Below are 140849 nucleotides of genomic sequence, written 5' to 3' on the forward strand. Positions count from 1 at the left end.
TTCCCGAGACTAAAAAAAATATTTAGTTTTTACTTTTTCAAAGTCAGTTTAATTTTTTTTTGGTTTTTATATATTTATTTTTCTCATACAAGAAGAATTTTTAATTATTCAAAGGTTAGAAAAAATTTTAATTTGACATTTAGAAAAGCTTACATTTCCATGAGTAGACCATCTTTTGTATCCATGAGTGGACCGTATATAAATCGTTGATTGTTCTATATATAAAAATGATACTACATTCATACCACTGTGGTAAAGACATTTTGCTTTTAAAATTTTTTTAAATTTCATTAAAAGTAGAGTAAAAATTTCTGAAGTGGATCACCCAAATTAAAGATGTACTGTATTTGCTTGGAAATATAGAAAATTAAAACATTATTATGAGTTGATAAACTACCTCAAAGGATTTTTCAAAAAATTTAAATTTTTCAAAGTCATAAACAATTGAATTTTTTTGCAGTCTTAAGTTAAAAAATGAATATCTTAGAACTAAGTGAACGGATCTTTATAAAAATTGGTATACTTACACAGAAAATGAAGCAGTTATAGTTGAAAATGTAAAAATTAAAATTTTTTGATTTTTAATGATTGTTATTGCAAAATTAATTGTTTATTTAAAAAATAAACCATGTTCTCGTTGTCGTAGAACGTTGATCCAAAGTTTATTGAAAAGGGAATTTCATAAGGATTCGAAAACCGTTTTAAAATTTCGTTGATCGCAATTAGCAAAAAAGTTATCGCGTTTTTTGTGCGGCGCTACGTGTCTCTGGCGCTAGCACGCAGAATGTATTTTGCTCAAAAAGTATGGAAACTTGCAAATATCGTTCGAGGCAAAAGTTGTTCCTAAAAAAAGATCTACATCTGTGAACCCAAAAAATTAGTTGGTTTTGTTAAATAAAATCCTGTAATTTTCAGAATTAAATTCGTAATCCTTATGAAATTATGTGTTTTAACGTGTGAAGTATGTGACCAAAATATTGAGCTGAGGAATCTTACATTGGGCTCTAGGCCTAATTCGAAAATTAGCTTCGATTCTATATATTATATACATCTTCTTTAAATATACCTTTATATTAAATAAACTTTACAAAAATTTGGAGTTGAATTCAATATTAAGAGCAAATGTCTGCCCTCTTTCGTGTTTCCGGGTACGGCAAAGAGCGGATTCAAAAAGTTTTACTTTTTAGTAAATTTAAAATATCAAGTTTCAAGCGAATATGGTACATTTTTAAAATTTTTGTCCGCATGCTCTTTTATTCATTAAAATAATATAATATTTATAATGTCATGCTTTAACTACTTCGCATATATATTTCTTTACACTCACGATAAAATAATGTTCCCATGTTTATGTGAAATATATTGTAATCGTCACGAAACCGAGGAGAAACATTTTTTTACATATTTAGACAAAATAAAAAATAATTTTGTTTCTTCACATACTCATTAAGAGTAATAAAACTTGAAAGGACAGTTCTCGACTCTAGAATCGAGCAAACCTTTTAAAACAAAAGATATTGTTTAATGACGGTTGATACAGCCTTTTCACTGATACTAGAATCCTTAGCTCTAACACGTTGCCACACCTTTTCATCTAGCTCTTAGTCAGCAGCGTTTCTTGCTTCAATGTTTTCTCGATTTTTTGAATATGCAATATCATGTGCTTTACATGCAGCGTCTAATGGGTTAACACCTTTATCACCACGCGATAATCTTTTTGTCAACTTTGTACCGGGTCCACATAATTGGTATCCAGGTAAATGTAATTTAAAGGTAATAACTAATTGATAATACGGTTAACTAACCCTCTACCCCGACAAAGATGTTTTTTATCAATTCGATGTAAAATCATTCTACACTCTATGAAGTTTGATGTGCAACTGACTGTATGACAAAAGCCGAATATTTATAGTTTTTAGAGCAGTTACTGTCAAGATGCAGTTCACGAAACAACCTGTAGCACTGCCAATCACAAGTATTTACGTTGAAGCTAGTGAGAAAAAAAATTCAGCGGCATGGTAGTTTGTTTTCCGACAGCATCCGAGCTCAATCATCCGTCCCTCAAATTGTGGTAAAACAAACTCTCTTCTCTCTTTAATCATACATCCAAATGGTTTGTTTTAAAAATATTAACCTATACTCTAAATCTCTGCATCAGCCAAAATATAAATTTTTGGAAATTGTAATTTATACCGTGGATGGAATTGAATACTTTTCATTTAGTGAGCATGAAAAAGATGCTAAACCGAACGCAATATTCATCTTTGATGATATTGCTTGTGAAAAGCAAGAGAATGTTAGAGCTTCTTTTTTATGGATAGACATGTAAATGTTGACAGTTTCTACTTGTGTCAAACGTATGCAGTGGTTATTTTATGATTAGTGATACACCTATTGAATTTGAAGGTTCACATATTAAGCTTGTTGGAACGAAAAATTATTTGAAAACTGCTGGGTTACTAGAACTATTATTTAAGCAGAAACCAAAAGAAGCTTTAATAAGCTCAGATGATTTTTCAAATTATAAAGAAATTCTCATTGCTACGAATGCACATCAAAAAAATTATAGTCCAAGTGAATCTGTCAACATAAGTAGGACTTCCAAGTACACTGATATTATTGCCAAACTTGTCAAAAGTACACCAAAGAAAAGTGGTGGTGGTTCTTTAAAGACGCATAAAAATGAACTTGTTGACCGTTTGCGACTACTCATAGCATCACAGCAAGCTGGTAATCCAAGTCATAATAATGAGATTATGTCAATCATTAAAGAACTTCGTGAAGCTCGAATTATATATTAAGAGAGAGCACAAAGAAGAAGTGCTTAGCATTACAATGAGCATTGATGTGTTCTGACATTCTTTAACACGACCTATTGCAAGTCGTGGACTACCTGGACCTTCTAGTATTGGGTTTTAAGTTACTCCAAGTGAAGACTACAATATTGAAAGCAAAAGACTTTGTAACGTTCAAGACGCTGAAGAACTCCATGATGCAGTAAATTTACGACTTGAACAACAAATTATCCGAAACGAGATAAAAACTGTCTTTAAAATTATATCTTCATTAAGATCAGCAATTGATGATTTAAATATTTTTATACAAGTTGTTGAAGATGAGTTAACGAAAAACTAAAACAAACTGAATCACAACTGAATAATATTATCAAGGAAACTACATTTATTCCAAATGATAAAAAGTTGACAGTTGTAATTAAACTGCATAAACAAGCGAGACGGAATTATCCTCGTCGTAAAGTTCAAATGCGTGGCATAGATGAAACCTGGCAAGCATATTTGGTAGAAATACCAACATATACCTATACCTTACTCCTATTCCAATAAAGGTTTCAAATATATGCTCATAGTTATAGACATATTTTCCAAATATCCCTGTGCTGTACCTGTAAAAAGTAAAAATGGAAAGGATATTTCTTTAGCCATGAAATTAATAATAAAACAAGGACGTATTCCAAAAAATTTGCATACTGATAGAGACAAGGAATTTTATAACTGATTTTCAGAGTTTAATGCAAGAATTCAATATTAATCTCTATTCGACTTAGGGGAGGATGGGACAAGGATAGTTAGTTGCTGTTATGCTTAGACGGCTTTCTCAAAAATCGCGTCATTCATGATAAATTTGCGTCTTAACACGAATAGATCATAGTAAAAATTGAAAGCCAGTCTGACACTATTTGCGAAGTCAGGAGTCAATTTTTGTAAAAAGTCTGTTTTGCTAAAATGTCAACGTAGTGTTTTTCATATTGTTTTTTATATTAATGCTTCCGAATATTTATTTACGTAAGTGTTTTCTGGAGTGGAATTTCCTGCTGAACACAAATATCGTATTTAATTTCAAATTAATTCACGTCGTTCCTTAAAATTCAGAAAAAACTTAAATATGGGCTCATAAGGCAAGGATAGTTAAAGCTATTACGGCTCGATAAAATTCTGCTAATGCGACTGCAAATTATAAAAAAATGGTTAAACCTCAGATTCTAGTTCAGACGAATTTTAATGCAATAATTGATATTTAGAAAATGTTCAAAACATGTTATTAATACTTGATATATCAATATTGAATAGTCTAAGTCCAATAAAATAAAGAAAACGAAAATTGACTGATTTTCTATGACATTTTTTGCATTCGGAATCTTTTAACTATCCTTACTCCGGTACTCGGGCAAGGATAGTTGAAAATTTTTTTTTACTTTTTCATTCGTATCGCGTAGGGATTGCAGTCTACAGGAAAGTAATGTATAGCAAAATTATAGCCAAATAACTAGGCTTTTTAAAAGTACTACTTGTTTGAAGATACAAATTTAGGTTTTGTCGCTAGATTCGAAAACGTCTTACCTAACTATTCATGCCCCATCCTCCCTATAGTAGTTTAAATCATCAATTGTTGAAAGGTTTAACCGCACTCTAAAAAATATTATGTGGCCTGAATTCAACTTACAAGGCAATTGAAAATGGATTAATCTTTTACCAATTCTCATATCAAAGTACAATAATAAAAAACATCGTACAATTGGTATAAAAGCTAAAGATGTTACCGTAGAAGATACAAGAGAACTGATGAGACGTATCCGTAAACTAAGATGAATTCCGATAAAATGACAAAAATTTAAAGTTGGAGATAGAGTTTGAGTCAGCAAACATAACAACATCTTTGAAGAAGGATACACCCTCAACTGGACAACAATAATATTCACTGTAGATCAAGTTAAACGAACAAAACCAATTACATACCAACTTACAGATAATGAAAATCAGACAATCAAAGGTGGTTTCTACGAAAAAGGACTTTTAAAAGTTAAATATCCAGATGTTTATTTCGTCGAGAAAGTCCTCAAAAGCCGTGGTAATAATGTATATATTATGTAAAATGGCTTGAATTTGACAACTCACATAACAGTTGGATAAAAAAATCTGATATGTAATATATTTAAAATAAGTTAAAGTAAAGTTAAAAATAGTATAAATGAAGTTTAAAAAAGTTAAAAAAAGTTAAAAATAATTAAAATAAAGTCAGAATAAGTTGAACTTAATTTAAAAATTAATGTAAAGTTAAAATAAGTTAAAGTAAGGTTAAATAAAGTTAAAGAAATGTAACTAGATTAAGGTTCTAATAAAAAAAATAAACATAATATAAAATTTACAACATCTTTTATTAAAACAACAACAATTTTGACAAATTATTTTTTTTCTATTTACATTGTTTCATCATCATCACCGTCATTATCGATTTTTATAATTTTTCAATGTCGCCATGCAAGGGTATCGGTGCTATTGTATAACAGAAATCTCCAGCTTTTACACCTTTAACCTTTTTTATGAAATATTTCTCTTTAACGTGGACGTTGTACATTTTGCTCCGCAAGCCAACAAATTCTGTTACAATTTTACCGCAGCATTCATCTTCCATGAGTCCTAATATCTTTTTGTTGGCGTCGGTGTACAATAATTTCCATTTATTTGAATCATATTTTTTTAGCATATAATCATAATAAAAGTCATAGATCAATATTTTTGAAACGTCCAAGACTATCAAACCAACATAAAGTGGCTTCTTTATTAAAACCTCCATTTTCCTTAGTTCCACAGCAACCAAATTTTTGTTAAAGATGGCTCTGCTGTTGAAATTAAATTTGGAGATTAAGCCTTTAGCTCCATATGTACCCTCCCACTTTGTCACAAGCTTAATATCAACATGTTTTCGCACGTTATCTATTGTTTTGCCAAATACCGTGTTGTTCATTAGTTTAAATAAGTAATAAGCATTAGTTCTGCGTTCAGTATTGAAATCAATATAACTTTTTAACCACGTGGATTGCTCAAATTTCAAAACACGATGAATTTTAACTAGTACAAGACCGTTGACAATAGCTTGTTAAGGAGAAAAGAAGCAGAGGAGGAGAATAAAGGATAAACGATAAAGAGAACGTGCTTTCGTTTTGGTATAAATTTAAATTGGATAATCTAAATCAACTTCTAAAATGTAGCCAATTGTCCCATTATCTGAAATGTTAAAATCGCAATTGTTATCAATATTTTTAATCCACTTGAAACCACCATATGGAAGCGACTGCACCATTGCCCTACCATAAAGTGTTGTTTGCGTCAAAGTATACAATATAAGACCTCTCATCGTTTTCATTATATTTCGTCATGAATGGATTATTAGCTTTCGCGTAACGATTGCAACACTACTCTCCCCATCTCTTATTCCTCGTTTAATGTACATTACCATATCTATAACTGTAAAAAGTTCCAGTCTTATATTCGTATACTTTAACATGGCATCACATGTCAGCCCTGGCGTTGTATAATAATGCGCAGGATCAAGACCGTAAGCTATTATAAACTGATTCCTAAAATTTTCAAAAATATCCGCATATCATACATCGGTTTGTATATATAATAAAACATAATCACCTAGATTTTGACAATTCAATTCACTCCACACATTCTGTGCATGTGCATAATCTTTATCTGATACATTTGAATCGTTTAAAGTGCTATAAAATTTTTCTTTCTGTGGTAATTGAGTTTTGTCGAGTTTTTCTCTTGAGTTAATATACTCATAGGGAAAAACTCCTTTCCGTATTAACAATTGGATATTATCGTCTCTGTAATTAGAGAGCACTGAATTTACAATTTTGTATTCGTCGAGATAGGATACTAACTTTTCCAATGATGATGCCATAAATTTAAATGAATCTATAAAACGAAATTTGATAAAACTACCTTTTACAATTTTAGTAAAGCTGATATACTTTTCTTTGTTTATTGGAAGTAGATAAACATTTCCTTCAAATCCAGTAGCAATGGCATCAATTATAAAGTGCGTTTCATAACCGCTTAAGTTATGAAAACCAACAGGATGGATCTGCGATTCATGATAATTAATATTACAATCACGATGTGCGGGTTCACGATACTTCCCATCAAAGGCACACTTTAAATAATATCCAATACTGAGCATTTTGTTGTTTTGAAAAACCTCAGTATTGCTGGCTTGTTGCTGTGCTTCGGTAGGCATTAAGAGACTTTCACAATCCGCATGTATTACAAATGGTACACGCTCCTTGTTTTGGAAATTTTTAAATGCAACAAAATTTTTCCCTGGATTCTGCAGCACATTACTCGTTTCATTGATCTTTTTACAATTTTCTTTATGTTCAACAAGTTTATTTTCATCTCTAAAGTAATGCAGGCAACGATCGCAGATGTACCTTTTGTTTTTTTTCTTGGACAATTGGCTGCTGACAAGCTTTGATAAATCTTTTATCCAAACATAATGGTAGTTGAAAGAGATGATGGTTACTTGATCGATTTCCTCATCCTCCTCCGTAAAATCTTCATCAATGTAGTGGTCCTCAATTCGAAAAAGATTTACATGAACAACCTTCTTTTGTGATGAAAGATGTAACGGAGCCACTGTAAACTTTTTAGCCTTTTTAACAAGTCCATATTCATGAACTAAAATGTTGTTCTGAACCTCAAATTTTAAAATATCCTTGAGTGAAACAGGGAACTTAATTACACTGAAATTAAGTTCATTCTCATAAAGCCTATATTTAGAAATTCGAATGTTTGATTCACTTTTTTATCAAATTACTCAGAATTATATACACTTTCTTTTGTATAATAACCATTTTTATGCTAAAATGTCCTGAGTTAAAACATGATATGCCTTGTTTTTCGACTTATTTGACTGGACTATAATTGGGATCTGACATTCGTACACATGCCATCTGGTGTTGAAAAATGTAACTAGTTTTGGATAACTGTTTGTGTCACTTGCAATTGTAGTTCCGCTGTCATTGTTAATTATTTTATCATTATGAATGAAGCTACATTTTTACCGCGTGAGAAATCTTCCTGCAGAATTAAGTGTTCTGTGAGAGGCTGTGGCAGTACTGTAGCGAAAAATTTAAGCGTAATTTTCCATAAATTTCCGAAACCAAAACAACGAGTAGTGGATGTGAAAAATACGTTCGATAATTTTGAAAAAGTCGATCAATTAAAGGCCTGGAAAAATGCTTTAAAAATAAACAGTATAAAGCCTTCTATGAGAGTATGTTCTCTGCATTTCAAAAGAAGTGATTACATTTTGCCATGTAAGTTTAATATTTTAGAATTTCGAGGTTATATAATCTTTCATATTACCCGTGCATGTGAACATTTTGAAAGTTAATTTATCACTGTAAAAACGGATAAATAAATTTTTTTTTCACTTCTTGTTAACAGACTTTTACAATGAAAAATGAAATACATACATTTATAAATTTTCATATAATTACATGAAATATAAAGGAAAATACAATACTTTTCTTGCACAAGTATCGCTGGATTTGAGAAAATAATTTGTATAAAAATAAGATTTCTTTTATATTTTTATTCATGTTTGTAAATAGGAATGTAAATAGTAATTTTGTATTAAAAAAATTCACTTATACATTTATTAAATTAAGCAATATTTTTTAAACGATTTTTAAACATGCATCCCATGTAAATTCACTAAAAGTGTTACCCAATTTACGCCATATTGCTTTAGGCCCCGCCCCCATGTCAGATCCCAATAGAGGTACGATCAAATTTCTGTAATTTAAAATAGTTGACCCTGATTGTGCTGGACACAAACTCAAGTTTTGTTCCATAGAAGTGTAATACAGTTTCGACTCAAGAATATTGTATTTTCTTGATAATAATTCAATGTAGTTTTTTTGATCTAAAGTCATTACAGAATTTTTGCGATCATAATTAATGTTTATTGCTAAATATGTGGTTACGTTGCCTAGATCATTCATACGAAATATGTCAGATAATTTAATTTTAATCAATTCTTTTTTCTACAGATCAACAAATCGTCAACGAATACAAACAAATAAATTACATCATTCTCTTCGTAATTCATGTATAAGCAATAGGGCGTTTCACCGAAAACTTTTTTATTTATTTTCTAAAACCTTAACCTGAATTTGGACTTGTCTTGACCCATAAAATATGTCAGATTTTTTCAAAATTTTTGACGGTCATTTAGAGGTCGCTTTTTTTATTTTAATGCAAAAGTGACTTTTATATACAAAATTTTTTTTTTCTAAGTGTTCAATTTTTTTTAAACTATGCGATTTAGTGGTAAAGGTTATTAGATTGGTAAAGAAAATTGTTATAATTTTAAAAAAAATGTTTGAAGCTTATTTTAATGACCTTAAATGAAAAAATCGGTCTCCTTCAGGATCAAAGTTACTTTATTTTAATTTATAGCCTCTTAAAATATGTAATTCTTTTTTACAATGTTTAAATAGACAATATACTTAATTTTAAATTAAAATAATTAAAATGAACGTTTTATCAAGATAAAAACAATCACTGAATTTAACCAAAAATTTATTTAGAGCTAAGGTCTCTTTGACTGTAGCGCATCACATATATTGTATATGAGAGATTCTTTTTCAATCGCCCCAGCCCAAAAAGTCAATGTTTTGGGATTGGCTTCATACTTTGGTAAATTGTTGTCCTATATGATAGTAATAAATCCCTAAAATATAAACTCATTAAAAAAATATTTGTAGAAAGTAGAGGGGGTTGAAGTTTTGACGTTAAGGGTAACATTGACATTTTCAAATCCGTATAACTATGACAAAAGTTAATGGATTTTAATTTACCTAAAATGAATTTTAATGCATTTTTCATGTACTTTTCAAAAATGTATACGAAATTTAAAAAAAAAAATTTTGACCCCTTTTTTTCAAAATCAACCCTTATTTTTCGATTTTCACCCCTACGGGTATTTTTTTTTTTTTGTCATTGGAAAGCTGAGGTTTTTTCCCATGAGCTATGTAAATATGAAAATGGGACAACAATAATTTTGTGAGAAACAGAATATTAAAGTAGGCGGTGGCAATAAGGGTGCCGTTAAGGGTAACATTGTCATTTTCAAATCCGTATAACTGTAACAAAAGTTAATGGATTTTAATGTTACGTATGAATTTCGTAACTTCTTATTAATAAATTATTAATATTATTAATAATTCATTAATACAATACTTTAAAAAGAGGGACACAAATATGCAACTCAAGCAAATAACACTTTATAAACATTACAAGAAATGCCTTTGGAATCTCTGAGAGATGTCCAAATAATTATATATTAAATATTAACTTTCAATTAATAACCTAAATTATAAAGAAGACCTATTTAAAATTCATGACAAAATTGAGAAACTAAGTGAACTAAATTAACTCAAGAAACAAAGGATGGCGCAATAAAGATTGCTGCAGCCAAAGTATGTCAGTACAGAAAGAACTGGAATACTACCCCAATATTGCAAGGTTGCAATAAAAACATTGACATCAATAAATTTGTTAAATAAAATATACTTTTCCCCACCAAAAGTCAACTTAATAAAATCAGTTGACACACGAAGATCGAGGTCTTCCAAGTGTGGTCTCCGAGTGAGACAGGTGGAACAACCCCTTAGACCAGGGTTGTTTAGGTCAGTAAAGAGTGAGCTCAGAGTGGAGCTTGGAGTTTGTGAGAGTTTTGAGTTGGAGTTTGAGTCTCTGAGTTGAGAGACTTTTGAAACAAACCTCTAGTTCGAGGTTGTTTCCATTTGGAGTTTTATTGAGTTTTATCTGAGTTTGATTTATGAGTTGAGATTATTTAAAGTATTTATTTTTGAGTTGAGATTTTTTGACAAGAAGAGTATTTAATATTGAATTGTGAATTGATTTAAGAATATTGAGTTTTACAAAGAATTGATAATTGAAGTAGTTGAATAAAGAGAATCTGATTTTTTGAGTTTGATTTAAAGAGTATATAAATGAGTTTCTTTTGAGATCACTTAGTTTTGAGATTTAGATTGAAAATAAATAGTAATTGAGTTTATGTTTTCTATTGAGTTTTGTTTACCATTAATTGATTGAGATAAAGAGAATATTAAATAATTGTAATAAATTGGAGAATTGAAATAACGTTTGAATTGAGACACGAGGAATTCCAAAGGTAAATATACGTAAGAGTTCAGAGACTCTTGACACAATACACACACAACACTATTACACATACATACATTCACACGTAAATTGTATTAGAATACAGAATACTATAATATTGTATTATTTGAGCTATTACACAATATATATTTTATATACAATTAATTAAATATTTGTTTGATCTTTTATTTAAATTATTCCTAACCAATTGTTCTGATTAATATGGATTCTCAACCAACTCACTGAATAATAGTGAGGTAAGGAAGGGATCCACTACCTTTTACAATATAATTTGTTTTTTTTTCAAAATCAACCCTTATTTTTTTGATTTTCACCCCTTCGGGAATTTTTTTTATTTTCATTGGAAAGCTGAGGTTTTTTCCCATGAGCTATGTAAATATGAAAGTGGGACAATAATAATTTTGTGAGAAACATAATATTAAATTAGGCGGCGGTGCCTACCTAAATCCTCAAAGATGATCTCCAGGTATACCTCTTATCGGCACCGCCTACTTTAATATTCTGTTTCTCACAAAATTATTGTTGTTCCATTTTCATATTTACATAGCTCATGGGAAAAAACCTCAGCTTTCCAATAAAAATAAAAAAAAAAATACCCGAAGGGGTGAAAATCGAAAAATAAGGGTTAATTTTGAAAAAAAAGGAGTCAAAAATTTTTTTTTTTAATTTCGTATACATTTTTGAAAAGTACGTGAAAAATGCATTAAAATTCATTATAGATAAATTAAAATCCATTAACTTTTGTCACAGTTATACGGATTTGAAAATGACAATGTTACCCTTAACGTCAAAACTTCAACCCCCTCTACTTTCTACAATTATTTTTTTAATGAGTTTATATTTTAGGGATTTATTACTATCATATAGGACAACAATTTACCAAAGTATGAAGACAATCGCAGAACATTGACTTTTTGGGCTGGGGCGATTGAAAAAGAATCTCTCATATATGGGGTAAAATTTCTGTAGCGAACTAAGTGAAAAAAAAGTTGATCGGATCGGGCTATAACTTGCACATAGTTTAGCCCTACGAATGAGTAATTTAACCACGAAGTATTGTTAGGTTTTTTCAAAAACTAAAGGAGAGGGAGGGGGTTAAATTTTTTTGATAAATGTAAACAGTGAATTTTTGAAGCCTTGTTACTTTTAAATAAAAAGAAGAAAAAAATTTGTGCTATATGTTTTCGAAAGTTTTTTTCCTGTTCTTTCAAATGGTGCAAAAATTTTTTTAAAAAATTTAAATTTTGACCCTTTTTTAAAAAATTAAACTTTTTTTCGAATTTTTTTTAAGTTCGGTCCTTTTTATTTTTTTTAATTATTTTTTTAACGAAAGCTAAAAATGTGTATTTTCACCACAAAAAATATTGAGATGTCGTTTTTTGTTATTTTCGAGATATTTAATTATTTAAATAATTAATGTTAATAAAAAATGAAATTTTTCTCAAATAAATAAAGTTATTGCAATCCTGAAGTTACCAATTAAAATATAACGTAATTCCGCATTCGCATGTACTATTTTGGATGAGAAGATTTTTTATAAACAATTGCCATGTTAGCCAATTGTTTCTTAACAATCCACTATCCCAAAGTACTTCATATATGGCTCGTTGGATGCGGAATTTTGTCAACTTTCATTAAGTAACGTCAGAATTACGATACCCTTATTTGTTTATAAAATATATAATTTTTTATTAACCTCTAGAGGGCCAGGGTGGCCACTATAGTGGCCAGTTCCGGTGTCAGGTTTTTTCTACCTTATATTGACTTCATAAGTAGTCAAATTTTCAGTTTATAACATGGTGATTTTCAATTAAAAAATGCCGGCCCTCTAAAGGTTAACATTAATTAATTAATTAACTAATATGTCGAATATAACAAAACAGGACATCTCAATATTTTTTGAGATAAAAATTGACATTTTTAACTTTCAAAAAAAAAATTAATTTAAAAAAAGACCGAACTTAAAAAAAAGTCAAAAAAATTTTTGATTTTCAGAAAAAAGGGTCAAATTTTGAATTTTTTTCACCAATCGAAAGAGCACAAAATAATATGTGGAAAACATATATGTCAAAATTTTTTTTATCTACTTATAAAATATTTACAATTTTTAGTTAATAAATTAACTATTAAGGTTAATAAAAAATAATATATTTTATAAACAAATAAAGGTATCGTAATGCTGACGTTACTAAATGAAAGTTCACAAAATTCCGCATCCAACGAGCGGAATGATGTAATGAAGTACTTTAGGTTAGTGGATTTTTAATAAACAATTGGCTAACATGGCAATTGGTAAACTTTTTTTCACTTAGTTCGCTACAGGAATTTTATCCCATATATAAAATTAAAAAAAATTGCAAAAAAATTGTTTTTTAAAATAATAAATCATGATTATTTAATTATTTTTAATACAAATACACTGTAAACATATAAAGCAAGTATAATAGACAGAATAACTTTGAATAAAAATATATAACATTATAATATATATTAGAATATATAATATATTTTAATTACATTTAATTGTTTATATTTATTTAAATTATATTTTTTAAATCTTTTATATTTATCGTCAAAGTCATTCTTTCGATTATACTTTCTTTATATATAAGTACTGTGTATTTTTACTAAAAATAATTAATTGATTTTGATGTTTTAGTGTGGAAAACAATTTCTTTTTAAATTCTTTATATTTTAAACAAATACAACATACCTTACAAAATTTTCTGTTACCATATTAAGGTATATTGTGTATTTTAATATTTTAAAAAAGAATAAGATTTTTTAAGGAGGTTCTCTCGCAAACAGAAATAACAAACAGTTAATTTTGAAACTCGATATACTGATAGATATTGGTTTAAAAAAGATGTAGTTAAATTTTTGGAGGTCTAGGTTGATTGTGACAAAAGATATAAATAATTTTTTCTTTTCACATTTAACACGGTATTATATGTTTAATTTCCTTTTTTTGATCTTCATTTTCAAATTGCGAGAAATCTGACAAACAGATATTACTGGGACTTTTTATGCCTAAAGTGAAATAACTAATATTCAATTACTTACAAAAAAATTGATCAGAGCTTACCTAGGAAACTCAAAATTAATTATTTTGTTTAAAAAACATAGCATTTTGACAATTAGAAGATACGCAGCACAACGCTTGGCAACGTTGCTTCTTGTAGGTTAGGCATAGAAAAAGCGCGAAATTTGAAGGTAATATAAATACTATATATAATAGTATATTTATGAAAGATTCATATTAATAAATAATAATTAATAAATATTACTTTAACTAGCAACTTTGTCGTCCGCAAGCGGTCGACTACGTTGCTAGTATGCATTAACCATATTTTTTATTCATTTTTTTTCAAAAAAATTTAATATTAGAAATGTAAAAAAAAATTTCTTATATTGGATCTACCACCCAAGTAGCACGGAATATTCCTTGAATGTCAAGCTGATATCAACCGGGAATATTCTTGTGACATTCAGGCGATATCATGTTGAAAAAGATGCAATTTAGTATTTTGTCATTTGTTTGAATCAGTTTACTGAACAGCCAGTGGCGCTGTCGTCGCTAAGTAGTTTCTGTACTACGATTGTTTTATCTATAAAACTGTTTTGTCTCGTGACGAGTGCGCACGGAGAGTATTTTTTTGCTTTTGTACTATTTTTAATGTTTCTAATAATAAACAAGTTTCTTTTCATTTCATTAAAGTGTTTTAATATCTTTTATCAGAATCGCGCTGTCATTATTGGCTCAGATAATTAACATATCATAATGTCCTTTTCACGGGGACATTCCTCCGTGATGTATCTATGTTACGGTCTTTCACACAAAAAATGTAACGCGTTACAAAACTTACATTCTACATTTATTAAACCTAAATAATTCTGTGGTACTTTACTTTCATCTAAATCTTCAAAAGACATTATTGCAACTCCTGCACTTTTTTTATTCCGATTATCGTTTTTACATGTCAAATTCTTTTCTTCACACATTCTTTTCATCTTCCGTTGCCGTAGAAAATTTTTTCTTCTTACATGACAAATTATTTTCTTGACGCACTTTCTTTTCATCTTGAGTTTCCATTGATATTTTTCTTTTCCTACATGCCAAATTTTTATCCTTGCGTATTTTCTTTCCATCTTCAGTTTTTATAGATAATTTCTTTTTTTTGCATGTCAAATTTTTTTTGCGCTCTTTCTTTTTTATTTCTGTTTTATTACGATTACGTTTTCTCAATCTCTCATTCTCCTGTCTTATTATTTACTGCTCATATGTAACTTCGCGCCTTGCCTTCCTTTTTCTTCCCTTCTCTTTAATTGCTCGATTTATCTTTTTATCATTTTCTTTACTCAGAAAAGTTTTCATTGTTAAATATTCATGTGGTAAAATTTTGTTCACAGTATTATAAGTTGTACGAATTATTTTCTTTTCACTAGTGTCATTTAAAGAATGTTTAATTTTTAACTCTTGTGTTAATAGAACTCTGTTAATATTATTACTGGGAAAAGTATTAAAAACAGAACAATAGTTTAAAATATAATTTTTATGTTCCTGAGTTCAATTTATGAAAAGACGGTTCTAATCATTCTCTATTATCGAATTCCTATTGTGAGACGTTCTTACTGTCGGAAAATGATTTAAGCAATTATTTTCAAACATTGACTTAAAATGGTTTCTCATTTTGTTATTATCAGTTTCATAATTTACACGGTTTGGCATTACGTTAAATAATATAGATGTTGCAAATGCTATTGCATGTACTCCACACTCAACACTACCAAAAGGTTGTTGATCAACAGCTTCAAAAACTACTGTTGGTTTAAAAGGGAACAATCTAATTAAATATTTTATTTGCTGCACATTTAAACACCCCTTATTAAGGCTATCAAAAATATAAAGCCTTACTCTATAGTAATAGACATAAATTCAGTGACCATAATTGTTATTACCGCTAAAAAGTATTTAAATATGTTTATCACCGTCTCTAATTGGGACAATAAAATCAAGAATTTGTACATACAAAGCACTTTGCATATTAAAAAAAGAATTGGAATCTTTTCTTAATAAATCTTCATATTTGTACATATGCATGTAATTTAACAATTTATCTCTATTTTCAATAATTTTTAAATCTTTATCACTTAAAATAACATACTCTTTTATGTTGGCCATATTATACTTCGTTTAATTTTATTTTTGATGCATGAAAATCTAAATATCTTTAACCGTTTTGCTCACTTTCTCTAATATAACCAATTTTGCCTTTTATTAAATATAACCAATTTTTTCTTTAATTCAATACAACTAATTTTACCTTTTACTAAATATAACTAATTTTTCCTTTAATTCAATATAACCAATTTTTACTTTAATCCAATATAATTAATTTTGCCTTTTATCCAATAAAAGTACCAAATATCCAAAAGAATGAGAGAACTATGAGTAACTATGAATCAGTAACTACTGATCAGCCACTAAGTGCAAAAAGGACACTCTTATATGAGTAATCAGTAGTTCATTATAAATGACATATATACGTATTTATACCTGTATTAAAACCCCGGAACAAATACCACAAAAGAACCAACCATTGGACAATAGAACCTTTGTTAATGAGGATTAACTCTGAGGACCCAGGTAATAATTTCTTTTTTCACATTTATTATATACAAAAATAAAGATGTACCAACCCTTGGCCAATAGAACCTTTGTTAATGAAGATTAACTCGGAGTACATAATGAAATGTAATAAAAAATTATAAAAATTTAAAATATTATTAAATTATGAGTGTTTTGAAACATTTGTTAACGTTATTTAATGCAAAACATGTATATGTATTTACAAAGTATGAAGCAGAATATTATTATTGAAACAATTATTCATTATTTAATAATTAATAATAGGTGTCCCACTGTTTAACACAAACCTTAAAAACAAGAAAAATGTATCAAGTTCCAAAAACTTGAAATTTTATGGTAGTACCAAAACGTGTCCAAAAATATATAAAATTGACATATTAATATCTCTTTGAAAAAAAGTGTTCCACTGTTTGTCACTCTCCCCTACATACATATATACATATAAATGAATATTTTTTTTTATTTTTAAAACAAAAATGGAAGAAGATTAAGATTTTAGACGATGATGTTCTTATGCCATTTTCAATCGTCTAGATAGAGAAACGCAATGTTAAACAAAGAAGTACTTATGTTATATTTCTTCGTGTAAGAAAGAAAGGTATGCGTTACCTATTCAGTTTTACACTTTCTTTATAGCTCTTTCACGTGATAAAGGGAGAAAGAAATAATTACCTGGGTCCTCAGAGTTATTAATTAATCCTTCTTAACAGATTGCAGGTCAAGCTAACCCTCATTTGCAAAATAAAGATATACCTTTTTCCCTCCATAACTTGTTCTTTTCTCTGTCACCGAAAACCCAGCAGGGGTCCGGACGGAATGAATGAATGAATGAATGAATGAATACCAAGATTATTATAGTTAATAATAAATTTATTATTGAAAATTTTGAAAAATAATATTGATAAAATTATAGAATAATAATCTTTGTATTCATTCCTTCATTCATTCACATTTTCTTAGTACTTGAATTTTCTCAGTATTATTAGATTATATATACATATATATCTTTACTTTGATAATTAGGGTTCTCGAAGGTTTCTACCTGTAATTTGTTTTGTCAAAACAGCTTTCGGTTGAGGGTTCATAAGATGGTCGATGACCTTTTTAATACTGTCCTGTAAGGCGAAGTTGTGTCCCCCACTTTACCAGCCCGGCCCGAACAATCACCAAAAGCAAGAAGAAAATTTTTGGTGCCAGCACCTTTGTGTTAAATCGGTTTAAAATACATCATGTAGGTTTATTTAATTGAACTAAAATTATAAATCTTTTCAATATTAACATTTATTATTATTGGAGTAATATATGCTCGTAATCGTGAACTTCTGAGGAAAACGAATATGTCAAAATAAATTAAACAATGTTTATATTTAAAAATTTTATAATTTTTTTGAAAAACTCATTAAGCGTCCTAAAATAATATTGTCATTAAGGTCGAAAACGCTACACAGGCTCCCGCTGTAATTGAATTACTCGAGGTCTGAGCCCAGGACAGGCCGATAGAGTGAGGATATACCACTTCCCTTTTCAGGATCCAATCCGTGATCGCTCGATTCGTCCTAACAGCCTTGGGTTGAGGGAAATTGTTTTTAATATTGTATATGCGATATAGATGATAACCGTTTAATCCCCGTGAGTGAAAGTAGTGTATCCATACTTAACTTACCAATATCTATCCGCGAGGACGCCACTCAGGCCTACCGTAATATCTGCCTCACGCAAGAACTTAACATAGGCCCGGATTGGTAGAGTGGGGGTATAACACTTCTCCTCAATGAAGTGAAACGGCTACTGCTGATTTAAGATGCTGATGTAAGTCTACCGTTGCAACAACATTGTAGTAGTGTCGCTAAAAAAGCTCCTAATAGTCTCAGTTAACTTAACTTGATTATTATATAGTTTATAATATTTTTCTACAATTTGTCGATCTATAACTTACTGCATGTGTTGAATCTTCTTATATTATATTTGTCTTTTGCATTTTTGTATTGGGCTCAAAAAATATATTCCTATTTTTGTATAGTATTAATAATTATATATGTATTTTGAATATAAAACATTGATTATTGAATAATTTTTTTAAGCATAAAATATGGATATTGCATAATATTGGTATAGAAGATATTTGTTTCTTTTGGTTATCTTAAATGTTTCATATAAAAAATACTTCAATCCATTTAGTTTTTTTGGTATTTGATAACATTGGCATTAAAGATATTACGATTTTGAGGATAAAGAAAGATATTAGATAACATTAGTATTGAATATATTTTGATAATGCAACAAAAATATTGATTGTTTGATAATAGTGGAAGCTGGCTTTTGGAAAAAATTTTTGGTATTGGATAATTTTGGCATTAAAGATATTTTGATTTTAAGGATAAAAAATGATATTACAGAACATTAGTATTCAATATATTTTGATATTAGAAAAAAATATTGATTGTTTGATAATAGTGGAAGCTGGCTTTTGGAAAAAATTTTTGGTATTGGATAATTTTAGCATTAAAGATATTTTGATTTCAAGGATAAAAAATGATATTACAGAACATTAGTATTCAATATATTTTGATATTAGAAAAAAATATTGATTGTTTGATAATAGTGGAAGCTGGCTTTTGGAAAAAATTTTTGGTATTGGATAATTTTGGCATTAAAGATATTTTGATTTTAAGGATAAAAAATGATATTACAGAACATTAGTATTCAATATATTTTGATATTAGAAAAAAATATTGATTGTTTGATAATAGTGGAAGCTGGCTTTTTGAAAAAATTTTTGGTATTGGATAATTTTAGCATTAAAGATATTTTGATTTCAAGGATAATAAAATATGATATTGGATAACGTTAGTATTGAATATATTTCGATATTGAAAAAAAATATTGACTGTTTGATAATAGAGGATGGTGGCTTTTGGAAAAGTATTTAAATAGATGGAAAGAGGTTTGAATATTGTTTTAAGGGTTGAAGTTGTTTCATGGGTTAAATAACAAAGCCCCACAAAAAAAAGTGTCATGTACTTTTGACCGGAATACCCTAACCCTCTGTATTTTGACGCGCTGAACACGAATCCGAAGTCCGTTTTGCTCCATCACGTCAGGATTTTTTTCTAACCTCAAAAAACATGTCGGATTTTGTGAAGTAGGCGATTTTTTAAAAAATTGATGTATTAACTTCAAACTTGGTATCTGGGGGTATTTTGTGTCGCTGATTACGAATCTAAAGTTAGATTTTCAAAATCCAAAATGGCGGATCCAATATGGCGGACGAATTTTGAAAAAATTTTAAGATTTACTTCAAACTTGGTATCTAGGGGTTTTTTGGGTCGCTGATTACGAATCTGATGTCAGATTTCCGAAATTCGACATGTCTGATTCAATATTAAGGAATTATTTTTAAAAAATTGTCAGATTATTATGAAATTTGGTATCTACAGGTTTTCTAAGTTGCTGACAAGTAACACTAGGGAAGTGCCATACGACGATTTTTCTGAAACTTGGCAGTTTTGTAGTTTTTTAAAAACAATTTGACACGTATGTTTTGTTTTTCCCCAAAAGCTGATTTATGGGGGGAACTACCCCTTGAATTTTTTTTTCGTAGGGGGACATTATTTTACAAAATTTTTTAAAAATTAATGTGCAATAGTGTATCTGGGGGTTTTTTGAGTCGCTGATTACGAATATGATGTCAGTTTTCAAAAATTGATAATGGCGTATCTAGTATGGCCGATAGAAGTCCATGTTGGATATGCCATTTTGAATTTTTGAAAACTGACATCATATTCGTAATCAGCGACCAAAAAAACCCCCAGATACAGATAATGGCGTATCTAATATGTCCGATAGAAGTCCATGTTGGATATGCCATTTTGAATTTTTCAAATCTGACATCATATTCGTAATCAGCGACCCAAAAAACCCCCAGATACCAAGTTTGAAGTAAATCTTAAAATTTTTTCAAAATTCGTCCGCCATATTGGATCCGCCATTTTGAATTTTGAAAATCTAACTTTAGATTCGTAATCAGCGACTCAAAAAACCCCCAGATACCAAGTTTGAAGTTAATACATCAATTTTTAAAAAATCGCCTACTTCTCAAAATCCGACATGTTTTTTGAGGTTAGAAAAAAATCCTGACGTGATGGAGCAAAACGGACTTCGGATTCGTGTTCAGCGCGTCAAAATACATAGGGTTAGGGTATTCCGGTCAAAAGTACATGACACTTTTTTTTTGTGGGGCTGTGTAATAGTTTGTGAGTTGAATATTGATTTGAATATTAATAAAAAGTGCAGAGGAAAATAAGTTAAATAATCTTTATCGAAAATAATATAATATGGAAAAAGATTAAACAACGCTAATTCACGTTCATGTAAGACTATCATTGTTGCATTAGTTAGCTGAATTATAGTTAATGAAATATTTTATAGGTGAAACAAATGTAAGTAAATTTTTTAAATCAATAAACTAAAATAAACGATTTGTTTTGAAAATTGGCTTTATCAACAGTTTAAAAGCTGAAGAAGGATACCTTGACGAACATAGAAGAGTATTTTATTTTAAGTAATGAAGATTTTAAAATTATTAAAAATGTAAATGAAATGTTAAGTGATATGCATATGTATAAATTTCTAGAATAAATTATTAAAAAATGATTCAAATTCTTTTTTCATTATGGAAAGTACTTTGTATTTACAAATGCTTGATTTAATTGTTCCCATTAGAGAAAGAGATAAACATATTCAAATAGTTTTTAGCGGTAATAACAATTCTGGTCATTGGATTTGTGTTTATTACGATGTAGTAAGACTTTATATTTTTGATAGCCTTAATGCAGGGTGTTTGAATATTCATCAAATAGAATATTTAATTAGATTGTTCCCTTTTAAACCAACAGAATTTTTTGTAGGTATTGATCAACAACCGATTGGTACAGTTAAGTGTGAAGTATAATGCAATAGCATTTGCAACATCTGTATTGGTTAGCAGTGTAAATTAAAAGTTTAATTTATGAAACTGATAATATAATGAGCAAGCATTTGATATCATTTTTTGAAAACAATTAATTAAATCATTTTCCGGCAGTTAGAATGTATAATATTAGGATTTCGATTTGTAGAGAACGATTGGAATTGTCTTTTCATAAATCGAGCTAAAGAACTTCAAAATGGTGAACTAAACCTTTCATATTTTTTAAAGACTTTTCCCAGTAAAAATAACAACAGAGTTCTGTCTATTGAAACTGAGAATGAAAAGAAAATACCCAAAGAAAATAATTTGTCCTGTAAGATGAAGAAATTATCTACAGAAATTGAAGAGGGATTTACATGTTGATGTAAATTCAGTATGCACAACAGAAAATAATAAGAAAATAATTTCTAGTCTTATTGTTAGGGAAAATTTTGATCCCATGACATATCCTACAATGTTTCCTTATGGTGATCCTGGATGGACTGTTAACCTTAAGCATACTCAAGGTATTTGTAATTTTATTCATTTACAATTTTATATGTATCGTCTTTCACAGAGAAGAAAAAAGCGTGGATTGCCACATGTGCGTTTAACTATATGTTTACGTACACAAATTTGCGATTCAGAAACATTAAATAAAATGATATTTGCTGAAATCACAGACGAAATAAAGAATCCAGAACTTTTTAACATTGTAAAGCGATTTTAAGTTCATGGGCCTTGTGGTAAATAAAATAGGAATTCACCCTGCATAGATCCTGAGATGGGTCATTTAAATGTATTGCTGACAATTCGACGACCATAGCATATAATCTTTATTTGAGTACAAAATTTGAAGGTCATATTGACTGGGCAATAATAGGTATTATATTATTATAACACCATAATGTTAAAATAGTAATACAGTAACGATTAGAAAAATAATGTTATTATTTTTGTGAGATCAAAATTCCAATAAGTGTCAGTCAAATAAAAATAAATTTTTAATTTTTCATAAAAAATTGTAGATATCGCGCGCGTTTACGCGCGTTTCTTTTAGCTAGTTAATTTAATAATGTTACAATTTTCTTATTGATATTCGGAAGTACACCTAAAATTAATTCAGTTAATATAATTTTAAATTTTAATTCAATTTAATTATTTTACGAAATATACTATTTGTAATTTGATTAAATGAAATTGACAAAATCGTCTCAAAATCACAGTTATTTTTTATTATTATAATAATATCTGTTTATACTATTTTATAAAAATGCAATAAATATTTTTCTTTAACTAGACCTAAAATATCGCGCGCGATGCGCGCGTCTAGATTCCCCACGTTTAAATACATAAAAATTTAAATAACATGAATTATAAAAATAAATACATGTATATAATTTTATATTATCATATTATTATATAATATAATATATAATAATAACATATATTATAAAAACTATTTTTGTTTAAGTTTGAAGGATTTTTTTGGAAGATTATTCATAAGTCAAATATTCAATTAAGTTTTATTTTTTATTCCATATAACAAAATTTGCGTGATTTGATGAGAAATTAAATAATAAATTGTGATTTAACTTAATTGAACTTAATTTTAATTGTGAAAAAGTAAAAAACTTGATATTATAAGAATATTAAATATGAATTTGATAAATTATGAATACAACACAATAGAACCGAAAATGGTCAACTATTTCTTTTGATTCCGCTCATCTATTTTTATAAAATGCGGCATTCGAAATCCGTTTAAGAGATTAGGAAACTGTAGTTTCTCTTGATTTTTGGCGTTGATCGACTTAATGTTGTGATTACTTTTTACGAGAATGTAAATGAGGTGTTCTGAAATATTATTATATTATTATTATTATTATTATTATTTGTTGGATGGTTAGGAGATACACGAAATAAAGGAGAACACTCTTTATAGAAAACTATCTTTTATTAATAATAATTAATACGCGTGTTTCTTACGAACGAGAGGAACACACACTGAGAATCGCAGATTCAAATATACATAGTCGTAGACTAGAACATAGATGGCCGCAGTATTACATAAACCTCACTTAGAAGCGCAACGGCGCTTATAGCAACTAAATAAAGGGCGGGCGTTCCAAATTTTAACACTCCCTCCCGTCAGCTCTTTATTTACATTAATAATTAAAACAAAATCAGTTTTTTAATAAAATAAAAGTATTTTTGTTGAGTTATCTTAATCTCTTCCTCATGGCAACAGCAAATTTCACTCCTTAGTATCTGTGAACAGAAGTAATTATTAAACATTTAAATTCATAATTTTATTAACCAGAGTCTTATGCAATTCAAAAGACAATGGTTTTGTGAATATGTCAGCTATTTGTTCTTTTGACTTAACCCATTTTATAATTATTAGTTTTCTTTGAACACACTCCTTGACATGGTGTTCTTTAATTTCAATGATATGTCTTAATTTATTCCCACCTTTAGTTTCTACACTTATACTCGCCGCTTTATTGTCACACCATAAAGTCATAGATAATAGGGGCCTTGTTATAATCAATTTAATCGAGTTATACATCGATAATAATTCTTGACTAGTTTCGCTCATCGCCACATACTCAGCATGACAAGTGGACAATGATACATATGACTGTTTATGCGTTCGCCACGAAATAGTATCGCCAAACAATTTGATTAAATAACCGCTTGTAGTTAGTGAGTTCTTACAATCCCCGAAACTAGCATCCGAAAAACCTTCTAAATTTTCTGTCTCACCTAAGTATCTCAAGCATAAATTTTTGGTACCTTTCAAATACCTGAAAACTCTCTTCACCATTTTCCAATTGTCTTCAGTTGGACTCACCTGATGTCTACTTAACACGTTTACTGCATAAGTTATATCTGGTCTTGTCGCACCAGCCAGATATAATAGACTTCCTACAGCTTGTCGATAAGGGAAATTTCCCTTCGTTTCAGTTTCAGTCAAAATCTCATCGTTAATCTCTTCTTCACGTATTTTTCTTTCTCTATTTGTTACTTGAGAAGTATTCATGGGAGTTCTTTGGGGATGACTGTTATCAAATTCAAATTTAGTCAATAATTTATTTATAAATTTTTCTTGATGTATGATGATTTTCTTTGTTTTGTCGCGTTTTATTAGAATACTCAAAAATTCTCTAGGTTCACCTAAGCAGACTATTTCAAATTCGTTGTTTAATTTATTTTTGACTTCTTCCAGTTTTTCCTCATCATTACTTGCCATAAGCATGTCGTCCACATATATAATTAAAATTAAAAACTTTTCTTCTTCTCTCCAAATAAATAAGCACGGTTCTACACTTGAATTTTCTAAACCAATTTTCAAGACTGCTTTTGTAAATTTATCATTCCATTTCTTAGGACTTATGCGTAAGCCATACAATGCTCGATTCAATTTACACACCTTTTGTTCCCTCTCCTCTTCACTGTAATCCGCTCCTTCAGGTAATTCCATGTAGATTTCTTCATCAGTAATCTCACCATTTAAAAAGGCAGTTTTAACGTCTAATTGGTATATTTTTAAGTTATATTTGTTAGCGATGGCTAAAACCGCTCGAACTAATGGCAATCTTGAAACCGGTGCATATGTTTCAGTCAATTCATATACATTTTTATCTTTGAAGACTCTTATCACTAATCTCGCTTTGAATTTTTCACATCCATTCGTATCTATTTTTGTTTTAAATAGCCATCGAGAATCAATCACAGTAGCCTTTTTACCATCTTTCGTTTTAATCGGTCTTTCTACAATTCTCCAAATTTCAATTTTCTGTAATGAATTTAATTCCTCATCTATCGCTTCTTTCCACGCGTCTTTGTTCGTTGAGCTCATTGCGTCTTTATACTTCACCGGATCAGAATTAATACCAGCTAATAGAGCATGAGTAGTCTCATCATCTAATTGAAATTTAGTATTAGACTCGTCTTGACTAGTATGTGAAAAAGATTCTTTTCCTTTTTCTATTTCGTCCTTTTTCTCATCTTTTTCAATTTGATTTTTAGAGTTTATTACATTTTACCGCGGTCTCCCTCTTTTTCTTTTGGGTTCTCCCTCCGATTTTATTTTTTTTATTTTTCTTTTTCCTCTTTTTCAAATTCAGTAAACCACTTCTGTTTATTAGTCTCACCTTCAACTAGTGGGAAGTTTAGAATATCATTTCTTTTATATTTGTCTCCGTAAACTAATTTTTCATTAAATTTAACATCCCTACTTTCATAATATTTCCCGTTCTCTGGTTTTAATAATTGATATCCCGTTGGTGTATATCCCACCAATATAACTCGTCTTCCTTTAACTCTAAATTTGGGACCGACTTTTCTTTGAACTTTTATATACGCGATACATCCAAATCTTTTAATCTGATCAATATTGAAATTGTGATTAGGATTGAATTTTTGTAATGGTATTATCATATTATTTGATTTGTGCGGAGTTCGATTATACGCGTATACCGCTGCTGTCAAAGCTAAGTCCCATAAGTATTCTGGAAATTTCGAATCAAACATATAACAGCGCACCTTCTTTTGTATAGTTTGATTGAATCGCTCCGAAACTCCGTTATGTTCTGGTGTGGCTGGACAAGCTAATTGCAATTCCGCGCCTGATTTTTGCAATACTTCAATTGTGTATCCACCTGTAAATTCAGTTCCCTGATCTGAGCGTAAATAACACACCTTCGCATCATATCCTAATAAATTTCGCGCACTTCGTACGAAATATTCGAAACATTTGCCAGTTTCACTTTTCGCTTTCATGCGATAAGCCATAGCTACACGAGAAAAGTCATCAATAAAAACCGATATATATTTATAACTTTTGGGATACGTAACAGGAGAAATAGGACCCATTACATCAGAATGTATGATCTGCAAGGGAGCAGTTGCTCTATTTCTTGTTGATGGAAATGGTAATCTATTGAATTTGCTAATCAGGCATACTTCACATTCTAAAATACTTTTATCGAAAACCACAGAATTTAAATTTTTATTTTCAGGAAATTTTCTTTGTAATTCTTTGAGATAATCTATAGAAGCATGACCAAATCTACCATGCCATAATAAAGCTTTATTTTGCACTTTGGTTTTTGTGTCATTTATTAAGAAATTCTCATCTTCAGATGGCATTATTACGGGTAATTCCTCTATGTCATGGAATTTCCGGTCCCATATAGTCACATCAAAATTAGATTGTTCATAAGGAACTTTATTTACTTTATCATTCGCATCCTTTTCACAGTTATTATTTATTTTCTCACCATCAATATTTTTAATTTCATTTTCTTTATTTAGTACAAGAGACTCGTCATTTTTAATAGAATCTATTAGTTTTTCTTTATTTACTACGCTTCTTGTAAGATATCTGTGAATTTTATTTTCCTTTTCAGTTAAATTTATGAACACATCTTTGTTTATGATGTCTTCGAAATTTTTCTCATCTAACGAAGTATCATTTATTTCTAACTCTATTTCCCAAAACGGTCTTTTATACACACCCGAAAGCAATTTTTCATTTGAATAAGGATCTAGTATATCGATTTTCTCTTTATCTAAATAAATAGCTAAACCCATTTCCGCGAACTTTCTTAAAGAGAGTAAATTTTCTTTTAGAGCTTCTGCAAAAATAACTTTGTCTATTTTAAATATCTCACCATTATGTAGGACAATTTCTATTTTACCTACTCCCTCCGTTTTTAAGTCCGCTGATTTATTTTTATTCCCGCATTTAATAATCCTGCTATCAGTTTCTTCGTAAGTTTTGAATACAATTTTAGAATTAGATATGTGATCAGTCGCACCTGAATCAGCTAAAAATTTAATTTTGATCATATCATTGAAATTTTTATTATTATCATAATCGGATATATCAGCATAAAGGAGGTTATTATTATTAAGGTTATAAGTTTTGTTTTTCTCACCCATTTTATTATTTCCAGTCGATTGATTTTTTTGTTTTTCACCCTTCTTTTGATAATTTTTATTTTGAAATCTCTGACTATTCTGTTTGAACCCACTCCTTGCATAATTACCACGCCCTCTTTTACCGTAATTCGGATATTGAAAATTAGTTTTTCTTTTCATATCGCGCCCTTGATTATTAGAATTATTAACGTTTTTGTACCTTGAACTACCTCCTCCTCTGTAACCCTTTCCTCTGGTGCTACACTCCTGATTATAGGTTTTGTATGGGCACGTTGCTGCAACATGATTGCCAAATCTATTGCATTTATAGCACTTCTTTCCTTTACCACGATTGGGACAATCGGCACCAATGTGCCCCATATCTTGACACTCATAACATCTCACCTTTGAATCATCTTTAACCATGTTAGCGGCTCTCACTTCTTTCTCATCATCCTTTTCTCCCCTTGTCGACTCATCCTGCATAACCAAAAGTTTTACCAAAGATATACTTCATATTGTATAATTGCTTTCTTACCGTGTGTGAATTAATATTCACTTCACATCTTTTAATTTCAGCAAGTTTACTCAAAATTTGTTTCGGATCTTGAAACTGCATGACCTTCGCATGATAATTGCTGTCTAAATGATTAATTAGAATGTCTCGAACTTTGAATTTTTGTTCACTTAACAATTTCTCATCAATCTCATCATTTTTATGATTCTCATCAATCACGTGCAATAGGTCGCAAGATTTCAATTCCGAAACAAAGTAATCTTTAAAATGTTCAAATTTTACATTGTTTGTCAATTTATAGTCTCTTTTATAGTTTCCCCCTTTATTTATAAATCTCAAATTTAACTATTTCATTTATATTTCTTTGATTAACTTTACTTTGTTTGTTTTCCGATTTCTCAGGCAATTCTTTTTGTTTTAAGTTTATAAAAGTTTCTTTAATTTTGTTTTCAATTTCGTTTTTCAATTTATAATTGAGGTCATTTGTTCCCTTCTCATCTGACAATAACTCATCGTTGCTTACCTTTTTCTCGTCACGCATCATATCTTTCTGTGCCTGTCTAAAAGTTTTAGCTATATCTCCTAATGAGAATACCGTTTCATGTATTTGCTTAAATTGTTTTGCATAATCCTCTCTAAGTAATACCGTTAAATTATGCAAGGTTTCCTGGTTCTGGGAATCTTTTTGATTATTAATTAGCACATCTTTGATTTGGGATATCGCTTTAGTCAAATGCTCGGTTGATTGGATAGAAAGCGCACAAAAATTGTTAACTATTTCTATCAACTTGTCGATTTTGTTTTCATCTTTTTCAATATTATTTTCAACTGAAACATTTTTAATTTTGTAAGTTCAGGGTACAAATTTAGAGGGTTCAATTTTTCTAGTAATTTTATATTTTTCTATATTAAAATCGCATCTAATATTACTTTTAATTAAGGGTTTGGGTTCAAATCTATCAGAGTTCAATTTCAAATTACCAATTGTTGAAAGCTCGGCTTTTGAGTCATAGTTCTTGGCATTGAGTATCTCACTTGTCTCTCCAGCCTCATCATTTACTTCTTTTCTTATATTCTTACCAGATTTCTCTCCTGTCTCATCTTTCTCATCTGTAATCTTTTGCTCTTCTTCTTTGGTCTCATCTTCCTTTTCTATCTCATCTAATGACTCTATCTCTTCGTCAATTCTCATTAACTCAGTGACCGAACTCTCCGAGAAAGCCCTAGGCATGATCGCTGGTAGGTCCTGTAGAATTTGTTCTTCCAACCACAATTGGAGAGCGTTCCATTCACTGTCAGTTATCATGCGTTTTTCTAGAATTTCAAGAAAACAATTATATTTAGGACTGTGTTCTTAAGTCAGTTGACCGAACATCAAGTATGGCTGACTTAGAACGATCAGACACGTGGTGATCCGCACAGCAAGAACACCAATATGCCTAATCTAGGATGCACTTCAGTATAGTACTGAGCATCAAGTACCAACTTAATGCAAACTTCTCGATTTTAGTTATTTATTATTATTAAACTCATTAGATATATTAATGTGGTAATTATCATTTTATTGTATACAATATATTTTAATAGTTTATAAACTCACCTGTGTGATAGAAATTTCTGTTGTCGACATTGAGAGTTATGTTTTCATCTTCAATGATCACGAAAATCTCGTCATTTGGGTGGTGTTTATTTAAACCAAACGTTAGGTTTAAAATTTTCCACAGTCTTTCTAATGTAGCCTCATCTGAAAGTATTGTTTGTATATTAAAGCTTTATATTTGTGTTATATTCTCATCTTACACACACGTATATATTTATCATTTATTTATTTATTTAATATTTATGAAATAATTTTAATATTCCATTTTGTATTTAAATATTTTTATACTTTACTCTGATCTTATTTAGTCCTTATTTTATTTTATCACTTCATATTTTCTCTTTGACTTAGATTCGAATCTTTTATTTCAATGTCATGACTTTGTCTGTTTATTATCATTTTATGTTCGTACAAAGGTAACCCAAGGAGAGAGACATAGCGACCGGGCCAGCGCGCATTTACTCTTCTTTTGTTCGAACATTTTCGTAGCCCGGACTCCCCGCTCCCCCCTTTATCACCCTTGCACTAACTTGCCGGTATTGCTATCTCTATTATTTAAACATGGCGTCTAGCCCTCTCTTCGTTTCTCCTACACCGGCGTCGCACTCAACAAGTCTGTGCCTGCTAATTTTATTAAATGAATTTATTTTATTTTTAATTTTAATATTATTTTTACTTTACTAACTTGTCTTTTAATGAACACTTCTTTTATATTGAATTTCATTTATTCACAAACACATTTTTCTCTCAATTTCATGTGCACGTGCACGCGTGATTTCCAACCACGTGGTGTCATCACCGATACATAATTATGTATTTAATATATTTCGCAATGCTCATCCTTCCACTTATTATATTTTAATATTTTTACTCACCAGCCCTTCCTGTAGTTTGTCCGATTTCCATTCTCTCCTTATGAAAATTCTCGCCTCTGTGCTAGCACGTGTCAACACTCACACCTTTACCTTTTTAAGAAAACTCGCGTAGTTGAAGCGTGATTTTTACTTTTTAAAGCCAACTGGGCTCCATAACCTGTTGGATGATTAGGAGATACACGAAATAAAGGAGAACACTCTTTATAGAAAACTATCTTTTATTAATAATAATTAATACGCGTCTTTCTTACGAACGAGAGGAACACACACTGAGAATCGCAGATTCAAATATACATAGTCGTAGACTAGAACATAGATGGCCGCAGTATTACATAAACCTAACTTAGAAGCGCAGCGGCGCTTATAGCAACTAAATAAAGGGCGGGCGTTCCAAATTTTAACATTATTATTATTATTATTATATTATTATATTATATTATTTTTATTTTTATACTTTATTTATAAATAACTTATTATGTTACATTATTTATTAATTTATTATAAATTAAAAATATTTTTTATTATTTTTAATTTTATACATACCAAATGTACCGACAGTTCCTATACATTCCACTTTTTCTCCTTTCTCGAAATCGTGGGCTTCTTCAAAATCGTAGATCCTGACTTCCTGTTTGTAATTACCGTCAGTAATTGATCCACAACCATAATCAATGATTTTGGCTTTATTTTCGAATTTTAATCTGACGAATACTGATTTCAGATATCCTTGAATTCCTGAAATATAAATAATAAATTAATAATAATAACGAAATTAATTAATTAAAATTGAAATAAAGATAAATAGGTAGATGAATTAAAAATGTTTTGTAAAATAATTAAGATTATTAATTTTAATTAAAGGAAATAAATTTTTTTAATACTTACTAATTTGACGACCTATTGTTTGACCGACGTCAGCAATTCCTGTCAATGGCAAAACATTTTAATATTCTTTCAAATCTGCTGTGAAGTAATTTTTCATTAAAACGGTAACTACAGTGCTGGGTTTTATCAATAATTTTTGTTTCGTCAAATTGTTGAGGTCAAAGGAGAATATTGAAAAGCCTCCTTTTACTTGTTTAGTGCTCTCAATGTTATTTACATAACCTGAGATTTCTCTAGAAATAAAAATTAAATAGATTCTTAAATCGGAAACTTTATTTTTTAGGACAAAAGAATCTATAATTGAGAATGAATCACAAAAAATTAAATTATTTAAAAACAATACTCCAGGTTGTTACCATGGCAACTCGACAAATGGAGCTGCCTCAGTAGAAAATTTTTTAACCCTATAAAATCGATATTTTATAATATTTAAGATAAAAATATTGTTATCTATTTTTTTATGGTATATTTATCATAAAAAATGCTTACACACTGGAATCTCCAATTCGAATGCTTTGAAAAACCTTATTCGAGGAAAACATCACTCTTTCCTCATCACTTTCTCCTTGCAATGTCGAAAAATTCTGAGGACCATCAGGATCACCCCTTTCATTAAAATCCATTTGATCTGGCCCATCTTGTGATGACATTTGACAATTGTCATTCTTACGCGAATTTGAATTAAATTGCTCATTTTCTAGAACAATCTTTTCTTCCGACATTTTTACGATATTCTTTGGGAATTTTTTCTTTGAAGCTACTTTTGTTTTTAATAATGTAAAATTGCCATTACAACAAATAAAGCCAGGCCATAATGAATTTGTCAAATTTTTGTTTTAAAATTTTACCACCGAAGCGCTTCAATTAAATATTTATTTTTATTAAATTAATATTTTATTATTATTTGATTCCATTTTTAAAAATTTTTTTTTACTATTTTGAATATATTTTTTTTATTATTTTAAATATATTAATAAGAACTGTAAAAACTTTGTGTTTTTTAGTTTTGAAACTACTTTAAAAATATAAAAAAATAATTATATCTGCGTTATAATATTAAAAAATATTTTGAAAAAATACGTATAACAAAACGACTGATAGAAACTAACCAAACTAAAGTAGATTTCAATGAGATATAAAGAAAATATTTATCATAATCACCAAAAAGAAAAAGCGATTAAAAAATATTGTCTTTTTTTAAAAAAAATTTCCAAAACAACTCAAGACGTAGCAGTATGTGCATAAGTAAAATTTTTTAATTTTTATTTAAATTATAATTTTATATAATAGAATAATATTGATATTAAGTAATATTCATTTTCAAAATAATGAAATTCAATAAACGTGTAATAAGCAATGTTAATTAAGTTAATAACTTAATTTGTAAGCGAATTAATTTTTAAATTTTTTATTCTTCGAATTTCCGGGTTCATCAGGATGAACTCTTTTTTCAATCCTTTTTGATGCTTGGATGACTGTTTTCAACGACAATTTTTCTCCTGCTCTTTTAATAACGTCCTTTGTAGATGTTACATTGAAAAAAGGGACACTGCCTGAAAAAAGTATTTTAAAAAGATATAATTAATTAGCTGATTAAATATTAGGTAATAATTAATTATTTAATATAAAAACGTTTTTAAATTAAAAACAGATTTTAATGTTTGTAGGTCCAGTTTTTCAGTCAGTTCCAAAGGTTATCCTTTTTCTAGAATTAAATTGTGATCTTTTATTTTAATTCTAATCTCAAGCTTGTAGAGACCGTCGGTGACTCAACCAGACAAGTACAAAAATTTGACATTTTTATCATGAAAAACGTCATTGAATGGCGTTTCGACGTAACCTTCAATTCCTGTAATAAAAATTAAAACAATTTGTTAATTAACGAATTATATTAAAAATTTAATCGTTTTTAAAAACTTTGATAAATTTCTATAAAATTTAACTTGAAATCAATATCAATTAAATAAAAAATTTAAACGTAAAAAAACAATATTTCGATTTATTTTGTAGTTATAATAATTTAATTTATTAAGTTTTAAATTGTAAACTTACTTATCATGTGAGTGGTTTCGCCAACATTTTCAATTTTAATACCATTTCCGGCAATGTTATGGCATTGTTACTTTGAATTTTGTGTTGTGTGAAAGTATTAACTACAGTGTTGCTTTGAATATGGAATTCAAAATCTGTAGATCCTTCCTTGAACATATAATGGGCTGGCTTGGCCTCCACTCCGTCTAAATGGATTATCTATATTGAAAAGAATGTTTAATTAAAATTACTAAAGAGAGTAATAATTTTCTTTTTTATATATATTGAATTTATTCATTTAATTAAAATAAAAAAAATTTTTATTAATAAAATATAAAAATAACAATAAAAAAATTAATTAAATTTAAAAAAAAATAAAAACTAAAAAAATAGAAAGAAATACAAAATTAATACCTATTAATTAATATTTTTTATAAATACCGCATTTTATTTAATATGAAGTAACGTTCTTGAAATGTAATCATTCCAGATATTGACAAGAATTTGGTGTCCCTGGTCATTATTCACGAAAAATTTAAAAAGCCTTTTGTTTCTTTCTCCTACAATTTCTACGTCGCCCAATTTATCGACATAGCCTACAAATTCTCTGACAATTTTCAATTATAAAATTAGACCTTTTTATAATAAAAAAATTAATGAATAATAGTTTGATAAAAATATTTTTAAAAATAAAGATATATGTCAATTTTCTAATATAAAGGTTAACTTACACAGTTGAATCGAACATTTTAATTTTTTCAATCATTTCGTTGCTGGAATACGAGATCGGCCCAAAATTAAAATTAAAAAAAAAAATTAATTAAAATCTTCTCTTTGATCCATAATTAGTGGACTTTTCTTCTTGATTAGCTAGACAGTTTATATAGTCAAATCTAAAGATGGAAATAGTGTGTGATGATAACTTTTATAAACTGAAATTTGTTTATACATTATTACCATAGGAACTAAAACAAAATGCTTAATTATATTGAAGTTAGTCTGTAAACGAAAACAAACTTCCATTTTTTAAATTCCTCGAGAGATTTCGAATGCTTTTAAAATTCATTTTAATTTAAAAAATAAACAGAAATTGAAAATGAATTGAATATATGACTTGGATTTTCAAATTATTTTACAATTTTAATTTTCAATAACTACATTATTATTATTACATTTTTTGCAATAATCATTTTAATTAAATTTTTTCTATAAAAATATTTAATTATAAATAATAATAAATAAAATATAAAAACGAACACAATAATTTATCGAGTCTTATTTGTTTTGTAAATAAAAAAAAACTACATAAATATATTCAAGAAAAAATTATTTAAATCCAATAAATAGCATATGTTTTTGTGTACATATTGTCTGAATATGTAATGCTGTGAATGGTTCAAAAAATTGAGATAAACGAAATCTTAGTAAAATATCTATAATGTCAGTGAGCCTTCCTCATCGTTTTACATAAGGCAATAGGACTTATTTCTTACATCGTTAATCTAAGCTTATAAATATAATTCTCGATAAACATAATTTTTTACATATTTTGTATTTCTGTTATTTCCCAAATATACTTTTAAAGCATTTCATTTTCGAACACGTGAACATGCGACGTATAATTGGCCACGATTAAAAACATCTTTGCGCAAATCTATACCAATATTCGTAAATGTTTGCCCTTGCGACTTATTTATCGTCATTGCAAAGGCTAATTTAACAGGGAATTGTCTTCGTTTAAACGTAAATGGATTAACATTTTCACAGTAAAGAGTAATTCGATTTATAAACACAATGTCTCCAAATTTATCACCTGTTAAAATTTTGCATCGCAATAAATTATCTGTAAGTTCTAAAACAAGCAATCTTGTGCCATTGCACAAACCTTTATTAATTCTCAAATTTCTAATAAGCATAATTATGCTATTAACTCGTAATCGCAATTCATGAAGAAGAAGACTTGGAGGCGATAAACTGTTTAAATATTCTGGTAAAATAATTTCGTTAAAACTATTGCTGTCATTATTTTCAACTGTATCGATACTTGTGTAAATTCTTTCAGTTGTAGTGTCTAACAGTTGGACGACTCTCTCATTAAGTTCATTGACATCAGCATTTCTTGCAGATAATATTGCACATTCAGAAATTTCATCAAATTTCTTATCTCTAATTAATTTACCATAAATGTCATTAACTATATCTGAATTCACATTTGCAATAATTTGTTTTGGAATTTTTACATTGTCATTTGCGTCATTCAAAGTGCCATTCCTTAAATTTAACAAGAAATTTGAAAATTCAACTTCTTCTGGCAAGACACACAAATTTTCAGTTAAAGGAAATATTTTAAAATATTTCCAGAAGAAACTAAATTTTATTGACAAATTAATGATTTCAGTTTTAGTTTCATTCTCCTTGATGGGCAAAAGTTGCCTAAAATTGCCGCCTAAAACAACAATTTTTCCACCAAATGCTATATCATTTTTCATTATGTCGCGCAAAGTTCGATCCATAACTTCTAAAGCAAATCGTGGAGCCATAGGTGCTTCGTCCAATATAAATATATCAACATTTTTCAAATACTGACCTTCTTTTGATTGAACTTTAATACTCGACGTAGAATCAGAAAATAAAGGAACTGGCAATCCTAAGGTTTTATGTACCGTTTTTCGATTTGGGAGAAGAGTAGCTGCTATCCCTGTAAAAGCCATTGTACAAACCTGCTTTTCTTTGCTCTTTAAAAAATACCATAAGGTAGTGTAAACAAAAGTTTTACCAGATCCTCCTGGTCCATCGACATAAAAACATGTACCTTGGGATGTTAAACATTAGCCACGGGTGCCAAGATTGTCGAAACAATTTCTTTCTGGTCTTTGTTAAGTTTTTCAAACTGTTGTATGCCGATTCGCAAAGCATCTTCACATGACATATTATCACTTACTTCAATAAAATTTTCAACTTCACGCGTACCCGAAAAGTTGGATATGCTCCATCCCTCGGCTAGTAACATTGAATTTAAATCCGCATAAGCTTTGTTTTCACCTTGTATCAATCCAAATTGCCTCACATAATCTTCTGACATTGATTGTTTAAACTGTTCCCACAGTTCGTTAGGATAAAGAGGATTACAGTGAATTAGAATACGAACACACAGTCTACGAAGACTTCGTGGCATCATCTAAACTGCCCAGGTGAAAATGATCCTCACGAATGACGTGTGGAATTCGTCCGGAATTCGTCCAAATTTCCTTAAGAATTCGTTTAGAATTCGTTCAGATTTCCTGTCGAATTCTGGAAACAGAATTCGTCCATAATTTAATCGGAATTCGTGCGACTTTGATAAGAAAAACGAATACAAAAAAATTTTCTCTTAAATTTCCGACCGAATTTCGTACGGTATTCGTGCGAATTGCTAACGAATATTTTAAGAACAGTTCGTGCGGATTCCTATAAGAAATTGATAGAAATTCCGAACGGAAATTTGGATGAAAAAATTTTTAAAAAAAATATTCGCCCACTTTTCCGACCGAATAGTGCGCGGTAATCGTACGAATTACTAACAAATTCTTTAAATAATCTTCGTGTGGATTCCTATAAGAAATTGATGGGAATTCCGAACGGAATTTTCGCTGAAAAATTTTTTTAAAAAAATATTCGCCCCCTTTTCCGACCGAATAGTGCGCGGTATTCGTTAGAATTACTAAGGAATTCTTTAAATAAACTTCGTGTGGATTCCTATAAGAAAATGATAGGAATTCCGAACGGAGTTTTGGGTGAAAAATTTTTTTAAAAAAATATTCGCCCACTTTTCCGACCGAATAGTGCGCGGTATTCGTACGAATTACTAACAAATTCTTTAAATAAACTTCGTGTAGATTCCTATAAGAAATTGATAGGAAATCCGCAAGGAATTCTAGCTGAAATTTTTTTTTTTAAATATTCGCCCACTTTTCCGACCGATTAGTTCGCGCTATTCGTACGAATTACTAACAAATTCTTTAAATAAACTTCGTCTGGATTCCTATAAGAAATTGATAAGAAATCCGCAAGGAATTTTGGCTGAAAAATTTTTTTTTAAAAATATTCGCCCCCTTTTCCGACCGAATAGTGCGCGGTATTCGTACGAATTACTAAGAAATTCTTGAAATAAACTTCGTGTGGATTCCTATAAGAAATTGATAGGAAATCCGCAAGGAATTTTGGCTGAAAAATTTTTTTAAAATAATATTCGCCCACTTTTCCGACCGTATAGTGCGCGGTATTCGTACGAATAACTAACAAATTCTTCAAATAAACTTCATGTGGATTCCTATAAGAAAATGATAGGAATTCCGAACGGAATTTTGGGTGAAAAATTTTTTTTAAAAAATTTATTTGACGGAATTCCATGTGGAATTAATATCAATTAATTTCTAATGAGAATTCGCACGGCATTCATTAAAAAAATTTGTTAATATTTCGCACGAATACCGCGCACTATTCGGTCGGAAAAGTGGGCGGATATTTTTTTAAACAAATTTTTCTGCCAAAATTCCGTTCGGAATTCCCATCAATTTCTTATAGCAATCCACACGAAGTTTATTTAAAGAATTCCTTAGTAATTCGCACGAATACCGCGTAATATTCGGTCGGAAAAGTAGGCGAATATATTTATAAAAAAAATTTTCATCCAAAATTCCGTTCGGAATTCCCATCAATTTCTTATAGCAATCCACACAAAGTTTATTTAAAGAATTCCTTAGTAATTCGCACGAATACCGCGTAATATTCGGTCGGAAAAGTAGGCGAATATATTTTTAAAAAAATTTTTCAGCTAAAATTCCGTTCGGAATTCCCATCAATTTCTTTTAGGAATCGACACGAAGTTTATATAAAGAATTCCTTAGTAATTCGCACGAATACCGCGCACTATTCGGTCGGAAAAGTGGGCGGATATTTTTTTAAACAAATTTTTCAGCTAAAATTCCGTTCGGAATTCCCATCAATTTCTTTTCGGAGTCAACACGAAGTTTATATAAAGAATTCCTTAGTAATTCGCAGGAATACTGCATACTATTCGGTCGGAAAAGTGGGCGGATATTTTTTTAAACAAATTTTTCATCCAAAATTCCGTTCGGAATTCGTATCAGTTTCTTATAGGAATCCACACAAAGTTTATTTAAAGAATTCCTTAGTAATTCGCACGAATACCGCGTAATATTCGGTCGGAAAAGTAGGCGAATATATTTTTAAAAAAATTTTTCATCCAAAATTCCGTTCGGAATTCCCATCAATTTCTTATAGCAATCCACACGAAGTTTATATAAAGAATTCCTTAGTAATTCGCACGAATACCGCGCACTATTCGGTCGGAAAAGTGGGCGGATATTTTTTTAAACAAATTTTTCAGCTAAAATTCCGTTCGGAATTCCCATCAATTTCTTTTCGGAATCAACACGAAGTTTATATAAAGAATTCCTTAGTAATTCGCACGAATACCGCGTAATATTCGGTCGGAAAAGTGGGAGGATATTTTTTTAAAAAAATTTTTCAGCCAAAATTCCGTTCGGAATTCCCATCAATTTCTTATAGGAATCCATACGAAGTTTATTTAAAGAATTCCTTAGTAATTTGCACGAATACCGCGCAATATTCGGTCGAAAAGTAGGCGAATATATTTTTAAAAAAAATTTTCATCCAAAATTCCGTTCGGAATTCCCATCAATTTCTTATAACAATCCACACGAAGTTTATATAAAGAATTCCTTAGTAATTCGCACGAATACCGCGCACTATTCGGTCGGAAAAGTGGGAGGATATTTTTTTAAACATATTTTTCAGCCGAAATTCCGTTCGGAATTCCCATCAATTTCTTATAACAATCCACACGAAGTTTATATAAAGAATTCCTTAGTAATTCGCACGAATACCGCGCACTATTCGGTCGGAAAAGTGGGAGGATATTTTTTTAAACATATTTTTCAGCCGAAATTCCGTTCGGAATTCCCATCAATTTCTTATAGGAATCCACACGAAGTTTATTTAAAGAATTCCTTAGTAATTCGCAGGAATACTGCATACTATTCGGTCGGAAAAGTGGGCGGATATTTTTTTAAACAAATTTTTCATCCAAAATTCCGTTCGGAATTCGTATCAGTTTCTTATAGGAATCCACACAAAGTTTATTTAAAGAATTCCTTAGTAATTCGCACGAATACCGCGTAATATTCGGTCGGAAAAGTAGGCGAATATATTTTTAAAAAAAATTTTCATCCAAAATTCCGTTCGGAATTCCCATCAATTTCTTATAGCAATCCACACGAAGTTTATATAAAGAATTCCTTAGTAATTCGCACGAATACCGCGCACTATTCGGTCGGAAAAGTGGGCGGATATTTTTTTAAACAAATTTTTCAGCTAAAATTCCGTTCGGAATTCCCATCAATTTCTTTTCGGAATCAACACGAAGTTTATATAAAGAATTCCTTAGTAATTCGCACGAATACCGCGTAATATTCGGTCGGAAAAGTGGGAGGATATTTTTTTAAAAAAATTTTTCAGCCAAAATTCCGTTCGGAATTCCCATCAATTTCTTATAGGAATCCATACGAAGTTTATTTAAAGAATTCCTTAGTAATTTGCACGAATACCGCGCAATATTCGGTCGAAAAGTAGGCGAATATATTTTTTAAAAAAATTTTCATCCAAAATTCCGTTCGGAATTCCCATCAATTTCTTATAACAATCCACACGAAGTTTATATAAAGAATTCCTTAGTAATTCGCACGAATACCGCGCACTATTCGGTCGGAAAAGTGGGAGGATATTTTTTTAAACATATTTTTCAGCCGAAATTCCGTTCGGAATTCCCATCAATTTCTTTTAGGAATCCACACGAAGTTTATTTAAAGAATTCCTTAGTAATTCGCACGAATACCGCGCACTATTCGTTGGGAAAAGTGGGCGAATATTTTTTTAAAAATATTTTTCAGCCTAAATTCCGTTCTTAAAAACTTACTGCGCCTTTTACTGATAATAATAATAATCGCAAATAAAACAGTTCAACTAGCGCTGGATTAACTGAATACATTCGTCCTATAACGTTAAATTTACTTTCACGTGGTTTCCATTGAGATACAGTTTTGCCATCTATTTTTTCTTTTTTGAAAGTATAGTGTAAAGGAATGTCAGTATAATAATAATTTCTAGCATTCGGATCACGAGTATTTAATGCAAAATAATCAAGCAACATAGTTACTTGATTCAAAACTGATTCGATTTCATTGCCAGTCATTTTGTCATCGATTGCTATATTTTGTTCGTTTGGTAAATGAACAGGTAAACGACAAATAGAGTGACTCTTTTCTTGTAAATTTTTATTCAAAATCCGCCTTACAGCCTCAACTGGTCCTACATATCGCGTTTCTACAAAATCTTTAATTTCATCATGATTGATTTCTCCAATCTCGATGGCAGAAGCATTATGACCTTTGTATATATATTTATACAAATATTTTGCAGATTTTTGACCATCTATAACAATTTCTACATTGATATAAGCTCTTAATAGTAATAATAGAATGGGACAATAAGGTACTACATATCGATTGTCGACTACATAATTACTAGTTCGATTGTAAGTGATACCTTTGTTTCTTCTGCAATATCTAACGCCTTCATTTTCGTTTATTGTTGTGGTTTCGCAAAATTCCTTAGGATAATTTTTAGAACATTTTTCGTTTACCACACACCAATCACCACAAGGTCCATGAATCATATTTTTCATAACGATTTCATGTAAATCAGGATTGAGTTTTGGATCAGGAATTTCTGATGAAATATAGCGATCTACTTTTTCTGAAGTCTTTATTTTACAGTTTGGTTTCAAAATAATTAATAAGTGAATGTGTGGCAATCCTCGTTTCTCAAATTCTATTACGTACACGAAAGATAGAACTTCTCCAAAAAATCTTTGTCGAACAATTAGATCCATTAAATACTTAACTTTTAAACTGAAAACTCGTGCCACAAGATCAGGTCGATCTACTGCTGTCTGGCTTTCGCATAAGTTTTCTCTTATTTTTCTCCAATTAGGATTGCAAGTCATTGTAAGAAATATATCTGGCTTCCCATGTTTTCTAACAATGGCCATCAAGTCTTGATAATGTTGCATCATGTTTCGAGGAGAACCAATGAACGTTGATGGTAATATAACCATTTTTCCAACATTTGTGTTATTTTGATTTGCAGAATTTTGCATATAATCTATTAATCCCTGATATGAATCAATTCTTAATTTTTTCTGATTTGCTTTGCAATATTCTAATCTATCTCTTTCTATTTTCACATAAAAATCGACTAACCACTGTTGAAACAATCGATCATATAATAAATATAGATTAAACTCACTGTCGCGTATTGCAGTTCTATATTTAACATAGTCTCCTCTGCTAACACGTTTGTCGATATTTACACGTTTTAGATTGCAATGCCATCCTTGATTACCATGAGGATAAAATAATGGATAAATCATGGGTTCGACATTAGGATCCATGCTACTTACGTACTGTAAAGTTTTAGTATTAATATTTCGTATAACAATATACAATTCAGGAATATCACCATCAGCAGATGTTGAAAAAACAGCAGCTACCTCATTGGTTCTCTGAAGGTTATACCTATTGCGATCCATTCCTGGTTTCAAAGTAAATAATAATTGTACTTCTGGCATTGTTTCATTATTTTCCATTGCTTTCTGACGCTGAATTTCAATTTCTTCACCCATCATTTGGTAAGATTTAGCTAATATATTATGATCACGCATCATGTTTTCTAGAATTTGTAAAAGATTCATATTTACGTCAATGGTACCTGAACGATAATTTATCGCTTCAAGAGCATCGACAATAAATAATTGTCTAAAACTTGGATTCTCGCTTGGTTCAGGATATAACGCGGTATTTAATAAGTAATAAATTTGTCCCTGAATTTTATAACAAAATAGACCAGGTCTTTGAGATTGCAAATTAACTAAATTCGTATTGAAAGAAGCAAATGCAAATGAATTATTTATACTTGGGATATTCTTGAATAAGTTTGGTGACAACGCATGAGTTTTTAAAAACAAAGATTTTAATTCTGGAGGAAATTCTGGTAATGAATCAAGAAACACTTCTCTATAACTACAACAATCATTAAATGAATTCCCTTTCCCAACTTTTTCACCGATAAAATGCTTTGTATTGCAATGAATACATAATTCATTGATTTCTCCTAAATAATTTTCAGAAATGGTATTACTTTCGCTATCAATGAAAGTATCGACATTAAACAATCCTTTTTGACGAGCTGCATAATGTTTTGTTCGTTCTCCTCGGGAAAACGAAGAACTATCTTTGTTGTTTACATGCAAAACTTCACTTTGCGATAATGAATCTACTCTTATAGCGCCAGCTACATTTTCAGAACATCCAGAAATATTTTTATTTTTTAATTTTTGACGTCTTAACCTTTGATTTTCAGAATTTCTTTCTCATCGCATTCGCTGATATTCTTCCTCTTCTTCAGGACTACGCTGAATTTTCCTTCGTGGCATTTTAAAAATCCAACACTTCATTTAAACTTAATTAACCCCTTGGCTGTCGACAAGATTTTCACTGTTTGGGCTAAAAGTTTGTTGAAAATTTTAACTGATGTCAGGTTTGGAATCAGCGACCCCGAAAACCCCCGAGTAACCAGTTTGAGGAATATTTAAGATTTTTTTAATTACTTTTTTTAAGTTGCGCATATATACGTCAAGTGCACTCTTGTCCAGTTTTAGTTTTGCGCATATATGTGTCAGCGACAGGCAACGGGTTAAAACACAAAAAATTGCTTTTATTTGTAATTTTTTTTGTAATTTGTGATTTTTTATATCGCGACTATAAATTAATTAAAAAATAATTAGAATCCAGATTATCGTACTTGATTATCAAATCCTTAATCTAAATCATGAAATTATCATAAAATCATCGTCATTTATCATCATAATTATCATAATCAATAAATAAAAAATTATGTAATTAATTATTTTCTGTTTATTACTATTATTGTTTTTCATTATCATAATAATAAACCTTTTATTTTATTTATATTTATAATTATTGCTTATTGTCATAATTTCTGTTTTGTATATTGTATAATAATTTTATATTTTTTTATTGGAAAAACTTATTTAAAAATATTCTAGAAACAAAAAATGTTAATTTAAACAATTACTATTTTTTAAATTATATTTTCAATTAAAAATAATAAAATAAAAGAATTTAAATGTTCAAATTTAGTATCTATTTTTATTTAGAATAAAAATTATTTTCAAAGGCTTACCTTCAATTAATACCACTAAAATTGTTTCATAATGACATTCACTAATTCAAATAAAAATCATAAATAAAATAAATAAATCAGATTCACATTATATCATCACTCTTATAAAATGAAAAAAATTTATATTACGAATCATATTATTACATATATAATTAAATGAAGCAGAAATAGAATAATTATTATAATATTATGTTTAATGCCAAATATTAAGACCATTCTATTTTGACATTTTACATTTATTGAGTTTGACATAAGTAAACAAACCATATTCAGAGATGTGGAAAATGTTAACGAACCAATCAGGTTTTCGACAACAATGTGTTCGATATCTCGTCAGTACTACTTTTTAGGATAGGATACCTGCACGGAAAATGCGATTTCGGGGGTCGGCGGCAGAAGTCTGAAATAGACTATTCCTCGATGTGTCATGCGATGGTGGGGAAATGTTCATTGCTCCCACTAGTATGAGAAATAGGTGAAAAAAGTGACATATGCTAGAGAAATCAACGCCAGCTGCAGGAAAATGTTAAATCTAAACTAGCGCCAACTAGCAGATATCGGTGCAACTAACATAGTCCGCGTTGATATCGCAGCGATAAATCGACGTATCGTTTCATTTCATAACTAACTTTATGTTGACACATAACCTAAAAGTAACGTGTGTGTTTAATTTTAGTTCTTCTATTCTACATTGTGTACTTATGAAATTTTTATATCTTTTGAGTTGGTTTTTTATAGTTAGGGGACTTCGCACCCCTCTCCGGGGTTCCACCCCTGGGCCCCGTCTGGTGTAAACCCCCGGAACCCCCCTTTCCCGCATCGAAAAAAAGTTTCCGGTGAAACACTCTAATAAGTAATAGTCACTCTTGAATTTTACAAAAATTAATTTTTTTAAATATTGATCAAAATATTCATACCAAGCTCGCGGACTTTATTTCAACCCATATAGTGCCTTTTTTAATTTACACCGTTTTCCAGTATTGTCCGCATATCCTTGGAGTTGTTCCACAAATACTTCTGATTTTACTCGACCATTTAGAAAATCTGTTTCTACGTCTAATTTAAAAATTCTTAATTTATTCTGGCCATAATATGATAACAATAATTTCAATTTCTGAATTCTAGCAACTAGTAAATACAAGTCTTCTTTCTTTCGATTACCAGATTGTTTTGTGAAAACACATCTTAGATCTAATACTTCAATATTTTTATTTGGTTTCTCGACAAGGTCCCAAGTTTTATTATTACTCAAAATATTTATTTCTTTTTCCATGGCTTCATTAATCATCCAATAGAGTAAAGAAATACTTTGAATCATCAAAACATGGTGTTTTATGCGGTCCATTTAAACCAGAAAGTACTATCTCTAGAATTTTTTTTAGATGAGTTGGTTCTAAAACATTCGGTAGACCGTCTACCAATTTGTATTTGCACATGTGACTTAAATAATTAAAGTTTATGTTCCCTTGTATTCTATGTAGTTTTTCGTTCTGTATTAAATTTTCTTTCTCAATAATAAAGCTACTCACTTCATAAGGCCCATTCTCTTTACAAGCAATCTCAATCAAATTTTTATTTTTATCATAAATTTCTGCCGTTTGATCAATCGCGTTGATTTTATTTTTATCAGTTACTCTCGCAAAACTAAATAAATTCTTGTCCATTTCTTTCACATAAAATACATTGGATATTATTATTTCTACTCTTGTTTTATTAGTCATAGAATACGTATAAACTTTTCTAACTTTTGTTATTTTTAAATTCGACCGTCTCCGACTTTAACATTAACAGGATTTTTTAAGATCAAAAATTCACCAAAATAAAAATTATCATTAATTATATAATCTGAACATCCGCTATCTAATATTCAATCTATTTTATTTGAATTACAATTGTAGATATTAACATCATTTTCAATACAATTGTTACTTACAATTTTTGTCAAAAACGAATATTTGACATTTCCAAAGCCTCTGCCTTTTTTCCTCGTGTAGTAGGATGGTGTTGATTGTGCTGTGGAGTCAGCAGATTTCATATACCTTTTCGCCACAGAGTTTTACAACTTCTTATCATACGGTCTGGCTTGTTACAACCATAACAAATCACATCTTGTTTATTTTAAACGCACTAACTTTTCTTTTACTTGAGTCACATAGTTATTTTTCTTTTCAAAAATTCACAATTTCTGTCCTTTTCTTTCATGGCATCGATTAGATCACCAATATAGATTAGCGAGTCCGGCAGAGTTTTAAGCATGTAGTTTAACTATTATTGTTCGTTGACTTTCCCGCCAGCGCTTTTCAGTTCATTATTTGTTTTTCTCTTTGTGAAAAACGTCCTCGAGTCTTCATAATCTTTTAGCTTTAATTTATACAATTGATTTCTAATACAGATTTATAATGCCGTTGACTCCTTTAGGTAGAGTTGATCGAATTTTTTTATAATTCCAAATGCCGTGTTCTTATCGCCAACAAACTTTAACTGGTCATTAGATACACTTCGGTAAATTGCTTTTAGGTTCCATATATAGTTCATTTTCCATTTAAAATAATTAAATTGTTAATAAATCAGCAACCATGTGCTCATTTAACCTCAACTTTCCATGTGCACTCACTTTTTAATCCTGGTGCATCTGCCCTTTTTAAAGATCCCATTTGTATAAAATTAACTTCCAACACACAATGCTCCATTTGAGTTTATAATTTCACAAAATGTTTTTCATCTTGTCCAATGCTAATATTATATTTTATCAGTTCAAAAGGGCACATGAAAAATAAAAAATATTCACTCTAGACCCACCGAACCACGCTCTGCTACCATGTTAGAATTATTATTGTTCGTTGACTTTCCCGCCAGCGCTTTTCAGTTCATTATTTGTTTTTCTCTTTGTGAAAAACGTCCTCGAGTCTTCATAATCTTTTAGCTTTAATTTATACAATTGATTTCTAATACAGATTTATAATGCCGTTGACTCCTTTAGGTATTTTAATAAATGTAACATGGTTTTATTTAACAGTAAATGGTAATAATAATATTTATTTAATATATTAGAAAATAACTTGACCTATAGCCTATTACAATATTCTCTAGCATTGTGCTCGGCGATGTGTATACTTTTAGACTGACTCTTTCTTGAAGTACAATCATCTTTTGTATACTAATTTATTGCGTGCGCATATTTACACATACGATATCAAAAGTAAGCAGATATTTACTTTTCATATTCTAAAAATCCCATGTAGGATATCCCTGGGGTATCCAAATTTCGATTACGTGGGCTATCTCAAGGATATCGCGGGATAGGATATCCCTTGCTGTGAGGGAGGGGTCTTTTTAAATTTATTATCAGTATTGTATCTGTACTGTTGTTTTTATTTTAAATTACCCAGTTACTTTTATTAATTTTATAAAATTTATTATTTTCAAGGTTACTACAATGACTTTGATCTGCACTTCAACAAAAAATTTTCGGACACATGTACAGAGGAAGGCTTTCTTTCTGATCCATTAGACTGCAGAATATTTTATCGATGCATAAATTGGGGTAATAGCAAACCGCTAACTAGTTTTAAATTTAAATGTGGCATTGGAACAGTATTTTCCAGAAGCATGGGAAATGTATGCGTACCTCCTAGTGAAAGTGAAAGAACAGACTGTGCTGAATCAGAAAACAAAATAAAGCTTGATTTACAACAACCTTTCATACCTACTTTACTAAACAACAATGAAATACCACATGATATGTTACATAGATGTAGTCAACCATGGTCATTTTCTAAAGAAGAATGTAAATATTTATTTTCTAATAGAAATATTGAAAAAAAGTATTTGCCTGTGACCCATTATCCTAGTCAGTTTAATAAATTTAAATCTTTTCGTCCAAATGATGAGATTATTCATAATAATGAAAATGTAATAGACAGATCGGAAATATTGCCTCTAACATCCGACAATAATTTGATGGGAGAAATTTCTGATGCTTGCTCTCATGAAGGATTTTTTTCTGACTTAAAAGATTGCCGAAAGTTTTATCGATGTGTTCCAGACCAATTCGGTTATAGAAAATTTACATTTTATTGTGCTCATGGTACAGCGTGGAATCAAAGCGAACAAACTTGCAATTATGTTACTCAAGTTTTAACATGTCATTTTAGTAATAATATACTAACTGAAAGCAATTTTCAAACCTTAGAAGAGAATATGGTGACATCTACTTTTTATCCTATTAAAAATACTATTAATATGGATATAACTAGATATAAGAATAAAAAATTGACGACATTACGGTATTCGCTATCATCATCTAAACATAACGAGAGTAATGGTATCGATTCTATTAACAGTAATATTACAACATTCAATGAATCGTGTTTTTTTAATTGCGAATTTAATAATGGTATTGTTTGTAACAATCCGGGATTTTATGTTCATCCTACAAAATGTAATAAATTTTATCGTTGCGTTGACAACGGAAATGGATTTAATATATACTATTTTGACTGTCCACCTGGAACAATATTTGATCCTAGTCTTAATGTCTGTAACTATCCTGAATCAATTTATCCACCTAGAAAATGCAAACAACATATTTTCACGTCTATTGAACCATCTTCAACAAATTCTGTATTTACAACATTGAAATCTCAAGAGGTGACAACAACAGCATCCATCACAGAATACACAACTTCAAAAACAGAAATTAATTCTTCTGTATTAACAACAGATGTGTCGAAATCAGAGTCTTTCACAGATGAATCTTATTTGTCTACAGAGAAAATATCATCTTTTTCTACGATATCAAGTTCTGAAAAAGTAGAAATTGAAGAATTATCAAACACAGTAACAACTAACAATTATAAAACTACTTCACAGATTTTTGATACTTCAATTTCAACAGAGATAGATAAAATGACTGATACTACAAGAGGTTTAACAATAAAAGAAACTACTATAATGAGAACAGCAATGCCAGTGGAAAAATCAACTTTTTCAGAATTAATGGCAACAACGACAGCAGATGTTAAAACAACACCAAAATACAACGTGGAAATGTCTACTGGTGTAACAGAATCAGTCACAAAATTTGAAGAACTCGCAACAAATGGACTTTTACCTTCCGAAAATGATTTTTCTAACTGTCCAATTTCTTCAAACCTTACTGATGAACAAGTGCTTCTAATATGTCCAACAGGATTTAAGCGTCATCCTAAGTTCTGCAATATTATTTACCAGTGTACTACAGAAGACAACTCACAAATTAAGCTTTTAACACTTCGTTGTCCTGAAAATACCATTTTTGATGAAACTAAAGTACAATGTGTTCCAGAATCTGAAAGTTCCCAACCTTGTAAGGGATCTATCAACTATGACAGAACTTATCGACGATCAGATAGCAAACGTTTATTAAATGTAAGTATTGATTTTACTGTCAAGAATTTATTATACTGGTCAAAAAAATTTAGATATTTCTAGCTAAAAGAGTAAAATACTGTTCATTTTTACAGTATTTTTCATATAAAGTACGAATATTTAAGTTAAGTTTTCCCATCACATCTAAAATATAAAAAAGGTGTTAAAATGTCAAAAAATGACATTTTTGTCACTTTTTGAGTCTCTTTAAAAACAAAAAACGTGTAGTAAATAGCTCAAATATGACTTCATTGAGAATTTATACCTTTAATTGTAGTACTAAAAAGCAAAAAACCATGTAACAATATTTCAAAAGTCCTGTTGGTCATTTTTTCAAAAAATCATTCGTTTCAAGGCCATGAAACGATTTATAAATTATTCTGCTTATTGCAATCAGATATGAATGAAATTGATAAGGCGTTGTCCGCAGTGGCGAGACAGCCGGTGTGGCGAGACATTAGGATATTTCAGACAGCTGAACTGACTGTGCTGGCACTTCTGGTCTGAAAGTCAAGTTTTATTGTGCTTTAACTTTTCAATATGATACATACGTTTTTGATGTACGAAATATCGCTATACTGTTAATAACAGTTTCAAGATATTTTAAAAGTTTTATTTCCCATCGGTATAAGTGATAATATATAAAAATTTCCGGAATTTTCTGAAGGGTTAAATGTTTTGAGTCTTTAGTATTTAAGTTTCCTTCAAAATTTCCAGAGCACTATGAATTATTGATCGATGCATAGGATTGTACATCGTCATTACCGAAAAATGCTGTTTCCGCATTGGCGAGACACTTGTTGTCGGCAGTGGCTTTTTTATATCTAATAATATTGTACATGTCCTAATGAATTTGATATAATTTTTGTACGTTTTGTCGACAATATTTTTCATAACTATAGTTTAAATTGAAAAAGATGAACTGGAAGAAAAGCTTATTTGTTTTTAATAACTGTGACATGGATTAGCGGCTCACAATCAAAAAAATATTTGCCTGTATTTTTATGATTGAATGAAACAATATTATGATTTAAAGGCATCAATTATTATACTATTTCTCTTTGATTCCTTTGTTTTTGTTACGTTTGAACGATAAAGACTCTGATTTTAAGATAGTGTCTCGCCACTACGGACAATTTTTTATGTCGGTAGTCGCGAGACATTATCGTAAATCGGCAATAACTTTTTTTCCAATATCTGTTCTGTAACTGTATAAGTTAAATTTGCAGTATAGAGTCACACATGTCCATGGATATATATACAGACTTGATGTTCTTGAAAATGTGAGTGCTATAACAAAAAAACAAAACGTGTCTCGCCACTACCGACTCTCCCTTATATTTTGATTTTAAAGAACGTTATTAATCTGATTATTAAAAGATGTTTTGATTAATTAAGAAAAGACTTTTAATTCATATATAAATAAAATTATAATAATGCTTGTCATTTATCTGTAATATTTATAATTAATAAGTAGGAGCTTGATAATACTTTGATTGAATAGTAAATTTATTTCTTTGTCGAATTAATCTCTCAGTAAATTTATTTTGTAGTCGAATGAATATCTCACGAATTCTGGGTAAAAGAATGCACAATGTTCAATTACTCGACAAGATTGGATTCGTTACACAATTAAAATTTTATTTAAAAAAATAAATCACACCAAATGAATATAAATTGTCACTCCACATAATTCAGGACAAGGATCATATTATTAAATTATTACCAGACGCCTTCGCGCTGTTAGATGATGCAGGTAAGATCGAGGATATCCTGAATATCACCACTCAATTATTTGGCTTCCTAGGATCGTTTGACATCAAGTTCATACGAGAGATTTCTTTCGTTCAATAAAATTCAGGAGGATAAGATAATGCTTTCTCCGCCAAACCAAGTGCAGCGCAAATCCTCGTATAAAGTGCCATGCTATAAGAATTTAGCGATTTTACATTTTATACTATGATAATTACAGAACATCTTATAGATTCTTACAAAGTTATATTTCTTTACCTGACTACCTTTCTACACTACAGAACCCAGACTTACCGATTTTGTTCGGCCAAGTATTTTCAGTTAGAATATGGAAAAGTATTAGATACGTATTTTTTTATCTGTCTAGGCTTAAATTTAAGTGTAGGAACCACCCTTTCAAGGTTGAATTTTGCGGTATTTAGGAATTTAACTATTGCCTGCCTGTCTATTCAAGATAATAGAATAATAATGTTTGTATTCAAGAAAAATTTGTCAATTAATTTAGGGCTCTGAATAACTTTAAAATTGCATTTTCAAAAAACCACCCTTAACCATTAAAACCATCCCCGTTACATTTGAACTTGATATTATAATAATTTTCTTTCATAAAAATTTTAACCTAATGTAAGTCATTTCATAGGTTTCCAAAATAATTTTTTAAAAAATCACCCTTTAACCCCAAAACCACCTCCTGAATATTATAAATCTTTTTTTTAATTTTGAAATTTTTCTCTACAGTAGCCTATGGTTAATCTGATTTTTTAACTATATCTAAATGACGTTTTTAAAAATGCACCCTTAAACCCAAACATCACCCCGTGAATAATTTACTCACAAACATCTAAAAAATACTCATAAGTCGTATTTTATCTCCACTATATTCTCAACATGTAGTTGTTTATTTTGTGAATAGTACTTCGCAGAAGTTATTTTAGTGCTAGACTTCTGTGTAGAGAGTTTTTACAAATTTTAACTCTTTGACAGTCGACGGCCCATAAGTCGTGTCACCTTTGTGATTTTGGACATATATGTTCGCATTAGAAATAAAATACTAAACATAATTTAATTTGAGTGTCAATGGTTACATTAAGTTTTTCGGGGTCGCTGAATCCAAAATTAATGTCAGATTTAAAAAATTCAAAATGGCGGACTTAATATGTCGGAAAAATTTAAAATTAATTCGATTCGTTCAAAATTCGGTACTCGGGGGTTTTTGTGGTCACTGAATCGAAATTTGAGGTCAGATTAAAAAAATTTTAAATGGCGGACCTAATATGGCGACCCACTATAATAGAAAATTTTTAAATTGATTCGATTTGTTCAAAATGCGGTACTCGGGGGTTTTCGGGGTTGCTTAATCCAAATTTGATGTCAGATTTTAAAAATTCAAAATGGCGGACCCAATATGGCGAAAAAATTTAAAATTTATTTGATTCGTTCAAAATTTAGTTTTCGGGGTCGCTGAATCCAAATATGATCTTAAATTTAGATTCAGCGACCCAAAAACCCTCAAGTACCGAATTTTGAACGAATCGAAAAAAATTTTAAAGTTTTTCTGCCTTATTGGGTGGCCATAATGGGTCCGCCATTTTGAATTTTTAAAATCTGACATCAAATTTGAATTAAGTGAACCTAAAAACCCCCGAGTACTAAATTTTGAACGAATCGAATCAACTTAAAATTTTTCCGCCATATTGGGTCCGCCATTTTAAATTTTTTGAATCTGACCTTAAATTTGGAATCAGCGGCCCCAAAAACTTTTAATAGGATGATATGATATATTTTTGGAAATTTTTTTTGGATCGTTTTGGGCCCACAAACGATTTTTCTACTAGATTCCGAAGGGATTAATATTTATGAGCTGTGTCTTTGGAGTTAAGAGTGGTAATTTAAAAGTTATTTTGGAGACGTTTGAGACCTCAAAATAGACCGCCATCTGTACGGAAATATAAGTGTTAAGAATTTAATTCAAATTTTACGAATGTGGTATTAACAGATAAGGATGGTTATTTAATATTCCAATTTATGACCAAATTATTTAGAGGATGGTTTTTGGGTGTAAGGGTGGATTGTTAAAAATTTTATTTGTAGCTACTTAAAAGTCTTAAATTAACCATAGACTACTGCAAGAAAAAATTACAAAATTTAAAATATTTGATATTGGTGGTTTTGGGGTTAAAGGGGTTGTTTTTTGAAAAATTATTTTGGAAACCTGTGAAATGACTTACATTAGCCTAAAATTTTTATAAAAGAAATTATTATAATATCAAGTTCAAATGTAACGAGGCTGGTTTTAAGGGTTAAGGATGGTTTTCTGAAAATGCAATTTTAAGGTTATTAAGAGCCCTAAATTAATTGACCAATTTTTCTTGATTACAAACATTATTATTCTATTAACTTGAATAAACAGGCGGGCAATAGTTAAATTCCTAAATACCGCAAAATTCAACCTTCAAAGAGTGGTTTCTACCCTTAAATTTGAGTCTTGGCAGATAAAAAAATACGTATCTAATACTTTTCCATATTCTAACTGAAACTCCTTGGCTGAACAAAATCGGTGAATCCGGGTACCGTAGTGTTACTTGTGAGTACGGAGATAATGTATCCTTAAAATTTTACAATCATTCCAATATGGCACTTTATCATAAATTAATTACTAGAATATGTATATTAATACTATGATATACTAATATCATATCATTCGAATCAACAAAGCCATATATGAAAAACTGAAAAATACCGAATTTTAACTAAAATCACAAAAAATGTGGTTTTTGCGGAAGCTATATCTTTGTCAATTTTTGAGATATAGAGTTGGTTTTTTTAAATTACTCAGAATTTTATACATTTTCTATGAACTACTTTGACGCATAAACATTGCAGAGTCGTAAGAAGATTTTTTTCCCTTAGATCGAAATAATATCGACTGCAAAATTATTTTTACATATTTGAAATTTATTAAAATGTGAAATTGATATTTGGGTTTTTTACATTAGATTTTAAAATTAATTAATTAGTCTAAAGTTAAGTTAAATATTATATATATTAGGGTCCCCAAAAAAACCTCGACATTTGAATTTCTGTGATGCTACCCCAAAATTTTGTTCCTTGGGGGAAAAAAAGAGATACGTATTTTTTTAAAATTTTTATTAATATTTAGAGGTCGCGCTATTTCGTTTTTTATGAAAAAACGGATTTTTTCAATTATTTGACTTTCAAATAAGCAAAAACAATGCAAAAAAATTCGGGCTTTTCACGAATTTACTCCAATGGTACCCCCGAATGTTCACCATTTGTAAATTGAAGAGATTTATATGATTTAAAGGTTATAAAGGACCTGAAATGATGAAAATTTGTAATTCAGGCTTAAAAATGGGCCCAAAAAGTAAATAAATCTTCTTCTAACTTATTCTTGCTGTTATGGTTTTGTTGTATGGATAAAAAACTTTTATTTCTCCTATATATTACAGAAAAAAATTAACCTCGAAAAATAACCTGTACGTTTTCCAGTTATGCACGACGGTTTTTATTGATACTTTTCTACATAATGAGTTTCAAAAACATTATTCAGTAGTTATTTAAGACGTTAATTACAAACGAAGTGTCAATTTTTGAAAATTCAAGATGGCCAATCCAATATGGCGGAGTATTTTTAAAAAGTCCATCTGATTTCCACGAAACTTGTCAATAGGTAGTTTTTGAGTTCTCTGAATAAGAATATAAGGTCAGTTTTTTAAAATTCAAAAACACAAATCCAATATGGCCGACAAGATGCTCAAAAATACCGGAATTTTAAAATTTTATAAAGTTATTGCAAAATATTGTTTGCATTTGAAAAATATAAACGTAAAGAAAGAATTTTAATACAACAGTTTTAACTGTTTAAACTCTAAAGTACATTATTAGTTTACACAGGAAATTAATCCAAATTAAATTAGGACTTACAAAATGTTGCAACAATTGTTTGTCTTTTGGAATTAGGTAATTCTTTTCGATTTTGCTCTACAACCTGCAAAAGACATTGCTTCTGATTTTCCTGACTTGTCAAAATACTATTATAGTTCTCCATTAATGCCACTCCACCTTCAGCTGCGTCATTTACAACTTTAAGTTTTTTAAGTTGCGTTTGTGCATTCAGATAATCTTCTATTTTGTCCCAGAGTATTGGATCTTCTTTCAAAAAGTCATCACGGATATTTATTATTCTAAAGAACTCTGCTGTATTTTTCGTAACAAAATTATTTAATTGTTGGTTACTTATTGAATTTTTTTTACAGTAATTCTTCGAAGCGGATCTGGGTGACCTTCGTTTTTAAATGATGAAACCATATCTCTTTTCATTTCAACTGATACTGATGATTCAAAGAAGGCAAGCCCAATCAACTTTTCACTTAAATACTATTGTGGTAAATGCTATATCAGAAACTTTTGAATTAATATTTTCATATTTTAAGATATCTTTCATTAAAGGGGAAGCAGAGTTTTGCCTAATTTATGTCCGAGTAAGGTACAAGCTCCAGAATTGTGACCACTATTACTCGCAGTTGTATCAAAACTCATTCCACCTGTCCCATTAGTGATTGTTGGAATGCCTAACAATTTAACATTGTCTTCACCTGAAACAAGAACCGCCAATCGATCAACTAATTCTTTGGATGTCAAGGATTCCAACCTTTTACTTTCCCAATGTCCAACGAGTGACGTAGTTGGATGAAATAATTTTTTTAAATCTAAAGTTTTTTTTGGACGATAATTTTGCCTTCTTGTTTGAATTGTTTCTGCACTTAAATTTATGTCTTGTATGTTACACTTTAAACCTTTACAAGTAGCTGCCAGAATGTAGACGGCATTTCTGTTACTTATTTTTGTTCTATCTAAAATTGCACAAAGCTGGTCTGTCATTACATCCAATTTTCTTTTCTTTTTGTTCGTCAAACTTATTGAACTTTCAGGATGATCAGCATAATCATTATCATCATCATCGACATTATCATCATAATCTTCTTCGTAGTTATCTTTATCTCGTAAATCAATATTTTCGTTCAGTTGTGATAGTATATTTTCATCACTTTTTCGCTTCAAAGATCTTGATTTTTTATCACTCGTAGTTCTTTCTTCAATTACATTTTCATTCACACTGACCTCATTTTCCATTGTACATATTTCGCTTACTCTTTTATTTAGTCGTAATGAATTTAAAAGACTTTTCTTCAACTCGCTAAGACTCGTCTGATTACTATTTGACATTGAAACTATATCAAACAAATTATCCAACTGATAGGTAAAATTATTACTTTTTTCTACGACCGATAATGTTTTTTGTACCTATCTTTTTGTAATTTTATCCATTCGTTGTGTAATTTTTTTATACAAACAATTACATTTCTTTCTTCTCTGCAAGGAATTCCTTTTAACAACCAAAAATTTATAACTTGTTGACTAGTTAATTGTGCACTGCTTTGGATAGTATTTTTATTTTGCAAATGAAAATAAAAAAATCGTGCTATGACGTTGACGTTGACGCCATTGACGTCTTGATGGAAGAATACAGCCCTGAATTTTTTCGCACGGACTTCCGACTAGCTAAATATCTTCACATTTTTCTTTAGTGTTTGACATTATTTTCTTCTAAAACGCATTATATTATATTACAATAATTAACCAAAAAATGTTAGTTTATGAAAGCAATGGAAAACAAGCAATTTATAAAGCACTAACCTTTTAATTCACTCCTTATACAGAAAACGACACATTTTTTAAGAAGTATTATATCTTGCAAAAAAATATTTAATTATCTTTCTATATATTATTATTAAAGCAATGTTAAATGTCAAAAACTGAATCATAAAGTTTTGTCTAAGGTTAATAACAAAATGAGGATCCAACATGAAGTAAGTTACATTATAAACATATTCAAACCACAGTTTACACTGTATAAATAATTTTTATAAGAATGCTGAACATAATATTCCATTCCAACGTGTTATCTATCATAAAAAAAATTGGAAACTTAAGCTATTATTACCTTACAAAAAGCATAACCATTTTTTTTAATAATTTTAAAGATTTTGATTCGAATCCTTAGGACATCCCAAAAAATTCCCTAAAAAGGCATCCTGTGGATGTCAGAAAGAATGAAATAAAGACATCAAAAACAAGTTCTATGTCTGGCCTAGAGCAGTTACAAAAATATCCTTAAGAAATCTTCAAGATATTTTTGAAAATTATGGAAAAAATTTGATTCTTTTTAGTACATTTTTTAGACATATTGAGGATATTACAAAGAAGTCTGTTAGACATTTTTTGGACATGTTTAGTACATTCTCAGAACATAATCCTCTTTCGGCGAATTAGCCCATAACGATCAATATATATGACCAGTAATTGCGATATACTTTCTTTGTGTATTTGGATCTTCAAGAGCACTTCGGTGTTGTGGGTCGTTTGGCGTTTAAGACTTAATACCCTTTACATTACGCGCTCTTTAGCCTATGAAGTATACATAATTTTAACGTAATATTCATTTTGGTTATCCAACATTTTGGAACATTTTAGTACATTACTTAGCCATTTTCAGCATATTTTTAATACATTCTCAGGACATATTTAGGAAATTCTCAGGATATGGTTGGAACATTTTTAGAATACTCTGAGAACATATTTTTGACATTTCAGGGATATTTTTAGGACATTCTGGGGACCATCTGAAGACGTATTTAACATATTTTGGGGACAATTTCAGGACATTCTTAAGACGTTTTTTGATATTTCAGGAATATTTTTAGGAAATTCTGGGGACTTTCTATAGTCGTAACAAAGACATTTTTGGGACAATTTTAGTATCTTTTTTCCCCAAGGAACAAAATTTTGGAGTAGCGTCGAAAGTAAACCGCTGCCAAGTTGAAGAATGGACTTTTTGTGTTCATGAAATGAACACTTTGCTTCCTCATGGATATCTTTTGTGATCAGTTAATGGTAACTCATTAAGTATTATAATAATTTTAAAGGTGTTAAGTTGTATTCTTTGGACGTTTGCTGAGATAGATTTTTACCATCAATAACTTCGCAATATTTTACAATAGAAGGTTCAATAACAGGTCAATTGATTCGTTTTTAAATATTAAAAAAGTCAACATGAAATTTGTACGTGACATTTAAGGTATTTTGTATACTATATTTATCGACAGATATGAGAAAAAAAACTATCTTTTATTAAAAATTTTGCTTATGTAGAGAAGAGAACTGTTTTAACGAATTTTTGAAAATTTATGATTCTCCATGAGCATCATGTTTACACTGACATTTTAATGTTTTTTTTCCTTACCATCGCTCCTCAAATCCCTCGCTTGTCATTTGAGTCATTTCTTCATTTTGTGCTAATCAAGTCACATCGTTAAAAAATAATAAATAAAATAAAATGGGAAAAAGAAAAAGAAATATCAGCACATCAAGCAATTCTTCAACTACGGGAGAAGAATATCGTCTCAAAAAACGATTAAAGAAATTGAGAATAAAACTAAAACTAATGAAAGATCGACATAACAAAAATCGATACGATGATAAGGAATGGAGTACAGAAACCAATGATGAAAAATGTAAGTTAAAAAATTTTTTCTGACTTAATCATAGGAATCACAATTCCTATAGAAAAAAAATTATTTTCTTTTTAACCAAAAAAGTGCAATAGGCTCTAACCTAAATGAGCTGACATATATGACAATAAAAAAGCACTATCGTTTAAAAATTTCCTTTCAAAAATACACTATATCCATCATGAGGCTCTAACTTCATAATGATGTTGATCATGTTTGAAGGCTCTAACCTGAATAATATAAAAAATCAAAATCAAAAAGGCTCTAAACTCAAATTTAAAATAGAATAAAAAATTTATATAATTATGTTTGAAGGCTCTAACCTAAAAACAATGAAGGTTCTAACCTTCATAAAATATAAAAATATGTTCAATATGTTCAAAACGCAAAATTGTGAGTTGAACAGAAAGTTATATTCATGTGGGTGGAAACATATAGTAATAATATGAATAAAATACGAGCGGGGCCAATTTTTCCATACTTATCCGGCTATACCCTTTATTTCAACAAATCACTTCAAATTAGAAGATGTCAGAACAGTAACAAAACTTATAAGTCCTAAATGTTTTATGACATCATTAGATTTGCAAGACGCTTATTATTTAGTTTCAATACCCAAGTAGCACGAGATATCAACCAGATGTCACGGTGATATCACCGGGGAATGTCACCGTGACATCAGGAAAATGTCAAAATGTCCGCCTTACGGTGATATCACACGGTGACATCGAGGTGATATCACAGTCATTTCACAGTGATATCACCGTGATATCATGTTGATATTTTACAGGGACTTAAAATTTTTAATAATTTAAAAAATAATAATAAATAAAAAAAATAATAAAAAATAATAATTTTTAAAAAATTTTAAATCTCTGTAAAATATCACCATGATATCACCGTGATATGACTGTGATATCACCTCGATGTCACCGTGTGATATCACCGTAAGGCGGACATTTTGACATTTTCCTGATGTCACGGTGACATTCCCAGGTGATATCACCGTGACATCTGGTTGATATATCGTGCTACTTGGGTACATAAATCACATCAAAAATACTTACGTATTCAATTAGAAACTAAAATTTATGAGTTTACTTCCTTGCCATTTGGTTTATCAACAGCTCCTTACGTTTTTACTAAATTACTCAAACCTGTTATTTCACAGCTTTGACAATTAGGACTCATTTCAGTTATCTACTTAGATGATATGCTTTTAATAGGAAAAACTTATTCAGACTGCTTAACAAATTTAACTAAAACAATTAACGTATTACAAGAAGTAGGATTTATAATTAATACAAAGAAAAGTCAGTCTATACCTAGCCAAGTGGGTAGGTATTTAGGATTCGATTATAACTGAAAAGAAATAACCCAATAAAATGTTATGAATTTAAATTAGAAATTTATTCTGACGCCTCATTAACTGGCTGGGGAGCATTTTGTAATGAACAAAGGACATATGAACACTGGAAGGGAAAAGAAAAAATTAAACATATCAACGAGTTAGAAATGAAAGCAGCTTTCTTTGGTTTAAAGTGTTTTGCAAATAAATATAAAAATTGTCAAATTTTACTTCACATTGACAATACCACTGCTATTTTATACATAAATAGAATGGGTGGAGTTAAATTTAAAAGTTTAAATAAGATTGCTAAATTAATTTGGAAATGGTGTGAATCACGAAAATTTTGAATATTTGCAACATATATATCTTCAAAAATAATAAAATAGCAGACACTGAATCTCGACCTTTGAAAGATAATAATACTTTTTGAAAAAGGAGCAGCATACAGTAGAGCTATGGGGATTCCAGACCATTTACCGACCTAAAATCTGCAGGTAGTAGAAATCTGTTTTACGGTCCGAGCATAGATCTCTTCTTTACCAATTGTTGAAGTTTCTGACGTTGTCGCGAGTTGGCGCTGTTGCCCGCGGGAATTTTTGAATTTTTTAACCCTCTTGGCCTTCCACCACTCCCTAATTTGCATATGTATTTTTTAAACTTTCACCCTTTTGGCCACCTCCCACCACCCCATAATTTGCATATATCTTTTTTAAATATTACCACCCACTTTTCACCCTCTTGGCCTCCCCCCACCCCATAATTTGCATTTTTTAAACTTTTACCCTTTTAGCCACCTCCCACCACACTCTAATTTGCATATTTCTCTCCTACGTATATACATATACGGTCCCTAAAAATTCAAAAATCATAATTAGAACCTCGAGGAGTAAAGGGTTCGCGAGATACCGCGCGGGACTGTGGGTGATTGGGAGTGGGTGGCTGTGGGTGGTGCACAGTTGATGACTCAAAAGTGAAAGGTGCGCGGCAGATAAGTGCGTACGGTCACCGGGCCCGTTGGTAGTCCATGCGTCAAGTGGGGATGGATTTTAGTGGTGGGATGTTGTGAATAGAGTATATGTAGAGCTGCATGCGCACTCCCCCCCTCTCTCTCTTTTAATTAACTTGCGTGCGCATTATTATAATAGAGTAGGGATACAGAGTATATGGTGAACTGCGTGCGCAGTTTATTTTTTTAAAGTGGGAGTGATAAGAAGTGGGAGAAAAGAAGAGTGGGGTTGATGGGATATAATGCAGAACACAAGCCCAGAGATAGCATCACTGTTACAGATATACTAAAGCAACAACATCAACAGCAGCCACAGCATTAGCATCACTACTCCATCTTCTATAAGGTATATATTATACCTTAACTCCTTTTTTTAACCCACTCACCTCCCAGCTTAATTTTGATTTTTATATTAAAATTTTTCATTTACTTCTACTTACAAAATTCGGAGGTAGGATTGTAGCAGAACTAGATACTACAGTCAACACTTTTCTCCCAGCAAGGTTCGCGCAGCTTTTCGAAGCTGAACCTGCATCATTCACAATGATTGAAGAAGCCGCGCAATCTCAAGAATTACACTTGAAATATATCGGCGGAAAGTTTAATGTAATCGAATTTGAATATAAGTAATATTAAAAAAATTATTAGAATATAAAATAAAAAAAATAATTGTAATATAAAATTGTAAATATTCAAAATGTGAGAAAAACAAATGTATAAATTTACATAAAAAATTGTTTCTTTTCTTATTTTACCTACATTATTAGTCTTAATACTAAGGGTATAGGTTCAAGTAATAAATAGGCGTTTTTTTTATTTTTTAAAAACTAATAAATTAATTTATTGATATAAAGTATTTAAAATTTATTATACATAAGATTCAGAATTTTCATAAATAGATTTTAAAGTAGTATAAGCACAATCCACTTCATCGACACCATAGCTATCAATATACTTATCCTATGATATACTGTATGGTAAAATAAAATGCTATAGATAAATTATCATTTAAAAAAGAAACATATTTTGTATATATATTTTTTCTATTTAAATTTATTTATTATTTATTTATTTATTTATTTAAGAATTATTACATATAATAAATAAAACAGCCCCACAAAAAAAGTGTCGTGCGCGGCAGACCAGACTAGTCACGTCAGGATTTTTTTCTAACCTCCAAAAACCTGTCGGATTTTGAGAGTTGGCTACTTTTTTTTAAAAATTGATGGATTTACTTCAAAATTGGTATCTAGGGGTTTTTTGGGTCGCTGATGACGAATTTGAAGTTAGATTTTCAAAATTCAAAATGGCGGCTCCAATATGGCAAACGAATTTTGTAAAAGTTGATGGATTTACTTCAAACTTGGTACCTGGGGTTTTTTTGGGTCGCTGATTACGAATCTGAAGTTAGATTTTCAAAACTAGAAATGAAAATTCTTATATACATAAGTAAGGTATTCACGTCTTTTTATGGTAGCGCACTCTTTTGTCCTCAAAGGATTTGTGTAATGGTTTTCTTTTCAAATTGGTGCCTCCAGGTACAATATCCCTTTTCAGCATCCAACAGTAGTCGGCCATCATATTTACATCCCATCTTCCTTGATAACGACGCTCAAATTCTGTCAGATCTCGATGGAATCGTTCTCCTTGTTCTTTACTGTAATCTCCCAAATTTTCAGGGAATTAATCCCGATGCGAGTCTAAGTAATGCAACTTTATGCTCATTAAGCATCCTAACTTACCAAAGTTTTTAATCATATCACTAACTATTTGCTCCCAATTTTCACTCTTGTGATTACCCAGAAAATTTTCGACAACTGCTTTAAAACTAAGTTATGCGGCTTTCTCCTTTTTATTCATCTTGGTGATAAATTGCTCATCTTTTAACAATTTGCGAATACGTGGTCCGTCGAAAACCCCTTCTTTTAGTTTCGTATCAGAGATTTCTGGAAACTTTTGTTCCAGGTATTTGAAACAGTTTCCTTTTTTATCTAAGGCTTTGACAAACTGTTTAATTGCTCCTAGTTTCGTGTGTAAGGGCGGAATTATCACCTTTGAAGGGTCGATATCGTCCGCCATATTGGAGCCGCCATTTTAAATTTTGAAAATCTAACTTCAGATTCGTAATCAGCGACCCAATAAACCCCTAGATACCAAGTTTGAAGTAAATCCATCAACTTTTACAAAATTCGTCCGCCATATTGGAGCCGCCATTTTGAATTTTGAAAATCTAACTTCAAATTCGTCATCAGCGACCCAAAAAACCCCTAGATACCAATTTTGAAGTAAATCCATCAATTTTTAAAAAAAATAGCCTACCTCTCAAAATCCGACAGGTTTTTGGAGGTTAGAAAAAAATCCTGACGTGATGGAGCAAAACGGACTTCGGATTCGTGTTCAGCGCGTCAAAATACATGGGACATGACTAGTCTGGTCTGCCGCGCACGACACTTTTTTTTGTGGGGCTGTGTAATTTGAAGAGGGTATTAAATAAACAGACAAATTTAAAATTAAAACTTATTTTTTATTCATTATTTTATTTATTGCCCACACAGAAGATTGTGTTAAAGTAAATAATACAAAAATTATTTTACCAAAGTTTAGACAAAACATTGTTCAATTTAAGAATTTTTCCAACAAGGAGCGTGCTCCGTTTATCATATATGCAGACTGCGAGAGCTTATTGCTTCCCGTGACAGATTCTTCATCCATGGGGGATAATACAGAGGTTTTTCAAAACCATAAACTTCTAAGCATTGGCTACTATTTAAAGTGTTATGATGACACTTTGTTAGTATGCAAAGCATTCCCTATTGATGAAGAAGATGTAGCGAAATGGTTTGCTCGCGAATTGAAACAGGTGGCAGAAGATGTTGAACCTGTATTTATAACTAACGTTCCGATGGAAGTCTTAAATACAGCTCAAAAAGCAGCTTTCAAAAGTACTAATGTTTACCACATCTGTAAAAAGATTATTGCGCATGGTGCTGCTAAGGTTAGAGATCATTGCATTATAACGGGTAAGTATAGAGGAGTCGCTCACCAAGATTGTAATCTACAATATCAGAATTCAAAAACTATTCCTGTAGTTTTTCATAACTTGAGTAGTTCTGATGCTCATTTCATTATAAAAGCTATCGCAACTGAGTTTGAGAGTAAAGTTAGTAAATTCATTGATTCATTCAGATTTATGGCATCATCTTTGGATAAATTAGCGTCATATCTTACAAGTTATACTATTGTAAATTCAGAATTTCAAGCCTATGATATTGATAAAATTCAGTTACTAACCCGTAAAGGAGTTTTTCCATATGAGTATTTGGATTGCAGATCAAAATTTGATGAGGTACAACTACCGCCAATAGAGAAATTTTACAGTACCTTAAATGATTCAAATATAAGTAATGAAGATTATTTACATGCACAAGAGGTTTGGTCTACATTTAATTGTAAAATTATCTGTGATTATGTATATTTGTACATGAAAACAGACATGTTAAAGTATACAAATGTTCAGCTGGAACTTCTTACAGATATTAACATGATCATGTTTATTGAACGTGGTATTAGAGGTGGAGTTAGCCAATATTCAAAAAGATATGCTCATGCTAATAATCATTATATGAAAAATTATAATGAAAAAGAATCATCTTACATTGTATACTTGGATGCTAATAACCTTTATGGTTGGACTATGGTACAAGTACTTCCCTTCGGTGGTTTTGAGTGGGTAAAAAATGTAGATAATAAATTTAACTTTAATATCCCCGATGATTCACCTTTTAGTTATATATTAGAAATAGATTTAGATTACCCTCAAGAATTGCATAACAATCATAGTGACTTACCATTTTGTCCTGAACATTCAAAGCCACCTGGATCAAAACAATCGAAGCTGTTAACTGCCCTCTTACCGAAACAAAAGTATATAATCCATTATCGTGCACTTAAACAAGCATTAGCACATAGTATTAAACTTAATCATATATATCGAATTTTAAAATTCAAGCAGTTTACTTGGTTGAAAAGTTATATTGATTTTAATACTATGATGCGAACAAATGCTAAAAATAAGTTTCAAAAAAATTTAATCAAACTTATGAATAATGCAGTTTATGGTAAGGCTATGAAGAATGTACGAAAGCATGTAGATGTCAAGCTTGTGACAAAGTGGAAGGGTAGGTACGGTGCTGAGGCTCTTATATCGAAAACTAACTTTCATTCAAGAGCTATCTTTAATGAAAACTTGATTGCTGTTGAATTAACAAAAACGGAAGTGTTTTTGAATAAGCCAATCTATATTGGACTTAGCGTCTTAGATATTTCAAAGACATTAATGTATGATTTTCATTATAATTATATGCGAATCAAGTATGGTGATATATGTAAATTAGTTTATGCTGTTACCGATAGCCTTATTTATAAAATTAAATGTGTAGATATTTACTCTGATATGAAGGTAGATATTTGCAAATTTGATACATCTGATTACCCAGCTAATAATGTATATGGCATTCTGCAAGCTAACAAAAAAGTCTTAGGTCTCATGAAAGATGAGTGTAGTGGAATAATTGTAACAGAATTTGTTGGATTGTGGAGTAAAATGTACAGTCTTCGCGTTGAAGGTCAAGATTTTATACAAAAAGTTAAAGGTATCAAGATGGCAGTTGTGAAAAAAACTGTTACTTTCGATGACTACATTTTCTGCCTTTAAAACATACAAATTCAATCTAGAACACAGTATTCTATAAGATCAAAACTACACAATGTACACACATTAAAACAAACTAAAAAAACTTTAAGTCCATTTGACGATAAAAGATATTTGTAATATTACAAATGTTGATATTGATGATGATGATGATGCGAAAATGTTACAAGTCCGATATATATTTCTTATTTTTTTATATTTATTGTACATATTGAAAAAAGAGTTGTAATGACAGGAGAAGTGCAATTAAATTATTAATATATGAAAACTTGTTATTAATTTTATGTCTACTTTATTTAATAAAACCTTTATATACATTATTTTAATCGTTGACATAGCTCTATTAAGTATAAATAAATTCTTAGAAGATTCTTCTAACATTCATTTAACTTTTCAGAAAGTTAACTTTAACTTTTTAAATAGTTAACTTTAACTTTTTAAATATTTACATGCTTTTTACATATAACTTTTCCAAAAGTTAACTTTTACTTTTCTAAAAGTTAACTTTAACTTTTCAAATATTTAACTTTAACTTTTTAAATTTTACATTTCTGATTTATTAATCCAACTATTGTGAGAATTATCCAGCCTATGTAACTCTGTTACAAGTGTTAACTTTTTATCGTCCATGTTCAAGGATTTATAATAAAATGATCTGAATAGAACAATATTCAATATAATAATGATCTTGATTTTACAAGTTCACTCTTAATATACAATTTGAGCTTCCCGTAATTCTTCAATTATTGACATAATTTCATTATGACTTGAATTGCCAGCCTGTTGTGATGCGACAAGTAACCGTAGAGATCAACAATCTCGTTTGGATTATCCCAATAGACATAGTCTGGATATGATTGTTTCTTCACCATCATAAATTGTGTTAATTGAGTTTTTCTCTTAGAGTAAGAATCTCCAGATTTGAGCAAAAGTTTTGCAATAACATTAGTATATTTGAAAGTCTTATTACTACGAACAGGTTTATTTGGACTATAATTCTCTCTATATGCATTCGTACTACGCAGAATTTCTTTATAGTTTACGAAATCATTAGCATTTGTTAACTTCTGATCAGGTTTTTGTCGGAATATGAGTTCCAATAATCCATCCGTTTTAGAAAATTTTTTCTTCCCAACTAGGTTAATGTAAGAACCTTCAAAATCAATTTCGATATTACCAATCATTTATGTACCGTCCGGAAGTTTACGTACTCCATAAACCGTATCTAAATATTGTTTCCAATTTTTGTCTAACATTTGCAGAAATTTCTTTGTTAATTTATCAGAATCTTCTTCTTCCATAGTATCAATCACATTACTTGCGTCTTTATTATTATATATGTCCCCGTGCGGGGTTTCTGGTCCCCCCATCGGGCGATAAGGGAACGCCCTCTAGATATAGAGGGTACCGGTGAAACCGGGGCGAACCAAAACCAGGAAAATCAAGAAAACATGATGAGCGAAGATAAAACTGACGGAAACTACCTGCGGGGTAACCAGTCCCTCTCTGATTCCGATCGTCAAGCGCACAGCGTGGGGGCGATGGCCAGTGGCCCTTGGATGCAGGCGGGCGGAAACGCTTTGATTGTACCACAGATCATCGTGGATAGAACAGAAGGTTCAGGATCTAGAAGAGGTAGCACGACGAGTGTAGGCAGCTGCAATACGGTGTTTAGTAACGCTGCGGCAGACGACATCGTAAGCTGCAATAAAGATCGCGACAGGTGCATTAAACTGCGGGAGGAAGAAGCAGTATGCATCGATAGGATGGAAGAGGAAATCGCCAAGATGCTTAAGTCATGTGAGGTTCAGAGAAACGTCAATATGACAATTAAGGATGGTTTGAGAATTCTTTCTGAAACCTTGCAGGAGCTGAAGGCTAAGCATTCTGCAGCAAAGAAAGAGGGTGAACTCTTTCATGAAGGCCTGATCGACTCGGAAGAGGCGCGACAGGAACGAAAAAAAAGAAGGGAAAAGTGCCATGCAAACACATTGCGAAATGTCGTTTTGCAGAGCCAAAAGAGAACGAGAAGCTCCAGCAGTACGGAGGTCACTAAGGAGCTAAAGATGAAGAAGGAGGAAGGTCCTAAAGGGAAGGCTGTAAGCAAGGCAAAGGCGAAGTCTCATCAGAACTGTGAGGACAAGCCAATGGCGAAGAGAACGACTATGATCGTTAAAGTCGCCAAAGGCAAGACGTACGCCGACGTCCTGGGAAAGCTCCGCAAGGAGGCGAACCCGGAGGCCAGCCAGGCTAGAGTGGTCGAGGTGAGACCCTTTAAAAAGGGAGACCTTCTCCTCAAGATCGGAAGCTCCGATGAGGCGAAATTCACCAGTGAGGTAAGAGATATTGTTGGAGAGTTGGGTGAGGTGCAGACGGCGGATCGAAGGGTCACACTGGAGATCCGCGACCTGGATGGCCTCACCCGCGAAAAAGAGGTTCTAGAAGCACTGGTGGCAAATCTGGGGACACCAGCTGAAGGCAGAAGGGTGACGGTCCTGGGACCCAACAGGCGAGGGTTGAAGCTCGCTGTTGTTGTCACTACCCAGGAGGAAGCTAGGAGGCTGGAAGACCAGGGACACATAAAGATTGTCTTTGTGTCTTGTCGAATAAGGAGGCGCCTTATGATTGTCAAATGCCATATACTATTCTGGCATGATCTTGTTCAGTGACTTTTTTGAGCAGTAAATTAAAGATTCTGGTCACTGTGCAGCGAAGCTGGGACAGCGAAGACTAGGGACAGAAGGAACATCTCGGCTGTTTGCCCACATGAAGCAATGGGCTAGATTGTGCCAAATAACATAAAATATGTACAGTTGAGCAAGTGTTTCATGGTTAGCGCTTGAGTTGGTTTCAAGAGATTTTTTAAAGAAAAAGTAGAAAAAAGAATTCTTGAAGACAAAGTAAATCATTTTAGATATGTGGGAAATACATTATAAATACATCCAAAAAATATGTTTTCCATTTTTATTTAATTAATTTGTATTTTAGGGTCGTTTTATGGATACCTTAGGGACATTTTTAGAACGACTCAAGAATATTCTAACCCTTAAGATAATATAGACATACTGTGGACATCCTTAGGACGTCCTAAGGACATCCCTAATTATTCCAGGGATATCCACAGAATATGCTAATAATATCCGAGGAAATGATTAGGATATCCCTGGGACGTCCTAGGGACATACTTAGATATCCCTGGGATATCCCTAGGATATCCTAACCGCCGCTACTTTGGATATCCTTAAAGTATCCTTAAGTTATCCCTGGGGTATCCCTAGGATATCCAAGGGATGTTTTTGGAATATCCTAGGATATCTGGTGCTGTGAGGGAACTACCACCAAATGTAAAACATTCCTCTGATTTACCTGTAAAAATATTAAAAGTAAATGCTCTTCGCATTGAATGTAATATTACCACTGGAGCGTATATAAATAGTGAAAAAGTTCACACTATACATGAATTTTCCCCCACTGTTCCACCGGAATATAAGATTTTAGAAGTTCCAGCACACATCATTTACCTTCCAGTCGACGTAAGGACAATGCATAACATTCAGCTGCGTATAGTAGATCAGAACGGTATTTTGGTTAATTTTAGAAGAGAGACAATAACAATCCGTTTACAAGTTAAATCAAGGTAATGGGTATTGTTTATAATCGAAAAGTTGGGGACAGTTATAAAACTCAAACAACATGTCCACCGAAGATCAGTTTGAATGCAGCTCGCAAGGTGTTAACACCTCAGAGTCGACAATTCTTGAAGCAACTACGTCTACGAATCAGAAATCAAAACTAAGGAAGAAAAGAGGAGAAAAATTTTTCCTGTTTATTTTGTATCGCTGTTATAAGAAAAAAATGGAGAAGATTCTCAGCATGACAGCATTAGTGAATTTTGAAGAATCCATAGCTAATTATGAGATTCACAGTCATCAACCATATGCATCCTCATCGTTTAACAATAGTGATGAAATTCGCATTATTGTACAAAATCAAGATGGATATTTTGATGTATCAATACCACTTGGTATGGTTTTTGGTTAGTGCCATATGTTTTACCATCTGATAATAATAAAATCAAATTATTGAAATTTATTGAGAAACATCCACTAATGTCTATGAGTTTTTGATCGTGGGGAATGTTTGAATATCCTTTAATTCCGTCAAGAACAAGAGTCTTGTGGCAAAAAAAATCGTCAACACAATTAGAGAAGCCTCGATATGTAATTGTTGGATTCCAAACAGAAAGAAAAGATAAACGTAAATGTCTGCCTGTTATTTCGATCACTGTGACATTACAAATGTAAAACTCTTTTTGAATTCACAATTATTTCCTTATGGAAATTTAAATCTAAATGTTAATCAAAATCAGTATTCTATACTTTATGATATGTATGCTAATTTTCAATCCTCTTACTATGGAAGAGATTCTGAACCCATATTGAAGCTTGAAACTTTTAAATCATTTGCTCCTCTAATTGTTATTGATTGTTCAAAACAAAATGAGTTTCTCAAGCAAACTGCAGTTGTTGTACGTTTGGAATTTGAAGCTAGAAATAATATACCTGCTGAAACAACTGCTTATTGTCTCATCATACTTGATCGCATTGTACAGTATAAACCAATCAGCGTTACAGTTAAGAAGATGTAAAGCAGTGGAGGGGGTAAAATGAAAGTAGTGGAGGTTGAACTGAGAGGTATATAACTCACGTTCCTGGGATAGAAATAAATTTCTATTCCAGCATGGAGTTCATCATAGACGTTCAAGGCTTCAAGAAACCCTGCAACGATTTCATTTTCAAGGAATTGGCTATACTTCCTCTTGAAGCTGATGCTCAACCTCGAGTTTACCTCTTTGAACCTCCATGTACTTGGAATTCACTACCTGTGCGTTATAAAAGTGAAAATCTCTGGCTAACAAACAATTATCATGGAATCCACTGGATGTCTGGAGATGTATCTTACGATGAACTGCGTACCATAATACAAGAAACATTACGAGGTGCAAAAACTATCTACACCAAAGGTGTTGAAAAGAAGCAGTGGTTAGAAAAATATTTGTTAAATGTGCATAATTTAGAAGATATAGACTGTCCAGCGATTAAAAATTTTTAAAATGAATCATTGTTAACTACATGTACGCATCATATTACACAAACTGACCATTGTGCTGTAAACATTGTTATGATTCTTCGAAATAGGTTTCTGAATGTATCGAAAGAATTGAAAAATTTTTTAGACAGCGTCGATGAAGTGGATTGTACTCATACTACTTTAAAATCTTCTTATGAGAATTCTGAATCTTATTTGTAATAAATTTTTAATACTTTATCTGAATAAATTAATTTATTCATTTTTAAAAAATAAAAAAAACGTCTTTTTATTGCTTAAACCTATACCATTAGTATTAAGTCTAAATAATTAAGAAAAATAAGAAAAGAGAGAATTTTTATGTAAATTTATACGTATATTTTTCTCACATTTTGAATATTTACAATTTTATATTACAATTATTTTTTTTATTTTTTAGTCTAATAATTTTTTTTAATATTACTTATATTTAAATTCGATTACATTAAACTTTCCGCCGATATATTTCAATTGTGATTCTTGAGATTGCGCGGCTTCTTCAATTATTCTGAATGATGCAGGCTCAGCTTCGAGAAACTTGCTGGGAGGAAAGTGCTGAATGTAGTATCTAGTTCTGCTACAATCCTACCTCCGAATTTTGTCAGCACCCTCTTTATTTTAGTGACAGTATACAAAGCATTTGAAGTCAACTCAGCTAGCGGTTTTGTTGTCAGGAAACTTTCCATGTGACCAATAGCGTTGAGTTTTTGTAAATCCATGATTTCTTTGTATATCTGTAAGCAGAAGTAAATGGAAAATTTTAATATAAAAATCAAAATTAAACTGGGAGGGGAGTGGGTTAAAAAAAGGAGTTAAAGTAGAATATATACCTTATACAAGATGAAGTAGTGATGCTAATGCTGTGGCTGCTGTTGATGTGATTGCTTCAGTATATTTGTAACAGTGATGCTATCTCTGGGCTTGTGTTCTGCATTATATCCCATCAACCCCACTCTTCTTTTCTCCCACTTAAAAAAATTAAACTGCGCACGCAACTTACCATATACTCTGTATCCCTACTCTATTATAATAATGCGCACGCAAGTTGATGAAAAGAGAGAGAGAGAGGGGAAGTGCGCATGCAGCTCAACATATACTCTAAACCCCACTCTGGTTGTCAAGAGGGTGGAAAGTGGGAGGGTTGCTAAAAAAGAAATAAGCAAATGAGTGGGTGGCAGCGGGTGACAGTGCCATATTGCGACAACAGTCGGTAACACCGATCTATGGTAAAGTAGAGTTACCATTGAAAAATAGGGACTTACCATGAAAAAAAAGAAGTTTTAAAAAGTGGCGCCCTCTTTTGAAAAACAACATTAGTATATGGTAAAATAGTTACATACCATGGAAAATAAAATCGGCATGCAAATTAGTGGGTGGAAAGTGGGAGGGAAGCTTAAAAAAACATGAGTGGGTGATAAAAGGTGACCAAGTGGGAGGAATGTGGATGGGATTATGTATTTTAATTCTACTGCTGCGAGTGCTGAAGGTGTGATGCTGCTGATACTGGAAGCTGGAACAGAATGACTTTCCTTGCCACGGGAATCGCCAGAGGTACATGTAGTCCCCACCATTGACAACATCCCACCACTGAACTCCATCCCCACTTGACGCATGGACTACCAACGGGCCCGGTGACCGTACGCGCTCATCTGCCGCGCACCTTTTACTTTTGAGTCATCCACTGTGCACCACACACTCCCAACCACCCACAATCCCGCGAACCCTTCGTTCCTCGAGGTTCTAATTATGATTTTTGAATTTTTGGGGACCGTATATGTTTATACATAGGAGAGAAATATGCAAATTAGGGGGTGGTGGGAGGTGGCTAAAAGGGTAAAAGTTTAAAAATACATATGCAAATTAAGGGGTGGTGGGAGGCCAAGATGGTTAAAAAATTCCTGCGGGCAACAGCGCCATCTCGCGACAACGTCCGAAACTGCAACATATGATAAAGAAGAGATCTATGCTCGGACCGTAAAACAGATTTCTACTACCTGCATTATAAAAATTTCAATCAGCATTGCAGAATATTAAATAATTCAAAAGTTTTTTAGTAAGGGAAAATTAAAAATTAGTCAGGGAATTTGGAAAAAAAATTATGTGGCCAACTCCACGTGGGATCCAAATATCATCCTAAATTATTTTTCTACATTACCTTCGAATGACAAAATAACAATAGAACAAGTAGTTAAAAAACTAATTTGTCTACTTGCTCTCACTACCGGACACAGAATTCAAACTTTCGCGTTAATAAAAACGGAAAATATTAAAGAAATATAAAGTGGTTTCGAAATTCGAATACCAGATCGAATCAAAACTTCCTGTTTAAATAAACTTCAACCTTGCTTAAATTTACCTTTTTATTCACCAAATGAAAAAATTTGTGTTGCTTCAACTCTTCTTTATTTAGAAAAAAAGAAAAAAATGCGTAAAAATAAACAGAGTTTTTTTATATTTTTTAAAAAATCATATAAATCAGTGACAACACAAACATTAAGTCAATGGATTAAAGATTCCTTAAACAAAAGTTGAATAGACACAAAAATATTCACAGCTTACTCAACGCGACACGCTTTAACGTCAGTAGCTAAGAGAAATGGTCTCGATATTGACATGGTGCGTAAAACAGCTGGCTGGACTGAACATTCAGATACTTTTGGTAAATTTTATAATTTACCGTTAGCAAAAGACAATTGTTAAATTGCTCAAGCAATCTTAACTTCGTTATAAAGTTTTTAAAAAATGTTTCATAATTTCTCATTCAACAATTACATTAAATAAAAATGTTCTTTTTCCAATTTAAAATTAATTAATAAATAAACAATATTATAATGAAAAATTATAATAAAGTCTTAAAACCGTAATGGACAATACGCTTTAAACATCTACATATTTATCATTTCGGAAGAGACGCTACATACAATTAAGATAGAACTTCACTTACATGTAAGTTAGTTTAATCTGTTGCTTCCCAACTTATATTTTTTGTAATAATAAAAGTAAATTTTCCCAAATTAAAATAGGTTCTTAGGTTAAGAATACAACAGTACACTTTACAACACTAACATACATTTTTGGAGTATTTTTATATTTATCTTAAATAAATATTATAAAAATTGTCAGCAAAGTATACAAAATATCTATTGTTAAGTTCCAATTCAGAGAATAGTACTTCTAAATTATATGACCATTGTAAAATAAGTGACTATGTTCAGGAGATTAGGATTATTACTTTCAAACCCTAATCATATAACATATACACATTCTTCTTCAGATTTGTCTATGTAATATAAAATTTATAAATTGGTATCAACGCCACCTTTTTTAGGGTGTTCCTATGGAAAACCAACCAGGTTACCCGAATTTAAATTTCTCCACCTTTTTATGTTCTTCCTCAAAGGAACCAATTAAGAAACTTTGTTCCCTTCCTTGACAAAAAATCAAAACTTCGATCTTCCCTCCTAATTTTTAACTTTTCTTTGAATAAAGCTTCGCAATTTACAAATTAGAATAAAACTACTTGTCGAGGAGTGTGGATCATTATGGAGACCCCTGATTTATGTAAAAATTTCATTCTCGATTCTCTAATATTGTAACTCGCGACTCACGGTATAATTTCAAGTAACATGCCGCAACTTTTAACACACTTTAACAATTGTACACACACACACAATTGAAAGAATATATAATTGTATTACGTACTTATTTTTGATATCATTGACTTATAATAACCGTTCTGATAAATTAATTATTAATATTAATTAAGTCAGACCGCTTATTACAATAAATATGCGGAATTAACATAATCTATTAATTAATCTTTATTACTATAGTTCAAAGTACTCTCATTATTTGTCCGCCAGTGTTGTATTCAAGATATTTACGAAAATGTGTATATACACATACACGGAACGACATTTTCTAACCCTCACATGCGTGAGGTCATGTTTGGACGAGAGTACTTGAACTGGGTCCGAGGGACCCAGCTGCTTAAATTTCATTAAAAAAAGATTTAATATCAGGCTATTCAATATTTTTATTCTATATTATAATAGTAACTAGCTAAAAGAAACGCGCGTAGACGCACGTGATATCTATAATTTTTTATGCAAAATTAAAATTTTTTTTGACGAAAAGTTATTGGAATTTTAATCTCACAAAATTAATAATGTTATTTTTTAAATCGTTATTGTATTACTATTTCAACATTATGGTGTTATAATATAATAGTTTAGTTAATTTGAAAATATAATCTGTGCAAAGCTTCTGGTGGACATACATAACGTGTGTTTAAATAATGTTCAATTTCAACATATTTAATTTCCTGATTATTACCTTTATAACCTATTATTGCACAGTCAATATGAACTTCAAATTTTGTACTCAAATAAAGATTATATGCTACAATCATCGAATTTTCAGCAATACATTAAATTGACCCATCTTAGGATCCATGCAGGGTGATTAAGGATATTACAAAGAAGTCTGTTGGACATTTTTTGGACATGTTTAGTACATTCTCAGAACATAATCCTTTTTCGGCGAATTAGTCCATAAGGATCAATATATATGACCAGTAATCGCGATATACTTTTTTTGTGTATTTGGATCTTTAAGAGCACTTCGGTGTTGTGGGTCGTTTGGCGATTAAGACTTAATACCCTTTACATTACGCGCTCTTTAGCCTATGAAGTATACATAATTTCAACGGAATATTCATTTTGGTTATCAAAGATTTTGGAACATTTTAGTACATTACTTAGCCATTTTCAGCATATTTTTGATACATTCTCAGGACATATTTGGGACAATCTCAGGATATGGTTGGAACATTTTTAGGATACTCTGAGAACAATTTTTGATATTTCAGAGATATTTTTAGGACATTCTGAAGACGTATTTTTACAAATTTTGGGGACAATTTCAGGACATTCTTAAGACGTTTTTTGACATTTCGGGGATACTTTTAGGAAATTCTGGGGACTTTCTATAGTCGTAATAAAGACATTTTTAGGACATTCTTAAGACTGTTCTAGGGAAGACATTGAATACACTTTGGGCGTCTTTAAGTCGTCTTTTTTTGTCTTTGGAACATTGACACAATGTCCTAGGACACTTTGGAACGTTCTAAAGTCATCCTAAAGATATCTTGGTGCCCACTGGGAACTCTTATTTGCCCTAATTAACATTTTATCCAATTCTTATTTAGCCTAATCTTCATTCAACACAATTTAAAATTGGTCTAATATCCATGTGGTCTAATTCTTATTCGACCTAAAATATATATAATCTAACTTTCATCTGAAATAATCTTTATGTGAGCTATTTCTTATTTTTCCTAAATATAAATAAATCAAACGTTTATGAAACCTAATTTCTATCTAACCTAATTTTTTTTGGCCTAAAATTTTTTAAACATAATTTTTAAAGAAACTAACACTAATGTTGCCTAATATTTATTTGGTTTAATATTAATAACACCTTAATCTTCGTTGACCAATTTATCTAGTCTTTAATTAACCCAATTCTTATGTAACCTAATATTTATTTAGCCTAATTTTAATTTAGCCTAATCTTAATTAAACGTAATTATTTTTTTTGGCCTAAAATATACTTGTACTTATTTTTATATTGCCTCATCAACGTTTGACCTAATTTTTATTTGGCCTAATCGACATTTAACCTTATTCTTATTTAACCCAATTATTATATAACAGAATTCTTATTTAGTATAAACTTTATTAAAACTATTTTTAACGTAACCTACTTTATATTATATTATTATATTTGGACTAATTTCAATTTGCCCTAATTTTTATTTAATCTAATTCTTTTTTGCCCTTATAATTATTTAAACTAATTCTCATTTAACATAATTGTGATTTGACATAATTCTTATTTGCGCTAATGCTTAGTTGGAATAAATAGTTTTTGTTCAAAATATCATTTGGCCTAAAATTATAAGTGACTTTTTTACTAGTGATATACTCTTCTATTAGATAGTAAGTATATGTTTGTATTAGTCGGTAAAACAGAGTAGGTGGCGCTTTGATTCACTTCTTTGGTAATAAGTGTTTTTTGTTGTAAACCTGAATTGCTTGTTTAATTAGTTTACATTACAATTTTATATATAAAGTTCATATAAAGTAAATAATTGTTACTGTGCGTTATTGAAATATTTTTCCAAAATTTGAGATATTAATTAATATTAATAAAAATTAACATTTTAATGTTTGATTGAATAAGTTTTGACTTTTATGAAAAAGGTAAGAACATTTTTTAATAATTTTAAATATAATTATAAGTTTAATTATAATAATTTACTTCGTGTTTATTTATTAGTATATGGGGTAAGTACAGTATTTTATAATTTCATGTTAAATTTAGAGTTTAAATATTTTTTGTTTATAAATTTAAATGTTAAAGTGAACTATTAGAAGAGTGTTAGATTGATGTTTTTAATTTTATACATTGCGTAAGCACACCTCTTCCCAGCAAATTCAAGAGTCATTAAAATGGTGACTCAAAATTATGGTTGCATCTTTTAAAACACATCTAAAATAGTCAAATGCAATTTTGCAGAAAATCCCAGCTGCTCCCCTTTTCAAAATATTGACGAAAACGTTTTTTTTTAAATAACAATCATTGAATTTGTAAATTAAAACCGGTTTTAAATATATACATGTTGTAGGCCGATAAAAAAATCAGGCAAGTAGCTAAAAGCCTAGGCGATTAGCCAGTAGACAAAATCAGGCTGTTAGAAGAACAAGCTGTTAAAGGGCTACTGGACTGATTACTGTTAGGCAATTAGAATAAACACCAAAAAACACTAATTATAATTGTATCTTTTTCTTGTTTAAATCTCCATTTTAATTCATTATAAATTTAATTTAATTGAATTAAACATTAGGGTAAATCTCGGAGAGTTGGAACACCTATTCTATATCCGAAAATATTTTACAAACTGTAATTTTATTTTTTCATGGAAGTGTCTAACAATAAATTAGCAAAATTTTCTTTATCTATCATTATTTTAATTTAGCGAATTTTATTGAATGTTGTATGAAATTCACCCACAAAGTTTATGATCTGTCTATATAAAAAATATAGACCAAGAACATTTTCTCTACACTACAAACAATTTTAATAATAAATAAATTTTATTAACTAATGATATTTATTATTAGTCATACAATTCTGTATACGCATAATTTTTAACTATATCTCAAGATCTTTCAAAAATCTTCAAAGAATTCTTTCACATTCATTTTTAACACTACTTAACGTCGGTAAATATCCTTCTTTTTTTAACTTGTCAAGAACTATCAATTCCATTGGTTGTTGCTAAATCAACCAACCAATCAGATTAATTCAATCATAAATAATGAAACAGGCATTGAGGTTAAAATAAGTGCCAATTTTTCATCAGAATTTTCTCCGGAAAATAAATTAAAAATTTCTTAATTAACTTCCATCTACCAATTTGTTGTCTTAAAATAGTATTATTTTCAATGAAATTTCATGTTTCGTCTCACCCGGACAATTTCATCTCTCCCAGAATTGACATTTATTTTCAAAACAAATTTTTTAAATATCAGAAATAATAAAAATTTAAAACTGATTTGCAGGTTTATATAGAAGCATTCAAAGTAAATCATCGCACTTGAATAGGTTTGCGATGTTAATTTCTTTTAAAATTACAAAGGTTTGAAAAAACGTGATCCATCTCTCTCGGACTTACCCTAGTAATAAAAAAAGGTAATTAGAATCACCCCCTCAGCACCGAAAGTTTCGGTTTTTAATATACATTTGCAAATTGAGGGTTTTTTAATTAAAAAATAACGTTTTCAGCAATATTTTGAAAAGGGGAGCAGCTGCGATTTTCTGCAAAATTGCATTTGCCTATTTTGGATGTGCTTTAAAAGATGCAACCATAATTTTGAGTTACCATTTTAATGACTCTTGAATTTGCTGAGGAGAGGTGTGTAAGTATATATTTAAAATTATTCATAAAAATAAGGAAGAAAGTGGCTTTTAAAATTTATTTTTGAAAAATGTATTAATATAATTTTTAAATATTTTAATGTTAAAAAAAATTAAAAAATTATTTAGAACAGTATTCAATATTTTTATCAAAATTTAGTAACATTTTAAAAAAGAAATTTTATTTATTTTGAGTAATATATAAATATGTGAAAAATTTCCTGTATTTAGTGACCTGTACCTATAATTTTATGAATTTCTTTCAAATCTCTTATACAAATTTTAAATTGTACGAAAGTAATTTGTCTAATTCATTTAGATTTATTGGATAAATTATGTAAATATAATATTCTCAAAATCGATTATCAAAAAATTGTCTTTATTTTTAAAATACTTCTGTCAATTAAATTCATGCATTACTCTTTGTTATTAAGCTTCTTCCAATTTTAAAGAAAGGTTTTTTGAAGTATTATATTGCATAGCAATTTTAAAACACATGTTATATATATATTATTCTTATGTTTTTTTTATTTTCACATATTTCTTCTTTTTTTAAAAATATTGTTGCCTTTATATGCTTTTATTATACATAGTTCTCTTTAATAGTTTTAAAACAATAATGTCTTTATTTTATAAAAATATCATCATTATTGAATGCCAGAAATTGATAGAGCAGGAAATTCCGCGTCGAAATCGTTGATGCACTTTTTTTCGATAGGTCGACCTATTTAGGACAAATAAGTCATTTAATTATTATTGTATTAGGGGGAATAACTTTAAACTAATTAATTTTACAAAAACATTTTTCAGTCAAAAGTTGTTGTGTTTAACCCTTTCACTGTCACTGACGGCTATAGCCGCACGGAAAAGTCGTGCCCTGTACACAGTAAATACCTGGGCTCATTTTTGCTGCGGATCAAAATGATTCTGCTGGCTGGATCATTTTGTGCCCGGGTTTTTACTGTGTATGTCTATGACGCACAGTGGGGTATTTCGTTAATTTAGCTGGCCAAAATTAATAGATATATTTTTCTTGTAAAAAAATGTTTTAAAATTACTATTATACAATTTTAAATAAAGATAATTGAGAAAAATGGAAAAATTCATCAAAACTTTACATTTATTGAAAAATTAACGCAAATTTTTGCACTTAATGCAACTTTCTATTGAATACCTTACTTAATCTAGCATAGTTCTTAATCTAGCATAGTTCTTAATCTAGCATAGTTATTACAAATCTTTATTCTAATCTTCATTCTCGATTAAGTCTGCTAACTCATTATCATGATCATCCGGATATTCATCATCATCATTTGATGAATTGCTGGAAAAAAGTTCAGCAGAAAGCAGCATCTCTTGAGTCTCCTTCGAAAATGGCAATGATTTTTTTTGGACATGGTCTCATCCCTGTCAGAAGAGGATCTGAAGTTAGAAGTAATCTATTCATCACGTCTAAGTTGCAGGCAGTTCTAGAGAATTTTCTGGCAAAATTATCACGGTACAGACGGAAATGTTTATTTCTTGCTTCGCCTGCTTCTTCGGATAGTTGACCAATTGGCAATAAAGCCTTTTCGATTACAATTGCACCGTGAATAAGAATCTTATGTACTGTTGGAGACATCGGATACCAGTCATACAGGCCTACATACAGTTGAGCAGTTTCCATAGTGTAATCAGAGAATTTTTTGCAGTCAATTTTATGTCCAGAACATATAGTTTGTAATATAATCTTGAAACGATAGATGAGGTTTTGATCAATACCTAGTATCTCGGACGCAATGACTGGTTCACTAAAAAACCTTCGACTGGTGTTTCCATCATTGGTATTACCAAATCCGTGCTTAGGTACATCAACTAAAAGACCTAGCTTCTTTTTAAAGCCATATTGAATCTGTTGTTTTCTTTGCTTTATAAGTTCTTTTTCCCTTAAAGAAAGTACTGCGTGCCACTTTTTAACAGGCAGTTTATAAGCCACATGTAATAAGTGCTCAAACATACGAATCCTTGCATGTAAAGTCGATAGGCCGAATGACAACGAATTCGAATTAGGCTGTTTTGTTACATTTAACTTATTAAAATCTTTCGAAGTGACACCACAAATATAGCAACGCGAGGTAGAAGCTGTTTCTGTGGCAGCATTACAGACCTTTCCATCAACCATAGTTAGCATTAGCGTGTGTTTCACCGAAAAATCTTGATCAACCAATTTAATTTTTGTTTCCTTTAATATTGCTGCAGAATTCTGAACATGAGATATTTCCGCGGTAATAATATCAACACTTTCTTTAACAAATCTTATTCTTATAGGACGGCAGTACCGAGGTGAGGAGGGAGTTGGATTTTGCCATATTATTTTATTGTTGTGATCACAAATTAATTGTAGTGGGACAAAGGAACTCTGAAATATATTTGCATCGGAATCTTCATCGTTAACAAATGATTGCTTTTATTTCTTTTGTTGTGAGCCGTCACAACCCCACTTACAAATCAACCTCAACGTGTTACACTCCTCTTGCTTCAGACCTTGTAGAACGTCTTTTAAATAAATTAAGAAGCGCTTTACCGTGAGGTCCATTAAATCTTGTAATTTAATTTCTGCACACGTTTCGGTCACCAGATAAGACGATTCGTTAGGATATGCTTTTTTTTTCTTTGTATTATAGTGTAACATGGGTAGTAAGATTTATTAGTACTCCTGACGACTTCATATTGATTTCTAGTCAGATTACCTTCAACTATCATAGATAGACTATGCAAGGGTGACAACTGTTTCACATTTGGTTCCATCATTTTTGAGTATGCAATCCTATATTGATTAGCTTTACTAGGAGAACTGGTTAAATTCTTAACTACTTTAGACGCATTTCTTTGACCTTCTTCGTGTAGTTTTATTTTTGTAGCATAAGTCAACACGTCAAGATCAGTGTTCTTCCTCAAATCTTCTGTTTTTCTTCTTTTACTTCTGTATGAATTAAATGCACATTTACCTGATCTAGAACTAGCCATAATTCGTTTTTATAGAAATTAAACAGTTAGGCAAATATATCAGTCCATTATAACTATAACTTATCATAAATTTATTAAATAATAAATTTATTCAGTTTTAAAGCAAAGAATTTTTTAATTTAAACTTAAAAATAAAAGAAAAATAATTTAATTTAAATTTCAATGAAATTGTCTCACTTTATTAAATATAGAGTCAATAAATAAAGCAATAAGTTCTTCTTTTACCGCTCGAACCGCTCGACCCGACTGCAGGTTGCGCGGCTCCACCTCCGCAGAGAGAACCGCTTAACCAAAGTTCTTTCCGTGTACATATCCGTAAACGATTTCAAATCAGGATCATCCCACATTCTTTTTTATCCGGAATATTTCGTCTTGTATAAGAAACATAATTGATACCAAAAAAGCTTTACTCACATATGAAATACGTATCACACATCACACTTTCTAACTTTGAAAATACTCAGGCTTTTTTACAACTTGTCCACTCTTCGTAGTAATCATCTTTACATTCTCATCTATTGAGCCATTTTATGACTCACGTTTATTATTATTTTCACAAATACAGTTGTCGTTGGTCATTTCATTCTGAATTTCACGCGGAATATTTTTCATTTCAGTTAATTTATTTTGCGAAATTTCAAGGGGATAAATTCTTCGAATCGGCCTCTTTAGTCTCTCCTCTTTTGTTTTTAACATAACAACTCTCACGTTGCCATCTCTACCGCCAAATAATTTTTCAATTTTCCCTAGAGACCAATCCATCCGTTTATGATTATCATCGCCTATCAATACAATATCTCCTACTCGAATAACATTACATTTCTTTGATTTTCCTCTAGCCGCTAATTGTCCTAAATATTCACTGCGAAAACGCTTTCTTAAATGTTCAACATCTTCCTGTTTACGTCCTGTATTTACGTCAACTTCCTATATTTACTTGTTAAATCTACATGACTTACTATGTCGATATCAGGTGTATTTGTTTCTTTAATTTCGTGAAGGAACATTGAAGGCGTTAAAACCTTTGTCATCAGCTGATTCCGACATATAAGTCAAAGGTCGGGAGTTCAGTACTGATTCGCAATCACATAATACGGTTAACAATTCCTCGAAAGGAAGACAAGATTTTCCTATAGCACTTTACGCAATATATCTTTGATCTTTGTTGATATCTTTCGATCCGTAAAAAAACAACCACCGCGTATGCCAGTTTACTCGCATCACAAAACGTATGTAACGACAAGTTATTGTTACCAAATCTATATATATATATATCTCTATAATCACCTTATCATTGGCAGAAAGATTTTCCCTCGATGGTAGATCGAGAAAACAAATTAAATTCAAAGAGACGAAATTGCATCTTGTTGTAATGAGTAAGTACTATCTTAACAGTACTTGTTTTTATTGCTTTTAATTTAAAAATTTTTTAATATCTTATATTATTTTCTTTATTTTAATGTTAATTGAGCTCGTGCAAGATTACTTTAATCGAATTTACATTACAAACAAAATATCATTCAACTGTACATGTAAAATAGTTAAAGTCCACAACATTTATGATTAACTATTTAAAAGAAAAATATTTTTCTCTTATAATTTCTTTTTCATTTGTGTAAAAAATAATTTTTTAATTTTTTTATTAAGTTTAAAAATAAAAATTTGTAAACAAATTTAATTATTTTCCGCTTGAATAAATATTATTTTTTTTTCAATTATTGATGATAAACGTTATGTACTTCAACTTGATGTATTGAATAATAAGTATCTCAGACGGGAAGTTAAACAATTTTTGTTAAGTTATTATAAGTTAAATAATTATGTTTCACTTCACGTTCACTTTTTCGAATTCACTTTACATTCACTTACATTTGCCTTGTCTTTTACTATATACTTTCATTTAAAATTTACTTAATTTTATTTTTATTTTACACTTTAAATTGTACATAAAGTTAATTAATATTCTTATATTGCACGGAGCACTAAGCGGTTATCAAGATAACTTTTTAAATACCTTTGATAAGTTGTAATTATGTGATAAATACTTAATTTAATTTTTTACAGCGCTAATCTTCTTTTATTCTTTTCACAGTAAGGCTAAAGCACAGAGGACTATCGAACAGCATATTCATGCAAATGACGACGAAGAAGAGAATGTAGAAGAGAATGAAAGTCTAGTTGATGATGATGATGATGCTGAAAAGTAGATACATTTCAACGTTTTGTTTTGTCATAATTAAAATTTTTTTTTACTATCTCATTAAGTGCAATCTCATTAGATTTAAACGCCTTTATGATGATTATCGTTAATTTAATTGTATCAAGAAGGCTTTATTTTTAGGTTTAATTAACAATTCTAAAAATCAAACTTAAAAAACTTTAAAGCGGCCCGAACAGCCCATCGATATGAATATTAAAAATGAAGATCAGCATGAAAATGACGATAAACGTTCTGTTATTTATTGCATTTATCTTAGTTAAAGTTTTTTTTTTTTAAATTAACTGATCTTATGAAATGTAAACTTCCTTAACAGCCCCGAAACTTTCTTAAAGATGTATTAAAGATTTACTTGCAAAGTTTAAAAAATATTCCATTTTAAAGTATGAAATATTCCATTGCAAAGTTTAGTGAAAATCGTATAAAGATTTAAATGTCCCGATTAAATAAATTTTCAGAAAACTTATGCGCCAAACATTTATTTAATCGAAACATTTTAATCTTTTGTAACGTCCAGCGTTATTTTATGTTCTTTTTCCTTTTAATTTTTTGTAAATTTTGTATCAATTCTACATGAGAAAACATCTGTTTTATCTAAATTACGTCTTATATCTTTAGTGTAAATTGTTGTCTTCCTTTTAGAACCGATAACGAGACAAAGTACTTTCAGTAGTCTGCACTCGTGGGATGCACTTTGAAATTTGAAAAATTCAATATAGATAAGAATACAGCCATAAAATCTTTTAGAAACTCTAAAGTGCATCCTTCCAGCTGTTGACTGCTGGGGTCTTTTTCCTATCTTATCACTTTCCCACGAAAGTCCAAGAGTTTCTACCATCAAAAATTACATCTGCTAGTCATAAAACTATAAAAAAAAATTAGGTTAAAAAGTCTGTTTTATTTCTATTTTTTTAAAAATAGTATCTTCACACGTCGAATTAGTGAATCCTAAATAATTTTAAATAATTCTTCAAAATATTTCTTTAATTTTTAGTTAAGTTTTAATATTAATGTTTGGAACTTCAAATTAATTTATTATTTATAATTATATACTTAACTTTCTTTTATATATATATGTGTAAAAAAGTATGTGTGTGTAATTGAATGCGTAAATTTTCAATATTATGAAATTAAATAATCATAAAATCATGTATTTCATAAATAATTTTAAGAATTTTTGTAATTTTCAAAATTTGATTAAAAAGTGAATCTTGGCTCCATCTTTTAAAAATAGTGTAAACTATAGTTCCCCACTTTTTCCAAATACCCTAATCTTAAAGATACGCCCACGCAAAGTCATCCCTTGCAAGGCTGGGCCTGAAAGATCCAATGACATCTTTCTTTTAGATAAGTTCTTCTATTTTGTTTCATAAAAAAATCCAATCACTGATTTTTTTAACTTCCCACTCTATAAAATATTCATCCCCAAATTTCCACCCAACTAAAAAATTTAAGTAGGAATAATAATATAAAAAACTGAAGATTTGAATTAAAAAGTCAGTCAATATTCTCAGTTCTAAGTTCAATCAGTTCAAATTCAGTCAATTCTTAATTCTCAATTCTCAGCAGTCAGTTCAATTACGAGTCAAGTTCTTAATCATCATACGAAGCCAATACCCAAAATTCCAATTTAAACGAGTTTTCAACGAGATTCAATTATTGTATTCTAAATTACTTTTCTCCTCTCATCTATTTTTTTTGTCATACTTCTAAATCCAAAGGACGTGGTGCGATTAAGTTGCGCATTTTAGTTCCTTCAATCCTTAAAAAAAGATTTGATCGTTATTTTTTTATTAAACACCTTCCGAAAAGATTTCGGTGTATTTAGTGCATTATTATCTTTTCAATCCTTTTAAATTCTCCTTCAAATAAAACAAACCAATTTGAATGATTCCTGAGTTGTGGACAATGAGTCTAGACTCAAAAATAAATTAAAATAAATTAACTATGTTGCGGTGTCGGACGTAACACTTTACACAATTTCCACTAAATTTTGCAGTAAAATATTCAGAAATTTCTTTAATAAATTTTTAGGAAATTTTAAGTGCTGTAGGATTCATTACGATATGTTTATTATAATTTTATTATACCAAAAAGGTTTTGCGTTATTATTAACAATTTTACTAAATTGAACTTCAAAACGCAGGAGAATATTAAACATAAGTGTTTTAAAATGTAAAAACATTAAATTAATGTAATTTTCTTATCAAAAAATAAAAATGATGAACAAATTATTATTCTCCTTTTAATGTCCATGCAAAATTTTATTTTCTATTTATTTTAAAAATATTTGGTTCAATTTAAAATAATTATTTTGTTTAAGATTGCCAGCACGTGATAATATAAACTTGCGAGAAACTATTCGTGTAAGCTTTCTGTGAAGTTACTTTTTTGCTTACAGTAAAGAGAACATTTGCAGCTTACCTTAGTCTCACCTGAAGCTTACACAACAAGTTTACGAATCTTAGGTTTAAACTCGAGAAGCTTATAGCAAGATATTGCGCTGTGTGGGTATTGTGATCACTTTAAAAAAATTACTGGAAGTAACCTTAACATAGAGAGAAAAAAAACTTTTAGAACAAAATTTTAAATCACTATCGGTAAAGGCACGAAAAATGCTTCCAGATCAGTCCACTGACTTTTGTCTAATAGTGGTTGCGACCCAATTTTTAAAAAATATAATTTTAATATTTTTTTATTTATTTATTTGGAACATAACGGGACATGCCCTTTCGTACAAAAGTACTCCTAAATTCTAATAGTTACGTAAGTAACAATACAAAATATAAAATATTAACTAAATCTAGGTAGGCGCTATAATGGTTAAAGTTCAGTATAAGTTTATACAGTAAAGAATAACATAAATCAAATTACATTATTATCAAAAGAGAAGATTAATTTTCAATAAATTGAATCTGCTTTACCATTATATCAATTAATTTCAAAAATAATTGTTATTGTTCAATAATACTGATTTTCTCTAAATCACAATGTCTACATTTAGTTCTGTATGTATTTCCTTAAATCACTTTCATAGATAAAAATAAAATAAGTTTATCTCAAGGAAGGGACACAACCTTGGGCACCAAGTGGGGAAATCACTATAGATTCTCCTTACACGCATCTATTTGGATTGTAAGAGTGGATGTGCGATTTCTAGGGGGGATTTTAATTATGGTAGGGATTCCACGCCGGTAGACCATTGACACATTCATTTCTCCGTCTAATCGACGGGTCTCTAGTTCCTCCCTCACTCTCTTAATCTCCTCCCTCTGCATAACCGTCCTGTCATTCGACATCCAAAGATCTTCCAACTCCCTTGAACGTGTTGAGTCTCTTTTGACACTTACAAATTTTTTTAGAATTACTTGTGCCTTCTCTTCCGTCTCACATACAATCTTAACAGGGCGAGGCTTACGAGAAACCTGCGCATTAGAACCAATTCTAAATGTGCGTATATTTTCAAGATCATCTGTTTGAATGAATTTTTTTAATTTAGTCGTAACCACAGATTTCAAAGAACTATTATTTGACGAAGTGTCAAATTCTGGAAGATTAAATAAAACAAGATTGTTCTTTCTTTCATTTCGATCAACAAGTTCATTTATACAGACATTAGTTACTGAATTAGAATCAATATTTGTAGAACCATTTGCCTCAGATTTATCAAGTCTCTCTTCGACAACATTAAGACGCTCTGTCAAATCAACAACTCTGCTTTCCATATTACTCAGCCTACACAGTGTGTCATCGAGTTTTTTGTTGATATCTGACATGTTTTCAGTCATATTGGCAAAATTATCAGAAACTGTTGTTGATAAAACCTTAATAGCTCTCAAAATACTATCCAAGTCAACAGAGGTTTGTGAAGATTGAGAATTATTTGAAGGAGACAATGACCTAGGTTTACAACATTTGGTGAACGACCCATCAGGCAAAGTAGATAGCTGTAATGCACAGCTGGGATGATAAGGAAGATTACACTTCCTACACAAAGTAGGAATAGCACGTGTAATATCTTTACCACATTTTGCACAATTTTCAACACTAGAGGCCATTTTTGCACACAAATAATCATTCAAATAAAAATAAAAAGTAAATTGAGCGAAAGCAGTTCCAATTGAAGTTACATAAACAAAAAACTTCACACAAGTATATCAGTCGAATGTTAGGTTAGAAAAAATTCAAATCAGAGAGCCAAGTTAAGGCAAATGGTGCAGATAATAAAAAACTTTCACTAAAAACCAGCACAAAATAATGTTTATAACTATAAGGTTGTAAAAGAACAGACCAAACTTAAACCGTTTTATTTAAACAAAATCAACCGAGACACATGTGAACACGTGTTTGATATATATATATATATATATATATAATATAAAATATATGTGAAACCCGGTGATGCCCTGAGTTCATTTATCATAATATAATAGTAAAAATTTTATTCCCTTTAAAAATATTAAACAGTGGAGGAGGTTCACGATGTGATTTCGTAACCTTAAATTTTTCAATTCTTTTTAAAATGTTATTATTAAAAAACTATTAAAAATTATATGTTGGAACTCACAAAAAACATAAATTACTTTATTCTGCACATTTAAACGAAAGAATTATTACAAAAATTTATAATTTTTGGATGATATATGATTTTGAAAAAAAATTTCTTGAAATAATTTCAAAATTTTTATTCACTTATGACTTTTTTGTCGGTGCTCCGAAAAAATTGAGATTTACACATAGATTTAAATAATATTCTTTACCTTCCACTAAAATCTCACGAAGGTGTTTCTCTTCGTTTTAAAGATAATAATTTTAAAAAAATTTTATTTAAAAAGTTAAGAGGTTAGTACCACATCTCAGAGACTTTTCGTAAAAATTTTTTTTTATTACAAAATTTATTTTATTTACTTCAAACTTTTTATACCTAAAAGAAGGGGTTTTAAACTACTAAAAAAATTTTATTTCTTATTTATTATGGATTATCTTGCTGTCATCGCTGCCTAAAAATAACCCTAATTGTGATTAGCGGACACAATATCTCCAATTCAGGTCATCGAAAAATAAAATTTTTTATATTTATATTTTTGTTCTGTATGTTTGCCAATGGTTTCTTTCTGCTCTTTCGAATAGTGCAAAAAATTCAAATTTTGACCCTTTTTTGAAAATTAATCTTTTTTTCGAAATTTCTTAAGTTCGGTCCGTTTTTTTTCGTTTATTTTTTTTTTTGAAAGCTAAAAATGTGTATTTTCACTACAAAAAATATTGAGATGTCCTTTTTTCTTATTTTCGAGATATTAATTAATTAATGTTATTACAAAATGAAATATTTCAAATATAAATAAAGTTATTGCAATCTTGAAGGTACCAATTAAAAGCTGCCGCCAATCCGCTTCCAGCGAGGTCTGTGTGGACTATTTTGGATTAGAGGATTTTTTATAAACAATTGACATGTTAGACAATTGTTTATTAACAATACACTAATCCAAACTAATTCATATAGGCTTGTTGGATGCGTAATTATGGCAACTTTTATTAAGTAACGTCAGAATTACGATAACTGCATTTGTTTATAAAATATATCATTTTTTATTAACCTTAATAAGGTAAATGTCCCAGTTGTGGTCGCTGTACCAGTGGTGGCCGCCATCTGCTGTTTTTAGTTGATACAAACTGAGTTTTTGCTGTTAGATGAAGAAAAATGTAAACATACGATTCTTTATTTTATAGAAAAGCTGGACAAGTGAAAATTTTTTATGCAAGTGCTATATGAGGCAACATTCCTGAAATGGCCGAACAAAAAATTAAAAGTTCTCGAATTTAATCCATACTTTTCTAAAATGTTGTTATTGTTGGTGAAAGTCTAAAAATCAATTATTATTGAATTTAATAAAATAGTTTTTGAATTACAACGTTTTTAATTTTTGACTTTTGAAAAAAAAATTTTTTTTCAATGTACAATATTTATAAGTAGAATGCATAAAAGTTAACATATATATAATGATTTTTAAAGCTTTTTTGACAAGCTACACGCTGTTAATAAAATTTTTTTTTAAATAACATTTGACCTTGAAATTCAAGGTAAAAAGTTAATTTACGTATATCTCAAAATCGGATTTTTTAAAATTATTTTTAACTATCTCAATGGAAAGCTTGACTATTTTCCTACAAATCAAGTAATTTTTAGAGTGGGATCTTTTAAAGTTTTTGAGATATTAATTAATTAATTAATTAATTAATTAATGTTTATAACAAATGAAATATTTTACAAACGAATAAAGTTACCGTAATTCTGAAGTTAGCAATTGAAACTTAACGTAATTCCGCATCCAACGAGCCTTGTATGAAGTATTTTGGATAAGTAGATTGTTAATAAACAATTAGTTAACATTGCAATTGTTTATTAACAATCTATTTATCCAAAATACTTCATATAGGGCTCGTTGGATGCGGAATTACCTTAACTTTCAATTGGTAAGTTCAGCATTACCATAACTTTATTTGTTTGTGAAATATTTTATTTTTTACTAACAACAAGCATCCAAAAGCCCTATATGAAGTATTTTTGTTCAATTTTAGTTAAATAACAATAAAAAATGAAATATCTTACAAACAAATAAAGTTATCGTAAATCTAAACTAACCAATTGAAAGTTAAGCTAATTCCACATCCAACGAGTCCTATATGAAGTATTTTGGATAAGTAGATTGTTAATAAACAATTGCAATGTTAACTAATTGTTTATTAACAATCTACTTATCCAAAATACTTCATATAGGGCTCATTGGATGCGGATTTACGTTAACTCTCAATTACTAACTTCAGAATTACGGTAACTTTATTCGTTTGTAAAATATTTCATTTGTTATAAACATTTATTAATTAATTAATTAATATCTCAAAAACTTTAAAAGATCCCACTCTGAAAATTACATGTTTTGTAGGAAATTAGTCAAGCTTTCCATTGAGATAGTTAAAAATAATTTTAAAAAATCCGATTTTGAGATAAACGTAAATTAACATTTTGACCTTGAATTTCAAGGTCAAATGTTATTTAAAAAAAAAAATTTTTTTAACAGCGTGTAGCCCGTCAAAAAAGCTTTAAAAATCATTATATATATGTTAACTTTTATGCATTCTACTTATAAATATTGTACATTGAAAAAAAATTTTTTTTTTCAAAAGTCAAAAATTAAAAACGTTGTAATTCAAAAACTATTTTATTAAATTCAATAATAATTGATTTTTAGACTTTCACCAACAATAACAATATTTTAGAAAAGTATGGATTAAATTCGAGAACTTTTAATTTTTTGTTCGGACATTTCAGGAATTTTGCCTCATATGTATTTTATATTTCAATTCTAAAGCAGGCATACACTTGATTTTTTCTTGTCAAAGTACTTTCTTAAGCTCTGGCTTAACAAACATCATTGAGGTTATGATAAAGTGACAGTTGCAAAAGTAACTATTATAAAGTAAGTACATTTTTCTATTATTTTAAACAACATGTGGAATTAATTCACGTACTTAAAAAAAATGTAAATTAAATATTATTTTTATTATATAGTATGAAGATATCGATCACTCCGAGTCAGGTAATAAAAGAAAACACAATTTTTAACGTTTTCAACGGCTCAGCCGTCCTCTTCAGTGGGAATCAAAAGTGGGTGTTACCGCAACACATAGAAACTTACTAAAACATGACTTTGACTGGGACAATTTTAATATTCTTGACAATGAACCAAATGAAAATAAATGTCTTATTTCAGAAATGATTCACATTAATTTACAAAAAAGTGCAATCAATAAAAAAGATGACACTCAGGATCTTAGTAATTGTTACACTCATTTCCTTAACGATAGAAAATATTCACAATACTCATCCTCGTTTGACTATACTGTTACTTAGTCTTTCTCTATTTATATTAATTGATATGAGGTTAACGACCTCAGAATTAAATGTTATTGATTGTATTTATTGAATGTTCGATCAGTGTCAAATTATACGTCGTGCTGACAGGAACTTTAAAATTTAACAATTTTAAATGTTTCCTTATAATTATGTTAATTTTATTTATTTAATTTTCAATGGTAAATGTTTTTTTTATAATTTTTTATTGTTCTTAATAATCTTCTACAATAATTGTGAAAATTTTATTTTTAATTTTTTTTGTAATAAATAATTTTAGTTTTCTGAAGAGGACGGCTGAGCCGTTGAAAACGTTAAAAATTGTGTTTTCTTTTATTACCTGACTCGGAGTGATCGATATCTTCATACTATATAAAATACCACCGAGTGATAAATTCATATTATTATTATTATTTTTATTACTTTGAACGAAATGGACTGTGTCCATAAATGTTGCTATGTCCCAGTGGCGGTCGTTGATGTCAAAGGTTTGGTCAGTTTTTAAGTAATGTAAATATAATCAATTTATATGTTGTTTAAGCAAACTGTTTTGAAATTATGCTTTTCAATTCAAATCTATGAGCAGTAACGGATATGAAGCTTGTATGCATAGTAAAAATAAAAAATTTTAATAAATAAGCGTATCTAACATTGGGAATGCTATTGTTTAGGACTCGCTCCAACGAATATATTTCTATCAATATGTTAAAATTTTTATTTTCTTTTTACTATTATATAATACATTTGTTCACAGAACATGTCTAAATACTATAAAGATCAAATGAATAAAGCTTTAAAAGCTGTAAAGGATGGGAAAACGTTTACTGCGGCTAGTAAAATGTTCGCAAACAAATACACTGGAAAGTCTCCTGTGGACCGAGTGTTTGGACCTTCTACAGTTTTATCGGACCCAGAAGAGAGGAAATTAGTAGCTTGGATTTTAGCTGTGGCAAAAGCAGGTTTTCCGGTTACGAAAAATCAACTTTTAGATAGTGTTGCTATTTTAATTCGAGATTTGAAGAAAGAAACTTGTTTTACTAACGGAAGACCAGTAAAGCACTGGTGCGATGCATTTTTGAGAAGACATCCAGAGATATCTGTACGAACGTCTCAAAATCTTTCTAAAACTCGATCTGCAGTTACAGAAGAAAATATTCGAAAGTGGTTTGCCGAAATTCTCTCTTTTTTCACTGAAGAAAATTATTTAGATATTTTACAAGACCCTGAACGAATTTTTAACTGCGATGAATGCGCAATTTATTTGTACCAAAAATAGGAAAAGTTTTAGTTAGAGTTGGACAAAAAGCGGTTTATAATTTTACAAAGAATGATGAAAAGGAATGCATAACAACTCTTATTATGGGAAGTGCTGCTGGTAAAATGGGTCCACCGCTATTAATGTTTGCATTAAAAAGAAGTCCAAGCGAACTTGCTGATTCTGTACCTTCATCTTGGGGAGTTGGGAAATCAGAAAATGGTTGGATGACGGCAGAAAGTTTCTTTGAATATATTAGCAATGTTTTCTATCCTTGGTTAATAGAAGAAAATGTCACTCTACCAGTCATCCTGTATGTTGATGGTCACTCCTCTCATTTATCAATGGCTGTAAGTGATTTTTGCAATGAAAAAGGGATCATTTTAGTTGCTTTATTTCCAAACTCGACCCACATTTTACAACCTTTAGATGTGGCATTTTTCCATCCAATGAAAAATGAATGGAGCAAAGCAGTACAGAATTGGCGTATTGGAAATAATTGTGAGCAGTTCAAGCGAGAAAATTTTGCACCGGTTCTCAAAAATGTGCTTGATTCTGTTAACAGTAAAAAAATTCTGGAAAGTGTATTTAAGACTTGTGAATTGTATCCTTTTAATCCCGATGCTATTAATTATGAGAAAGTCATGTGTCCTGATAACTTATTGAGCAATGAAAAAATACATCAACCTGAGAAAGTGCCTGTAAAATGTCATTTACGATTCTTTGAAAATGAGCTAAGTAAATTAGGAAAACTTAATATGTTTCAAGCATCAGGAAATGAATGGGCGGGAGACACATGGAAAGTAAAGACCTGTTTAATTTGTGGCTAAAAATGAAAACTGAAACTGGCGAGGAAATCGTTTTGCATCACACCGTTGAAGAAACTCCAATTAGTAATCTTGATGTAACAGAAGCTGAAGAAAATTTAATTGAAAGCATCACTGGTGTGATTGAAAGCAACGAAATTTTTAAAATTGTGGAAAATTCTGAAAGCATTCTTGTTGATGATTTTGAAAACAATTTGAACTTTTTTCCACGATACGAAATTATTGAACATAATCAAGAACATTCACACGATTCAATACTTCAAATTCAAAATGATAGTTCGAATGCTGGTATTTTGTTACCAGTTACAGATGTTACTGAGCCTGTGACTTTGGCAAACATCCCTATTATGTTGGAAAGTAAAATTGATTTCACGTATCAAGATCAACCGTTACATACTACTACGACTATTCAGGTACCTCTTGCATCGACCAGTGAAGAAAGAATAAATGAAAGTAACTCTATTTTAAACATTCAAAAGTCTAATTTAAACGAAAATTCTTTAATGTCGACTGGAAATGAAAACGATAAAGAAAATGAAACCGATACATGTTTTGGATCCGCATTCTCAAAAGTTTTCTTTTGGCCACAAAAAAATCAATCAACAAACGGTCAAAAGCGAAAAAAGAAGGAAAAAGGCCCAGCAGTAGTTGTTTCAAAAAAATGGCGAGAGTTTCATGAAGAAAAAGAAAAACAAAAAGATACTGCCCTTCAACAGAAAGAAGAAAGAAGAATCCAAAGAGAAGAAAATAAAAAAGTGAAAACAGTTGCTTTGGAATTAAGAAGAGAAGAACGTAAGTATCAAAAAGAAAATAAAAGTTAAGAAAAACAAGAAGCTGCAGCAAAGAAAAAAGAAGCAAGAGAAGAAAAAAGGAAAGAAAAAACCGAAGCACTGCAAAAAAGGTCGAAAAAGGAAAAAAAAGGAAATGCGAAGCGTAATTCGACCAAAGAATAATAAAGAATTTTTCATTTTATTAATCACTTCATTTAAGAGAATTTTGTTTTAAATGAAACGCATAATCATTATTATTTATCTAAAAAAACTTAATTATTACATTGTTCTCTTTTTAGATGTCTTTTATCATAATTTTATTTGAAAGCATATAATTAACGTTAAAAAATTTCATAAATATATGTAATATACTTCAAAAGTTTAAATGAAATTAAAGAGTTTAATACAAATAACGAATTTTAAATATATTAACCTAACTAGTGTCAAGCGGCTATTACTAGGACATTCGTGCGACCACCATTGGGACATTTGCAAATATTTTCGGCCAAGACTGGTACATTGTGACATTTTATTTTATTATTGTTATTTTTAACTTATTTTTTTATAAATTCTTGTTTTTTATAATACTAAGTGTTTACAAAATGTCCAACGTTTCTAGAAAGCATTAACTCTTTATTATTTATACTTAATAGAACTTTTAAATAAATTCTCAAAGTTTGAATTTTCCTTAAAGTGCCCACGAATGGGGCATTTACCTTAGTTAATTAATTAACTAAAAATTGCAAATATTATATAAGTAAATAAAAAAAATTTTGACATACATGTTTTCCAAATGTTTTTTTTTGTGCTCTTTCGATTGGTGAAAAAAGAATTCAAAATTTAACCTTTTTGTATGAAAATCAAAAATTTTTTTGACTTTTTTTTTAATTCGGTCTTTTTTTTAATTTATTAATTTTTTTTTGAAAATTAAAAATGTGCATTTTTACCCCAAAAAATATTAAGATGTCTTTTTTTGTTATTTTGGAGATATAAGTTAATTAATTAATTAACGTTAATAAAAATTTATATATTTTTTAAATGAATAAAGGTATCGTAATTCTGACGTTACTAAATGAAAGTTGACAAAATTCCGCATCCAACGAGCCCTATATGAAGTAATTTGGGTTAGTGGATTGTTAATAAACAATTGGCTAACATGATAGTTGTTTATAAAAAATCCTCTTATCCAATATAGTCCATATAGGGCTTGTTGGATGCGGAATAACGTCACCTTTCAATTGGTACCTTCAGGATTGCAATAACTTTATTTATTTGTGACAATTTGTAAAATTCAAGTATTTTCAAAATGTTGAATTACAATTCTTTAAAAATTCGTTTTTTAAAAATTTCACAAAAATTAATTATTTTTGAAAATTCAATTATTTTTAAAAAAATCGAATTTTTTTAAATACCTACTTTAAATAAAAAAATATTTAATAAATACAAAAAAATTATATTACTTAAAAATAGGATAAGTAAATTAAACAATTAATATAATCACATTTATTACAATATTTAATTAAACACAAATACATATAATATACATAATTCTGTTTGACATAAATAAATTAATTTTATAAAATTTAAATTAATTATTTTAAATTTTTAGGAAATGTTCGTCACAAAACTTGACTGAATATTTAAATTACATTTTCACTCAACTTTCGGTATAAATTTTAAATAAATATTTAATTTAAATTTTTAGTCAACTTTTACGCCAAACATTTCCTGAAAATTTCATTTAAATTTTTAGTTAATTTTCGCGACGAACATTTCCTGAAAATTTCTTTAAAATTTTTGGTCAACTTTTACGCCAAACATTTATTTTAGTGGGACATTTAAATCTTTATGCAATTTTTATTAAACTTTGCACTTAAATATCCCCAAGATTTCAAGGAAATCTTTTCGAAATTTTTAGTAAAGATTGGCTGCTGTGGGGGCATTATCTATTTTCAAGATTTCCCCGCCTTCTGCGTCCTCTGATTCCACCAAACTCTGCAAATTGCTAAATTCCAATAATTTTCCGCCGATCATCCCAATTTTCCTTGATGTATCTCCTTTTATCCTTGCTTGGGATTACATAATTAGCTTTGTGAGCTAAATTTCGCTTTTCGCAGAAGTCATCATGAATGAGATATAGTGTGCTCCAGACTGGTTTCCTACAGAATCTGCATGATCTGGCTGCTTGATGTTCCATTATGTGCAACAGAACCCGGAAAAATTTTTTTTCGCAAAACAAAATAATAAAAAAATACCTTTTCTTTGTTTTTCCACCATTTCTACATATATATATATATATTGTTTTTTTAATCCTTTTTTATTTTATTTCTTTTTAAATGAAAGATATTTTACTTTTTACTATTTTTAACAATTATTTATTTATTCATTTATATATATATATTCATATATATAATATAAATATATATATTAATATATATATAAAAATATAAATATATATGAATATATATATATTCATATATATATATATATATATATATATATGTAATATATATATATATATGGGGCATTCTTTCTCAACGGGAGAATTGCTCCCCCCAAAAGTGGTATGGACGAAAAGAGTTCAATTAGGTCTCAAATTTTAGGTATTTACGTCTATTTTGAAAAGCAAAGTGGCACTTTTTAAAATTCAAGATGGCGGATCTAATATGGCGGAAAATTAAAATAAAAATAGATTAAATTCACTTAAAATTTGTTACTCGCGAGTTTTTTGGGTCACTGAATATGAATCTGAAGTCAATTTTGTTCCAGCAAGTCAGGATTTTTTCCTAACCTCAAAAACATGTCGGATTAAAAAAATTTGCTTGTTGTATTAAATCCGACATGTTTTTGAGGTTAGGAAAAAATCCTGACTTGCTGGAACAAAATTGACTTCAGATTCATATTCAGTGACCCAAAAAACTCGCAAGTAACAAATTTTAAGTGAACCCAGTAAAAAATAAAAGATACAAGAACCGACGATTCCGGTTACAAGCTCAATAGCTGGTAAACGAATCAGTGAGAATCTCGGATACAAGCACTTTTCGGTATCCCAAATGCTTATAAGCTTATAAACGCATTGAAACGGACGACTTTTGTAGGGTTTTTAATCAAGAAAAAGCAATCAAATGGATGCAGAAACGTTATGAAATTAAATTAGAAGCAAAAATAAATTATTATTTATTAAAGAAATGTACATTGAAACAAAAAACAATTATTCTTATTAATTCTAAACTGTGAATTAAAAACATTGTGAAACAGTGTTTTATTGTTAATTTTAACTTGCTAATCGGAAAATATGGTTTTCTACCTTACCGACATTGGATATTAATTTAACGCGAGTTTTTCCATTTTCAATTTTCCAATTTCAAAAGCAATCCAAAATTATTCAATTAAATGGGGGAAAGGAAATTAAAAATGAGCACTTTATTATGTCTAATAAAATAATATTTTGATTATTTTGAATTGCTTTTGAAATTAGAAAATCGAAAAACCCGCGTTAAATTAATATCCAATATCAGTAAGGTAGAAAGCCATATTTTCCGATTAGCAAGTTAAAATTACCAACAAAACACTGTTTTCACAATGTTTTTAATCCAGAGGTTAGAATTAGTAAGAATAATTGTTTTTTGTTTCAATGTACGTTTCTTTAATAAATAATCATTTTTTTGCTTCTAATATAATTTCATAACGTTTCTGCATCCATTTGATTGCTTCTTCTTGATTAAAAACCCTAAAAAAGTTGTCCGTTTCAATGCGTTTACAAGCTTATAAGCATTTGGGATACCGAAAAGTTCTTGTATCCGAGATTCTCACTGATTCGTTTACCAGCTATTGAGCTTGTAACCGGAATCGTCGGTTCTTGTATCTTTTATTTTTTACTGGGAATTTAATCTATTTTTATTTTAATTTTCCGCCATATTAGATCCGCCATCTTGAATTTTAAAAAGTGCCACTTTGCTTTTCAAAATAGACGTAAATACCTAAAATTTGAGACCTAATTGAACTCTTTTCGTCCATACCATTTTTGGGGGGAGCAATTCTCCCGTTGAGAAAGAATGCCCCATATATATATATATATATATATATATATATATATTTATTTTTTTTGTACATTTTGTTATTAAAAAAAAAATTTTTAATATGATGCGGCCATATGGTGTCGGCAAACAACAAAAAAAATATAGAGAAGAGAACAGAAATTGAGCTTATTATTAATTTTCAAATCTGTTGACAATTATTATTTTAATCATTTTCGTATTTATTTATTATTTTATTTTTTTGTTCTTCCATATATTTGGAAATTTCCTTTTAATTGTTTAGTCGTAGGTTTTCCTATTCTTTTCTCTCTTTCTTCTGTATCCTCGTCCTTTCTCCGTTGCCATTCCACCTTCCACAGCCTCATACCCCACTAAAGGTACCCGACCATTCCCCCGAATCAGATTCTCCGAATGTACTTTTTTCCGATGACCAATTCCCCGAAAACCATTTCCCCGAATACACAAAAAGGACAATTCCTAGAAAGTAAAAAAAAGACATTACCCGAATGAAAAAAAATTGTTGCAGAGATGAAAAATATATTTTTTCCAAATATTTTTACAAAGTGATTTTTAAGACATCACGATATTACAACCAACTGCATGCAAATAATCTTTCCAACCCTGTGCGTCAAAGTATCATACGATTCGACAATCGCTTTCAGTCGTCTTTGGGCATCCAACCATTTATTTTTCGGTGCTGCTCTGATTTTGCGGCCCAGGGAAAGTTCAACTAGGATGATCTCTGTATCCCCTTGTTCTTTTTTGAATTCCTTCACTGCGGAAAATATATCAGGATGGTTTTTCCCAACGAGAAGACGGAAGCGATTATGCCAACCCTCGCTTGAATTGTTGGTTTTGCTTTGGTTGGTCAATATCGCATCGTACTGGTTCCAAATTAGTGGATGGAAACGTGGTGGCCCGTCTGCGCCCTCTAGCAGGAGCTCCAAGTGTACATATGTTTTTTCAAAAATAGTCAAAAAAATCATGCAAACTGTCAGGAGCTGTAGTTTTAAGACGTCCAAAAATTGTCACAACATCATTCACAGGAATGCATGCAAGTGCAGTGGCCTAATGCACATAATCTTTTACTTCCGTATTAGTATGATCGTTGTACGCAATTTGTAATCCTAATTCCTGGATTTTCCTGTACAACGCTTGACAGAGGTGAAAGAAACAAGCACTTACATGAATTCCTGCAAAAATGTTTTTCACCGCGTTTATTATCGAAAGTTCAAAGTCAGTCATCACTTTTGCCGGTCGAAAATTGTTTATTCCGTACTCTGCAGCTGCTGTGATCCCTAATCTTCTTTCATTTATTAATTCAATTTCGTAATTCATACTGTTAACATTGAAATTTTAAAAATACAACAGATTTTACCAAAATAAAAAATTACATCTAAAAACGTGGGTTATGTCAATACAGTCATTTGTCTTTTTTTCATACATTCGTCCTTCTTTTTAAATTTTTTTCGACGGATTATTATTTCGGGGAAATAGTTTTTCGGGGAAAATAATAAAAATCCTTTTTCGGGGAATCGGCTTCGGGGAAATATCTATTCGGGGAAATGACAGGGATTCCAAATTCACAACAAATTTCTCAGCAAAAAATTACTCCGTTGAGGAGGAAATCAACATTTGGTGGGAATTCCCAGTCATTTCCCCGAATACATTTCCCCGAATAGAAATGTTGATTTCTTCCTCAACGGAGTAATTTTTTGCTGAGAAATTTGTTGTGAATTTGTCGTCACAACAATTTTTTTCTATTTGGATTTTTGCTGGTTTTTCTATGACTGTTATTTGTGACGAGTCCGAATTCTCGTCCGACGTATTATTTTCCTCTATTTGTTAAATTATTTTTATTATTTCATCTTCCTTTTCCACCATTTTTATGTATTTTTCCTTTATTTCAATTTGTTCTTCCTTTTTCATTTGATATTCTCTTCCTTCATTGCATTTAGTTTTACCACATTAAGGGCTATTAGAGCGGCCATCTCTTCTTTTCTTTTTCAAATTGAACTCAATTGGTTTTTGTAGTTTTGCGATATCGATGCCATTCTGAAATGAAAAGTACATTGTCAAGTATTGTTTTTGTTCATTCGTTTGAATGTTAGTATTATTTTGTCATGTCTGTTCTGTCAGTTCCTTCCTATTTTCTGCTAATTTTTCACTAATTTTTTATGAATTTTCGCAAATCATTAATGTTCCATACTCCTATTGATTTTCCGTGAATTTTTCCTAATTCATACATAGTGGGGGAAACTTTTCGAATAATTTTAAAAGGACCATCGTAATCTTTTTTCAATTTCTTCGCGATGCCTAAATCTTTATTCGATAACGACTTATCTTTTTTCCAAACTAAATTTCCTACCTGAAACTCTGTTTTTTAACTATGCCTGTTATAATAGATTGCTTGTCTATCATTTGCCATATTTAAGTTCTTTTGAACTTCGTCTTTGATCACTTGTAGTTTTCTCAATCTTTCTGTCCATTTATCGACTTCTTGGAATTCAACCTCGTCCGGATTTTCAATATCGTTTTTCAATGTTTGGAACGGTTGAAGTTCCCGACCAACATTTAAGAAAGCTGGTGAAAGTCTTGTCGATGAATGGTTGCACGTATTCAGGGCAAATTAAAGATCATCAATGTTTTGATCCCAAACATTATGTTCTTTATCTAAATACGCCTTAATTACTTTTTTTATCGACCTATTAGTTCTTTCCGTCGGATTAGGTTGAGGGTAGTATTTGGGTGTGAAAGAGTGCCTAATTCCTAATTTGTTCGACATTTCCCGCATAACTTTGTTCGCGTATTCGGTGCCATTATCCGAAATCAAAATTCTGGGAGTTCCCCATCGCGAAACTACTTTTTTACGAAATTCATTTTCGATCATTTTTCCATCGGCCTTTTTAATAGGAATTATTTCAACCCATTTTCTGAATAAATCGGTAAACACAGAAATGCATTTATTCCGATTTTTTGAAAGGGGTAATGGTCCTATTATATCAGAGACCACCATCGTCCAAGGCTCTTCTATAATTCTTTCACCCATAGGTCCCATTTTCGGTCTGTTATTTGCTTCTATCTGTTGGCAAATTTTACATTTTCTTACATGTTCAACTATTTTCGAGTACATACCAGGCCAAAATATCTTTCTGCTATTCTGTGGTACGTTTTTTCCACACCTAAATGTCCTACCTGTATGTTATCATGATTTTCAATGTTTACGCAAATTTTCCGGTATTACCAATTTCCAAGAATTTTCATCTTTCAATAATTCTGTTTTCAGAGGTTTGGATTAAAAAAAATACAGCTCCTACCTTCGAGACGCATGAAAATCCCCTAAACTTCATATAGCAGAAATGCCATTTGACAGAAATTTATATAACAGAAATTTTATTGGACAGAATATTTACATGGCAGACAATTCATATAACAGACTTTTCATTGGACAGACGTTTGATTGGACAGAATTTTTATCGAACAGAAATGTTACTTAACAGAAATTTTATCTGACAGAATTTCCATTCAACAGAACATAAGTATAGCAGAACTCTAATTGGTCATAATTTAACTTTTGCATCATACATTCTCATTCCTGCTACATTTTTAACTTGTCGGTAAAGTAGACGTAGAGGTCAGTAGTTGCTATTTCTTTCTCGTCCCAAAGTTTGAATATTAAATAATAAAACTAATATTTTATTTCATTATTATTGATAATGAATACCTAATAATTATAAGTAAATAAAATATTAGTTTTATTATTTAATATTCAAACTTTGGGGCGAGAAAGAAATAGCAACTACTGACCTCTACGTCTACTTTACCGACAAGTTAAAAATATAGCAGGGATGAGAATGTATGATGCAAAAGTTAAATTATGACCAATTAGAGTTCTGCTATACTTATGTTCTGTTGAATGGAAATTCTGTCTGATAAAATTTCTGTTAAGTAACATTTCTGTTCGATAAAAATTCTGTCCAATCAAACGTCTGCCCAATGAAAAGTCTGTTATATGAATCGTCTGCCGTGTAAATATTCTATCCTATGAGAGTTCTGCTATACTTATGTTCTGTTGAATGGAAATTCTGTCAGATAAAATTTCTGTTAAGTGACATTTCTGTTCGATAAAAATTCTGTCCAATCAAACGTCTGTCCAATGAAAAGTCTGTTATATGAATTGTCTGCCATGTAAATATTCTGTCCAATAAAATTTCTGTTATATATATTTCTGTCAAATGGCATTTCTGCTATATGAAGTTTAGGGGATTTTCATGCGTCTCCTACCTTCTGATGGCAAAATTTAATTTTTATTGCTATGTCTTCAGACAATTTCTCGTCGAGAAAAGTTCGAATGAAATCTGATTTGAAATCCTGTAGTGAACGCCAATTATTTCTAATCGTCCTACACCATTCTAATGCTTCATCGACAAAAACTGCATCGATATTTTCTAATACATTATTTTCCGATATTTCATAACCTCGTTTAAAGCGAAATAATTTGTCCAAAAATTGCGCGGGATTATCCACTTTATTGTTGTGGAATTTTATGGGACAATTTGACGTGATTTGAAAAGGGGTTTGTATCATTCCAAAAGGAAAAGGGTTGATTCTATTGTCACGCGTCTGAATATTATCTTCGCAAGTCGGACATCTTTGTTGACATTCTGGTAACATTTTTGCATTATCTTCAAGTTTTGTTTTTCTTTCTATTTCTCTATTACAACTTAAAAATTCCATTTTTAAGTTGTTTTTAATTATTTTCTCTGGATACCAAACTTTTGCCTGAACAATTTCCATCGTCATGAGCATTGTTCATTGGAAAATTTGTGACAATGCTTTTTTCTTGAAAAGTTTTCATTGGTTTATTTTTCCCGTAATTATTTTCTGCTATTTGTTTTAAATAATTACCAAAATTATCAGTTTCTACTAATTTCGCGGTTGATTCACCTTGATCATAACGAAAATCAATTTTTCCTAAATTTTCCGCTTTTTCATTTTGCCGCTCGAAATTTTCCTGATAATTGCCCACAAAATGAACTGACTGTTTCTGTTCATTTTGTTTCCTAATATTTTCCAATATTTTTCCATAAAATTTTCCGCAATATTTTCCGGCTTTTTCTTTTCGACAATATCTATTTTAAAGAAACTATGCGCGGTAGGTTTGTATTTTTCTTTTACAATTTTCCTATGTTCGAATTCTAATTCTTCCGTTTTTTGCCGTACTTTTTCCCGTTCATTACGCAAAAATTCGTCGTATTCCGCTAAATCTTGTCTACTTTTGAATAATTTATTATTTGTTCCTAAAAAAGATTCGTCACTTTTCGATTTTTCACTAATCTTATCTTTAGCTTTTTCCTTATTTTCTGGTATTTTCGCTACTGTTCCTAAGTAACTTTCTAAAATTACACTTTTCTTTTGTGTCTGTGGCAAACCTGCAAATGACAATTTTTGGGTTTCTTTGTCATCTTGCATTTTCCTACTATTTTCTACACTTAATTTGGGTAATGACTTGTTCGCTTTGTCTCTCATTTCGCTCTCAGTAGAGGTAGTTTTGTTAAAACCGAGTATTTTTAATTTTTCCGGTGAAATTAAATGTAGTAGTGCACCTACTGTGGCTTCAAGGGATTCTATTTTTGATTTGTCATTCACTTGTTGTAATGGGATGCAGTTCCACCGTGAGTAGGGGGTTGGCATTCTGTTTCTGTAAATTCGAAACTTTAAATTCTGTCTCACTTCTTTAATCCAAATTTTCATTTTCCATTCCACGCATTTTTCTCGCTTCTGCATTTTCAAAAAAAATAAATTTGTTCACTTCGAATAAAAAAATTTAAGTTCTAATAACATACAAAAAAAATTTTTATTTTTCACTGATTCATAATATTTTCGAAAAAGAGGAAAAAACAAGTTGTAAATTCAGATGTTCATTACATGATCATTTTGCTTCCTCTTTACGATCAGCAAAAAAATTTGCTTCCTCGTAGAGAAAGCATTAACATTGAAATAAACATACAAAAATAATATAATAATATAAACATTAGAGTACCTATACATATGAGTAAAATTTAAGAAATTAATGGAAGTTAAAAAATCAAAAATTCATATTCTAACCGAAATTTCTTAATATTAATGAATAATAATATATAACTTATTATTATTTACAATTATATCGATTCGTTTTAATGCAAGGAACACAATTATTTTATATTTAAACTTGAATTTAAATAAATATAAAATTTTTCTGCTAAAATGAGAATTTTTGATTTTTTAACTTTCATTATTTCTTTAAATTTAAATTAAAACTATACGAAATTTATTTTTGACACCCTATATAACTTGAAATTATTTGGTCACCCAGTCTAATGTCAATTTATGTTCTCTTTCGAAAAATTCCTAATTTCTTTTATTTATTTTTATTTGACACCTTGTATACAAAATAATTTTGACGAAATTTAATCAAAATTAATTTTGTCTTATTTCATTCCTTCGCGTGTTTACTTTTTGACATGACGACCTTTCATATTTTACTCCTCACAGGGAAGTGGTTAATATTATTATTAATTACTACCATTAATTAATGAATTAATACAATTACTTAATACTAGGATTTTTAGTTAAGTATATATATGTAGCAAATATATACAGTCGACCATTCCAGTAAAGCCGCTTCCCCAGTTTGCGAGCGAGCTTGTTCGCCCATTGATATTTCCTCTCGAATTTATCTAGTTTGATCTGAATAGCGCCGCCAAAGAGAGTTGAAATTTGGAGAACAAATTTCAATTTTAGTATATACTCGTACAAAATTCGCGCGCTATGCGCGACCAATTCTTTTCTTACCCAGATAGCATGTCAGCTTGCCGCGCAATATTGCCAACCTTGCACGTCAAACTTACCGCAAGTCTACGTATGCTTGGCAGTTTTGGTAAAAAATGCATAGAATATAAAATGTGTGTTTTTTTGAGACCTACAACTTTCATTTGAAACATTTTTTGAAATTTTGCGTTTTTTACAAGATAATCGCAAAAAACTATGATTTAATGGTGTTTTTGATGTTTTTCACTATGATAATCAATTTTACGCCAATTTTCACTATCATTTTCGTAATCAGCGCATCAAAGTACGTTAATATACTTACAAGTACTAACTTTTCCTCTAGTTATGATGTGCACTGTTTTTTCCGTAATTTTTTATGTTTTATGGTTTTTTCTCGAAAAATAACGACTTTTGGTAAAAAATGCATGCAACATAAAATGTGTGTTTTTTTGAGACCTACAACTTTTATTTGAAACATTTTTTTAAATTTTGCGTTTTTTACGTCATAATCGAAAAAAACCATGATTTTATGGTGTTTTTTATGGTTTCTACCATGATAATAACATTTGTGCCAATTTTCACTATCATTTTCGTAATCAAGGCACAAAAGAACGTTAGTATACCAAGTTTCATTAAGATCGGTGGTGAGACGCTTTCGGAACTATATCCCCTCATTGTAACAGAATTCTAGAACATTATTACAAGGGAGTTACCGATCTGTTCTATGGAATTAATAAATAAATAGTTCATTTTAATTAAGTATGTAGTTAAATTTAAAAAACTCTAAAAATTTTATATATCACATAATTTTATTGTTTTTTTTAAGTAAGCAATACAGTTTTTAAATCCTCAGTCGCAAGTTATTAAATCAATTTTGTATTTATATTCTCATGTTAGGGTAGCGGAATAATCAGAGTATTAGCCTGTAGAGCGATTTTGTTATAGAACAGTTGAAATTTGACACTGTTCTAACTATGTTTATTTTAGAGTTTCCTTTTTCTATTACATCAAGTTTTAATATTTTTATTAAGAATAAAAAGTATTTTACATGTATTTTTAAGTAATAATCTTGCAATAATGGTTATACACCATTTTATAGTTGTTACAAAAAAGTTCTGGAACTGTTACAAATACATTTGTAACCATATTCTAGATTTGTTACAGAACCTCACATATCCGCTGAGTACGACATTTTGCGTAACCAGTGACTTACAGGTTCTTAACCAGTTACAGGACATGTTTTTAAAAAAATTTGTAACAGTTCTATAACTGACCTTTAACAGTGTTTGCTGGGTATATATATATCAAGTTTTTTGTCTTTAATTCAAAGACATGATGTATATTAGATTTAATTATTTTAGTATAGTGGAGGGGTAAAATCTCCAGAATCCGTGTTTTGAGGGTTGTCAATATTTTTTTTCTTCTTGACCTGACGTGCTAAAGACTTCTATATAAGCTTAAATTAAACGTATTTTTAAGGTAAGGGTTTTCAATATTTCTTTACTCCTTAACCGGAGGTCGAGGGGCGAAAAACTAGAAAATTAAGTGTACGCCTAATACAATAATTCAGGTAATTCAGGATAATTCACGGTAATTCAGGATAATTCATAGTAATTCACGGTAATTCAGAATAATTAATGAAATTCAAGATCGCTCATATTTAAATTATTTGTAGTTTATATTATTAAAGAAAGAAGGTTAAAAAAATTGTGTAATAACAAAAACTCATGAATTAAGAGGAGAACACAAAATTTTTAATACTTTTAAACTTTTAATTTTCATTATAGTGTGGTTTAGCACTATTCGACGCGAACGGACTAAAAGATAAGGAACAATAATAATATTTTATATCAATTGTTGAATAAGTAACATTACTTTTGTTTGTACCTCAAGTTTTCCCTTCAATGAAAAACCATGGTGATTGACTTTTGAACCAATTTCCGTTCACTGTCTAAATTTGAATTCTTGTCCCCGTTTGAAATTTTCTTTGAAGATTGTAGGTTCGTCTTTGATTTGCTTTTCTGGTTAGTTTCAAAATCTAGCTTTTTCATTTTCTTCTTGCAGTAATCAGCTACAGCCAATAACATAAGTTTATGTTCAGGAAGAAACTTAAATTTTTCCTGAAATTTAGCATAAACTCTATAATACTCTTCGGCAGGTTTATTTTTGTCACGAAGTTCTTCAACTTCAGAGCGAGCGAATGTTTCTACTTCAGCTTTGTGACTTTCATGGAAAGAACTTATTGATAAAACGTTATCAAATCCTGTTAACGACAATAAATTTTTTAAATGGATAGGAACTTGAGTTTTCAAATCATTTTCTGTTTGGTTCCACCACGCAGAGTCCAACTTTATTACACCCTGAAAATGTATTTATTTACATTTTGTCGAGCATTTTGTACATAAAAATAGTAATAAAAATAGAAATAATTATAAATTTTTACATAATTAAAAAAAGTCAATAGGATAAATATTTCAAGAAGTAAACACTAATGTATACCTAACCTAAAAATATGTTTGAAGGTGTATACTGATAAAAAGAAATGCACGTGCAATATAAAAATTAACCTCCGTATTCCTCTTAGCCTCGAAAAATCCTTTAATACATATATTACTACTATAATACTGAATATGCCTCGGAATATGCTGATGTTTTCTTTTCAATATAACTGAAACGTAACTTTGTTCAAGTCTATAAAAATAAACGTTGATATTAGCTGACATTATGATAAGGGTTACCAACTTAGGGAATTTGACTAAACGCAAGTGCGCATGCGATCAAAATAGGCGCGATAATATGAAATGCTTTTTAAAATAATATACTTTAAATTTTTCATTAAAGACAGATTTTGCTATATATAATTCAAGATAATTCATAACTATCCAAAGTAATTCATGGTAATTCGCGATAATTCACGGTAATTTAAGTAATTCAGGATAAATCGTTCACTATAACACACATTTCGGCAAGTTAAACAAATTTTTTTAAAAAGTTGGGGTAATTACCCCAAAAAATATGTGTTTGATGGTTTTTAGAATTTTTTTTTCCATAACCTGACGTGCCAGAGACTTCTGCATAGGCTTAAATTAAAGCTTAAAAATTTCAAAATTTTTTATATCTTGAGCATATGGGTCTTAACCCTTTCAGCTCCAGTGATCGATATATCGACCACCTTTAAAGCCATCAATTTATTAAAAATGATTTAAAGTAAAATTTTAAAACATTTGCATATTTTTCATTTTCATGTTTCTACAATTAGGTAGTATTTAGTAGTTTTGTAACAAATTAATCTATCTTATCTATATTAATCTATATCTTTTTTAGTAACATATTCATATACGGCAACACATTATTTCAAGTTAACCTTTATTGTAATAAAATTAAGTTACTAACATATAATTGAAATCAGGGGTATTTTTATATTTTCAGGTATGTTAATTACGAATCTCAAATCATATATGCAAATTCAAAATGTCGGACAAGAAAAAATAAAAAACTATTAACTTTGCTTGAAAGTTGTCACTTGTGGGTTTTTGGGGTCGCTGATTACGAATCTGGAATTAGTTTTAAAAAATTCAATATGGCGGACGACAATTTTAGAAATCAATCGAAACTAGAAAATCGTTACTGAGGGTTTTTTGGGGTCGCTGATTACGAATCTGGAATCAGTTTTAAAAATTCAAAATAGCGGATTCAAAATGGCGGACGATGAAATCAAAAATCAAACTTATTTGCATGAAAATTGTCACTCACTTCATGTTCGAAATCAGTGACCTAAAAAACATCGAGTAACAACTTTCATGCAAATTTGTTTTATTTTTGATTCCATCGTTTGCCATATTAAAGCCGTCATTTTGAATTTTTAAAAACTAAATTCAGATTCGTAATCTGCGAACCCCCAAATGACCTCCCGATTTAAAACTTATTCTAGATTCGTAATCAGCGACCACAAAAACCCCTAATTAACGATTTTCAAGAAATTGGATTGGTTTTTAAAATTGGCGACCGCCATATTGGATCCGCTATTTTGAATTTTTAAAAACGGACTTTAGATTCGTAATCAGCGACCCAAAAAATCCCCGAGTAACCATTCTCAAGCTAATTGTATTAATTTTTAGTAAAGTCGTCCGACATATTTGATCCGCCATTTTGAATTTTGAATAACTGACTTTAGATTCGTAATCAGCGACCCTAAAAAACCATAGGTGCAGTACTATACCTCTTGTAGCTATTTATCAAGTGTCCTAATTAATGGTACTGAAAGGGTTAAAGTGTACCCTTAAAAACCCACGAGTAACAAATTTCAAGCAAATTCAATCACTTTTTAGAAATTCGTCCACCATATTGGATCCGCCATATTGAATTTTAAAAATCTGACCTCAGATTCGTTATGATCGACTAACTCCTTAATAAGATCTGTGAGTAAAAATTCCTGAAGTGAATCACCCAAATTGAAGATGTACTGTATTTGCTTTGAAATATAGAAAATTAAAACATTATTATAAGTTGAAAAACTGCCTCAAAGGATTTTTCAAAAAAAAATTAAATTTCTTCAGTTAAAAAATGAATATCTTAGAACTAAGTGAACGGATCTTTATAAAAATTGGTATACTTACAGAGAAACTGATACAGTTTTAGTTGAAAATTTGAGAATTAAAATTTTTTTATTTTTAATGATTGTTATTGCAAAATTAATTGTTTATTTAAAAAATGAACCATGTTCTTGTTGTTGCTTTTGTTAAATAAAATCCTCTAATTTTCAGAATCAAATTCGTAATCCCTATGAAATTATTTGTTTTAAGAGATAAGCGAGAAGGATATTCAGTTTTTACAGAAATTTAAAAAAAATGGTTTTTTCAGGAATGTGAACATAACATCCAATTATTATAGGTTATAGATCTTATGTAAACATATTCTTCATTATATAATAAACGCCGATTTTCAAAATTGTTAATTACTGACAAATGAACAAGAATTAAAAATGGTAACCCCATTCTATAACTAATATTACTTAAAAGTTACAAAACTTGTTTATTTAGTTTTAAAACATAATAACGCAGTACATATAATTATTAAAAAGTACTTTAACTAAAAATTTATATATTTTTCAGATTAAAGTATTTTCTGAAACAATATGTCCAGAGGAAGGTTACTTTCCGTTTCAGAGTGGATGCAGTATTGCTTTTTTTAAATGTGAGCTTAATTCAAGAAATATCATGCAGGGCTATTTATACAAATGTCCTGCTAGTTTTGTATACTGGACAATTTCCAAGCGCTGTGAACGAGTATCTTGGTTAAAAACATGTACACCGTCAAGTTATGAAGCAGAAACTATATTTTGGGAAAAAAGATGGGATGTTCCTATAGCAAATAATAATTCATATACATAAAAATATTTATTTGATATAAAAAATACTGTCGTTTCCATTGTGTACAATCTAGGGTCTATAATACTTATCTAAACCAAACAAAAAAAGTTTTTTCTTCAATCAATTCAATAAATTGTACAATCGTACAATTTTACATGAATTTTAAAAAAAATTCAATTTTCGGCAAAAAATCTTACTTCTTTTTAAAAAAAAATTTTAACTTCAACTTAAAAAAATTATTAATACAGAAGGCAATAATGTACGATTCAAGAAAAAATTATGTTTGTTTCTTTTAGATAAGGATCGTGGACCCTATAGATTGTACACAATGGGAAAAGAGGCGTTACGTACATATATATATATATATATATATATATATATGTAACGCTCCACGAGAGAAGGGACCTATCTCCGAAATAATATTAGGCTTAGTTTTCATGTACGGTGCATGGAAAACTGAGCTTTTTAATAATGTGAAGTCAAAATTAAATTTTATCAAATAGTTTTTTTGCAATAACGATTTAAACATGAGCGATTCGTGTAGAGAATTGACTCTCTTTCTCCTCACACACAGATGCGTAAGCTCCCCTCTCACTGTGTCCATGCGTCACTTGAAGTTCGGGTCGGTATTCGTGATTTAGAGAGAGATGCGCTGACTACACCGTTCTCTCTCACTACGAAAGCACGTGTACGAGGTGCATCTCTCTTTACTTTCCGAAGACGCCCGAACACACAGACGCCAACTGTCATTTAACGTAATTGCCATTTAACGGATTTGGCATTCAACGGAATTGACATTTAACGGAGTTGTAAGTGAACGGAATTGTCATTTAATGTAATTGCCATTTAACGGAATTGTCATTTATCGGAATTTCCAGTTAACAGAATTGTCACGTAACAGAATTACCATTTAACGGAATTGACATTCTACACAGCAAACACGTCCTATAAATGTTCTATAATAGTGAGGACACAGTTTTATAGAACATTTGTTACAAACTGGTTATGAACTTAACAGTTCTGTAACAATGTTATGCAACATTTCTGTAACACAATCGTCAAAAAAATCATCTAACTGACGTTCCAACGTAGTTTTAGAACTGTGTCCGAACAATGTTATGTAGCTGTTCTAAAATTATTTTGAAGTTCAATTCTGGTATATATTTAACTGAGATTTAAAATTTAAAGTGTTCATAGGTACTTTAACTATTTTTCATCGAATTAATAAATTAATAGTTCATATTACTTAAGTATATAGTTAAATTTTAAAAACTCTAAAGTTTACAACAACAACGTAGTCTTATTATTTCTTCTTTGTATAAGGAATATAGTTTTTAAATCGGGGCACATGAAAATGCACCACCTGTTATTTGGCGGAATAGTCATTTAACAGAAACGAAAATATTGGGAACGCCAGTTAAGGGGTTGTTAGTACCACATCTTTCTTCGATTGTCTAAAAACTGCATATTCTTGTAGTAGGTATATGTAGAAATGCTATAGAAACTATTATTTTGGTTGTAAACTTCGGTAACAAATCGAAAAACGGGGTACAATGCAAAAATCACACGCTCGTGAAGCGTACTCTTCGCAAGTACAATGTATGCTTTTATATATAAATATAAATATATATCAAATTACACATATATGTATATAAATATGTATATAAAAGCATATATACATGTATATGTGGTAGGCCATTAGAAGATTTCGCCAGTTAGCTAACTGGCTAGGCGGTTAGCTAACCGGCGCCGAATAGACAAATGAACTTTATTATTACTTGCATTCTTCTATTGGCCTGAGTAGATCCGCCAGTTAGCGAAATGCCTAGGCAGTTAGCTATCAGCCTAAATCATTTTAGGCCATTAGAAAATATGAAACTTTCTTACTGAAATAATCGAGAAAGGAAATTAACAAACTACGAAACATTTTTTCAGGGTGCATTAATTATTTTATTTTTAAAAAATTTATTTATTTGAGCAAGGCAGACTCTGGTGGCAGCGAGAATTGCACAAAGTGCCAGATTTAAAACAAATACAACGTTTCGTTTTACATTGCAATTGTGATGCTCTACAATTACACTTTTTGAAACCTTGGCCACCATTAATCGATTGTTTAGCTGCAGCCTCTCTTAAACTTATCAATGTAGATTCTACCACTTCATTAATTTTTATCGAATTAACTGCTGATTTTTGTATTTCCGTTCGAGGAAACCAACCCTTAATCAACCCGTCTTTTGTGCCTATTTGGTACACTCCGTTTTGAAAGTTAGTAATAATTCCAATAATATTATTAAAATCAAGTGGTCCTCGATCTACCTCTGGAACAGCAAGTGTGATGCAGTCACCTATATTTAAAACTGGGAAATTTTCTTCCGAAAATGTTTTCATGACTTGTTATCAACCATCCATGCTTGAATCATATTCTCCACATCAGCATTCGATCGTTCCACACTTCCTTGACTTTGTGGATGTCGAGGGCGTCCGTGGACAATTTTGCAATGCGGCCAAATAACTGCCAGTTCATTCACTACCGAAGCAACAAATTCACGACCGTTGTCACATTGGAGGATTTGTGGGGCTCCCCATGTAAAAAATATTTTCGAAAGCTCATCAGCTACATTTTTTGCGTGTTTACTTTTTAATGGTCTCAAATGGAGAAATTTAGTAGCGTGATCTTGATAGTTTAATATCCATTTGAAGTCGCCGTCACAACAAGACTGAAAATCTATCAAATCTACTTGTTCTCGCATGTTAAATCCATTTGTTGTAATGGGTTTTACAACTACGCCTTTCTTTGGTAGAGCTTTTTTACGAGTACAAGTTTCGCAGCACTGGACAAACAACTCGCATGCTTGTTTTGATAATTTCCACTTTTTTTTAATATAGTATAACATTTTGTCTCTCCCCCCATGACCTGTCTGAATATGAGCTTCTAATAGTTTTTCATAATAACCCTCAGCCGGTATAACATAAATTAACGGATCACTATCGTTTTTTCTTTTTAAAATGACGTGATATTCTCCTCCCAGTTTTATAAGTTCGTATTTTTTTGAGTAGTGATAGAAAGCACAACTTTTTTTATACTTTACATCTTCAAATTGTTTTAAAATCTGTATAGCGGCTTCTAAACGGCTTCTGTTCCAAACGCTTCTATTACTTTCTTGCGCAGAATAAATTAATTTAAATTTTTCGTCAAATTCTTCACGGTTAACACTGCACTCACTCATTTTTTATGTACTAAGCAAATAATTTTGTCAAAATTTATTCAACAGCAATTATATTTGTCAATATTAATTTTATAATACGTTAATTCTCAACGGTCGCGAAATGAAAAATTAATAATACTTATTTATAATATTCTACTATTCGAATTAATCAATTTAAATACAATATCGTTACAAACAGAGAACAAATAATTTTGAAAAGAGAAACAAAAACAACACTGTCAAATGAAACACGAGAAATCCAAGATTACAAATTTATAATCTAGGCGGATTCCTTTTAAACTACGAAAGTTGTTTGAAACTCACAAAAATGATTAAAATTATTATTATTTATTATTATTATTTATTATTATTTCAGTAAGAAAGTTTCATATTTTCTAATGGCCTAAAATGATTTAGGCTGATAGCTAACTGCCTAGGCATTTCGCTAACTGGCGAAACTACTCAGGCCAATAGAAGAATGCAAGTAATAATGAAGTTCATTTGTCTATTCGGCGCCGTTTAGCTAACCGCCTAGCCAGTTAGCTAACTGGCGAAATCTTCTAATGGCCTACGACATATATAATGTATCCTTACGCATAAGGGGGTATTTTCTAAAATAAGTACATGTTTTTGTAAATTCGCTTTTTCTCAAAACAACGTTTTTTGACCTGGCTGACATCATAAAAAAACTATTGCACCGATTAAGCTCAAATTTTTATGTCTTATTCTACACATATACCGCTATCGCCGGAACTAGAATCATAATTTTTCATTAATATTTAACAATTTAAGTTGAAAAAACAAGGTCAAAAATGAATAAAGTCCGCCATTTTTTTCATCGAAAATAGTTAATTGTAGTTCCGACGATAGGGACGAGCTTACTTTTCAAGAAAATATCAAAAATTTTATTTTTTGATGACCTGAATTGGAAATATCGTGTCCGCCAATCACAAGTAGAGGTATTTTCAGGTGGCCATGACAGCAAGATAATCCATAATAAATAAGGAGTAAAATAAATTTTGTAATAAAAAAAATATTTAAGAAAAGTCAGTGAAATGTGGTACTAACCCCTTAACAGAATTGTTATTTGACCGAATTGACATATAACAGAAATCCAATTTAAAGGGCACGCTAGTTAACCGACGTTTCAAATAACAGAAATGTCACTTAAACAAATTACAAGTAACCGATATGTCAATAAACGGAATTATTAATTAACCGAAATGTCATTTGACAGAAACCACAATCAACGGAAATGACGTTTAACCGAACTGTCAGCTATAATAGAAACGTCAGGTTACGGAAGTGACACAAAACAATATTGTCATTTAACGGAATTAACAGATAACAGCATTAGTGTGCAAAGTTACAGAACAGTTCTGTAACTGTTCTATAACAAAAAAGAACAAGTTCTAGAACTGGTGAGGAACAGGTCAGTAAAAATGTCGTCCCCCTGGGGGTACAAATCTGTAACAAGATCTGTAAAAATTCTAGAACAATGTTCTAGATCATTGTTCTAAAACAGATATGTAACAATTTTATAACAAAATAAATTTTTAAAAATTTTAATTCTATAACAATTCTGTAACCGATCTATAACAATATTCTAGAATTACAGAACTTTTTTTTGTATCAGTTTTAATAAAAGTAAAATTATGATTTGTAATTTGTAGTTTATTTCAGTAAAATTTCCCTGACTAAAAAAAGTGACCTTGCCCAAATAGCACTGCATGTCACATAAATATAATTGGAATATTTTTTAGAATATTCCTGTGATATATAGTGGAGATCAAAATGTCCGCTTCATGATGATATCTCATTGTCAGTTGTTCTTAGGCCATATAGTACGGAAGCGCCTATATGCCACCGTTGTCATATTCACATGTATCCACTACACTAAGAGACCTTTTGCACCGTAGCAGACTTTCGACAGACTGCTGCAGAGCATTCTAGCGGTCAGCTATGAAACTACGTTTTTGGTCTGCAGCCGTACAATTTTTGGAGCGTAGCTGACCAAATAGTTGACGGCCGCAAGGTCATAGAGATAATATAAATAGAGTGGAGATGGTCTGTATAGAGGCGTCCGTTTGATAGAAAGAGAACGCGATTTTAGCACCAGTAGGTGTCTCTCTTGCGCTGGTGCTTATTGAAGGACAGATACTGGTGTTAAATCTTTCTTCTCTTTCCAACCCATTCTGTTTATGTCAGGACACTTCCCTCTTACGCAGCCGCCTATACCTTGTCTACTCTATTTATATTATCTCTATGCGCAAGGTTCATTATCATTTTTAGGCAGTCACGATACAAAATTTAGAATGCAGCGCACCAAAACCTATAGTGGCGCTGCAGTCACACACGTAGTTCTGATGCGGTGCAAAAGGTCTCTCAGTGTACTCATACTGTGCAGTGTGAGCATTTAAGGTGCTCGCACAAGAAAAGACGGAGCAGTGTGCAGGATGTCTTTCAAATGAGATAGAAAAGGAAAGAGCTACATTTCTTTTCTTTTCTAATTCATTTGAATCATATCACTGTTCCATCTTTTCTTGTGCGAGCAGCCTTATATTTTAAAAAAGTTCAAGAGACGTTATGAAAGGTGTAAAACCGTTGTTGTAAATAATTACACAAGTAATTATAGATTATTTGAGTCAAAATTACAGCTGTTTTGACAGTTCATAATTCACAGTAAGTTGTATTTCAGGTTATATTATTAAAATAACTAGAACAACTTCTGCGCGATACGCGCGCCCAATCCAAATTTTTAAACTATAAAAAATTATGTTATAATTAAAATGTTATTCCAATACTATGACATAATGAAATACCAGACGTTGGTGAAGTTCAAAACGTTTATGATCAACGATTTAAGAGAAAAAATATTTTTCCTTCAAATTCTTGTCTAATAAAAATTTTTTACAATATTTTTTCAGCAAAAAATTCATAAAATAATACTTTGTAAACAAAAAATATTATTTTTTTTGTTTAAATAGTATTTTTTTCTTCTAATCGTTGATCATAAACGTTGTGAACTTCACTAATGTAATACCAGTTAGAATAACCATTTTGTTCTAAACTCGATCTTTAATTATAGTGCACTAAAATAATAATGCTTTCAATAGGTGTCCTTTCATGTCACTTATGGCACTATGCACATATGCCCTGAATTTCGATCCGATTAGTGAAAAAGCAACCAAATGACAGAATAATTAGTGAAATCAAAATTCGTTTTATAACTTTTTTTCATTTTCGCGATTTTATTTTGAGAAAATTTCACAAAAAAAAATTTATAGGACAATGTTTCTTATTAATTTGAGTCTTCTGAATGTGATGGTGTGGTTTATTTTGCAATTTTTAAAGTGTTTTAAGAGTTATTATGTTTTTATGTTAATAAATACACTTTGGGCGAGATCACCACCACGCATTTTATAAGTCTTTATTTAATTTTTAATTATTATTCATAAACGATTTTATTTTATATAACAAATTTGTGGTCAGACAGCCCAAACGCAATTTCAATTCTAACAAGTAAAGCGTCAATCTCTGAAAACTGCAAAAAAATTTAATTAATTTTTAATTTTTAATTATAAAAGATTTCATTTTCTAGAATAAATTTAGTGTTATGAAATAGTGATAATTTGTATTTATTTTATGTTTTCCAATGATTTTTAAATCATTTTTTAATTTTTACTGCAAAAAAACATAAGTGGTTTATGATGAACCACTTGCAAGGGTAGCGTAAATTGGCTGTAGCTCGAAATAATGAAGAGACTGGAACTTCCGTCTATGGAGTAAAATGTAGCCAAAGAGTCTATCTTTCAAACCTTTTTTGGTTTTTGTCTTTATCAGCTCGTGGACGACAGATATAGTTCAAAGACTGGAAAATCGTGATCTCACCCCACTCTACCCTATATAGGGTAGAGTGGGGTGAGATCACGATTTTCCAGTCTAGGTAAGCAATAGCTATTGCTTACCTTTTCAACAAATTTTATAAAAAACGTAGTTTTTAGAATACAACAATAGAATATCAAATTGAAATTTCAATAATATTAACATGTCCACTCAATGCGATATTGAAATTATCAGAATGACATTATATGGTAATATTACTGTAATGCTGCTGTAATGTAAAAGGAATATTACAAAAAAATGTTTTAAAAAATTCTTCTTATACGGAATGTTGTAATATTTTTTCGTTTAGTTAAGCTGATACTACAGTAATATTACTGCAACATCACAATAATATTACAATGCTTTTCATTAATGTATTACATTCATGTGTTTAGTTCAAAAATTTTAATAAAGCTTTGGATTAAACATATATAACCGTTCACGAGAGAAGGGTCTTTAGTTCACCAGAAGTCAATATTAGTGGGAGAACTTTTGACAAGTTCAGTCCCACTCTTGGAGTTCCTTATTTCTGCTTCTTTTTTAAACGCTTTTTATTATTTCCCGTGAAATATAAATTTTGGAGCTAAGGTTCCTTCTCTCGAGGATGGTCACATATATTTTATTTATAAAAATCATTTTTCAAATGTAAAAGTATCTTTAAATTTTTTATACATTATTTTCTTACATTTTCTAAAGGAATGTATGTAGATAAAGTCTTGTAAAAATATCAATTCTTTAAAAAAATTCCATACAAATAAGTCTATAAAAAATGTATAATTTTTTGTGACATAAATTTTAAACAAATCACTAAAAATTGATTTTTTTAAATGTATTATTGGAAAATTAACATTTTTTGTAGGTAGGTGTAATTCTTGTAATATTTTAATAACATTTTGAAAATTAAAATGACAAAATTTTAAATATTATCTTCTTGAACTTTAAATTATTGAAGTCTTCTAAAAATTGAAGGTCGCACAATAAATTAAAGCTGGCGATGTAATTTTTTGATAATTTTATGTATTTTTCATTCGTTAATAAATATAACAGTTGAGGCTTGAAATCTTTCGACATTAAAGTTAAAAAGTCCTTAGAAGTTTTTTAAAATAATTTTTTTAGAGTTATTAATAAATTTAGAAATCTAATGACGTACTGCGTATTAGACAGTCAGCGGAAGGAAAAATGATTTATATATTATATATATTCATTTGTTGGGTGTTTGAAATATTTAAGAACTGAGTTCTTGAGAGGGAAAATATTTTTGAATAATTAAACAAAACAGTATATTTATAATTATTTTTAATATTCACATAATAGTCATAGATATTTAAATGGAATGGATATGTGTTATCATTATAAACACAAACTTTCAGTCTCATTAATCTCTTAATTATAATAATACTTAGATTTCATTATAAAGTATCAGTCTTACAATTATTACAACTAGCGATGTATTCCTCGCTCGCTAACGCACGCTCGGTTAAAATTGTACTTATTGTTGTTTACTTATTGTAGTTTATGTATATTATATATATAATTTATGATTTAAATTAATATCTTATTAATATTGTATAAAATTTATCTTAATTTTGATCAGTTTCATTGAAGGATCAAATGACAATTGTTAAATATTAGATTTTTTTTATTATAATTATGACAACAATATTAATTATATTATATTATAATATATTTTTTTTATCTTAAATTATATTATATTATATTGATGTAAATTGTCCCACAAACACATGTAGATTTTGCAAATTTTTGAGAAAAATATTCGTAATAAATCGAAATACTTTTTAAAATATCGGTTTTTATTTTTATTATCTATAGTAAACCGTTATAAAGAGATTCTTCTTTGATTTTACATATATTACTAGTTCTCCGGAATAATGATGTATTTGAATTAAATAATGATGTTGTTAAACGAATGACAGGTGAACCTAGAGAATATTTAAGTATAGATTCATCTGAAGAAGATGAAAAGTGTGACACAATAACTAACTTAATACCAATTGAAGTATTAAATATTTTAACTCCAAATGGACTTCCTCCTCACAAATTAATATTAAAGATTGGTGCAATTGTGATACTTTTAAGGAATATTAATTTAGAAAGAGGTCTTTGTAATGGAACAAGACTAAAAGTTATTAAAATGGGTAGTTTTTCTATTCATGCACAAGTAATAACGGGAAATTATAAAAATGAGATTGTAATTTTGCCACGAAATACATTGTCACCGTCTAACGAAGAAATACCATTTCAAATGTCAAGAAAGCAATTTCCAATAAGGCTTGGATTTGCTTTAACAATCAACAAATCTCAAGGCCAATCTTTCCAAAAAGTAGGCATATACCTTCCTTCACATGTTTTTAGTCCGTGACAATTATATGTTGCATTATCAAGAGTAACTTCAAAATATAATCTTAAAGTATTATTATATAAAAATTCAAGTATTACACTTAGCGAAAAAGGAATAAAAAAAAGATAGGCAATGAAAAAGAAATTTATGTAAGAAACATTGTTTACCAAGAAATATTACAATAATATTTAACACATGTTTTAAAAAAATTCGACTACGAAGAAATCTACTAACTCTACTTTATAAATAAATTAATTCATTGAATTGGAAATGGCTGCGCTGAACTGTAACGGCAGCGCCATAAAAAAATATTATAATTATTATTATACTGATCATATCGCATAGAAAGGATTAAAAAACCATTTAAAAGAAAAAAATATATAAAATATAATCAAGTAATAACAAAAACTGTAAACTGGCTGCGCTGAGTAGTAACGGCTGCGTAACATAACGAAAATAATATAATAAATTATAATAATTTATTAATAACATCACTCATATGAAAATGAATTATAAAAAATTAATTTAAAAATTAATAAGAAATAAAACAACTTACGATAATTGCAGAATGGATGCGATAAATAAGTTAAAACATATTGTAACTTTACATTAATGTAAATGAAAATTAAGTATTAAAAATAAAAAAAATCAATATTTTTCTAAGTCCCTAATTTTTTTGGACTTATAAAAAAAAATAGTTTGTAAGATTTTCTAACAGCATATATGCAAAGTATTTTGATTTATTTGAAAATAATTGAAAATAGATTTTTCAAGGACGGTGTCGAGGTCACAGGGTCGGTGTCGTTTTTCGAAATTTGTTAACTTAATATAATAGAAGATGTTTCGTTTTAAATTAAGAAACGTTAAAATTATTAAGTTAAAAACATTTGATTTTAATGACACTTAAAATTAGACACAATTTTATAGGTTACAAACTAAAAATTGAAAAAACAACAATAAATAATAAAAAATAATAATAAAAAATTGAAAACATCAAAAAATTCTTAAAAAATTGCAAAATAACCCTTTTTCGGGTTAAAATTGAAAAAAGATGTTACATAAAAATAGTTTGTAAGATTTTCTAACAGCATATATGCAAAGTATTTTGATTTATTTGAAAATAATTGAAAATAGATTTTTCAAGGACGGTGTCGAGGTCACGGGTCGGTGTCGTTTTTCGAAATTTGTTAACTTAATATAATAGAAGATGTTTCGTTTTAAATTAAGAAATGTTAAAATTATTAAGTTAAAAACATTTGATTTTAATGACACTTAAAATTAGACACAATATTATAGGTAACTATCTAAAAATTGAAAAAACAACAATAAATAATAAAAAATAATAATAAAAAATTGAAAAAATCAAGAAATTCTAAAAAAATTGCAAAATAACCCTTTTTCGGGTTAAAATTGAAAAATAACCCTTTTTCGGGTTAAAATTGAAAAAAGATGTTACATAAAAAAAGTTTGTAAGATTTTCTAACAGCATATATGCAAAGTATATTGATTTATTTGAAAATAATTGAAAATAGATTTTTCAAGGACGGTGTCGAGGTCACGGGGTCGGTGTCGTTTTTCGAAATTTGTTAACTTAATATAATAGAAGATGTTTCGTTTTAAATTAAGAAATGTTAAAATTATTAAGTTAAAAACATTTGATTTTAATGACACTTAAAATTAGACACAATATTATAGGTTACTAACTAAAAATTGAAAAAACAACAATAAATAATAAAAAATAATAATAAAAAATTGAAAAAATCAAAAAATTCTAAAAAAATTGCAAAATAACCCTTTTTCGGGTTAAAATTGAAAAATAACCCTTTTTCGGGTTAAAATTGAAAAAAGATGTTACATAAAAAAAGTTTGTAAGATTTTCTAACAGCATATATGCAAAGTATTTTGATTTATTTGAAAATAATTGAAAATAGATTTTTCAAGGACGGTGTCGAGGTCACGGGGTCGGTGTCGTTTTTCGAAATTTGTTAACTTAATATAATAGAAGATTGTTAACTTAATATAATAGAAGATGTTTCGTTTTAAATAAGGAAATGTTAAAATTATTAAGTTAAAAACATTTGATTTTAATGACACTTAAAATTAGACAAAAATATTATAGGTTACTAATTAAAAATTGAAAAACAACAATAAATAATAAAAAACAATAATAAAAAATTGAAAAAATCAAAAAATTCTTAAAAAATTGCAAAATAACCCTTTTTCGGGTTAAAATTGAAAAAAGATGTTACATAAAAATAGTTTGTAAGATTTTCTAACAGCATATATGCAAAGTATTTTGATTTATTTGCAAATAATTGAAAATAGATTTTTCAAGGACGGTGTCGAGGTCACGGGGTCGGTGTCGTTTTTCGAAATTTGTTAACTTAATATAATAGAAGATGTTTCGTTTTAAATTAAGAAACGTTAAAATTATTAAGTTAAAAACATTTGATTTTAATGACACTTAAAATTAGACACAATATTATAGGTAACTAACTAAAAATTGAAAAAACAACAATAAATAATAAAAAATAATAATAAAAAATTGAAAAAATCAAAAAAATCTAAAAAAATTGCAAAATAACCCTTTTTCGGGTTAAAATTGAAAAAAGATGTTACATAAAAATAGTTTGTAAGATTTTCTAACAGCATATATGCAAAGTATTTTGATTTATTTGAAAATAATTGAAAATAGATTTTTCAAGGACGGTGTCGAGGTCACGGGGTCGGTGTCGTTTTTCGAAATTTGTTAACTTAATATAATAGAAGATGTTTCGTTTTAAATTAAGAAATGTTAAAATTATTAAGTTAAAAACATTTGATTTTAATGACACTTAAAATTAGACACAATATTATAGGTAACTATCTAAAAATTGAAAAAACAACAATAAATAATAAAAAATAATAATAAAAAATTGAAAAAATCAAAAAATTCTAAAAAAATTGCAAAATAACCCTTTTTCGGGTTAAAATTGGAAAATAACCCTTTTTCGGGTTAAAATTGAAAAAAGATGTTACATAAAAAAAGTTTGTAAGATTTTCTTACAGCATATATGCAAAGTATATTGATTTATTTGAAAATAATTGAAAATAGATTTTTCAAGGACGGTGTCGAGGTCACGGGGTCGGTGTCGTTTTTCGAAATTTGTTAACTTAATATAATAGAAGATGTTTCGTTTTAAATTAAGAAATGTTAAAATTATTAAGTTAAAAACATTTGATTTTAATGACACTTAAAATTAGACACAATATTATAGGTTACTAACTAAAAATTGAAAAAACAACAATAAATAATAAAAAATAATAATAAAAAATTGAAAAAATCAAAAAATTCTAAAAAAATTGCAAAATAACCCTTTTTCGGGTTAAAATTGAAAAATAACCCTTTTTCGGGTTAAAATTGAAAAAAGATGTTACATAAAAAAAGTTTGTAAGATTTTCTAACAGCATATATGCAAAGTATTTTGATTTATTTGAAAATAATTGAAAATAGATTTTTCAAGGACGGTGTCGAGGTCACGGGGTCGGTGTCGTTTTTCGAAATTTGTTAACTTAATATAATAGAAGATTGTTAACTTAATATAATAGAAGATGTTTCGTTTTAAATAAGGAAATGTTAAAATTATTAAGTTAAAAACATTTGATTTTAATGACACTTAAAATTAGACAAAAATATTATAGGTTACTAATTAAAAATTGAAAAACAACAATAAATAATAAAAAACAATAATAAAAAATTGAAAAAATCAAAAAATTCTTAAAAAATTGCAAAATAACCCTTTTTCGGGTTAAAATTGAAAAAAGATGTTACATAAAAATAGTTTGTAAGATTTTCTAACAGCATATATGCAAAGTATTTTGATTTATTTGAAAATAATTGAAAATAGATTTTTCAAGGACGGTGTCGAGGTCACGGGGTCGGTGTCGTTTTTCGAAATTTGTTAACTTAATATAATAGAAGATGTTTCGTTTTAAATTAAGAAATGTTAAAATTATTAAGTTAAAAACATTTGATTTTAATGACACTTAAAATTAGACACAATATTATAGGTAACTAACTAAAAATTGAAAAAACAACAATAAATAATAAAAAATAATAATAAAAAATTGAAAAAATCAAAAAAATCTAAAAAAATTGCATAATAACCCTTTTTCGGGTTAAAATTGAAAAATAACCCTTTTTCGGGTTAAAATTGAAAAAAGATGTTACATAAAAATAGTTTGTAAGATTTTCTAACAGCATATATGCAAAGTATTTTGATTTATTTGAAAATAATTGAAAATAGATTTTTCAAGGACGGTGTCGAGGTCACGGGGTCGGTGTCGTTTTTCGAAATTTGTTAACTTAATATAATAGAAGATTGTTAACTTAATATAATAGAAGATGTTTCGTTTTAAATAAGGAAATGTTAAAATTATTAAGTTAAAAACATTTGATTTTAATGACACTTAAAATTAGACAAAAATATTATAGGTTACTAATTAAAAATTGAAAAACAACAATAAATAATAAAAAACAATAATAAAAAATTGAAAAAATCAAAAAATTCTTAAAAAATTGCAAAATAACCCTTTTTCGGGTTAAAATTGAAAAAAGATGTTACATAAAAATAGTTTGTAAGATTTTCTAACAGCATATATGCAAAGTATTTTGATTTATTTGAAAATAATTGAAAATAGATTTTTCAAGGACGGTGTCGAGGTCACGGGGTCGGTGTCGTTTTTCGAAATTTGTTAACTTAATATAATAGAAGATGTTTCGTTTTAAATTAAGAAATGTTAAAATTATTAAGTTAAAAACATTTGATTTTAATGACACTTAAAATTAGACACAATATTATAGGTAACTAACTAAAAATTGAAAAAACAACAATAAATAATAAAAAATAATAATAAAAAATTGAAAAAATCAAAAAAATCTAAAAAAATTGCATAATAACCCTTTTTCGGGTTAAAATTGAAAAAAGATGTTACATAAAAATAGTTTGTAAGATTTTCTAACAGCATATATGCAAAGTATTTTGATTTATTTGAAAATAATTGAAAATAGATTTTTCAAGGACGGTGTCGAGGTCACGGGGTCGGTGTCGTTTTTCGAAATTTGTTAACTTAATATAATAGAAGATGTTTCGTTTTAAATTAAGAAATGTTAAAATTATTAAGTTAAAAACATTTGATTTTAATGACACTTAAAATTAGACACAATATTATAGGTAACTAACTAAAAATTGAAAAAACAACAATAAATAATAAAAAATAATAATAAAAAATTGAAAAAATCAAAAAATTCTAAAAAAATTGCAAAATAACCCTTTTTCGGGTTAAAATTGAAAAATAACCCTTTTTCGGGTTAAAATTGAAAAAAGATGTTACATAAAAAAAGTTTGTAAGATTTTCTAACAGCATATATGCAAAGTATTTTGATTTATTTGAAAATAATTGAAAATAGATTTTTCAAGGACGGTGTCGAGGTCACGGGGTCGGTGTCGTTTTTCGAAATTTGTTAACTTAATATAATAGAAGATGTTTCGTTTTAAATTAAGAAATGTTAAAATTATTAAGTTAAAAACATTTGATTTTAATGACACTTAAAATTAGACACAATATTATAGGTTACTAACTAAAAATTGAAAAAACAACAATAAATAATAAAAAATAATAATAAAAAATTGAAAAAATCAAAAAATTCTAAAAAAATTGCAAAATAACCCTTTTTCGGGTTAAAATTGAAAAATAACCCTTTTTCGGGTTAAAATTGAAAAAAGATGTTACATAAAAAAAGTTTGTAAGATTTTCTAACAGCATATATGCAAAGTATTTTGATTTATTTGAAAATAATTGAAAATAGATTTTTCAAGGACGGTGTCGAGGTCACGGGGTCGGTGTCGTTTTTCGAAATTTGTTAACTTAATATAATAGAAGATTGTTAACTTAATATAATAGAAGATGTTTCGTTTTAAATAAGGAAATGTTAAAATTATTAAGTTAAAAACATTTGATTTTAATGACACTTAAAATTAGACAAAAATATTATAGGTTACTAATTAAAAATTGAAAAACAACAATAAATAATAAAAAACAATAATAAAAAATTGAAAAAATCAAAAAATTCTTAAAAAATTGCAAAATAACCCTTTTTCGGGTTAAAATTGAAAAAAGATGTTACATAAAAATAGTTTGTAAGATTTTCTAACAGCATATATGCAAAGTATTTTGATTTATTTGAAAATAATTGAAAATAGATTTTTCAAGGACGGTGTCGAGGTCACGGGGTCGGTGTCGTTTTTCGAAATTTGTTAACTTAATATAATAGAAGATGTTTCGTTTTAAATTAAGAAATGTTAAAATTATTAAGTTAAAAACATTTGATTTTAATGACACTTAAAATTAGACACAATATTATAGGTAACTAACTAAAAATTGAAAAAACAACAATAAATAATAAAAAATAATAATAAAAAATTGAAAAAATCAAAAAATTCTAAAAAAATTGCAAAATAACCCTTTTTCGGTTAAAATTGAAAAATAACCCTTTTTCGGGTTAAAATTGAAAAATAACCCTTTTTCGGGTTAAAATTGAAAAAAGATGTTACATAAAAAAAGTTTGTAAGATTTTCTAACAGCATATATGCAAAGTATTTTGATTTATTTGAAAATAATTGAAAATAGATTTTTCAAGGACGGTGTCGAGGTCACGGGGTCGGTGTCGTTTTTCGAAATTTGTTAACTTAATATAATAGAAGATTGTTAACTTAATATAATAGAAGATGTTTCGTTTTAAATTAAGAAATGTTAAAATTATTAAGTTAAAAACATTTGATTTTAATGACACTTAAAATTAGACAAAAATATTATAGGTTACTAATTAAAAATTGAAAAACAACAATAAATAATAAAAAACAATAATAAAAAATTGAAAAAATCAAAAAATTCTTAAAAAATTGCAAAATAACCCTTTTTCGGGTTAAAATTGAAAAAAGATGTTACATAAAAATAGTTTGTAAGATTTTCTAACAGCATATATGCAAAGTATTTTGATTTATTTGAAAATAATTGAAAATAGATTTTTCAAGGACGGTGTCGAGGTCACGGGGTCGGTGTCGTTTTTCGAAATTTGTTAACTTAATATAATAGAAGATGTTTCGTTTTAAATTAAGAAATGTTAAAATTATTAAGTTAAAAACATTTGATTTTAATGACACTTAAAATTAGACACAATATTATAGGTAACTAACTAAAAATTGAAAAAACAACAATAAATAATAAAAAATAATAATAAAAAATTGAAAAAATCAAAAAATTCTAAAAAAATTGCAAAATAACCCTTTTTCGGGTTAAAATTGAAAAATAACCCTTTTTCGGGTTAAAATTGAAAAATAACCCTTTTTCGGGTTAAAATTGAAAAAAGATGTTACATAAAAATAGTTTGTAAGATTTTCTAACAGCATATATGCAAAGTATTTTGATTTATTTGAAAATAATTGAAAATAGATTTTTCAAGGACGGTGTCGAGGTCACGGGGTCGGTGTCGTTTTTCGAAATTTGTTAACTTAATATAATAGAAGATGTTTCGTTTTAAATTAAGAAATGTTAAAATTATTAAGTTAAAAACATTTGATTTTAATGACACTTAAAATTAGACACAATATTATAGGTTACTAACTAAAAATTGAAAAAACAACAATAAATAATAAAAAATAATAATAAAAAATTGAAAAAATCAAAAAATTCTAAAAAATTGCAAAATAACCCTTTTTCGGGTTAAAATTGAAAAATAACCCTTTTTCGGGTTAAAATTGAAAAAAGATGTTACATAAAAAAAGTTTGTAAGATTTTCTAACAGCATATATGCAAAGTATTTTGATTTATTTGAAAATAATTGAAAATAGATTTTTCAAGGACGGTGTCGAGGTCACGGGGTCGGTGTCGTTTTTCGAAATTTGTTAACTTAATATAATAGAAGATGTTTCGTTTTAAATTAAGAAATGTTAAAATTATTAAGTTAAAAACATTTGATTTTAATGACACTTAAAATTAGACACAATATTATAGGTTACTAACTAAAAATTGAAAAAACAACAATAAATAATAAAAAATAATAATAAAAAATTGAAAAAATCAAAAAATTCTTAAAAAATTGCAAAATAACCCTTTTTCGGGTTAAAATTGAAAAAAGATGTTACATAAAAATAGTTTGTAAGATTTTCTAACAGCATATATGCAAAGTATTTTGATTTATTTGAAAATAATTGAAAATAGATTTTTCAAGGACGGTGTCGAGGTCACGGGGTCGGTGTCGTTTTTCGAAATTTGTTAACTTAATATAATAGAAGATGTTTCGTTTTAAATTAAGAAATGTTAAAATTATTAAGTTAAAAACATTTGATTTTAATGACACTTAAAATTAGACAAAAATATTATAGGTTACTAATTAAAAATTGAAAAACAACAATAAATAATAAAAAACAATAATAAAAAATTGAAAAAATCAAAAAATTCTTAAAAAATTGCAAAATAACCCTTTTTCGGGTTAAAATTGAAAAAAGATGTTACATAAAAATAGTTTGTAAGATTTTCTAACAGCATATATGCAAAGTATTTTGATTTATTTGAAAATAATTGAAAATAGATTTTTCAAGGACGGTGTCGAGGTCACGGGGTCGGTGTCGTTTTTCGAAATTTGTTAACTTAATATAATAGAAGATGTTTCGTTTTAAATTAAGAAATGTTAAAATTATTAAGTTAAAAACATTTGATTTTAATGACACTTAAAATTAGACACAATATTATAGGTAACTAACTAAAAATTGAAAAAACAACAATAAATAATAAAAAATAATAATAAAAAATTGAAAAAATCAAAAAAATCTAAAAAAATTGCATAATAACCCTTTTTCGGGTTAAAATTGAAAAATAACCCTTTTTCGGGTTAAAATTGAAAAAAGATGTTACATAAAAATAGTTTGTAAGATTTTCTAACAGCATATATGCAAAGTATTTTGATTTATTTGAAAATAATTGAAAATAGATTTTTCAAGGACGGTGTCGAGGTCACGGGGTCGGTGTCGTTTTTCGAAATTTGTTAACTTAATATAATAGAAGATTGTTAACTTAATATAATAGAAGATGTTTCGTTTTAAATTAAGAAATGTTAAAATTATTAAGTTAAAAACATTTGATTTTAATGACACTTAAAATTAGACACAAATATTATAGGTTACTAACTAAAAATTGAAAAACAACAATAAATAATAAAAAATAATAATAAAAAATTGAAAAAATCAAAAAATTCTTAAAAAATTGCAAAATAACCCTTTTTCGGGTTAAAATTGAAAAAAGATGTTACATAAAAATAGTTTGTAAGATTTTCTAACAGCATATATGCAAAGTATTTTGATTTATTTGAAAATAATTGAAAATAGATTTTTCAAGGACGGTGTCGAGGTCACGGGGTCGGTGTCGTTTTTCGAAATTTGTTAACTTAATATAATAGAAGATGTTTCGTTTTAAATTAAGAAATGTTAAAATTATTAAGTTAAAAACATTTGATTTTAATGACACTTAAAATTAGACACAATATTATAGGTAACTAACTAAAAATTGAAAAAACAACAATAAATAATAAAAAATAATAATAAAAAATTGAAAAAATCAAAAAAATCTAAAAAAATTGCATAATAACCCTTTTTCGGGTTAAAATTGAAAAAAGATGTTACATAAAAATAGTTTGTAAGATTTTCTAACAGCATATATGCAAAGTATTTTGATTTATTTGAAAATAATTGAAAATAGATTTTTCAAGGACGGTGTCGAGGTCACGGGGTCGGTGTCGTTTTTCGAAATTTGTTAACTTAATATAATAGAAGATGTTTCGTTTTAAATTAAGAAATGTTAAAATTATTAAGTTAAAAACATTTGATTTTAATGACACTTAAAATTAGACACAATATTATAGGTAACTAACTAAAAATTGAAAAAACAACAATAAATAATAAAAAATAATAATAAAAAATTGAAAAAATCAAAAAAATCTAAAAAAATTGCATAATAACCCTTTTTCGGGTTAAAATTGAAAAATAACCCTTTTTCGGGTTAAAATTGAAAAAAGATGTTACATAAAAATAGTTTGTAAGATTTTCTAACAGCATATATGCAAAGTATTTTGATTTATTTGAAAATAATTGAAAATAGATTTTTCAAGGACGGTGTCGAGGTCACGGGGTCGGTGTCGTTTTTCGAAATTTGTTAACTTAATATAATAGAAGATGTTTCGTTTTAAATTAAGAAATGTTAAAATTATTAAGTTAAAAACATTTGATTTTAATGACACTTAAAATTAGACACAATATTATAGGTAACTAACTAAAAATTGAAAAAACAACAATAAATAATAAAAAATAATAATAAAAAATTGAAAAAATCAAAAAATTCTAAAAAAATTGCAAAATAACCCTTTTTCGGGTTAAAATTGAAAAATAACCCTTTTTCGGTTAAATTGAAAAATAACCCTTTTTCGGGTTAAAATTGAAAAAAGATGTTACATAAAAAAAGTTTGTAAGATTTTCTAACAGCATATATGCAAAGTATTTTGATTTATTTGAAAATAATTGAAAATAGATTTTTCAAGGACGGTGTCGAGGTCACGGGGTCGGTGTCGTTTTTCGAAATTTGTTAACTTAATATAATAGAAGATGTTTCGTTTTAAATTAAGAAATGTTAAAATTATTAAGTTAAAAACATTTGATTTTAATGACACTTAAAATTAGACACAATATTATAGGTTACTAACTAAAAATTGAAAAAACAACAATAAATAATAAAAAATAATAATAAAAAATTGAAAAAATCAAAAAATTCTTAAAAAATTGCAAAATAACCCTTTTTCGGGTTAAAATTGAAAAAAGATGTTACATAAAAATAGTTTGTAAGATTTTCTAACAGCATATATGCAAAGTATTTTGATTTATTTGAAAATAATTGAAAATAGATTTTTCAAGGACGGTGTCGAGGTCACGGGGTCGGTGTCGTTTTTCGAAATTTGTTAACTTAATATAATAGAAGATGTTTCGTTTTAAATTAAGAAATGTTAAAATTATTAAGTTAAAAACATTTGATTTTAATGACACTTAAAATTAGACACAATATTATAGGTAACTAACTAAAAATTGAAAAAACAACAATAAATAATAAAAAATAATAATAAAAAATTGAAAAAATCAAAAAATTCTAAAAAAATTGCAAAATAACCCTTTTTCGGGTTAAAATTGAAAAATAACCCTTTTTCGGGTTAAAATTGAAAAAAGATGTTACATAAAAATAGTTTGTAAGATTTTCTAACAGCATATATGCAAAGTATTTTGATTTATTTGAAAATAATTGAAAATAGATTTTTCAAGGACGGTGTCGAGGTCACGGGGTCGGTGTCGTTTTTCGAAATTTGTTAACTTAATATAATAGAAGATGTTTCGTTTTAAATTAAGAAATGTTAAAATTATTAAGTTAAAAACATTTGATTTTAATGACACTTAAAATTAGACACAATATTATAGGTTACTAACTAAAAATTGAAAAAACAACAATAAATAATAAAAAATAATAATAAAAAATTGAAAAAATCAAAAAATTCTAAAAAAATTGCAAAATAACCCTTTTTCGGTTAAAATTGCAAAATAACCCTTTTTCGGGTTAAAATTGAAAATAACCTTTTTCGGGTTAAAATTGCAAAATAACCCTTTTTCGGGTTAAAATTGAAAAAAGATGTTACATAAAAATAGTTTGTAAGATTTTCTAACAGCATATATGCAAAGTATTTTGATTTATTTGAAAATAATTGAAAATAGATTTTTCAAGGACGGTGTCCAGGTCACGGGGTCGGTGTCGTTTTTCGAAATTTGTTAACTTAATATAATAGAAGATGTTTCGTTTTAAATTAAGAAATGTTAAAATTATTAAGTTAAAAACATTTGATTATAATGACACTTAAAATTAGACACAATATTATAGGTTACTAACTAAAAATTGAAAAAACAACAATAAATAATAAAAAATAATAATAAAAAATTGAAAAAATCAAAAAATTCTAAAAAAATTGCAAAATAACCCTTTTTCGGGTTAAAATTGCAAAATAACCCTTTTTCGGGTTAAAATTGCAAAATAACCCTTTTTCGGGTTAAAATTGAAAAAAGATGTTACATAAAAAAAGTTTGTAAGATTTTCTAACAGCATATATGCAAAGTATTTTGATTTATTTGAAAATAATTGAAAATAGATTTTTTAAGGACGGTGTCGAGGTCACTGGGTCGGTGCCTTTTTCCGAAATTTGATTACTTAATATAATAGAAGATGTTTCGTTTTAAATTAAGAAATGTTAAAATTATTAAGTTAAAAACATTTGATTTTAATGACACTTTAAATTAGACACAATATTATAGGTTACTAACTAAAAATTGAAAAAACAACAATAAATAATAAAAAATAATAATAAAAAATTGAAAAAATCAAAAAATTCTTAAAAAATTGCAAAATAACCCTTTTTCGGGTTAAAATTGAAAAAAGATGTTACATAAAAATAGTTTGTAAGATTTTCTAACAGCATATATGCAAAGTATTTTGATTTATTTGAAAATAATTGAAAATAGATTTTTCAAGGACGGTGTCGAGGTCACGGGGTCGGTGTCGTTTTTCGAAATTTGTTAACTTAATATAATAGAAGATGTTTCGTTTTAAATTAAGAAATGTTAAAATTATTAAGTTAAAAACATTTGATTTTAATGACACTTAAAATTAGACACAATATTATAGGTAACTAACTAAAAATTGAAAAAACAACAATAAATAATAAAAAATAATAATAAAAAATTGAAAAAATCAAAAAATTCTAAAAAAATTGCAAAATAACCCTTTTTCGGGTTAAAATTGAAAAATAACCCTTTTTCGGGTTAAAATTGAAAAAAGATGTTACATAAAAAAAGTTTGTAAGATTTTCTAACAGCATATATGCAAAGTATTTTGATTTATTTGAAAATAATTGAAAATAGATTTTTCAAGGACGGTGTCGAGGTCACGGGGTCGGTGTCGTTTTTCGAAATTTGTTAACTTAATATAATAGAAGATGTTTCGTTTTAAATTAAGAAATGTTAAAATTATTAAGTTAAAAACATTTGATTTTAATGACACTTAAAATTAGACACAATATTATAGGTTACTAACTAAAAATTGAAAAAACAACAATAAATAATAAAAAATAATAATAAAAAATTGAAAAAATCAAAAAATTCTAAAAAAATTGCAAAATAACCCTTTTTCGGGTTAAAATTGCAAAATAACCCTTTTTCGGGTTAAAATTGCAAAATAACCCTTTTTCGGGTTAAAATTGCAAAATAACCCTTTTTCGGGTTAAAATTGAAAAAAGATGTTACATAAAAATAGTTTGTAAGATTTTCTAACAGCATATATGCAAAGTATTTTGATTTATTTGAAAATAATTGAAAATAGATTTTTCAAGGACGGTGTCGAGGTCACGGGGTCGGTGTCGTTTTTCGAAATTTGTTAACTTAATATAATAGAAGATGTTTCGTTTTAAATTAAGAAATGTTAAAATTATTAAGTTAAAAACATTTGATTATAATGACACTTAAAATTAGACACAATATTATAGGTTACTAACTAAAAATTGAAAAAACAACAATAAATAATAAAAAATAATAATAAAAAATTGAAAAAATCAAAAAATTCTAAAAAAATTGCAAAATAACCCTTTTTCGGGTTAAAATTGCAAAATAACCCTTTTTCGGGTTAAAATTGAAAAAAGATGTTACATAAAAATAGTTTGTAAGATTTTCTAACAGCATATATGCAAAGTATTTTGATTTATTTGAAAATAATTGAAAATAGATTTTTCAAGGACGGTGTCGAGGTCACGGGGTCGGTGTCGTTTTTCGAAATTTGTTAACTTAATATAATAGAAGATGTTTCGTTTTAAATTAAGAAATGTTAAAATTATTAAGTTAAAAACATTTGATTTTAATGACACTTAAAATTAGACACAATATTATAGGTAACTAACTAAAAATTGAAAAAACAACAATAAATAATAAAAAATAATAATAAAAAATTGAAAAAATCAAAAAATTCTAAAAAAATTGCAAAATAACCCTTTTTCGGGTTAAAATTGAAAAATAACCCTTTTTCGGGTTAAAATTGAAAAAAGATGTTACATAAAAAAAGTTTGTAAGATTTTCTAACAGCATATATGCAAAGTATTTTGATTTATTTGAAAATAATTGAAAATAGATTTTTCAAGGACGGTGTCGAGGTCACGGGGTCGGTGTCGTTTTTCGAAATTTGTTAACTTAATATAATAGAAGATGTTTCGTTTTAAATTAAGAAATGTTAAAATTATTAAGTTAAAAACATTTGATTTTAATGACACTTAAAATTAGACACAATATTATAGGTTACTAACTAAAAATTGAAAAAACAACAATAAATAATAAAAAATAATAATAAAAAATTGAAAAAATCAAAAAATTCTAAAAAAATTGCAAAATAACCCTTTTTCGGGTTAAAATTGAAAAAAGATGTTACATAAAAAAAGTTTGTAAGATTTTCTAACAGCATATATGCAAAGTATTTTGATTTATTTGAAAATAATTGAAAATAGATTTTTCAAGGACGGTGTCGAGGTCACGGGGTCGGTGTCGTTTTTCGAAATTTGTTAACTTAATATAATAGAAGATGTTTCGTTTTAAATTAAGAAATGTTAAAATTATTAAGTTAAAAACATTTGATTTTAATGACACTTAAAATTAGACACAATATTATAGGTTACTAACTAAAAATTGAAAAAACAACAATAAATAATAAAAAATAATAATAAAAAATTGAAAAAATCAAAAAATTCTTAAAAAATTGCAAAATAACCCTTTTTCGGGTTAAAATTGAAAAAAGATGTTACATAAAAATAGTTTGTAAGATTTTCTAACAGCATATATGCAAAGTATTTTGATTTATTTGAAAATAATTGAAAATAGATTTTTCAAGGACGGTGTCGAGGTCACGGGGTCGGTGTCGTTTTTCGAAATTTGTTAACTTAATATAATAGAAGATGTTTCGTTTTAAATTAAGAAATGTTAAAATTATTAAGTTAAAAACATTTGATTTTAATGACACTTAAAATTAGACACAATATTATAGGTAACTAACTAAAAATTGAAAAAACAACAATAAATAATAAAAAATAATAATAAAAAATTGAAAAAATCAAAAAATTCTAAAAAAATTGCAAAATAACCCTTTTTCGGGTTAAAATTGAAAAATAACCCTTTTTCGGGTTAAAATTGAAAAAAGATGTTACATAAAAAAAGTTTGTAAGATTTTCTAACAGCATATATGCAAAGTATTTTGATTTATTTGAAAATAATTGAAAATAGATTTTTCAAGGACGGTGTCGAGGTCACGGGGTCGGTGTCGTTTTTCGAAATTTGTTAACTTAATATAATAGAAGATGTTTCGTTTTAAATTAAGAAATGTTAAAATTATTAAGTTAAAAACATTTGATTATAATGACACTTAAAATTAGACACAATATTATAGGTTACTAACTAAAAATTGAAAAAACAACAATAAATAATAAAAAATAATAATAAAAAATTGAAAAAATCAAAAAATTCTAAAAAAATTGCAAAATAACCCTTTTTCGGGTTAAAATTGCAAAATAACCCTTTTTCGGGTTAAAATTGCAAAATAACCCTTTTTCGGGTTAAAATTGAAAAAAGATGTTACATAAAAATAGTTTGTAAGATTTTCTAACAGCATATATGCAAAGTATTTTGATTTATTTGAAAATAATTGAAAATAGATTTTTCAAGGACGGTGTCGAGGTCACGGGGTCGGTGTCGTTTTTCGAAATTTGTTAACTTAATATAATAGAAGATGTTTCGTTTTAAATTAAGAAATGTTAAAATTATTAAGTTAAAAACATTTGATTTTAATGACACTTAAAATTAGACACAATATTATAGGTTACTAACTAAAAATTGAAAAAACAACAATAAATAATAAAAAATAATAATAAAAAATTGAAAAAATCAAAAAATTCTAAAAAAATTGCAAAATAACCCTTTTTCGGGTTAAAATTGCAAAATAACCCTTTTTCGGGTTAAAATTGAAAAAAGATGTTACATAAAAATAGTTTGTAAGATTTTCTAACAGCATATATGCAAAGTATTTTGATTTATTTGAAAATAATTGAAAATAGATTTTTCAAGGACGGTGTCGAGGTCACGGGGTCGGTGTCGTTTTTCGAAATTTGTTAACTTAATATAATAGAAGATGTTTCGTTTTAAATTAAGAAATGTTAAAATTATTAAGTTAAAAACATTTGATTTTAATGACACTTAAAATTAGACACAATATTATAGGTAACTAACTAAAAATTGAAAAAACAACAATAAATAATAAAAAATAATAATAAAAAATTGAAAAAATCAAAAAATTCTAAAAAAATTGCAAAATAACCCTTTTTCGGGTTAAAATTGAAAAATAACCCTTTTTCGGGTTAAAATTGAAAAAAGATGTTACATAAAAAAAGTTTGTAAGATTTTCTAACAGCATATATGCAAAGTATTTTGATTTATTTGAAAATAATTGAAAATAGATTTTTCAAGGACGGTGTCGAGGTCACGGGGTCGGTGTCGTTTTTCGAAATTTGTTAACTTAATATAATAGAAGATGTTTCGTTTTAAATTAAGAAATGTTAAAATTATTAAGTTAAAAACATTTGATTTTAATGACACTTAAAATTAGACACAATATTATAGGTTACTAACTAAAAATTGAAAAAACAACAATAAATAATAAAAAATAATAATAAAAAATTGAAAAAATCAAAAAATTCTAAAAAAATTGCAAAATAACCCTTTTTCGGGTTAAAATTGAAAAAAGATGTTACATAAAAAAAGTTTGTAAGATTTTCTAACAGCATATATGCAAAGTATTTTGATTTATTTGAAAATAATTGAAAATAGATTTTTCAAGGACGGTGTCGAGGTCACGGGGTCGGTGTCGTTTTTCGAAATTTGTTAACTTAATATAATAGAAGATTGTTAACTTAATATAATAGAAGATGTTTCGTTTTAAATAAGGAAATGTTAAAATTATTAAGTTAAAAACATTTGATTTTAATGACACTTAAAATTAGACACAAATATTATAGGTTACTAACTAAAAATTGAAAAAACAACAATAAATAATAAAAAATAATAATAAAAAATTGAAAAAATCAAAAAATTCTTAAAAAATTGCAAAATAACCCTTTTTCGGGTTAAAATTGAAAAAAGATGTTACATAAAAATAGTTTGTAAGATTTTCTAACAGCATATATGCAAAGTATTTTGATTTATTTGAAAATAATTGAAAATAGATTTTTCAAGGACGGTGTCGAGGTCACGGGGTCGGTGTCGTTTTTCGAAATTTGTTAACTTAATATAATAGAAGATGTTTCGTTTTAAATTAAGAAATGTTAAAATTATTAAGTTAAAAACATTTGATTTTAATGACACTTAAAATTAGACACAATATTATAGGTAACTAACTAAAAATTGAAAAAACAACAATAAATAATAAAAAATAATAATAAAAAATTGAAAAAATCAAAAAAATCTAAAAAAATTGCATAATAACCCTTTTTCGGGTTAAAATTGAAGAATAACCCTTTTTCGGGTTAAAATTGAAAAAAGATGTTACATAAAAATAGTTTGTAAGATTTTCTAACAGCATATATGCAAAGTATTTTGATTTATTTGAAAATAATTGAAAATAGATTTTTCAAGGACGGTGTCGAGGTCACGGGGTCGGTGTCGTTTTTCGAAATTTGTTAACTTAATATAATAGAAGATTGTTAACTTAATATAATAGAAGATGTTTCGTTTTAAATTAAGAAATGTTAAAATTATTAAGTTAAAAACATTTGATTTTAATGACACTTAAAATTAGACACAATATTATAGGTAACTAACTAAAAATTGAAAAAACAACAATAAATAATAAAAAATAATAATAAAAAATTGAAAAAATCAAAAAATTCTTAAAAAATTGCAAAATAACCCTTTTTCGGGTTAAAATTGAAAAAAGATGTTACATAAAAATAGTTTGTAAGATTTTCTAACAGCATATATGCAAAGTATTTTGATTTATTTGAAAATAATTGAAAATAGATTTTTCAAGGACGGTGTCGAGGTCACGGGGTCGGTGTCGTTTTTCGAAATTTGTTAACTTAATATAATAGAAGATGTTTCGTTTTAAATTAAGAAATGTTAAAATTATTAAGTTAAAAACATTTGATTTTAATGACACTTAAAATTAGACACAATATTATAGGTAACTAACTAAAAATTGAAAAAACAACAATAAATAATAAAAAATAATAATAAAAAATTGAAAAAATCAAAAAAATCTAAAAAAATTGCATAATAACCCTTTTTCGGGTTAAAATTGAAAAATAACCCTTTTTCGGGTTAATATTGAAAAAAGATGTTACATAAAAATAGTTTGTAAGATTTTCTAACAGCATATATGCAAAGTATTTTGATTTATTTGAAAATAATTGAAAATAGATTTTTCAAGGACGGTGTCGAGGTCACGGGGTCGGTGTCGTTTTTCGAAATTTGTTAACTTAATATAATAGAAGATGTTAACTTAATATAATAGAAGATGTTTCGTTTTAAATAAGAAATGTTAAAATTATTAAGTTAAAAACATTTGATTTTAATGACACTTAAAATTAGACACAAATATTATAGGTTACTAACTAAAAATTGAAAAACAACAATAAATAATAAAAAATAATAATAAAAAATTGAAAAAATCAAAAAATTCTTAAAAAATTGCAAAATAACCCTTTTTCGGGTTAAAATTGAAAAAAGATGTTACATAAAAATAGTTTGTAAGATTTTCTAACAGCATATATGCAAAGTATTTTGATTTATTTGAAAATAATTGAAAATAGATTTTTCAAGGACGGTGTCGAGGTCACGGGGTCGGTGTCGTTTTTCGAAATTTGTTAACTTAATATAATAGAAGATGTTTCGTTTTAAATTAAGAAATGTTAAAATTATTAAGTTAAAAACATTTGATTTTAATGACACTTAAAATTAGACACAATATTATAGGTAACTAACTAAAAATTGAAAAAACAACAATAAATAATAAAAAATAATAATAAAAAATTGAAAAAATCAAAAAAATCTAAAAAAATTGCATAATAACCCTTTTTCGGGTTAAAATTGAAAAAAGATGTTACATAAAAATAGTTTGTAAGATTTTCTAACAGCATATATGCAAAGTATTTTGATTTATTTGAAAATAATTGAAAATAGATTTTTCAAGGACGGTGTCGAGGTCACGGGGTCGGTGTCGTTTTTCGAAATTTGTTAACTTAATATAATAGAAGATGTTTCGTTTTAAATTAAGAAATGTTAAAATTATTAAGTTAAAAACATTTGATTTTAATGACACTTAAAATTAGACACAATATTATAGGTAACTAACTAAAAATTGAAAAAACAACAATAAATAATAAAAAATAATAATAAAAAATTGAAAAAATCAAAAAAATCTAAAAAAATTGCAAAATAACCCTTTTTCGGGTTAAAATTGAAAAATAACCCTTTTTCGGGTTAAAATTGAAAAAAGATGTTACATAAAAATAGTTTGTAAGATTTTCTAACAGCATATATGCAAAGTATTTTGATTTATTTGAAAATAATTGAAAATAGATTTTTCAAGGACGGTGTCGAGGTCACGGGGTCGGTGTCGTTTTTCGAAATTTGTTAACTTAATATAATAGAAGATGTTTCGTTTTAAATTAAGAAATGTTAAAATTATTAAGTTAAAAACATTTGATTTTAATGACACTTAAAATTAGACACAATATTATAGGTAACTAACTAAAAATTGAAAAAACAACAATAAATAATAAAAAATAATAATAAAAAATTGAAAAAATCAAAAAATTCTAAAAAAATTGCAAAATAACCCTTTTTCGGGTTAAAATTGAAAAATAACCCTTTTTCGGGTTAAAATTGAAAAAAGATGTTACATAAAAAAAGTTTGTAAGATTTTCTAACAGCATATATGCAAAGTATTTTGATTTATTTGAAAATAATTGAAAATAGATTTTTCAAGGACGGTGTCGAGGTCACGGGGTCGGTGTCGTTTTTCGAAATTTGTTAACTTAATATAATAGAAGATGTTTCGTTTTAAATTAAGAAATGTTAAAATTATTAAGTTAAAAACATTTGATTTTAATGACACTTAAAATTAGACACAATATTATAGGTTACTAACTAAAAATTGAAAAAACAACAATAAATAATAAAAAATAATAATAAAAAATTGAAAAAATCAAAAAATTCTTAAAAAATTGCAAAATAACCCTTTTTCGGGTTAAAATTGAAAAA

The 140849-nt window shown here is 28.9% G+C and overlaps 4 protein-coding genes across 4 annotated transcripts; 1 reads left to right on the plus strand and 3 right to left on the minus strand.

The window, feature by feature from the left end:
* Positions 1 to 35053: 35053 nt before the first annotated feature.
* LOC127283124 (ATP-dependent DNA helicase pif1-like) lies at positions 35054 to 36175 on the minus strand. The gene is made up of 2 exons (XM_051307808.1): positions 35847 to 36175; positions 35054 to 35735 (listed from the first exon to the last, which is right to left on the minus strand). Exons 1-2 carry the CDS (start codon positions 36173 to 36175, stop codon positions 35054 to 35056), a joined length of 1011 nt encoding a protein of 336 aa, XP_051163765.1.
* Positions 36176 to 36642: 467 nt separating this feature from the next.
* Positions 36643 to 42297, minus strand: LOC127283125 (uncharacterized). Its single transcript, XM_051307809.1, has 2 exons — positions 40557 to 42297; positions 36643 to 36755 (listed from the first exon to the last, which is right to left on the minus strand). Exons 1-2 carry the CDS (start codon positions 42295 to 42297, stop codon positions 36643 to 36645), a joined length of 1854 nt encoding a protein of 617 aa, XP_051163766.1.
* Positions 42298 to 46769: 4472 nt separating this feature from the next.
* Positions 46770 to 111112, plus strand: LOC127283126 (uncharacterized). The gene is made up of 4 exons (XM_051307810.1): positions 46770 to 46788; positions 47236 to 47595; positions 47728 to 49217; positions 110683 to 111112. Exons 1-4 carry the CDS (start codon positions 46770 to 46772, stop codon positions 110959 to 110961), a joined length of 2148 nt encoding a protein of 715 aa, XP_051163767.1. The 3' UTR covers positions 110962 to 111112.
* A 2212-nt stretch (positions 111113 to 113324) lies between these two features.
* On the minus strand, positions 113325 to 113834 carry LOC127283128 (KRAB-A domain-containing protein 2-like). Its single transcript, XM_051307811.1, has one exon. The coding sequence runs from the start codon at positions 113832 to 113834 to the stop codon at positions 113325 to 113327; it is 510 nt and encodes a 169-aa protein (XP_051163768.1).
* Positions 113835 to 140849: the final 27015 nt, after the last annotated feature.

The sequence above is a fragment of the Leptopilina boulardi genome, unplaced genomic scaffold (assembly GCF_019393585.1).
Source record: "Leptopilina boulardi isolate dan_hultmark-lab unplaced genomic scaffold, ZJU_Lbou_2.1 LbouV2_308, whole genome shotgun sequence".
Lineage (NCBI taxonomy): Eukaryota > Metazoa > Arthropoda > Insecta > Hymenoptera > Figitidae > Leptopilina > Leptopilina boulardi.

What these genes read in the sequence shown, in the direction of transcription:
- LOC127283124 (XM_051307808.1), bottom strand. Translation starts at nt 36,175, where the DNA reads ATGGCTTTTACAGGGATAGCAGCTACTCTTCTCCCAAATCGAAAAACG. An exon ending in AAAACTGAAATCATTAATTT is followed by an intron (nt 35,736 to 35,846) that starts GTCAATAAAATT and finishes GTTAAATTTAAG; the next exon opens with GAATGGCACTTTGAATGACG.
- LOC127283125 (XM_051307809.1), bottom strand. Translation starts at nt 42,297, where the DNA reads ATGAATCTTTTACAAATTCTAGAAAACATGATGCGTGATCATAATATA. An exon ending in TCAATGGAAACCACGTGAAA is followed by an intron (nt 36,756 to 40,556) that starts GTAAATTTAACG and finishes TTCTGTTTCCAG; the next exon opens with AATTCGACAGGAAATCTGAA.
- LOC127283126 (XM_051307810.1), top strand. An exon ending in GTCATTTTCTAAAGAAGAAT is followed by an intron (nt 47,596 to 47,727) that starts GTAAATATTTAT and finishes AAAATGTAATAG; the next exon opens with ACAGATCGGAAATATTGCCT. An exon ending in ATAGCAAACGTTTATTAAAT is followed by an intron (nt 49,218 to 110,682) that starts GTAAGTATTGAT and finishes TATATTTTTCAG; the next exon opens with ATTAAAGTATTTTCTGAAAC.
- LOC127283128 (XM_051307811.1), bottom strand. Translation starts at nt 113,834, where the DNA reads ATGTTATACTATATTAAAAAAAAGTGGAAATTATCAAAACAAGCATGC.